The following is a 113,286-nucleotide window of genomic DNA, read 5'->3' as shown; positions in this document are numbered from 1 at the left end:
CAGATCTAATCAAGTTACCAAAAAACAAAACAAACCCTTTTTCTTTACCAGTTTGGAATGTGAATCCATACTTTTAATCAATTGCAGATGAAGTCTCTTCTTTTTCAATACAGTGAGGACTTGCAAATCTGCCACAACATGACTGACACCTCCTGTTGATGTGGTGAGACTTTAAAAGCTGTGATCCTATGCGGCTTGGAACAGGACTACCTATTGATGGTTACAAAATGGTGGTTTCAGATGTGGGTTCCTACCAAGCTCCTATAAAGCAGAAAAGTGGCAGAGCATTTCAGTTGGGAAAATGGCAGAGAAGTACTGAACCATTCTCCCTCCTTCTTTCTGTGCCTTCATCTGTTTTCCTTCAGTTATTCTGCCTTGTCGTGTGGTGGACCTGCTTTGGAGGACTTTAAACAGAGGTTAGCTGAGCATTTTTTACAAGTGCTTTAATTTAATCTTCCTGCCTGGTAGGAGTTGGATTACATAGCTCTTGTGGTCCCTTCCAACTCCAAGATTATATGATTCTTCTGGCTGATGTCTAATGTAAGAAATTATCTTAACTTTATTAAATATTAGCAAAGGGCAGAGGAATAGTTTAGTAGTGTCTTGTGACTGTTCTCATTTATAATCACTGCATCTGCTTTCAGATGTTTACAATGGTTTATGGACAGGTTTTGTTTGAAAATATGGTTCATATTGTTCTGTCCTGGTTTTGGAATAAGCACCAGTGAACATGGTGGAGTTTTGTGTCAAGTACATATGAACAGGAAGACTAAGCTGCCCTGTGCTTAATTTGGGCTGGATTATGGGCAGAATCCTTTATGGGACTGATGAATGTGTACATATCATAGTTACAGTGCTGTACATTGAATCCTATCCCGAACCCCACTGACAGGGAAGCAGCCGCTATGATCAATATTGGGGGGGTTCCCCTGTCAAATCAAGAAGCAGCTGACTGTCATTTCCATCCTCTTTCATGTGTGATCTCTTTTGTGACAAACAGAAGCAGGGTCCCTGCCACAGTTCCCACTTGGTGTGGGAATGTCAGTCAGCTGCTTCCTGATCAAAAAGGGGATGGACCCCTGTTGATCGCAGAAGCTGCTGCTCAATAAATGGAAATTGGGTAACTTCTGCTAGTTTAGGGGCTAGTGTAGGGATTGTGAATATGCAACAGTCCAAGTGTGTAACTCTAGGTTATGTATTTGCAACTACCGCAGAGGATTCCGCCAACATTTTTTTGTTGAACTCATTAAGGCTTTTCCTAGTCATATTTATTCAGAAATCTCATTGCTTTTAATATAATTTACAAGTAATTGCACATGGGATTGAAACTTAACTCTGCATAACAGCTAGTTAAAATATCTCTTGCTGACTGCGTCAGTTACAAAAGAAGTGGGAATTGTGCAACCCTTCAGATGTTGTTGGAGAGTTCAACAACTTCTGGAGGGCTGTACAATTTGAATTCATGAATTACAGCTTGAGTATTTATCTGAAATTTATCTAAATGTAATAGACTGGACTGTGATATATATTACTATTTTTATTTATTTACATCCTGCCTAAATAAAATTGGGACTCTTAAGTGGCTCACAATTTAAAAGAACAATACAATTAAAAACACACAAAAAGTGAGCATTGCTATTTGCTGGGGTTTGGTTCCAGGACCCCCATATATATCAAATTCTGTGGATGCTCAAATCCCATTAAATACAATAACATAGTAAAATGGTGTTCCTTATATAAAACGGCAAAATCAAGGTTTGTTTTTTGGAATATATCTTATATATTTATATATACAGTATATTCAAGCCGTGGATTATTGAATCCATGAATCCATGGTTGAATCTGTGGGTACAGGTGGTCATCTGTATTACAGTATTAAACTAATTCAGTATATATTCCTTCCAGCAAGGAAACAAAGGAGAAAAGGTTTGATGTTGAATGTAAAAGATCCAATAATTTTAAAACAGTGGATACAGTGTAGAAACAGATACTCTTTATAACTAAACTAAGACTGGGCAAAATACCAAACAGTTAATTTTCTTACTGAAATTTCCTCCCAGTTCTCAGACAAGTCTTGAGCTCATAAAGAAGGAGCAACCAGTCTATGAAGCATGTTGTCTCTATTAAAATTATTAAATCATTATATACTGCACAAAATTTCTGCTCTTTCCCCTCCCTCCTGCCCTTGCTCCTCTTATCTTTGTTGTTTCTGGACTTTGTCTTAAAGTGTATGATGCTAGAAAACATTCAGGGGTAGCTGTGTTGGCCATTTAACAAATACAAACAAAAATCCATCAGTGATACCTTTATTGGTCAATGAAATGCACAATATACTTGTTGCAAGCTTTCGAAGCTCCACAGGCTTCTCCATCATGAAGAAGTCCATGGAGCTTCGAAAGCTTGCAACAAGTATATTGTGCATTTTGGTTGGCCAATAAAGGTATCACTGATGGATTTTTAATACTAGCTAGTAAACATAGGAGTAGAACCTTGGTTGGACTGTTTCCGATCAATCCTGTATGTGATTAAGCTTGTCCTAGACAAATGATTTTAATGCTTTTCTTCCAGTGGTCACTACATTCCCAGCTAATGGTTATGTGAACAGATTCTGAATCTTCTTAGGAAGAGGATAAAAACAAAGTTGTTTTGAATGCTTTCTTTGTTGACTTGAACTATTTAGCCAGTTGCTGCTATGTCTAGTCATGTTTCCCTTTCAGTCTTTAGAAATCCCAGTTTTGCTGCCTGCTTTTGTTTTAAGAATTTAATGGCTTAATTAATGAATTCTTAATATGTATTAAGTGGAGAGTCTTTTGTCTCTGGGAAAAAGCATGAAGCTTCCCTTACCCCACCCCAGCTGTTATCACTGAGCTGTTAGTATATGGACAATTAGATTGAATTGTAAGAGACAGCTTACACTATCAACTCTGGGGAATATAAGGAATAATGATAAAATCTGCTCAAAATGAATTACATTTCAGGAGCTTCAGTTTCTAGTTAACTAAGGTGTCTAGTTATAAAGCAGATTATAAATGGGTTTAATTTGTGGAATGGCCTGATGTGATCTGATGGCATAATGCTGGGGATGGCTTAAAAGCAGTCTGCTATTCAGTCTCCCCCAGCATCTGTCATCTTTAATGGATTTACATTTTGGGATAACTGGCATTACAGTCCTATTCATGTTGACTTAGTAGTAGATCCTGCTAAATTTTCTTGCTGTTTATTATATGTGTTCAGATTGTAGCCTTAGCAGAACTATGATCTAAAAGTACAGCAGGAAAAGGGAGATAGCCGAAGGGTTTTCTCCTGTTTTTATATTACTTGAACTTGAAGCCATTGAAAGAAGCTGACTGGTTCAGGATAGACAAAAGTACTTCTTTACAAAGCACATAGCTAAGGTTTGGGGTTTGATTCCCTCCAATTTGATGATGGCAAATAACTCAGAAATTTAGTTATATCAATTCATGGAAGAGAAAGGTATAATACTGTAATATATTATATGTCATTTATGGGCTTCACATGGACATTTTGTAGGCCACTGAAAATAGATTGCTGGACTACATAGGCCTTTGGACTGATCGAGCTTGGCTCTTTTTTCATGTTTAAAGTTTAATTGAAACTTGTTTGTACATGTTTGGAGTTCTTTTTTAAACACGTAACACAAACAAATAATTGACACAAATAAATACAAGTTTAAAACAGTATAGGTTCACTAAGAGGTTTTAGGAATTTTATTCTTGGCGATATTAAAGGAGGAGCTGGGGAAAATAGCTATGAAAGGTGGTTGAAAAAGAAGGTGCTAAATTAGGTAACTCATGAGACTCCTTCCAACTGTGATTTGTGTTTATTCTCTGAAAGTTAAAAATAGCAGCTCTCTTTTTCTCCATCACAAGTCACCGCAGTGGGCATAGCTTGAATTAGGTAGATGTGGGCAAAATATAAAAAAAAAAATAATTTTAAATCAACTGCTAAATCCAGTCATATTTTAGTCAGCTGAAGTCCCATTGATTTCAGGGGGGCAATCTCAAGGGTAAACAGTTATGGAGCCAACCCTATACTTCTTTTGAAAAATAATTTAGTATTACATAATCTTCATATAAACATTTGACCACTAGTGTTAAATTTCTAAACTGAAATGGTGCCTTCTTCCACTTTTGTTAAGGAAATTCACATGTTGTGGTAATCCAAAATTGTTGGCTCACTCCTCTTTTGAGTCTACTTAGCCAGTAGTCTGGATGGCTAAATGCCCCCTTACCTTCTGCCACTGTTTTAGTTGCAGGTCCCAATCATGGCCTGTAATGTCAGAAAGGGGCACCTGGCCATATGGATGAAGCCATGTGCCCCATTTCTGCCCTTTTGGACCAGGGTGGAGGCCTTCAGTTAGAATGACAGTGGCAGAGATGGGCAAGGCAGTGGCTTCATAGTGCAGTGGCATGTGTGCCTCTGAATACCTGCCCGTCACCATGCCAGATCAGTTATACCCCTGGGATGGGAAGGGATGGGTCTGCAGACAGGATACAGTGGGATTGGCTCAACAACCAAACTTTAATATATTAGCTTTGGATTAACTTGTCTTTCATAATTCATCAAATGAATTGCTTTCAGTGATTCTGTTCATAATAGTCTAACAGACTGTCAGTGTGCTGGAATCAGTGTACTTAACAAATTCATTTAACTCTGCATTAGGTTATGACTATCATGTAAGAAATAATAATGCATACCCACATTGCACAAAATGCGTCTTACTATCATATATTTATAAAATTTGTTCCAAGCATTAATAGGCTCAGAGAATATTAGATTCAATTCTGTAATACTGTGACTATCCAATAATGGGTTACTAGAAACCCCAGATAATAAGGGGAAATTGAAGTACAGTGATGATTTTGGCAGAGAGCCTGTACTGCAGAGCATACTGTAAACATTCAGCAGGTGGAAATATGTTGTGTCTCTCCTCTCAACCTCCCCTGGACTCACTGTTTAGCCACAGCAACCTCCCCAGCTATTCAGTCACTGGTAGAGAGTTGGGGAAAGAGGGGGAGGACTTGGATAAGCTTCTGTCTGGATCCCAATAGCTAGACACATCCTGGTGATATCATCTGCTGTTGATCTAATCTTGGTCTTCTAGAGAGTTGAGCAGTTGATGTAATTTTTGAATCTGGCTATGGGGACATAGTCAAATGCTTCTCTGTCCTCCCCTGGCTGTCCACCAGCCACTGAACAACCATGGAGGAAGACCTGTTGCAGCATTACTTTGGGTCCTGATGGGCCTTTGGTCATTATGGAGGGAGGTAGAGAATATAATTTGCAACATCTGAAACAGGGATACATGCAGGCATACATTGGACTTGTGCTTGTGTGTCACTAACAGGGTGCTGGTGATAAAGTGCATGAAAAAGATGTACTACCATATATATTTACCTCTGGTTTTGTAGTCAACAATAGTTATTTTTTTTAGCATCGAAAGAGACCACAAACCAGTGACCTTTGTTCTAAAAAAAGTGTGCACTCATATGAAAGGAACAGTGGGTGTATTCACTAACAGTACTGAGATGGGAACTGCACCTGGCCTTCTTGATTTGTATGTCTTTTAAGATTGGCGTTATATAGTCAAACCTTGAGGAGCCGGTGACCAATCTGGCTGCCATATTTTGTACTAATTGAAGCTTCCGAACTTGGTACAAGGGTAGCCCCATGTAGAGCGCATTATAGAAATCAAGATGAGATTATCACAGCATGTACCACTGCTTCAAGGTCCTTTCGGTCCAGGTAGGGACGCAGTTGGCGTATCAACCGAAGTTGGTACCAAACACTCCTGGCTGTTACATCTACTTGAGATGATAACTGTAGAGATGGATCCAGGAGTACTCCCAAACTGCAAACTTCGTCCTTTACGGGGAGTGTGACCCCATCCAGGACAGGTTGCCAAATTTCCTTCCCCAGACCTGAGGTGCCTATTGCAAGTACCTCTGTTTTCTCTGGATTCAGTTTGAGTTTGTTTTCCCTCATCCAGCCCATTACCGACTCAAGGCAGGCATTCAGAGGAGAGAAGCCATCCTTAGTCACTGTAACAGTAGGAGGCATAGAGAAACATATTTGGGTGTCATCAGTGTACTGATAACACCATGCCCCATGCCTCTGGATGATCTCTCCCAGCTGCTTCATGTAAATGTTAAACAGCATGGGGGACAGAATGGCACCTTGAGGGACACCAGATATTAGCTCTCTCCCAGAAGAGCAGCTGTCCCCCAGCCTCACCATCTGGAATCTGCCCAAGAAGTAGGACCGGAACCACTGGTGCACAGTGCCCCTGATACCTAACTCCCTCAGGCATTCCAGAAGGATACCATGGTCGATGGTATCGAAGGCTGCTGAGATGTCCAAGAGCACCAACAGGGTCACACTTCCCCTGTCGATACTCAGATCATCCACTAAGGCAGTCTCCACTCCGTATCCCGCCCTAAAGCCATTTTGAAATGGGTCCAGATAATCGGCTTCATCCAAGACAGCTTAGAGTTGGGAGGCAACTGCCCTCTTGATCACTTTGCAGCAGCGGGTCCAGGGAGGATTTTTTTTAAACAGTGGTATGGCTTCCACTCTGGGCTTCCTGGAAAGAAATAATTTGTACCCAAGGGGCACACTTTTAATGTCAATCCTGGACAAATTGGGGGGAAAATTCCAGTCCTTCATATCAGACAGCCTGAGAAGCACTGATATAGCATATTACTGGATATAGGCTGCAAATCTGACTGTGTTTCTGGTCATAAAAGACACTTCTATCACAGCGATGTTTTGCTGGTTTTTGCTGTACTCTGCAGACCTCTTGGGTTCCTTCAAAAACTTTTCTAAAGAATTGGTGGACCCTTTGGAAAAGCATGAGAGGTAGGATGGGATGGGGAAGTCAGCGCTGAATCCAATTAAGTACTGTTTCCCACCTGATGGATGTCACTACTCGGAGGTGACCATTTATTAAGTGCAGAAGTATAATAGTTTGAGTAGGCATGGATTTACTGAAGTAATGGCTTTGATTTTATTCCCATTCCCTTTTGTGATTTGCTTAATGTTTGTTTTTAAAAATCAATCAATAATTAAAGATGAGATTCTGGTTTTATTCATTGACATTTTTTTAATATTGAAGAATACAAAACATTTTAATAAAGTGAAAAGAACAGAGTTAACGTAATCTTCTTGCAAGTATCAATCCAATTAAATAACCAAAGCGCCCTATAAATCTGCTACTTCCAGATATGTTCTCTTATGAAACCCAATAAAAGGCAAATCAGAAATATTAAGGCATTTATTAATTTACATATTTCTCAAGAACAAATATTTTAGGGGAAACCCCCCACATCCACACACAATTAAAAACATAACTTATAAAATCTGTAACTTTCAGAATATTTTACAAATAAACACTTTATAGAAACACTGGAATAGTTTTGCATAACTGAACAACCCTGATCATTTATTTAAAATAAACTTTGCATTTGTAAATTCACATCAAAAGAAGCCCACGTGTGCAAACAGTAATAAATTCAGTGATGTTGAGCATATTGATTTAGAGAATTGAAAATTATTCCAAACCCTTCATGCACAGAGGAGTGCAACATGGAGTAAACTCACATGTTCTCTTGCACTGAGAGTTGAGTATATGTAATAATCTACAAAATTAGGTCTTTGAATGTATCTTTACATATAATTAAATATTTGCTTTCCTAACTCTTGGATTTCTGTGTGTACTTGTGTAGAGACTGAACATAGCCTCTTACTTCTTCTCTCTCTGCTACTAATCAATCCCTGGCTCTATCAAAGTTGGTAACACCAAGCATCTGTATGGCAGGCAAATACATGCACCTGTGGGACTCAGATTAGAAATACACTGAGAAAGTTCCAGCTGTGTCTTTGTGTTAAAGGATAAAGCCTGTCAGGGAGATCTTTGAAGAGGTAGATTTCCCTTCCTGATACAGACTGTTTGTCTGTGGTATCTGTTCCAGAAGAAAGGAGAGCACTGCATTACAGAGGAACACAGACACTTGGATGTTTGACAGGGACAGGAAATTGCTTCCTTTGACATCTGCTGATGGGCTTCAAGTGGCACAAGAACCAAGTTGGATCTTGGTCACTGCTACCAGTTTTACCATTGTTACCAAATGACAATTTTACTTTTTATAAAAGCAAATCTCACTACCATTACTAAGTTAGAACTTGGTTAAGGTCATTTTATTGATCTAAATCACGAGCTCAACAACGGTAAAGTGCATTTTCTCTCTTTACAGATAAGAGACATATGTAGCAATACTCTTCAGCAATCTCACCTGAGCTATTCATACAGGCACTTCATTAAGGACCTTCTGCCACCATCAATTTTTGCACACTATATGGCTCCCCCCTTTCTTTTTTGCCCTTGAAGTACAGTCGGCCCTTCTTATACACTGATTTTTTTATACACGGATTCAAGCATACACGGTCTGAAAATGTTCCAAAAAGTATAAATTTACCTTGATTTTCCATTTTTTATTAGGGACACCATTTTGCTATGTCATTATATTTAATGGGATTTGAGCATACACGGATTTTGTTATACACGGGGGATCTTAGAACCAAACCCCAGCGTATAACAAGGGTCCACTGTATTTTTATTGCATTAGTATCACATTTTCCATACTCCCTATGAACTATTTTGGATACTTGAAAACAATACTTTCCCTAGTGAGCACAAAGCCATTACCACTGTAGTATGGAATGGTTTTGTGCAAGTGTCATGGGCACCTATTGAAGATACTTTGCATGACAGAAAGTGGTGTCTAATTACTTCCTCTTTTCTTTCTAAGTCATCTTTTTTGTGAAGCCATGCTTTTAATTTCAAGTTATTACTCCATCTCTGTGACCCAGAACAACACACCTCTCCAGGTGTGAAGAGCCACACAACTTCCCCTGGTCTCATAGCTAGCTTCCTTCCTTTTAATGTATACTATATGTCCTTCAGTGGTTGAAATCCCATTTTACACATTTTAAATTATCATGAAGGGAAAAAAAACCCTCCCAAGCAAATAGAGCTTGATAGCATAGATAGATATTGAAGCCAGTTTAGAAGAGCTGTTGTGCACATGCACAAAGGCCTTCTTGTGTATACATCACTGCAAGATGTTCCAATGTTTTGAAACTGACTGTTTTTTTTAAATAGAGGCTTCTTCAGAAAGAGCTGGACTGATAAACTAATACAATGTTTGTTTTTGTATTTTTGCTACTCTGGATTATGATAGAACAATTAAATGTCCTACTTTGACACATATTCTGCAGGACTGGATCATGGCCTCTGAGCATTAACAAACTAACCAATACGCACATGGGTAGCTCTTCTTATAAAGGAGAAGAAATGCAACATGCTAGCAGAGGGGTGAATGGGCAGCTCCTACAAGGCCACTGCATTTAGAAACAATAATTTAACAGCTGACATATTAAGTTGTTCAAAATATACATATATACTAATATAAGCTAATTTAGATGCAAACTAGACAATTTTACTAATATTTTTGAAAAAATTCCTTTTAAAAATCAGTAGTATTATTAAAACAACTGCTCAAACATTTCCTTTGTGCACTTTTACCAGATTAATGGAGTTAGGATAGGAATAAAGGCTGTCTTTAACAGTATATTAAATCAATGGTGTAGTGCATCCAAGACCTTCTGATAACCAGATCATGCCATCTTATTATTCCCATCCCCCAAGTTTTTCCCCTTCCCTTCAGCTTAGGTGCAGTCTTCAGCTAAGCAAGGGTGGGAAGATGGACATTCCAAGCAACAATATTGTTGCAATGGATCCCAGAAGTAATGCAAAGAATTTGGGGATGCTCCTTGGAAGGATTAAAAAAAAAGGATGTACTGTATCTTTCAAACCCAGGTTTTTAATGCAAAGGAACTTTCACAAAAAAGTCCTTAGATGCCCCCCCCCCCCAAAAAAAAAGGTCAAAATGTGCAAAAAAGCATTTATAATCTCACTCAGGAGGGAGGAAACTTGGATTTTTTTGTTCATGTGTGCAAGAATGAAACAAACCATTTACACCTCTAGATGAAAACTGCTGGAAGAATTATTAACAAGGCTCAAGACAGATGCTTGCTTTATGTTGTGATGAGTGCTTGCACTTCAAAATTCAGCACTACAGAACTGCTTAAATGAAAAGATCAGTCTAAATGTTACACTTCAAGTTTTAAAATATAATTAATTTTCCTATAAAGCTCTGCAATAAGGTGACCACGTACATGTCCATCCAGACACATGTCCTGCTGAGTCTCAGATAAATGTCTGTATATGGTATTTACAACCTAAGGATTGGTTTACATGTAATGACTGACATCTAGACATGCTTATTCCATGTGAAAAATGTCATGACATGGTGAGCTGTTTCACCACATGAAATTGGGGGATTTCCCCCACTCACAGCAAAGTATCAAGAGATAGGGTCTGTGATGGCATAGTGGGTGAGAAGCAAAACTCACTATCCAACACACTGTGGAAACACTGTGGCAAAACTGAAGCATGTTGGAAGCATTTTGATCTTTCTGCATATCTTTATATTCTAGCCAATGTACTTAACATTTTAATATTAAAAACAAAACAAAACCTTTCCACTCACAACATCAGAAGTAGAGACTGGAACTCTTTTTACTAGGAGTCTGAACTTTTTGTTTAGCCCTTGATTTAAATTTTGTTTGTTTCATTTATACCTATGAGGAACGGCATGTATGGCTTATTTAGGTTAAACCTTGTCAGAAATGCAGTCTGGTAAATTGTATTATTCTTTTTATTGTTGTAACTAAAAATGTATCTTTGAACAAGATGGAAAATATCTTGGGCCAAAAAAATCCCTTTATTTCAACACAAGGTACTAAAAATAAATCCGTATTCCATAGACCTTAAATAAAATGGAGTGGGGTTGATATTACAAGCTTTCATATGATATGTTTTATGTTCAATAAGTTATATTTCAATTCTTTATTCTTAGGCCTCTGTATATCTGCTGTATATCCCAATGCCAAGATCAGAATCATAGCATACATATTCAAATCTTAAAAGACCACAAAAAGTGCAAAGTTTGAGTGGAGTTGAAATAATTCATGAGTTGCCTTAGACATATTATTCGCCTAAAGTTGGGCAAAGGATTGCTTTCAACTAATCCATAAAAATTCACAAAATTTGGTATAATACCCAAAGAACCAAATTTACCTGCTACTCAAAACAGATCTCACAGAAATGTGCCCAAGCAAATCCTGTAAGAAGATGCCAACATAGTCCAGTCCTGAAATTGTTTAAATTCAATCAAGCAGACATTGTTCTTCAGTCACCATCTCTGGCAAACATGCTGTCCGTTTCCTCTTCATACAGCCCTCGTTCATAGCGTACTGACGAGAATCCACCCCACTGTAGTCGTTTCTTTTTATAAAGGAAGTATACTAATCCAGCAATGAGGACCATAATAATTAAAATAGCAACCACTATGGCCCCTCCAACTTGATTCGGAACTGTTCAGGGGAAAAAAATAATAACTATTAATCTAGAGTAGCTTGTTTGAAAACCATAAATTATACTGGAATTATTCAAAACTAATTCACACCAGGTGCCACATAATTTAATTTGTCTGCACATCTTATTTATAAATTTAAAGAGGTGTATATATATATACAGAGAGAGAGAGAGCGAGAGAGAGAGAGAGGGGGGGGGCTGGAATGTATTGTTTTTACACCTAGGAAAAATGACACTTCCCTTTCACCTCTCTCAGTGTTGACAAAAGTAATGTATACTAGCCATTAGGGGAAAGGTGGATTTCTCCAACAATTGTTGCATTTATTGCAATATTTATATCTACCTAGAGAGCTCAGGGTAAGGCACAGACAATAGAATACCACTGAACAATTTAAAAATGTTTTCAGAAATGTAGCACAACTTTTTAAAAACTATCAGCACGATAGAACAATATGTAGAGCCAGCACAGCGTAGTGGGTTTGAATGGACTAGGGCTCTGGAAGTTGTTGTTAACCACCCTCAAGTTGAACTCGACATGGCAACCCTATGGATGAGACACCTCCAGGATTCCCTGTCCTTCACTGCTCTGCTCAGGTCCTGCAGGCTCATGCCCATGGCCTCTCTGACGGAATCCAACCATTTGGTATGTGGTCTTCCTCTCTTTCTACTGCCCTCTACCTTTCCTTGCATCATTGTCTTTTCTAGTGATTCATGTCTTCTCATGATGTGGAACAATTACTGAAGAAGGTCAAGGAGGAAAGTGTCAAGGTAGGATTAATGCTGAATATTAAGAGAACAAAAATAATGACCATGGAAGAACTGTAAGAATTCATCCTAGACAATGAAATACAGTTGGCCCCCTGTATCCATGGATTCTTTATCCACGGATTCGAGCATCCACACGTTGAAAACCTTAATAGCAAAACTTGATTTTGGCATTTTATACACGCATATGCTGAAAGCCTTGCTGAAAGAAGCAATGGCCGCGCACCATGCTGCCTGCGGGCACAAGCCCCATTGTTTTTAATGGGGCTCCACCATACGTGGTATTTCCCTTACGCTGAGGGGGTGGTCCAAAACGGATGCCTGCATAAGGGAAGGGCTCTCTGTATAAGGAACACCATTTTACTATGCCATTGTATTTAATGGGACTTGAAAATTCACAATTTTGGTATCCATGGGGAGTCCTGGAATACCAAGCATCCACAGTAGTCACTTCTCATACCCTGGATCAAATAATGCAGCCAAGAAATTAGAATAGGAATAGGAATGGGAAGGGCAGCTATGAAAGAACTGGACAGGATCCTAAAGTGTAAAGAGATAACTCTGAACATCAAAGTGAGTGAGGATTGTTAAACTATTGTATTCCCAATCATCATATACAGATTTGAGAGCCCAATAGTGGAAAGAAAAAATAGAAAAAATCATTTGAGATACAGTGCTGTAGAAAAGTGTTAAAAATACCATGGACGGCCAAGAAGATAAATGGATTCTAGAAGAGATTAAGCACAAACTTGCCCTGGAAGCCAGGATAAGTCAATTAAGGGGCCTGGACAGACAGGCCAAAATACAGCTGCTAGGGGTCACTTTGGAGGTATGTTATTTAAATGATGTGTACGTCCTAAGAGTCCGGAAGCCTTGCCAAAGCCACATTCCAGTCCTTAGGACTGGAGCATGGCTTTGGTACGGTTTCCAGACTCTTAGGACGTATGCATAGTTTAAACAGCATACCTCCAAAGTGACCCCAAGCAGCTTTATTTTGGCCTGTCAGTACGGGGCCAAGGTTGTGAAACTGTGGCCACATCATGGGAAGACTCTGGAAGACAAGGATTCAATTTCCCACTCAGCCATAAAAACCCACATCTGAAACCCCACAACAGCCTCTCCTTTGTCTCCCAGTGCTGTATTGCCAGTGTAGGATAGAGATGAGGAGGAGCAGCCTATTTTTACCACAAACTGTGTCAGTGATAACGTTATGCATCCACCACTTACTTGCTGAGTACGTTCATATACTGCTTTTGTGAAGGAAAAACACAAATGATGTGACTTTATGTGCACACATTTATGGGATGTAGATTGTGATACTGTTTCTTAACACACTGGAAACATTGTCCTATTCAAGTAGTTGGACTTTGAAACAGTAAGTTTTTGTAGGACGTAACTCAGGAGCTCTTCTTGCACCACTGGGGTTGTTCAAAAATAGGAACTATATGAAACTCAGTACATATATTCCTAAACAGCACATAATCCTCCTGACTCTGGAAATCAGATAATGCTAAAGGCCACTGACTGAAGAAAAAAACTAGATCTCTTAATCTTTCTTCAGTCTTTCTGTTAAGAGAGCCACAAGTGCTCCCTTTGTATCTCCCTGGGTACCTGCAGAAGCTGGTTTATACTAGATCAGATTGTTTGTTTACCCACTGTAATGGTCTGCTCTGACTAGTAGTAGCAGCTCTCCACAACTAGACAGAGGTCTTCCCCATCACCTGCTATCAGATTCTTTTCACTTAATGAAAGAAACCATGCACTGAACCTATGACCTTCTGTACTGCAAGAAGGTACTCATTAGCAATTACTGGTTTATATTCTCTGTCTTCCCTGCCTTCAGGCTTGATTGCCAAATACAAAGGTATTCATTTTAAAATGGGATCCTTTGCTTTTGTTTTATTTAAATGATCAATGATTATTGTATGTGCTTTGCATCATATTGAAACCAGGCCCTGAACGCCACTTCATGCTAACTGGGTAACTGAGTACCCACAATTTGGATGTATTTTTCACTGCATCTGTGAACACATGCCAGAGGTGTCTAACCTGTACATGTCTAGTGTCTGTTTTAAATTAAGCTTGAACTGTAATGTGGGAACTGGCCCACACATTATAAAATACATTCTTTTGGGACCATTTAATGGAGGCTAGGATAGCCATGTTACAAAATCAATCTAAATTTCACCATAATGGCCATTGACTAGTACTGTAAAGGCACCAAGTTGTTAGCACCTAATATTATGAGCATTTTATTATAATACATCAATTAATTAGTATATTGGGTAGTGTGAAATTACTACCCAGAAAACCAAAAGGGTGACCATTGGTGCCACAGGCTTTGCTGCTTGTGCCAGAAACAATCAGCATAGAAATTCAGGGAATTCTCCTCTGCCACTCTCCTGTACAGCTTTCTCTTGGCTGCATGTACACTGTTGTACATAAGCCATTACTGGCAAGGGAAGGCCTGTGTATGTGTTCTTTATGTGCAGACAGACATGCTTTGCCTCACCCTATTGAAGATAGTTGCCACATGGTCTACACAGCTGGGTCTGCATGGCCAAAAGCCAGTTGGGGAAGACAGAGGCTATGCAGAAAGCTGTATGAATTCTATGTTGATTCCTTTCCTCTGTGCAGCTGGTTCTTGGGCAGAGATGGATCCTGCTACTGGCTGCCTCTCCATTTCCAAACACAGTTCAAAGCTTTATATTGGCTTCCTCCTATGTAAGCCTGCTTGGATTCTCGAATGTTTGTGGCAGTCTCTTCCCTCAGTCCCAACACGTTCACAGGGAAATCTCCAGAGGACCTTCTCTGTGGTTGCTCCCAGGTTATGGAATTCCCATCCTGAAGAGGCTAGAACAGCTCCCTCCTTGCTGTCGCTTCCAGCAACAACGGAAAACACTTATATTCCAGCAGGCATTAAACAAATTACCACAAAGACTCTTAACAGTGTGCCTTTTATAGATTTGTTTTAATTCTATGGATATTTTAAATGTATTTTAACCAAAACTTTTTATGTATGTTGCTCCTATAGACCTTTAAGGCAATCCCTATGTAAGTGGATTATCACACGGAGGCTTACCGTGCTGAAATCGTTGGCTAAATGCTTCAGAGGCGTGTAGGTGTGGTAGCTGGCTGTGCTTCTGAAGCATCACTGAGGCATTCTGCTCCTCTCCTGTCGACGAAGCGTTCACAGAGCAGCCATTTCTTTAATAATGGGAACTTCCGTTATTAAAGAAATGGGTGCTCGTCAATGGGAGAGGCAAGGGGACACGCTTCGGTGATGCTTCAGAAGGGCGACCGGTTACCACACCTCTGTGCTTCTGAAGCATTTAACCAATGATTTCAATGTGGTAAACCTCCGCATGATAATCCCCTTAGAGATTGCCTTAAAAGTCTATAGGAGCAACATACATAAAATGTTTTGTTTAAAATACATTTAAAAGACAATCTTTGCTTCCTGGAGTCCAAAACTCAAACCAGTATTATTATTATTATTATTATTATTATTATTATATTAATATTATTATTATTTTCCTGCCTTCCTCCCAGTACAGGGACTCAAGACAGCTTACAAATCAGTATATCACACTGACTCATTTTTATGTCCTTCACCTTTATTTACTTTTTAAAGCCGCCTTGAGTCCTAGTTTTTGGGGATAATGATGAATGATTGAATTGATAACAACAACAACCAAATCCCATGGCAATACAGGTTATGTCTCCCTTATCTGGAATTCTGAAATCCAAAATGTTCCAAAATAATCCAGATGGGTGGTTTAGTGATACCTTTGCTTTCTGATGATTCAGTGTACACAAACTTTGTTTCATGCACAAAATTATTAAAAATAATACATATATAATTACCTTCAAGCTATGTGCATAAGATGTATACAAAACATAAATGAATGACATGTTTAGACTTGGGTCCCATCGCCAAGGTATCTCATGTATATGCAAATATTCCAAAAGCTGAAAAACTCTGAAATCCAAAATGGCTCTGGTCCCAAGCATTTTGAATAAGGGAGACTCAACCTGTATACTCTTCAGAGTTTGGAATAGCCCCAGGCCATGCTGTCAAGGGGTTTCTAGAGGGTTTAGTACAAAAAAGTAACATTTCCAACCTTGAATTTCCTTGAAAAGATTGAAATCATACATACTTTGTGGAGCTTTGCATACAACTCTGCTTTGGACATTCTTGCAGTCCATCCTGGTCCATGTTCCATTTGCTGAAAACATAACACCACATTCGCCACTGGCATTTTCCTTTCCCTTTGCCCAGTTGGCGTATTTAACCTCGGAGCCATCAAGCCACTTCAAGGACTGAGCTGTAAAAAAAGGCGCATGAATTTCTTAATTTATCAGAAAAAAAATACTACTCTTTACTTAGTCCTTTGAATTTATTTATCCATGTGCCAGGGTTAGAAAACAAGAACCAGTAAAAAAGATTGATATGGCTTCCTTGTAAGTACAGAACTTCAAGCAAAGTATGTACAAAGATCAGCATACTGACAGACAACCAGAAAAGAACCAAACAAAAGACCTACGAACAGGAAGGCATTCATTGCTGTGAAGATTATTATTTCCAAAAATGTTAAAACATCAGCCAAAATCCTACTGAATTTTAGTTACATGCTTGTAACTGCTATGCATTCTTGATCCCCACATAGCCTCTAGTTTAGGGGCAATTTAGAGACCATGAAAGTCCCCCAAACCTATGTACTGTTAAGCACCCACTGAGATCAACAGGGCTCCATTCCCTTGTTGATTGAGAAGCAGCTGCTTAATGTTCCCATCCTTCCTTGTGTAAATAATCTCTGGCATGAGGGAAATTTGAAACAGGTCCTGTTTCTCCCTATCATCCCAGATTGCTTATGGGAGAGGTTGGGAACATCAAATAGCCACTTCTTGATGGACAGGGGAATGACCTTTGTCAATCCCAGCAGCTGCTCACTAGAAGGGGAGAAGGGGTCTGGCCAGAATCCACTACATAGCACCATAGTTACAGTGCTACAGTACTATCTAGTACGTAATGATCATACAGGATTCCACTAATTTTCCTATGTACTTGCAAAGAAAAAAACCAGATTGCAGCATAACCATAGTATGACTGGAATTAATGGCACTCTAGTTGCATTACTGATAACCCAGCCATTCCAGGAAGTGCAGAACTGTTCAGAATTAGTTTCTTAGTCCTGATTTTTAGCAACCAGCCAAAAATTGACTATGATTCCAGCTGTCTCTGTTCCTTATTTTAACCTCTAGAAAAGTGCCAAATTAAATGCATGTTATCTTATTTAATTTTATGTGTAATTATTTTGTTTTACTATGCACAATTAATTCCATGAACACAATCCAAACTGTATCATTAAATTCAATGGAACTAAAGAATGTAATTAAAATCTGATCTCAGTGAGCTCAAACTTGCCCAATTTTAGACTTTATTATAGTTTGTACCATTATATGTTATATATATAATTATTATATTACATAATGATAATAATATCCTATGTTATATTTTGTACCTACTCACACCTTACCCTTAGTCTGCATTCCAAGCCATACCCTTCCAGTAATGAAATTATGTTGTCTTAAGTGTGTGCTCACAAACTTATTTTCCTCTGCATCCATAATAGTCAAAAGCGCTGCAGAAGGATCTAGTGGGAGATAGTTAATGGCCAAAATATTAAAACCTTTCAAGGAAGTAATTTATTTCAACTTTGCAAAAATATTTATGGCAATAATTTAAAATAGCATTTTAATTAATACTGAAAACATTAATACAAAATCAAAAATATTCTAAAAGATTTGGACATACCAAGTTTCTTGCAGACTTCTTTAGCAGCATCTGCAGTATATGCTGAGAAATTGTAAAATGCCATATCAAATGCATAACAATGATCTTTATATTCTATCCACTGTGATGATCCACTAGTCGTCTTCGGACATTTTGTAGAACTTTCAGCTTGCTTTGACGGTATTTCTGTAAAAATCCATGTATCATCATAATCATAACCACCACATATGCAAAGCAATGATAGTTGATTCTTGTCAATTATACCTTCAGATGAGTAATGACACAACCTCTTGAAAAACTTTTTTAAATTTACAGAGAATTTTTTGCTGAGTCATTTGAAAGCATTATTGCATTAATACAAGGTTCTCTCTTACTTCCCTCCATGCAGAATATATGGTCTGGCACAGCTTGATGCAAGTAAATAGGATGAAAGTAACCGACCTGAAAAACCTTTTGTCTAAATATATCCCAAATTGCCTGAAAACAGAAGCCTGGGAAGCAATCTAGAATACTGTTTTGGAGTTTGTAAATTCTGCTGATTTGCAGGAGCTTAACCTTTCAACTTAGCCATTCAAACCTGTTCAACCTGATCCCATGACATGAATGTGCACAGAAGGACACTAAAAGGAAAAGGGAATGTATATGTATGTGTCACCACTCATTTCATCTAGAACTTCTATGTTTATATATTCATTGTTCTAGCATCATAAGGGCAACACTGAACAGATCAGCTGTAACTGTGCTGTTTATCTGATGGAAGAAAGGAAGGAGAAAATGGATGCCAGACTTTGTTCATCTACTCCTTCTCCCTCTCAAAGAGAGCTGACAGTGCTGATTAGATGTTGGGCAAGCAAACACTGTAGTGGAGTGTTCTGAATTTCCAGCAGCTATCCATTCTTGAATTGCAATCAGACATCTCTGAAGTACAGGCATTCTCCTGTAAGTCTCAGTGACTTTACTTTGGGGGGGGGGGGGGAATGGTTTGTAGCCACACAGACCCAGCGGCATCCCTGCCACTGGTGTCATCTGGTATGGGGGGGGGGCTCCAGAGGCGGGTGGAGCTTCCACAAGGAGGCACGGGCACAGGCTCAGTCAACTCAAGTGTGCCCCCGCACCCCTCCCTGCCATGGCCCTGTCCTTGCCTCCTCCTCCTTCTCCCTCAGAGGAGAAAACAGCAGCAGCAAGAAGCCGGGAGAAGCACACACTCTTCCTAGAAGTCCTTGCCACCTCCCTCTTCTCCTCAGGGGAGAAAGGGGTTGTGGCAAGGAGGTGCATGCTCAGCCTGGCTCCTTGCCACCGGCCCATTTTCCTGAGAACGCAAGGAGACATGGGCACAGGCTCAGTCAGCTCAAGCTCTTGGGCGTCCCTGCCTAGCCCCCATCCTTGCTGTTGCCGCCTTCTCCTCAGAGGACAAAGGAGCGGCAAGAAGGAGCCGGGAGAAGCACTCATGCTTTCCAGCAGTCTTTGCCACCTCCCTTTTCTCCTCAGTGAGAAAGGGGTGGTGGCAAGGAGCTGGGAGAAGCGCACACTTCCTGGCAATCCTTACCGCCTCCATCTCCTCCTCAGGGGAGAACGAGGCAAGTGACAAGGAGGTGCCGGAGCTACATGCATGCTCAGCCTGGCTCCTTGTCACTGGCGGATTCTCCCGAGGAGAATGGGACCGTGGCAGGGATGTGCGAGGGCAGAAGGGATGACTGCATGATTAGGGGATGAAAAACAATGGAATTTTAGGCAGTTTTGGCCCATCTGAGGACAAAAAATGTCCAAAAACCGCACCCCCCCCCCAATTTTTTAAACAATATATTTTTGATGGGATTGGAGAGGTCTTCTAGGGTGTCCCAAGGGCATCTGTGACTGGGGTGTGCTAAGGGCACATAGAGGCCCCAATGGTCACATGAAGCCCACAGTCTGCACTTTGTCCACCCCTGTTCTAAAGAGGCATAGATAGAGGCGGGGGGGAACTGCCATTACAATTATTTTTGGTTTATAGTTCTGAAAGCCATATATAGTTTTATAGTTCTGAAACATGGTTTATAGTTGGTTTATAGATCTGAAAGATGGGGAAAACAGTACATAAATGCAGACTCACTGTTAGAAGAGGAGTAGCAAATGGCACCATCAACATGATGTGTGCATACCACACGATTCCACATTCCTTTAGTGTCCAAGAAAAAACAGTTTCCAGGAGGAAGGGTGTTCTCAAATTCCCAGGGCTTGTAGTCAAACACACTTCCATCAGACCACTCAAAATCAGAATCACTTCCCTGGAAAAAGAGCAGTACAATAATACCAGCAATAGGGCTAAGGATACTTGTTGCAATGGGACTATGAAGGTTCAAGGCTATTTTCAGGTAGGTGTTTTGAACTGGCTAAACTAAACATTGATGTACATCTGATGTACATCATAGAGAATTCAGCTGGTGCTCGTCATGACTTGAGGATCATATCCTTAGGAACAAATTAGATGTGATAATTTAAAAAAAATGGAGGGAGAAATAGCCAGTGTGGGGCTGTGGTCCAGACTGGGAAACTGGTAAGAAGGCTTTAACCCAATGCCCTCACTGCAATCACAATCTAGATCAATTGAACTGAGGACAGACAAATGTAGAACAGAGGAGCCCACTCTCATACACAGACAGGGAAGAAAAGCAGAGGAACCTGGGAAGCAGTAAGGTAGCTCTCCATGTCAACCACACACCACATGAACACACAGGTTTCTGCACTTTTTGACCAGATTATTTAAGCTTTAATGGTGGGCAACAAACACATTTTCTCCTCACACATCTTGCTATCCCCCTTTTCTCCTTCACTTTTTTCCTTTCTTTCTGATCCCTACCCACTCTGCCATCCTTACTGCCTCTCTGTTACATACACACAAACGTGTGTGAGAGAGATTTTCAGAATCATAGAATCATAGAAACGTAGAGTTGGAAGAGACCACTAGGGCCATCCAGTCCAACCCCCTGCTATGCAGGAAATCCAAATCAAAGCATCCCTGACAGATGGCCATCCAGCCTCTGTTTAAAGACCTCCAAGGAAGGAGACTCTATCACAGAGGTGCACAGTACACAGAGAAAGGAACATTAATCCTTCCCTCTCCAGATATGACCCTCTTTTCCCCCTCAACACTGCTAGCCAGATGGTAATTAAGGTTTGGTAGAAAATAACTGATGCTTTTCTAAGACTGCCATATGAATGTACCTTTAGGCCTATGGATAAAAAATCCAGAGCTTGAGACTTTGGAGCTCAAGCACCGTGATGCTATTCCTTTTGAGGAACATTGGGTGTGAAAAAAGACAGGAAAGTTTATGATAGGAACTGTGTATATAAAACGTAAAAGGTAAAGGTGTAATTGGGATTTAACCTGGAGGTTAAGACTGGAAAATCTAAAAGAACTTAAGGCAACATATGGGATGTTAAACCTTGATTTGCCTTCTGATGAAAAAAAGCAGCAAAATGGTAGTGGAATGTAGAACAGAGGTAGACAAAATGTAGTACTTCAGCTGTTGCTGAACAACTCAACTCTAGGAAACACAGCCAGTGCTGAGAGCTCATACAAAATGCAGTTAACCACATATTCCCCATCCCTAGAATATAACACTTTGTGCCACACATGGAGATTTGACCTCAGAAATGGCACCTTTTCTGTATTCAAGTTTATAGCCTTTCTTATTATGGAGGGAAACCTAAACAAGTACTGGTGAATTCTATTTTACACTTGAATAACTGTAAACAATTTCAGCAAACTGCCTATATATCTCATCTAGACACATACACACGGAGATTGTCTAGCATAACAGCCTAATCTGTCTGCTCTAGTGACATCTCTGAATTTTTGATTTTCCAGGTTATTTGCAGCGCTTGCGATCCCTCTGCCCTCTTTCGTACATTAGCAAGGGACATAAATACAGCCTGCAACCCTTCATGTGTTTGCTTTGAAGAAAGTCCCACCAGATTCATTTTACCACTTATTTTAAAAGTACAGTACTCTGTGTGACATAGGAATGAAATGGAGCTATTATAGAGCAAAACACTACAACAACCTGTTTTTTGACTGAGATAGTTTATAGTGTGTGTGTTAGCTACTGCTTTTTCATACCCTATTAATGGTTAAATTTATGCACAGGCAAAGTACATGAAAAAGTATGGATCTCTCTAAAAGAAATAGGCGTGCCACAACTGTTGATTGTCCTGATGACCTATACCCAGGACAAGAGGCTACTGTAAAGACAAAATACAGAGAAAGAGAATGGTTTCCTATTGGCTGCATTTTATCATTATCTGTTTAATTTACATGCAGAACTTTACATGCATAAGGGCAACTGGATTAGACTTGTTGGAAGGAAGTGTGAAAACTGGGAAGCAAGAATATCAACTATTTAGGATATTTAGATAATACCATGCTGTTAGCATAAAATAGCAAAACCCTGGAACAATTATTGAGCAAAGTAAAGGAAGAAAGGGCAAAAAGCATGTTTACAGCTGAACATTATTAAAACAAAAATAATGACTACCCACGATTTACTAATTTGAAAGTAGATGGTAAAAACATTAAAATACTGTAGTCAAAGATATTATGTACCTTGACACTATTATAAATGAAAATGGAGACTATGGCCCGGTACAGACCGCCCAAAAAGGGTGGTCTGCCGGTGCCCTGGTTTGATCCGCGAGGAAGCCACAGTGGACAAACTGCACAGCTTCCTCACGGAGCAAAAAGAACCCGCAGATGGTGCACTCGCGACAACATTATGGTGCTGCGACGTGCAGACGCTAGGCATCCGTTGCGTCAAAATGGCGGCGCCTGGAACCGTCTGTAAGTGATGCCCCAAGGCAACCCTAGCCTGTCTGTACCGGGCCTATAATCAAGTACCACAAGGCCTATCTGTACTGGGCCTATAATCAAGTAATCAAAAGAAGACTAGGACTGGAAAGGTATCTATGAAGAAACTAGACATGATCCTGAAGTGTAAAGATATATCATTGAAGACTAAAATTAGGATGGTTCATGCCACTGTATTTCCCATTTCTATGTATGGTTGTGAAAGCTGGACAGTGAAGAAATCTGATATGAAGAAAATCAATTAATTTTAAATGTGGTGCTAGAGAATAGTTGCATGGATACCATGGACTGCCAAAATGACCTATAACTTAAAGCAAAACATGAGCTCTCTTTACATACTAAAATGACCAAACTGAGGCTATCATACTTTGGACATATCATGAGACAACATGGCTCAATAGAGAAGACAATAATGCTTGGTAAAGTGGGAGGCAGTAGAAAAAGAGGAAGTTGCATTACAGGTAGATAAACTCAATCAAGGAACCCACCGCCCCAGTTTGCAGGAACTGAACAAAGATGATAGCATGTCTCAGAGGATTCTCATTCACAGGGTGACCTTAAGTCAAAGTCAGCTTGACAGCGATGGCCAGAGAGGATCTCTGTTTGTTTGTTTAAAAGCAATTAAGCAGGACTCTTTTTGCCTGGCTCAAAAGAAAAAGAAACCGAACGCATGGGGAAATCTGAAAGAGCTGCTATCACATTACCATACTGACCTGTAAATAAGTTGACCTGGGATTTTGGGGTTAATTTTTGGGCATACATTTTTAGACTTATAGATAGAATATACAATAACTGTTGATTTACCAAGTTCACTCAGTGGTTCTAGCTGGAATTAATAACTGGATTTAGGCTTCATATAGCAAAGTCAATACATGATTTAACAAAAGGAAAGGAAAACGTGAAAAAAAGTCTATAAAGGCACAGAGATGTATGTTGTGTGTGTGTGAAAAACGATTATGAAAACATAGATCAAAACTTACATTATGACTGGACAAACCAATCCATAATGGAAATCCATCACTCTTCACAATAGCTTCCAGAAATACTTGTTCTGATTCACTGTGTATGCTGGCTAATTCACTTCCTTTTCTTTTGCATTCTTTCCATGCATCATACCAGCTGAGCTGTTTTTGAAGAATCCAGTATGTATTGTTTTTATAGGGCAATGCTGTAGGCAGTGGTGGTTTGTCCTCTTTGGGCCCTATTTTAAAAATTTTAAAAATGAATAAATGTTTTATATTTTCTTAAATCAATCTAGGCATACATAAAATACTGCTCAGTCCAAAATTATGGGTACTTCTTACCCATTTCTATTTTGCAGACAAGGACACTATGCAAACTGAACTGCAGTTGTATCCAGTTCTCTGTATTGTTGTAAATATCCCAGAAACCATCCAGGCTAACACCAGAAACAAAACGGTTACTCTTTATGTCAGGTCTTCCCAGTCTCCAATTATTGTATGACAGGTGTGTATCATCATACCACTTTAGAATGTTACCTAAGGAGGGAAAATATATTGTTAGGATACTGAGTGCCATTGATTTTATCTAAAATGACAACAGTGTCATTACCTGTGTACTGTAGAAGTGGAAGGATGCACTTATGACCACTATGGGTTGTGGCATGAATTACTTAAGGTATCGTTAGTTTTGAAACACTATTTCCTAATTCAAATTTAAAGCCAGAAACTAGAGAGATTGATACAATACACACACTTATGCAAACATTCATAGACACAGTCACACCAGACATTTAAAGCACTCATGTGAACTTTAAACAGATGATGACTGTAGACTTTTGTGATTCAATCAGTTCTGGGGACTGAAGAATCACTTCTAGGTTACATGACACCTTTCAGAAGAACAGTGCAATCCTACTTTTGATTATTCAGAAATAATGAGATTTACGTCCATTTAAAAACCATCAAACACAGCAGGAATTACTTTGAAGTAGACATGCAGCAATAATTTACATTATAAAATCTAAAGTAACTATTTTAAAAATTATGTAGTGTATATCCCAAGGTTAATGCCTCTGCAAACAAACAAACAAACAAGAATCTTTAATATTCATAACGAACAGACTCCTGACTCTTGGGAGACTACTAATAAGCTTAACTGGCTCTGAACAATGTGATCTCCTGCTTTTGTTTCAATATGGCAGTAAATGACTTTGGGGGGGGGGGGATTGCAAGACCAGTCCAAGCTGTTAGGAGGGCAGGAAAGGACTTTGTTAGAAATATGATTTTTCTTTATTTTCATGTAAGCACTGCAGGCTTCCTGTTCTGCAGATTCTGTTGAACAAACGATTAACAAAATCAAGGCCTCTACCAATTTGAAGTGTATATGTATTTTGAAACACTTGGGAAAGAAAAATGTACTTGAATGGCTATATTTGATTACAAAAATAATCAAATATTAGCTTTTACACCTGGAAGAATACTATTTCTTAAGGGTTCACATAAGTGATAAATATTGAAGAGGTAAATGATGAAGTGCAGTCTCTTTTTGTGACAGCCCCTGTAACAACAACAACAACCATTAGCACTTTTCCTTCTTCTAATTATTGATATAAATGGACTCCTAAACTAAGTCCTCAAAGAGACCAAGTGGCACAGTTATGTTGATCCATACCAACAAATAAATGCTGGGATGGTTTTTAAAGGTTCTTTTTTCAATCTCCAAACAGGAACAGATCTTTTGTAAAGCTAATGGGTCTTAAGTGTTCATTTAAGATTACCAATTCAGCCCAAAGTATATTATAGTACCATAGGCACAACTCACAACAATATAGTGTTTCTGGGGAAAATCTACTCCCCCGGCCCCACCCCAGCTATAGGAATAGTTTCTAAGCTCAAAGGGAATTCTGAGTGGATGCCAGATGACAACATGGTCTCCACTAACAAAACAAATTCCTTGTACTTCAGCTTTACTACAGCAATGCTCAGATCAGCACAGACATACTTAGGGAATTCTCATTTGTACCCAGCCAGCCTCTTTACATATCATTAACTGATACAGTCAAGGATAAAATTTTCCAAAGCAAGTGAATTTGGAGAATCTCTTTCATTACCATGCATTTGACAATTTTAACTATATACTATGAGCACAATATTAAAATCCATTTTCCCATCCTTTTCCCAATGGAAACTGCCTGTACGTACTGTAATGTTATCTTGCAGCTTTGGCCTCTTTGTAAGTTTAAGAAATGCATGTAAGCAAAAGGAGGTCTTTAAAGATACAAATGATTTACAACTTACCATCAGCCTCATAAATGAGACCCAACCATAGCCATTGAGCAAGGCCACTGAAAGCATGAAGCTGCTCAACAACAAAATCATTTTCTTCATCATCCCTGATACTCAGGAGGGATGCATTTGAGTCTGTTGAAACAATTTTAAAAATTGAAGTCAATGAATGAATTGAGCAGGATTTTATAGGCAGCTGATAAAATTTACTTGATGAAGAGAGTACCACATTTTAGACATTTGTCTTTGTTTTTAGAGTGACAAAAGCATCTGAAATGGCATTAATAAGTGAAAGAGATCAGATACTTTCTTTTTCGTAGGTATTGGAAAAGGCTCATCAAACTGGCAACCTGAAGAAATGTAAAGGACACACAAGACCATCACATAAACAAGACAGACAAGACCAATAAATTTTATATTTATAACAATTAAGAAAATTAGAGAATGAAATACAGTTTTCCCTCCGAATTCCCAAGGGATCCGTTCCAGGGACACCCGCAAATTCAGAATTTTGCAGATATTCAAGTCCCATTGTCCCCAATGGTGCACCACCATTGGGGACAATGGGAATGTGAATATTTGCGAATACTCATGTTCTCCCTCCCTCCTCTTCCCCTCCCTTCCCTTAGCAAAGCAAAGCCTCAGCCAAAACAGCCTGTCCTCAGCCAGCGCAGTTTTTCTCTGGCTGCCACAGCCTTGCCTTGGCTAGAGAATGGCCTTGCTGGTTGGGAAAATGGCCACACCAACTGGAGGAAGGCTGTACTGACCAGAGCAAGGCCATGCCAGCCAGGGCAAGGCCATGCCAGCTGGAAGAAGGTCTTGCCTCATCAGACATGGGCTTCCTCTGGCCAGCACGGTCTTTGTCCAGCCAGCTTGGCCTTGCCTTGGCAGAAGCAGGGCCACACTGGCCGAGAAAATGGCTGCGCCGGATGGAAGAAGGCTGATCCGGTCGAGACAAGGCCTTCTTTAGGCTGATATGCCCTTCCTCCAGTAGGCACAACCTTTCTCCAGCTGGCACAGGAGTTTTCCCAGCCACTGTGGCCTTGCTCCTTCTGAAGCAAGGCCAAGCTGGCTGGAAGAGGGCCGTGCCGGTTGGAAGAAAGCTGCGCCAACCTAAGGAAGGCTTTGCCTCAGCCAGGGCAGCCTTCTTCCAGCCAAAGCAGCCTTCTTCAGGCCAGTGAGGCCTTGCCTCAGCAAGAGTAAGGCTGAGCCGGCTGGGAAAATGGCTGGGCTGGCCGGAGGAAGGCTGTGAGAACTGGAGCAAGGAACTGGAAGGTCTTGCTTCAGCCGGTGTGGGCTACTTCATGCAAGGCTGCGCTGGTCAGGAACATGGCTGCACTGGTCAAGACCTTGTCTCAGTATGGTAAGGAAGGAGGGAGGGAGGCAAGGACGGAGGGAGGGAGGGGTTGTCCCATGGGCTTGCCATCCATGAATAATCAAATCCGTGAATAGCAAGTCCACAGATATGGGGGGACGACTGTATACATGCTATGCGTATATTTCCATTTCTCTATTTTTCATCCTAGCTCATGTAAACCCACTGGGTGACCCTGGGCAAGTCACACTCTCTTAGCCTCAAAGGATGGCAATGGCAAACCTCTTCTGAAGAAACATGCCAAGAAAACCCTGAGATAGGTTTGCCTTAAGGTCGCCATAAGTAAAAAATGACTTGGAGGCAAACAACATTTTTCATAACTGTTATACATATATTCAGTGGTTGTCTGTCTTGTTTATGTGCTAGTCTTATATGTCTTTTGCATTTATAGCTGAGACCTTGCCCTTTTGTTTTATAAGACCCCGCTCTTTAGTCTTTATAATTTATAAGCTACTGCTGAACCACAGTAACTAAAAATAGGGGCACTTTTGTGTGGTAAAATTGAACTTTCAACACAAAGAGAAATTGCTGGAGAAACAATTTTAAAGTAGGGATGGAAAGAATATTAAAAAAAATAATAATTGGAAAATAGTTGAAATGGTTCTCATGTAGAAAATGATATTTTCTGTGCAAAATAACTGTGTGTGAATTTGGCCAGGACTTCCATTTTGGAAGTCCTGAATTGTGAATAGCCTTCCCAAAAATTTGTGGTTTTCAAAAGCTTTCTTGTGGTGGGAAGAAAATTGTTGAAATTACTTGAGGGACCTTACCAGAAGGAGATGCTAGGTAGAAACCAAAACAGGGATGGTTTTGTTGGGAAAGAAAGATTGGAACAACTCTCAACCTTCAGCTCATTAAATGTCTTAAATTTGACATGCATCCTCATCATTTTCTTTGTTAGTATCAGGTTGTACGACTGTGCTTTCATGTTGCAAATCAATTTGTGTATAAGTGTGTTTTGCATTATTTTAATGACATTTTATTTCATTATTTAATTATTTTAATGACATTTTCCCTAGTGACATATTTATATATTGGCTGTGTGCCTTCAAGTCATTTTTGACTTACTGTATGGTGACCCTAAGGTGAACCTATCATATATTTTAGTCACACTCATTTTTAGACACAGCTTTTAAAAGTACAAAGGAACAAGACAACCTATGGGAAAGCATTTCTTCACAAAATTCACAAAATTACTGCCACAAGATATAGTGACGGACAGTAGCTTACATAGCTTTCAAGGGGCATTAGACAAATTCATGGGAGAGACCGATCAACTGTTTTTTATGATACCTAAATGGGCCCTTCAAATTCAAAAGCAGCAGGGGTCAATACCACTTGCTGGAGTCGACACCTGGGGCTCTTCATGGTGTTTGTCTTGCCTAAAAGGATCTGATTGGCTATTGCTGGGAACAGACTACTGAATTAAACTGAACCTCTGTCTGATGCAGCAGGACTCCTTATATTTGAATGCTCAGTTTTACCACACAAAAGTGCCTCCACTTTTTGGTTTCTGTGTTGGAGGCTTCTTATGTTCAGCCCTTCCAAAAGAAAGGCAGGAAATCCTTCTTTTAAAGCTATCAATTCACTTGAACTTAATACAACAAGGAAATGTCCATGTTAGCAGATTATAAATCTAAACAGCAAGAGATGATTTTACTGCAATGTTTCTCAATCTGCAGTCAAGAGAGTGCAAACAAGGCCATATACATTGTAGAATACTTCACTTGTGATATGCAATACTTAACTTAACCTCTACAGCTGACTCTGCGCCTGACCAAAGGTATGATCCCTGATTATTTTTTCCAAATAATAATGTAGAATTGCATGGAGAAAAGTTATTGTGACTTAGGTGATTACTCAGTCACAATTGCCCAATTTCCATGGCTTCAGTTCTACAAAAAAATACATCTGTGAAAATGGAAATTATTGCCTTATGTTTCCATGTTTAGCCAGTTCGCATTATTTCTGCACACAGCCATGTACTCATGCATATTTGTTTATTTATTAGTTCTATTCATGTATTGCCTCTGTTCCAATGAACTCAATGCAATATATACACAAGTTCTCCTTCTCCTCACTTTATCCTCCCAAGAACACTGAGGTTGGTGAATTTTACAGCTGAGTGGGAATTAAAAATGGATCCAACAACCTAATGACACGGCACATGATTACGTGAAGAAAATAAGTGAAGTGTTCTCAGGTCTAGAAACATTTAAAATGACATTAACACAGGAATTCTGAAAAAGCATTAAAGAAAAACTGCTTACTCATCATCCTGCATAAATGGAGGCCTTCATCTGATCTCAGTCCTTTAAATCTATTTTTTGTTACCATGAAAGTGTAGCAATTGTTTCGAAAGGCTATCCATGGTGTGTTCTTTATCTTGTGTGGACACTGAACAGATTCATGATATAATTCTGTTTTTTCAGTTTCATCTGGAAAAAAAAGTTAAATTTCTTTAAGGTATTACTTAATATGTATATTGAAAATACAGTAAATTGGTCTAGAATACAACTCTGATCAACATAGAATAATGCGATTTTTGCTTCAGACTTGAGCATAGTCATCAATATCATCTTAGTCTATTGAGATTTTTGCACGATCAATATCAAATTAGTGGATCTGGCCACCAGGAATGGGAAGGAAAACTACTGAATGTAAAGGATAGAATTTTCAAACCAGGTTTAGTTTGGGTTGCTAAGAATTGCCAACATTTCTCAGGGAGACAGGTCAAGGATCGGCATTCTCTTGCATCCCCTGTGAGTTGCAAACAAGTCAAATTATAAAATCAACATCAAAACTGGAAGTGACAAAAAGTCCACTTCTGGCACTTATTTTGTCCTAGCCATGAAAATTTGGGGGGTTGAACTGCACAAAGTGAGAGACATCCATGTAGCTCACAGATTACATAGTGGGGCCTCGCTTTCCATGGATTTCATAATCCGCAGATGGCAAGACCACATTGTTTCCAATGGCGACAGGTGCACATGGTCACGCCACCATTAGGGACAGCCCCTGTTGTTCCCAATGGTGGTATGTGCATGTAGCTACACAGCCATTGGGGACAATGGGACTTGAGGTCTCGTGGATTTTGGTATCCATGGGGGGAGTCCAGAATGGATCTCTCGCAGATACCAAAGTCCCACTGTACTTGTACTTGTCTATTCCTAGGGTTGCCAAAGTGAAAACTGGAGAGTGCTCCTATACCTTTAATAGTTGTTAATTCCAGGTGTTGCTACTTATCTGATTGTATGACAGGTAAAACTTGTTGAAATTCCCTCTACTACACAACCATTAAGGGTACATGAACCGTCTTAGTTTTCAGTTTCTGATCTAGGCCATTTGGTGCCAAACATTGGAATATTTCTAACGTTTCTCAGAGCATTTTCGGAGTTTATAATTTGTATTAGTATACCTATCGGGTTTCTTCACTGAGTGCCCGGCTATTCCCATGCCACTTCAGCAATCCACAATGATGCATGATATCCATTTCCACTTCCTCCTTTGGAAAATGTTCAGTCTTTATTGACTGAAATCTTTATAGATGTAATACCAATTAAATATACAATATTATTTGCACAGCCCTCCCCACCCACATTCATACCTGTCATGCATCACAGTTCTGATGTACTGCAGATTTTTACTGTTTTATAGTACATTTCTGTTTTCTCGTATTGCTCATTACTTGGTTTTGTTTGTTGAATGATGGTTTATAACAGTGGTGGTGAACTTTTTAGTGACTGAGTGCCCAAACTCAAAGATGTTCCGGCACCAGGTGTTACCCGGTGTCAGAGGCGCAACCTCCGGGGGGGATGAGATATGTGGAGGCAGGACTTCCCTGGAGACAGCTAAAGGCCCAGGAGGGTAGGGAGGAAGAGGCATGCCCCTGTTCCTCCTCTCCCCCCACCCTCCCGGGCCTTCAACAGCCTCCCTGGAGACAGCTAAAGGCCCAAGAGAGCAAGAGAAAAGGAGGAACAGGCACGTGCCTCTTCCTCCGCCCTCCCATCTCTCTACGAGCTCTCCAAAATGGCTTTGCATGCCAGAGAGGGCACACTTGCCATAGGTTCACCACCATGGGTTTATAATTGTTCAGATAAATAAGTATCATTCCCTGCAAACCATGATTTCCAAATGAGAAGCCAAATTTCAGGATAGATATATCTTCTGTGTTCCTGAGCATATTTATTTATTTTATTTATATCCCGCGTCTCTCCTGGAGTGGATCCCTCAACCCCACCCTGATCAAGCTGTGGTTTTACATTGCCTGTGTAGACTACTGTACTTGTGCACCATGGACACTAGCCATGGTGAGTGCTAGCCTAATTTACTCATATTCATGGTATGCAGGCAAACCCGCTTCAAACCACATTTCCAAGTCCAATGGTTTATGAAGGAACTGTGGATTGATTATTAACCTTACAGTAAATCCCACTTTTCTTCCAGAGTGCTAGATAACCTCTAACAAAAACAGTGCTTCCAAGTTACATCCCAGGGAGGCAGTGTAGGAAAACACCATGGTACAGAAAGCCACTGGAAGGTCTCACAGAATCATCAGGACACACTCCCCCAATTTGACATGCTGCTAACTGCTTTGTTTCACTTAATTCAAAGGTGCTACAAGATCTCTCTACATACTGATTCAACAGGCTGACACAGCCATATCTTTGAATTCCCCCCATCCAGTTCACAATGCAGATCAACCACCAAATAAAACAAAACAAAACCATTGCTGTTCTATAACCAGACCTGAAACCAGACTGAAATGGATCTGTAACAGAAGAAGGGCAGAATGTGGCTTGCAGGAAATTTGCAGTCCTCAGGATCCCCATTTATTTATTTGCCTTAAACTAGATCCACATTTGGGATGCCCCTGCACCCTGCTGTTTTAGGCTGGCCCCAGACTGGAATGACCTGTCAGAAGAGATAGCTGAAAACACTGACTACATTTAAAACAGCATTAAAGACATATCTATTCCAACAGGCCTACCCAGTCAATTTTAAATCATGACTTTTTAATCTACCTATGAACTCTTATGAGTGTATTTTAATAATTTTATAGTACAGTTGTCCCTCTTTTTTTTGCGGACTTGGAATCCGCAGTCTCACTCTTTGCAGGAGGGACAAGTGGGGAGGGACAAAATGGTGGTGCGCGCCTGCATCTGCGCCATTATTTTCAATAGGACTTGAATATTTACAAGTCACCATGTTTAGAGGGTGGTGGTGGTGGAATGGATCCCCTGCAAATTCAGAGGAGCTATTGTAGTTGACTCTCTGTATCCATGGATTTTTTATCTACAGATTCAAGCATCCATGGCTTGCAAAGGCTCCAAAAATACAGTTGCCCCTCCTTTCTCACAGACTTGAGATATGCGCTCTTGATTATTCACGGAGGGACGACCTCCATTATTCTCAATGGGGCGCACCCCCATGGGGTGCACTCCATTCAAGTCTATGGGCTTCAATATGTGTGAGTCTTCAGGTTTTTTTTTTTGGGGGGGGGGGGTTCCAGAACAAATCCCCCACAAAAACGGAGGGCTAACTGTATATAAATTCCAAAAAGCATACCTTGATTTTTCCATTTTATATAAGGGACACCATTTAATTATTGTATTTAATGGGATTTGAACATCCACAGATTTTGGTATTCATGAGGGGGCCTGGAACCAAACGTCAGCGGATACCAAGGGCCCACTGTATTTTATTTTAACTTTAGTCTTATGTGTTTTTAATTGTGTTTGGTATGTTAGCATGCTATATACCACCTCAATCCTTGAGGAAAGGTGGCAAATAAAATTATTATTATCATTATTATTTTTAGGCCTTCATTCAACAATGAAGTGAGATGGAAGTTGAGTTCTTGTTTATTAATCAAGAAAGTTTCCTGGGCCCAAAATCTGTCTCCTCCAGGAACCCTAAAGCTGAGACCTCACCACCTGCTCCAAGAACTTGACCCATAATGGGATACTTGGAGACTGGCCAGTAGTTAACAAAAATGGTAGAATTTTGGGAGGGCCTTTTTAAGAAAAAAGTCTTTCAACTGCCTCTTTCAGACACAGTGGAACCATTCCTTGTTGAAAGAGGTGCTCACCACTCCCTTTATCTATCTGGCTAACCTGGCTGCTTTTATAAGCCAGGAAAGGCAAGGATACAGCACACGTATGGTGGACCTCACCTTCAACAGAGAAAAACAGAAGAGGAAGTGAAAGGTGAAGTTATTTTTAGATAGGGAACAAAATGGAAAGCACATAACAAGGTGTTTTTCTAGTTGTATAGAATATGCAGAGATATTTTCATGTATTTAAAACATTTCAATAAAACATTCCCAAAGCAATAATGTAAGTTAACATCAGTAATGGAAGTAAACAAAGGCTCCTACTTCCTGGTAAGTAGCAAATTGCTCCTGGTTTTTCTGAGTAACATTCAGATGTTTTCCAAAACCCATCACTATCCAAATATACACAGTCATCAACTAAATCTTCATCTTCATCAGACCAGCGACTGAAATTAATATGTTTTCTGTCCGACCAGTGGTAATGTATTCCATCCTAGTGGCACAACCAGAAAGATGTAGTTAGTACTCAAGGCAAAAATAAAAGCCAACTCTAGAACTGATGACATTTTACAAACGAATTACTGTATCTGTGGAAGTCATTTGGACTAAGCATTGAGAGACTAGGGTCTGAATTCCTATTCAGCCATGGAAACCAACTGGGTAATCTTGACCAGGGCCGAAAGCAGATGGACAAAAAGTGCTGGCTTTGGGCCATGTTTGGGATGGGGCCAGAAGCTATGTGGAGAGCATGCCAGGCCAGTGCCAACCCAGAAAAGTCAGCACAAAAAGAAAAAGCGAAAACTGTGCCTGTTGGCAGCTGAATTTCAGACCACCATGGTGGTCCACTTTGGGAGCGGATCATCCAGTTGCCATGGTCCTGCACCCATTGGGGGCCAGCCAGGGCTGGAGCAGCCAGAGGCCACTCCAAACTTCCAATCTGCTTCACCCCAAGTCACACTTTCTCAGCCATAGAGGAAAGCAGTGGCACTGGCAAATGTCCTCTGGACACCATGATATGTCCCCTTAGGGTTGAGAGAAATCAGAAATTACTTGAAGGTACACAATAACATAATCATATCTGTAAAGAACCAAAAATTTGGAATCATTTCTCATCTGGATTTTTTTATATATACAGGGCACCCGCACCATGCATGGTACATTTTACACAGCTTCCAGTTTACGTGGAAGCTGCACGGGGAGAATAACAATGGTGTGCGCACCACAGGCATGCGCAAACCGCACTGCCACATGCACGCATCCCATTATTTCCTATGGGGCTTGAGCATAGGCGGATTTTTCCTTACACGGGAGGGTCCGGAACGGATCCCCATGTGTAAGGAGAGGGCCCACTGTACAACCCTTTTCAGGTGTTCTAATAAATGTGTTAAAGAACAGATAAATTAAAGTGCTTGCAAAATAATATTCATGCTCTGTGAGTCTAAGGTCCAAAACACATTGCAGAAATAATCCAGTTTGAACCTGCTTTAACTGCCCTGGCTCAGTGCTTGGGAATTTTGGGAATTGTAATAATAATAATATAATAATAAAATTTTATTTCTACACCGCTATTCCAGCGATCACAGCGGTGTACATCAAAGAGTAAGACAATTGAAACATTAGCATGAAATAATACAAAGTTAATAATTAAGAACAGTAAAAACTAACAACACCCTATACAAGTGGCTGTGTAGAATGGAATACACAAAAACATTGCCATGGGGAAGAGAATGACCACAAGGCTCACGGGGGGAAAGCCTGGCGGAACAAAAAAGTCTTCAAGTTCTTGTTGAAAGCATCGAGGGAGGTGGAAGTACGGAGCTCATTGGGGAGGGAGTTCCAGAGCTGAGGGGCTGAAATAGAGAAAGCCCTCTGAGCTGATACATATCGAGCGTCTGGAACTCTTAAAAGATGTCTTTCACCCAACCTGAGAGTGCGGGGCGGATTGCATGGGGAGAGGCGGTCCTCCAAGTACCCTGGGCCCAAGCCATTTAGGGCTTTATAGGTGATAATCAACACCTTGTATTCGGCCCGGAAGCGAATAGGCAGCCAATGGAGATCTTTTAGGACTGGTGTTATATGGCTGGCCCTGGAACATCCAGTAACCAGCCGAGCAGCCATATTCTGCACTAATTGAAGCTTCCGGGTTTGGTACAAGGGTTGCCCCACGTAAAGCGCATTACAGAAATCTAATCGAGAGGTTACCAGAGCATGTATAACGGTTTCAAGGTCCCCCCGGCCAAGGAAGGGTCGCAGTTGGCGTATCAGCCGAAGCTGATAACAGGTGCTCCTGACCGCCGCATCCACCTGAGCAGTAAGGTGAAGCGATGAGTCCAGAAGCACCCCCAAACTGCGAACAGAGTTCTTCACAGGGAGCGTGACCCCATTTAGGACAGGTGGAAAAATTTCCTTACCCAGACCAAGAGAGCCAATCACCAGTACTTCCGTTTTCTCTGGATTCAGGCTGAGTCTGTTTTCCCTCATCCAGCCCATTACCGACTCCAAGCAAGCATTAAGAGGAGAGATGCCATCCTTAGTTACTGCATCAGACGGAGACATAGAGAAAACTATTTGGGTGTCATCAGCGTACTGATAACACCGCGCCCCGTGTCTCTGGATGATCTCTCCCAGCGGCTTCATGTTAATGTTAAAAAGCATAGGGGACAAAATCGCTCCCTGAGGGACCCCAGATGTCAGGGCCTTCCTATCGGAGCGACAGTCCCCCAGCTCCACCATCTGGAATCTGCCTGAGAGGTAGGAACGGAACCACTGCAAAGCAGAGCCCCGATACCCAACTCCCTCAGGCGACCCAGAAGGATACCATGGTCGATGGTATCGAAGGCCGCTGAAATGTCCAAGAGCACTAACAGGGACACGCTCCCCCTGTCCATACCCAGACGGAGATCATCAACTAAGGCGACCATAGCAGTCTCAACTCCATAGCCCGCCCAGAAGCCGGTTTGAAATGGGTCCAGATAATCCGTCTCATCCAAGATCCCTTGAAGCTGAAAGGCAACTGCCCTCTCGATCACCTTCCCTAAAAATGGCAGCAGCGAGACAGGCCGATAATTGTTCCGAATTAGGGAGTCAAGGGAGGGCTTTTTCAACAAAGGTTTAACAATGGCCGTCTTCAAAGTTGATGGAAACTGCCCATCCCTGAAGGATGTATTGATAATACGGTGCAACATATTAGTTACAACCGTTCCCCCTTGAGCTGTCAGCCATGAAGGGCAGGGATCAAGAGAGCAAGTCGTCTTCCTAATACTTCGAAGAATCTTGTCCACATCCTCAGTACAGACAGACTCAAAGTGATCCAGTTTAACCAAGTCCACGGAGGCTCTGGACACCTCTACTCTAGATTCTGAACTAATAATGGAGTCAAGATCAACCCTTATCCTAAATGTAGTTTATTGTGGCACCAGAACTCTTTGATAGAGGCGGCTAAATGTCTCACAAAACTACAGTTCTCAGTATTCCCTACATTGACCCAGGGCAGTTAAAGTGTCTCAAACTGGATTATTTCTGCAGTGTGTTCTGGACCTAAATTTCAAAACCTGAATATTTGTGGGAGCAGACTTGTGATTATAGATGTCAATCTCTAGCTAAAGTGTTCATAGTTACTTTCCCACATTAATCCTAGGGCTTCTTGAGAAAGATGGGCATGTTTTGGTGCCTCATGAGGCCTATGAGAGTCCAAATGCACTTAATTTTTCTAACTAATGTATTATACTCATTGTGCAAAAGATTAACAAGTACTCTACCATCAGGCTACCCACATAAATTAAAACTTCTCAGTACATTTCCTCATATTCTTATATAGTATTACAGTGGTATGTTCTGAAAGGTAGAGAAACTTACATCTTTGCTGGAGAGCCCGATCCACAGTGGATAATTATGACGGGCAGCTTGAGTAGCAAGAAAAGCCTGCTGGTACTGTTCTGTGATGCTAACCAGCTGCATATTATTCTGCAGGCACTCCTGTTGTGCGTTAAACCACGTCAAATTCTTCAGAAGTATGGTGTATTTCACATTCAGATAGTCCATGGTGACATTAAGCATTTCCTGTGTCTGGTTTTCTGCTGCCTCTAATGAAGAAACCAAAATAGTTGAACAAGACAAATGGTATCATCCATCACATAATTTGATTTTTAGATTAGCAACAATGTTTCCTCTAGCTCTTGGGTGGGGGTTTCAAGCTTTAAAAGCATTTAACAGTGTGGCATACTGTATTTTCTGTGATGTGGCAGGAAGAGAATTGCACTGTCTAGTCACTTAATCATTTAAATAAACCTGTTTAAATATTTTGGGCAACAATGCCACTAATACAAGTACTTGTAAAAAAAAACCTCTCTGACATGGCAAACATCTTCTTGAAAAACACTCCTTCCTCTGTATGAGAAAAAATGGAATGTCTAATCTGAGATGATGTGTCCCCTACAACAGATACGTGTTTGTGCATACATAGCAACTATATTTCTATATTTTACATGCCTTTTTTTTGCAGATTGAACTGTTAATTTGTTTACAGCAGAATTGTGTACATGTCTACTCAATGGTAAATTTCAATGCATTCACTAGCATTTAGGTTAGCAGCCCAAATTAGGTTTACCTAAGTCTGCATCCTAAAATACAGGATTTTACTTATATAACAGTATTTTTTTACCTTGTTTTACACTCAGCCTAGCTCCTGGAACAGATTTCATATAAAATTATATAATTAACAAATAGGAACAATTAAAAGCAATACAGAGAGAGACAGTCAGTGCGGTGTAGTGGTGTGACCACTGGACTATAACTCTGGAGACCAGAATTTAAATCCTGACTCAGCCACATAAACCCACAGGGTGACCTTGGGCGAGTCACACCCTCTCAGCCTCAGAGAATGGCATTGGCAAACCCCTTCTGAAGAAGTTTGCCAGGAAAACCCCATGATAGCCTTAGGATTGCCATAACTGAGAAATAACTTCAAGGCACACAAAAACAACAAAACAAGAAATACATTGAATGAACTTCTATTTCTTTAACTGGCTGTCCCTTGAGAGCAGCCACTCTGTCAGTTTTGGCTCAATTCATGTTAAAAGTATTTTGCTTTGCTTTATAATAATAATATGCTTTTGGATTTAATTCGTTTTAATGTGTATTTTTAATATGTGAATTGTGGTACTGTTTTTACTGACTGTCTGTACTGACACTTGTACACCGCTTTGATCTTGGGAAAAGCGGTTAATAAATAAACAATTTATTATTATTATTATTATTATTATTATTATTAATAAATAAAATCTTTATTTCTATACCACTTTTCCAAAAAGATCAAAGCAGTTTACAGGTACGGGAAGATATACATTTCATCAAATTACAGAACAATATACAATCAATAATACACTTTCATAAAACATTTTATAAAAACAGGTTAAAATCTCACATCATCAATTAAACATCTAGAGGTACACTTCAATAGGGGATAACTTAAGGGCATGATAAGCTTCAATAGCACCACATCTGGTATATGCAAAAGATGTCTATGATACCAGAACTGAGCTACAGTGGTCCCTTGGTATCTGCTGGGGTTTGGTTCCAGGTTCACCATGGATACCAAAATCCATGGATGCTCAAGACCCATTAAATACAGTGCCAGAGTAAAATGGTGTCCCTTGTATAAAATAGCAAAATCAAGGTTTATTTTTTGAAATGTGCATTTTAAAAAAATATTTTCAAGCCATGGATGACTGAATCCATGGTTAAGGAATCTGTGGATATGAAGGGCTACTGTAATTGACAAAAACAAAATGAACAATGGTTCAATAGCTATGCAAATAATTATGGATAGATTCTCTATATCACCATAAAGTTGCCTTATTCATATCAGGATTTAAAGAGGTCATTATAAAACCGCAATGTATAACAAAGAGGAAGTGAACATGACCAATCTGGCATGCAAGTACCTAGTCTATAACTCTCAGAGAGTTATTTCAATATAATTGAAATGCAGACACTTGTAGACTTAGTTGCCATGTAAACCAGGGATGGAGAAAATGTGGCTTTCGAGATGCTGATTACAACCCCTATAATTCTTCATCACCAACTATGCTGGCACTGACTGGTGCTGAAGGGAGTACAACACCAGTCAGATCTGGAAGGCTACATTTTACCCATCTGACATAAAAAATACAACAGCTGTTTTTTGGAAGTAAGGCTGCAGGCAGACAAAAGATCAGACCTTTTTCCAAGATCATCACAGTTTTCTTAGGTTCATGAACATATGGATGTTCACTCTGGATTCTCAGCCTTACCTGGCTCCCGTTGGCATATGGCTACAGAATGGATATCAGCACATGAAGTGAAATTCCAGGTTCCTACATATGGTGAATTAGGATTGTTGAGCAAAACACCACACTGGTTGTTTACTTCCTCATTAAATAACTAGGGAAGGAATGGAAGAGGGGTGAAACAAGTTTATCAAAAATCTCAAGGTGTTCCACAGAGGACTATAAAATACTACTATAGTCACAGTATGTAGTTATATGGCTATTTTAAAAATTCTCTAAATAAATTATTCATTGAATGGCTTCAGATGTAACATAAAGCTGGTTTAAAAAAAGTTTGAGGCATGTTGTTTTTCCTCTTCCCTCCACTGCCATGGAAACACACTGGGTGACCTTGGGGGAGTCGCACATTCTCAGCCCCAGAAAATGCCTTAGGGTCACCTTAAGTTGGAAACAACTTGGAAGATACACAACAACATGTATCCTCTAAACGAGCGGCTATGTAGGGATGGTGAATACAATACAGTCAGGAGTCCATAACTTGAAGTTATGCATTCCTAACTGCCCAATAGGATTGTGGCCATCCTCATCATCCCACTTTTTCCTGAAAACTGGGATTCAAGGCAATGTACAAAAATTAGAACAAATACTGTTAAAAGCACTTTCAAGAAATATATGTAATCACATAAAAAGTCACTGTCAAAATGCAATTAAACTATCCACAGAAATAATGGCTGAAGACTGTAACATTATGCTTTCTCTTTGAACTGACCTGCCCCACAGAAACTGTGTATTTTATTTATGTATTTTATTCATCACTCACATTTCTCCCCAAACCTAGTATTCAAGGTGGTCCCAAACCACAGTCACAAATAAAAGCAAATATACACAGAGTTATTATTAAAACTCAGTTCAGTTATCTATGCTATCAAAATCTAATGAATGAGAAACAATTTGAAACACAAATAAATAAATAAAATATAAAAACATTTGCATTTAAAAACAAATAAAAGAAGTACAGCACAAGTCCTTTCCTTCAAACCAACTTTAGTTCTCCAAGCCTGATAGAATAAAAAAGTGTTTGCCTGCCAATGGATGGACAACAGGAAAGGACCCAGTTTATACCTCTAGGAAGAAACTCCAGATTGTGGGAGCAGCCACTGGAAAGACCTGCCCTTCTGTCCTCATCAAGGAGTGGTGGTAGTGCTTTTCTGTGAGGATGGCAGCAGGACCAAGAGAACAGCCTCTCACAAGTTCTCAGGACACTGGGTCAAACTCACAAGGGAGAATACAGACCTTCATATAGGCTGTACCTGGCTGTGTATACTGTTAATTAGGTAAAGTTTGCTGAAACGAGTCACTTCAACCCATGGTTTATGAAGTTTCACAACTAAAATGAACTACAGAGGTCAAGTGTACTGCTAAACTGTATTTCACTGAGAACAGAAAGAAAAGCTTGTCAGTGGCTGCATCCGCACTGCAGATATAATCCGGTTTGACACCGCTTTAACTGCCATGGCTCCATTCTATGGAATTCTGGAAAGTGTAGTTTATTGTGGCTCCAGAGCGGAGCCATGGTGGTTACAGCGGTGTCAAACTGGATTATTTCTGCAGTGGAGATGCAGCCCTTTTCTTGGCACAGGAGACCATGGCACAGGAGGAAAGGGCAGAGACATGGGTCTGAAGCTCATGTTTATAGGGCTAACATTGAAACAATGATTACATCTAAATCAGGCCACTATTGTGAAATGGAACTAAAGATACTATTATTTTGTTTCAGAATTATATACAGGTCCCTTAGATCAATGTCTTTAAAATATGTTTTTATGCTTCTCTTTGTCCTTTAAATAAATGTTCACCACGGTACTGCCATAATTAAACTAGAAACAAGTTATAACTTGCAGCAGGTTTCAGCAGAGGCCAGGAGTGCATTTGCACAGCTGTAACTAATACGCCAGCTGTGCTTGTTCCTTGAGACATCAGATCTGGCTGTGGTGACAGATGCCTTGATTATATCCCATTTGGACTACTGTAACACACTTTACATGGGGCTGCCTTTGAAAACTGTTTGGAAACTTCAGCAAGTTCAAAATGCCACAGCTAGTTATAGGGAGCATATAACTCCCTTGCTGAAGTAGCTTCACTGGCTAATGGTTCATTTTCGGGCACAATTCAAAGTGCTGGTCATGACCTATAAAGCTCTGTACACCTTAGGTCCAGACTATTTAAAAGACTCATCTCGCCATACGAACCTGCTAGAGCCTTAAGATCTTTAGGAGAAGGCTTTCTCTCGGTCCCATCATCACCACAGGCTTGCTTGGTGAGGATACAAGAGAGAGCCTTCTTAGTGGCTGCTCCCATCCTCTTAAATGCCCTTCCATGGGAGGCTAGGCTTGCCCTCTCCCTGTTTTCCTTTTGCTGGCAAGCAATTTTTTTTGAGGCAGGCTCTTTAATATGTAGGTTTTTATATGGGGCATGTGTTTTAATTATGCTTTTAACTTTTGTATGTTTTTATGTTAATTTTATACTGTTTTAACTAGATGATTTTGACTGTTTTTAAATTCTCATTGTAAACTTTGTAAAATGTTTTGTCTTGTGAGCCACCTTGGGTGCTTTTCTGAGAGAAAAGTGGTATAAAAATGAAATAAATGAATGAATAAAAAATACAACTTGAGAAACTATTTCACAGTGGCATTGTTCTATACCTCTGTTTCCGTACAGAAAGGCACTACAGACTGAAAATGCAAAAAGACTGGATCAGCTGGTAAGAACTTTAGTTCTTTTCTTCTTTAACCAAGGACTTCATCGCACAGGGCTCCAGGCAGGGCCTGGAAGGGAACAGAATGAGCGGGGACACATTTTACTGCACACAAGGAAGTCCCTCACTCGTTCTGTTCTAGAAAAAGAAGAAGAAAGAATGAATATCTGCAACTTACATCTAGCTGAACCTTCCTCAGCCTTCCTCGAAGCAATGGATGGAAGTTGCTATACTCTAGAGCACTTCCATCTACCCATTTTTCTTCACGCATATGAACGCGAATGTGCAAACCAATCCAAATGTTTTGGGGCCTGCCAGGAAGCAGGGATGTTACAAAATCTGTGGGGCAGAAGATAAATACTTTCCTATTAGGATCAGACAGTCAAAGCACACATCCAAAGTTGCTTGCATATAAAAAACAAGAATCCTCTAGTTAGATTAACTAGTGTGCTGGATAGTGAAGGAAACTGACAGGAAGAAAATCAATTCATTTGGAATGTGGTGTTGAGGATGGGTTTTGCAGATACCATGGATTGGCAAAGAGAAAAACAAATGAGTCCTAGAGCAAATCAAGCATGAAGTCTCACTAAATTGATTAAACTGAGGCAATCATACTTTGGGCATATTATAAAATGACATAATTCAGTTGAAAAGACATGATTGTTCAATAAGTTGGAACAGAGTAGAAAAAGAGGAAGATTGCATGACCAGTGGATTGACTCAATCAAGGAAGCCACAGCACTGAATTTGCAACACCTGAGCAGGGCTGTTGATAACCAGGGCTCTGATTCATAGGTCACTCTATATAACAGCTGACAATTTAAATTAACACCAAATAAAATTAGATTGAATGAATACTAATTAACTATAAATATATTAAATGGTTAGCTACAAATTTATTTACTGATTAACTAAAAATCGTCTTGTAGATGATTTACTAAGGATTTTCAATGCAATACTGATACACAAATCTTGCAGCTAAAAATGGAAGCAATTCAAACCTTAAATGAAATATTATTTTACATTGTAAATCTTACTATATAATTTACAATACTTGACCTGAACTTTCTACACAGAGCTTTTCGCCCAACTGACAGATCTACTGAAGATCCTTGAATGTCAGGACCCACATTTGCTCATTTTCTAGAACAGGCAGGGGTAGGCTAGATCACTATCAATTTTTCCTTTCTTGGTTCTATTTTGACTTCTCAACATATATACACTGCCATGCTTATGCTCATCTTCTTTGCCACTGAGAACCACACACATGTCACTGAGTGCCTTTCACACTGCACAATGGTACTGCTATGATTCCACATGGAAGATTTGCAGTTTATGGAGAGGCATTTGGAATTCTCACCCAGAAAGTGCTAATGTCTCACAAAACTACAAACCCCAGGAATCCATTGGATGCAGCCAGGTCAGTTAAAATGAAGTAACAGCAGTACAGTTGTCCCTGCACATTTGCAGATTCAGCATTCACAGATTTGATTATTTGTGGATTTGCTGCCACCATACATGATTTTTAACAGGGGCTTCAGTAGCACCTCTTTCATTGAGAAGACATCACTGGGGGTGGCTAGGCCTGTTTGCATGCATGGACAGGAAGGAAGAAAATGGGGTTGGGGAGTGCAAGGTGGGAAGGCATATACATAAACATGCTCACTTGCTCAGGCAGGCGGGCAGGCGGGCGGGCAGGCATGGGGGAAATGTGAGAAGGGAGGGTACATGCATTCCCTCACTCACTCTGGCAGGGGGTGAGAGAAAGGGTGGAATGGAGAGTGTGAGGAGGGAGGTGTGTGCATTCACTTGCTCATGCAGGCACAAAGGGATGGGATGGGAGGGCATGAGGAAGGAGGGTGTGTGTGGTGCAATCACTCAACTATTGCATGGGTGGCTGGGGACATGTTGATGGGATGAGTGTCTCCTTCCTCTTCTTACATCCCCATTCTATCCTCTTCCTCCTTCCCATTCCATTTCCTATCTCCATGCTTAAGTGTGAGAGTGAGGGAGGGAAAATGTGTGGCTGGGCCCAACCACCTCAACTATACAGGTGTGTGTTAGGGGGAAAGGAACAGGAGAAGAAAAAACAAGACATGCAGATGGAACAGAGAGAGGAGGGAGAAAAACTTCTGCAGCAGAAGTGTGAGATGGAGGCCAAACTGTTTGAAGATCCAAATAAATTCCCCTTGCTCACATTTTGGAACCCTTTACCCAATATTATATTTTCTGTGTTTTTTGTGTGTTGGGTTGGGGGGGGGCTGGAGGTATTTGTGGTTTTTCCATTTTGAAGGGGTAGGGGAATGCACCCCTAACCTGTAGAAAAGCTGACAGCTGACTGTATAATTTTGTAGTGTGAAAGGGCCTTGAGACACTGTACAACTTATTCTAAACAGTGGTGGAACTGTTAGATGTGGGCAAACCCTTTTATAATCCTATCTTCATTTGTCTCTAGAAGGATGTTCTGTATTAGGTCTCTTATACGGTATGAACCATTTTCTAAATTATGTCTCATCAATCCTGCCCACTTTCCCAATAACTTCTAATGTTTCTATGAATTAGATACCATTGCAACCTTCTTACTATTAAGCTATTGACTGGACCTCTGGAAACTTTATAAGCATTAAGGTACATCAAATTTTTTAGAACCGAGCCATTTTCAGCTCTAGAAAATTAGTGTGCTTTGATACTTACTAAGAAGTAGAGAATTAATTACTTTGTGAGTAATAGACAATTAATTACATTATTAATTACCTTGTTCAGCTTGATTTTTGATTGAAGGAAGCATACCTCCAAGTGAAGTACAATATTCATTTGCTTTTTGAAATTTTAAATCTTGAGAAGGCACTATTTGAAAACACTGGAAGAAGAAAAAATTAAAATAAACCACCATGTCAAAGGTACTAGTATAACCTGTTAGCTGTGTAAATTACACCCTGAGCTATTTCAAATTAGTTCAAAGTATAGTTTACACAGCAGCACAAAATCAAGGGGGGGGGGGGAATTACATCAGTCTAATGGCTGCAGTAACACTTTTGCAAATCCCCAAAAAATTGGTTTGGGGAATCTAACAAACCACCTATACATAGGCATGGTCTGAAACAGAAAGGTCAACCCCCCCCTTTTTTTTTTTACCTTGTCCAGGAAACTAAGCCATTTTTCAGGACACCTTCTCTGAGGTGGCTTGTAACTAGAATCATGTGCCTCCAAAAGCGATGTGTTGTATTTTTCGCAGATGAAGGGAAGTTTTGTACTGCAGCTTATTATGCTGTCTGCAAGTTTTACAAATAGAAAAACGAAACAGTATTTATATTACATATATTAACAACATCTCTTTCTAGATCTAGCAAACAGTTACTAGTTGTGGAACCTGAGCTAAAAAAATAGAGTACATACTTTATATGGGGAAGACCCTGGTTCAACCCACAGCATCTCCAGTTAAACAAGCTTAGGAATTAGGGCTGGGAAATATCTCTTTCTGAATGAAACAGAGATCTGATGCCTGCTAATATAGAGAATACTGAACTAGATGATCCAATATGATGGAGAGGTGTCCCATTTTCAATACACTTCCTGAATGAGTGAATAGAGCCACAATTAAAACCAGCACAAAACGCATGCACTTGCATTCACACACACACACACATACTATAGCCTCTGCTAAGACAATTACAAGTAAGTTAAGATGCCTGCAATTAATATTTTGAGTTATTTTGACAATACATGCACCATCTATCATCCATTTTGGGCAGGGTAGACTAAAGTGCAACCCACGGGTCACATGTAGTCACTCCAGGGCCTTTTTAGAAACTTCTCAAGAGAAAGGTCAAAAGTGTGTGTGTGTGTGGGGGGGGGGGGGTTGCAATAGTTTTGCTCCTAAAAAACAAATGGGTATGGAGGGCATTTATACTACCATCTGAAAGACCCCTGTGCCCCTCAGGGGTCAAACAAAATTTTTCAAAAACATATTTTGCCTAAAAGTGCTTTGTAAGGGGCATGGGGACATTTTCATCATATAGTAGAGTGCACTATAGGACAATTTTGGACAAAAGAGGCTTTTTTTAAAAAAAACAGAAGTGGTCAGCAAGCGACTTCTGTACATTTTATATTTAAAAAAACAGGCTTCTCTTGGGTCTACAATGGCTCAGGAATCTCCGAAAAATGATGAAAATGCTAGAGGATTGTAGAAAGCATTTGAGAAGATACAGGACAACATTAAAAAAATAAATAGAATTACAAACTATAGAATTACAAAGATGTTATTACAAAAGCAGCGGCAAGACCAATAGAAAATTAAAAACTCAAACTTTCTTTTTGCCAGAGGTTTTGCTATTAGCATAAAGTTAGAGGAAAACAAGTTGAGCTAAGTAAGGAAAGTGCTACAAGGTCTAATGAAAGTACATTAAGCTGTCTTTATATAGCAACGATTTAGAACTGATGTTTTGATGTTTGTAAGTATAAGTATATGTATATGGTTTTTATGTGTTTGATAATGTTTTGTGTTTATATTGTATATGTCTTGTGTTATTTTCAATAAAAATTTATTTTAAAAAAACCTCAAACTTTCTGAATCCACGAAGCATATTTTTAAAAAGGTTAGAATTACATTATGGATTCACCGATAACATTAATTGCATAGAATCTTGAATTGTTCCACTGTAATCCTTCCTGTGCTTTCTGAGAATAATTCCAAAGAACAACTCAGCAAATATGCACAAGACTGCATGCTAAAAACTGTATTTATAGAGTGGCTCTGGACATTGGAAACAAGCTCTGCCAGCCAACTGCATAGTCTTTTCCCCAGTTGTTTAGTGGCGCCTGTTTGTAATGCTAGAAAATCATCTGACATAGAGGAAGGCTGTATGAGCTATATTTACACGTGAAGGTTGCACAAACTCTGTATGTAATGACATCACAGGCATTACCAACAAGCAGTGGCAGCTGAATTTTTGTTGTTTGACATCTGAAGCAGTTCTTGATCTTCAAAAAATTAAAAATAAGGCAGGAAAAGGAATGTGACATTAAAAAACATGCCATTCACAGACTGAAAAACTCTTAACTACTAGAAATTGGGAAGAAACAATATTTCAGCTATGGTAATAAGTATTCCTTGGCTAAGAAACCCCTATGAAATTCCTGGGGCCACCATAAGTCAACAGGCAATTTTAAGGCCTATAGGGACACACAAAATAAAGCAAAGTAAGCACCTTACCTCTGTACCAGCTTTGATAAGAAACATGCCAACAATCTCTGAAGTGTCTTTCATGATAACGTGAAAATATCGAAAAACTAGACATAATAAAGAAATAAAAAATTATTTTTAAAATTGGTAGTCATAACTAAGATTCAGGTTATCACTGGTACATATAGAAGTGGGAAAAGGTGGATGAATGGGTCCTTTTAGAAGTAACAATTCAGAGCGGCTCCACTCCCACTCTGCATCTTCACCACACTGCACAGTTTAACAGCTAGAAATAACTGTTTTTCAAAACCTGAATTGAACACCTGGCAACTTCCACAGGGAGGCGTAGTCCATATGGCCCCTCCATCATGTGTGGGGGAGTTGGACCCCCGACACATACAGACAACTGCATCTGAGGAAGTAGACCAAGTCTATGAAAGCTTATGCTACAACTTCTTTTGCACAGTTAGTTTCAAAGGTGCTACAAGATCCCTCTGCATACTAACAGTTGGAATAGTTAAAGTCCTGGCCATATTCCCTTACTAGTATTTACACACACACACACACACACACACACACAATTTAAACTGCCTTTTTATTTTTTATTTACAGGTCATTTAAAAGTTTTTGTGACTTCTGCTCCTCTCCACCATCTGCCAATGAATGCTGGGCTGAGTGAGTGTATGCTGCCTTCCTTCCACCCGGGCACCATCCATGCCTCTGCTCCTGGACTTAAGGAGGAGTCTTGTCTCTCCCCCTCCCCTTTTTCCCCCCCTCTGTATAGTTTATATTGTTTTTTAGGATTGGGATGGGGGTTGAGAATGGGGATTATTTTCTTTTTACTTGTTTTGCTCTATTAATTGTTATGTATTTTGCTTTGTTAATTTTATTGTTGCTATAATTACTATGTATTTTTGTTGCTATAATTGCTATGTATTTTTGTTATTCTCTGCTATTGTTAATCGCTATTTTATTTTATTGTTATTGTTTAACGCATTGCCATGTTACATTTGTTTTTTAATTCATGTTTATTGTTATTGCCCTGCATTATCCGCTCTGTTGTAGGCCACCCGGATTTCCAGTGATTGGGCAGCATATAAATAAATCCTCTTGTCGTTATTGTTGTTGTGTTCCCCATTGTTTGAAGTCTTAAATCATTTCACCTCCAGTTTTGGCTTCTTTTCTGTCTTACTATTTTTTTATTCTTTTATTCTTATTACAAGCTGCTATATAAATCTGCAAAGTTAACCATCTCTTTAAAAACTCACTCCATGTAGTACTCTTTATGCTTTGCACTGTGTAGTTACAGTGGACCCTTGTTATACGCTGGGGTTTGGTTTCAAGATCCCCCTTGTATAACAAAATCAGTGGATGCTCAAGTCCCATTAAATTTAATGACATAGAAAAATGGTGTCCCTTACAAAAATGGAAAATCAAGGTTTGATATTTGAAATTTATACTTATTTTGTACATTTTCAAACTGTGGATGCTTGAATCCATGTATAAAAAATCAGTGTATAAGAAGGGCCGACTGTATATCCCCCAGGACCAGCTCTATAATTAGGGAGAGTGGAACAACTTAAGAAGCAGATACAGGATGGAGAGATAGTGGGGAGAGCAGAGGTGTGGGATAATGTTGAGAGGAAGAAGCTATGATAGGGTCACACATCTTAAAAGATTTCATTGTGACCCAAGCTGAAGTTTAAGGTCTAATGTCAGTCTAGCCTGCTTCTGTGTGTGGAATGAGGGGGGCAAGTCTGGGGCACTAGGCCCTCAGGTAGCAAAATGTCTTGGCCAGGCCCTGTGTATATGCCATCTGATTTATGGTGTGCCACCCCAAATCTACGAAATAATTATTCAAGACTCCCTAAACCAAACCTATCAATTAGCAATAATCTGAAGATAATGCAAATATAGGAGTAAGAACCGTATTATTCTGAATGAAAAAGAAAGAAAGAACAACGTAAAGCAAGCTTAGCAATTATATTGGGTTAAGTGTTTGCATTGTTGGAATTCCAACTCAGAGCAGGTATTCAAAAGGAAAAAAAAAATCAGAGATGGCAATTTCTCTCCAAACAGCTGCCTTGGACCATATAGAGGCTACTGCTGTATTATCAATTTATTTTTACTTATTTTAGGAAATTTAGTACATTGCCCTTCAATATGAAAAGTTCTGGGGCAGCTTATGAAAAAGTTAAAAACCTCAGTTAAAAAAAGACATGCAGAAGATAAGCAAAATGATTCTAAGATAGCAAAGTAGCATCTAAGAATGCAAAACAGGATTAAATCAATAAAACATGTGAGTAGAAAAAGAACAACAAGAATTGCTATTTTTTTTTTATTTCTTTGTGAAGCTTAGTGGAAACATGTTCAATGCTCAAATATTTTACCTCTGGCTATGAAACACTCATGTTGCTAGATCACTATCATAAGCTGGATGTCAAAAGGACTTTTAAATCTATATAAATGATAATAGTTACATACAATGAATGGTAGTGCCTTGTAGGAGGTGTGTATTTCAGCCACCAACTCTGTTTTTCATTCGTTAACTGCAAAATCAAAAAGGAGATGCATTAACATTGAGTGCATTGTTACGTCTTACAGACTGAAGACTGGAGAATATTTCATAACTGTCACAGGAAAAGGAACAATTTTCCCAAGAAAGTGTACAGTCTCTTGCACTGAAGTTTTTTTTTTAAATCACAGTAATTTTTTTCAGCCATTACTTAAATCTAACAAAATTTCAGAATGCAGTGTTTGGATACACTAACAAACCTTAGCATGGGAAAGCAAGATGATATTTCAGTTTTTTTTACAGTTCTGATGTTCAACAGATCATGGCCATTAACACAAGTTTGAAGATAATCTCCACTAAGCTTCCTGATTGTTGATTTCCAGATATTCTGCTGCTGCATTATAGCTGCAGAATATCTGGAAATCAACAATCTTGATGCTAAAAACATGTTTATTACGCTAGACTATAAACTGTATCCATCACTAAATGCTTTTTTAAAGGCTAGCATTCTTTGAGACAGGAACATCAGTTTCTCAATGTCATTGGACCGTGCTTTATGTTCCTAGGCAACATTGTTGTACATTAAACATTAGTAGCAGCCAAGGATTCTTTACACTAACAAGAATACTCAAACTCTTTTCTTCCAACAGGGTATCCACCATTCCTGACCCCTCACTGTCAAGTATATTTAACTAAGTAGCATTTGTGGCCTGACCCCTCCCCCAAGTTACTTTAACTAGGCAGCAGCTACTCTGAGAGAAGGTTTGTTCTGCTCACCATCAATGAGTGGATGACATTTCCACCTCTCTCTCACCAGCAAGCAAGCTGTGTTGCAGCCTCACTTACTAGCAGGAGAGGGGTAGAAATGTTATCCTCCTTGCATCTTGATTGCCAGGGGAATGGACATCCTCCTTTTGGAGCAGCTGCTGCTCAGTGAAATAGACTGGGGCAGAGTTGTGATTGTGACAATATGCCAAGACCATAACTACACAGGGATCATAAATACCAGCCTTTATTTCTGTAGGGTAATTTAAGATTCCTAAGGCTTCAGCCTTTGGTAAGAAAACAAAAATATTTAAATATCAAAAATGTCAAACCCAAGCCTGATAGGGTCTAGCTTTAAATCAGCAGAATAGCAGAAATGTCCCTTTGTCTAACTACGGCCCCATACAGACAGGCCAAAATAAAGCTGCTTCGGGTCACTTTGGAGGTATGCTGTTTAAATGATGCATGCCTACTAAGAGTCCAGAGGCCACACTAAAGCTGCACTCCAATCCTTAGGACTGGGTCGTGGCTTTAGCACGATTTCTGGACTCTTAGTACGCATGCATCATTTAAACAGCATACCTCCAAAGTGACCCGAAGCAGCTTTATTTTGGCCTGTCTGTATGGGGCCTATACTTCCCTAAGAACTGAGATTGACTGAAAAACAACAAAGACAAGTAGCTTGTAGTTCAAACAAAAAGTTTACTAATGGTTTTATTATATATTTACATAAAAACTATATCCTAATCTGGCTAGTGAAAAGTTCAGGTAAAAAGAAATCTTTATCTCACCATCTTTCCAAAGAAAGATGAGAGAGGAAGAAGGTGGAAAACATGCAGGTCAATTGAAAATCTTGGAGAAAATGTCTGTTAGTCCCAAAGGAGGAGTAACTTAAATCACATTGTTAGTTTGAAGGGGGGGGGGGGGGGGAGTTTGCATGCAGGAAATCGCTATCTATCTAAGGAGGGGGGAAAAGAATGCAAAAATCTTCCAACAATACTGTTCAAACAATGCAATAGTGGTGTAGAAGTGCATGTAGCCCACAGACTGCCTGGCCCTGAACTAAAATAGCTATGGCAGTACATTTTTCAACATCAGCCCATACACTCAGAGCATATAGATGCTCCAATCAGACAAGCTCCTAATGGATTCCTAATGGGGTCAAGGCACATATAGTTCTTATCAGTGAGAAGTAGAAAAGGAAAGGTTTACCCTCGGTTCTTAACTCTGCCTTTTCCTCATACTAAAGTAAAAGCTGGGGAAGACAAACAAAAGAGATTTATTTTACTGGATGCAGAAAAGCACTATTACTTTCCTCAGTCCCAGACATTTTTATCAAACATTTTACCAGTTTTCCTAAACAGAGGATGATACTAATACTAATACTACTAATAATGGAAGAAGTATCAACTATTTTCACACAGTTATTTTCTCGCTATATATATATATATATATATATTCAAGATAAAAAGGAATACATTACATTTGCTATCTTGTTTAAAATCTGTGTCAACGCTGTGAAAGAGGTCACATAAGCTAAGTCGCTTTCATTCTCAGAACAGTAGAGAGCAGCTTCTTGATAGCTCAAATGCTTATGGGGCACAAACCAGAATTCAGACCCATCGATATTCAGTGCTGGCCCATGAAGTCCATCTTCATCTATAAACAAAATGAAAATGAGACATATGCGTTAACTGCCTTCAAGCTGACTTTGATCTATGACGACCCCTTGAATGAGAGACCTCCAAATCACCCTATCTCAACCACCCTGCTCAGCTCTTGCAGATTCATTGCTGAGGCTTCTTTGATTGAATCTATCTATCTGGTACGTAGTTTTTTGTGGGTTTTTTGGGGCTATGTGGTCATGTTCTAGAAGAGTTTATTCCTGACATTTCGCCAGCATCTGTGGCTGGCATCTTCAGAGAATGCTGACCTGGAAGAGACCAAAGGATGCTGGCAAAACGTCAGGAATAAACTCTTCTAGAACATGATATGCATAAAACATGATATGCATTCACAACTCTGGAACAGGTTAATAGTGACCTGTAACCGTGGGAATGAATGAATGAGCAGTATCTAAAAATAGTATACAGTAAATGTTACATTTTGTTAGGAAAATAATTTGCGTATTCCTATAAACCAGTATTCAAAGTCACTCAACAACGTCTATAGCAATACAGAGTCAGTGCTGACAGAAAACAACAAAAGCTGGCAGGGCTTTTCTTCAAAAGAAATTTTCCAGTTCCTGGTTTGGAGCTCTGAAATAAATTGTACCGAAAACTAGGCATGACAGACTGTGCTAGTCCCAATAGCAACTTTTGCTGCTGGGTCACTCAGAAGAGCAGCATGGGCTACAAGTGGGGGCACATGAGAACTGCAGGGGAAGAATGGGCTGAAGGAGTCTCCCTCAACACAAAAGTCACATGCATATCCCTTTGAACAAAACCAATGAAAGCCATGATGAGAGCAAAATACTTTTACAAGCTTTTAAGCCAGTGGCTAACATAATGGTTATAACAACAACAACAACAACATTTATTCGTATCCCGCATCTCTCTATTGTAGGATCCTTATTGTATTGTATACCCAAGACTGTAAGATGTTATCTACACTCCAAATATCATATTGTGAGTCAAACTAAGTCTTAAATTTATTATTCGTAAACTAATAAGTTGGAGACACTTTTTTTTTACTGTTCTTTAATAGTCATCTACCACTTTCCTGAAGAAGATCTGTCAAGTCCAAATTTACAGTATGTTTCTTCACAAAGCAGGTTAAGACTATTTCATGTTTTAGTTGACTACTGAAAAATAGCTATGGCTGCTCACTTGTTTAGATTCATTTCAGGGCTGTGAATTAGGCTGCTAATGCCACAATATTATATTACATAATACAGTCATCCCTCCATATTTGCGGCTTTGATATTTGCGGATTTGATTATTCACGGATTTCATTAATATATTCTCTCTAGGACTGTCTAGGTCCTCCAGTGCAACTCTATGGTCAACTTTAACTAAAAGTTGCATTGAAAGACCATTTGTAGCTACTTCAGTACCATTCTATGGTCAGTGTATGTTGGACACTGACCACAGAGTTGCACTGGAGGACCTAGAGATTCCTAGAAAGGTGTCCTCTCAGGTAAAAACAGTGTTTTTGTTATTTGCGGTTTTTCCATATTCATGGGGGTCCTGTTCCCCTAACCCTAGCAAATATGGAGGGACAACTGTATATGTAATTCTTCTTTACTTTTAGGCTCCTTTAAACATAGTTTAAGGGATGGCCTGGAATTAAACTGACGGTTCAGCTAGGGACAGAGTGAGGCAGCTCAGTTTACAATTGAATTAGGAGCTGCTCAAATTGTAGAGTCAGGCTAGTGTAAGCAATCATATAAGGCGTAAGGGAATTTTATTGTCTCCTCACACCACCTGATCCTTCCTGGGCTGATACACCCTCTGGCCATCTGAAATGGTTTGGCTTAAAAACAAATTGTTGGGTTTGGATCTTCCTATGAAAACAGCAGTTTTGCACCTCCCAAGACTGGCAGTGGGACAAAGTCCATGTTGCCTTGGAAATCCATTTGATTCTGAGGCTTGTGATATGTTCTGTCTCCCCCCACCCAAAATTCACAAAAACATATGTACATTTGAAAAATGTGCATGACTGTAATTTGTACATTGGTGAGGAGCAGAAACATGCCTTTGTCAATGAGAAAATGTGTTTAAAACATGTACATTAAATGTGGGCCATGCAGGAAGGGGAAAAAAGTCTCACAGCCTGATAAGGAACCATGCAAGGATGAAAATGCCAATAGGATTCTGAGAAGTACAACAATAACAATGGCAACAGCAAAAATGATAAATTTTTCACATCCGTAGTGATGCTGCTGTAGTGAAGCCAAGAACAGTGAAACAATTCCCTCTATTTGCAAGTTGTTATTAGAGGAAAGGAGTTAGGGAACCAAAGCCTATCTGCCAGAGGTTTTGTTTCAAGATCACTGCCTCATTACAGCCCCATGTGTGAAAACCATTTTAATGAGTAACAATGGACGAAAATAAAACATTTGCCTACCTGGTTTGTACCATTCTGGTATATTTGGAGTACGGCCTGTTGAAAACAGAAGGAAAAATCATTACTGCATATATTGAATGATTGGAAGTGGAGTGATCTCCCCTCCTCCAACAGCATAAATAAAGAAAGTGTTTAGTTGTACAAATATGCAAGCAGTATAGGAACATCACAGGTCATAAACTTGAATGGAACCACATTTTAAAAGAAAGCTAGTTATTTTGGGGAAGGTTCACAAGACAACACATTGAGGGTTTTTAAAAAAATGATACTGATTTTTTTTTTGGTGTAACAACGGCCTGGTACAGACTGCCGGAAAGCGGCAGTCTGGCTCGGGAATGCGGAGCATCCGCATACTCCCAAGCCCTACCGCACACCACTGGCGCCATCATGGCTTGGCCATGTCCACATGGGAGCCACCATGATGATGCAGGCGCAGTGCAGCGTCCAAACGTCTCTGTGCCATGCATGCATTATCAGTGCGTGCGAGTGCTCGAATGGTGCAGCAATGGCACCTGGGGCACAAATTAGCAGAGGCCACACCATTTGGGTGGTGCAGCCTCCTTGTGTTATAGACAACACTCAATTTAATAATAAAACCACGGGAACCTAGGCAACTGGGGCCTTCTATCACAAAGCCTCAGATCCGTGACGAAACCAGGAATTGGCAAAGGACCCAGAAAGTTGAAAATTCCAAGTTTTATTCTTAAAACCGGCAAAGAATAATGTCCTCAGTGGATTTCAAGATTCCAAAACTGAGAGACCCCGAACCAAACAAAATGGCCTAATCTTATAGTCAATTGCACAAAGAAAGGTTTTCATCACTTTTCATTGGCCAATTAAAATTTAAACATACAGAATTCTTACAATCAGGTTAGAGATACATGCATACATTAAAACTCTATTTCTTACTCTTTACTATTCCCTCAGGAATCCAGCAGCCTTCAACAGTCTCCCCTTTGAACATCAACAATGTCTCCTTATCTTAAATTGTGTATATTATGTCTTCCTTGCTGGTGCAAACTTCCCTTACAGGTCATGATGCACTTTTATGATTTTGCTCCAGTTTTCTAGTTTTCAAATCTCAATTTAAAAAACTAATTTTCTCTTAACCCAAGTGACTCCATCTTTCTAAGTCTTTTTATTATAACAAGAAAATTCCACCACTACACTTGCAGCAGAAAAATGGGTAGCTACAGGCTGCCCTTTCAGGGTGGTCTGTCAAGATACAATATATTATTTATAAAACTGTTTCTGGAAAGTCATTTGGGACCGTTTTTGAATTTTCAAATACAAATACAAAAGCTCAAAAGGTAACTCTGTGACACCCCTTTCCTTGCTGGATCAGGGCCGCGGCAACTGCATGCTGTGGCCCCGACCTGGCCTTGCTACAGAGAAAAAAGAAGCTGTAAAAAGCTGGTCTTTTTCATGCCACGGAAAAGGGCATCCTAGCCACAGCAGTGGTGGCTTTTCAGTGCTCCTTTGGTGCAGCACATTTAAACATTGCACCAACCGAATGCCATGATGCCTCCTGTTGTGCAGTTGTGCACATGTCATAAGGCCAGCAAGACACCGCCATGGGGGTGGCTGATGTGCCTATGCCATGCCCGCATGCCGCCCCCACACAGGCATATAACGCCAGTCTGTAAAGGTTCTAAATTAACTAAAAAGTAATATGGTCATCGTATAACTGTTATCAGTATTGGTAAAAGCAGTGGACAATGAGTAATAAATTATTATTATTTTAAAAAACAAGCTCTGCTTATAGACCAGGAATACTAAGCAAAATCCAACATTTGGGAAAGAACATGAAATAAAGTTCTTGCAAGGAGTTGGAAAAAATAGGTGATGTATGTCACCATGTTTCAAATATCCCAGTCCTTCAAGTGACAGCTGATGGAGTAGAATAGACCAGAGCACAAGGTTGTCATTTTACTATATGACAAATTACTACTTAGAAAGGAGATTATGATGAAGCCTGATGCTTTGAGCTGACACCATGCACCTCTAATAAAGTCTTGTTTCAAAACAAAAGAAGGACTTTTGCTACAGCATTAGTAAATTGGTAAGAGTGGCCCCAAACATTTCAGTAGTCAGGACAAAAGAAAATCCAAACAGTACACTTTCTCAATTGTAAAAATATAATGTTTAATTTAAAATCTGACTTGAAGTGTGTTCAAATTCTGGTGCTGGATCCAGATGCCTCACTTCACCTAAAGTTAAGGCTGGCTCTTCCAGTGAATGTTGGTTATGTCAGATAGGAAGCAAGAGAATAATTTTTAGATCACATGCAAATGCCCTTTTTTTGTTGATGTTGTTGTGTGCCTTCACGTTGTTTCCAGCTAATTACAACTCTATCATGGTGTTTTATTTGTTCAGAGGAGGTTTGCCATTGCCTTCCACAGAGGCTGAGAGCATGTGACTTGCCCAAGGTCATCCAGTGGCTTTCATGGCCGAGTGGGAATCAAACCCTGGTTTCCAAAAAATTTAAAAAACTTAAGCACCACTTTTTTAAAAACAACAACAACTACATTCTTAAATTATAAGAAATCAAGGCTGAAAAAACTGATATTCAGTTTTTAGAATGCTACAGTTCAGGAACATGGACGTCTGGGTCAACAGTTCACAATGACATATTGAACTAAATGAAATCCTAAACACACATACTTGGGAATAAGCCACATCCATTACAGTGGGACTCACCGTTGACTATACAGAGGACTGAGCTGCAGAGGTTTGCTACTAAAAGCTTACCTTTAGTGATCTGGCACACCCATTCAAGTTTTGAACCACAGTGGAAAGGTTTTAAGTAAAAATCCTCATCTCTGTCTTCAAAATAGTAAGAAAAGTATGAATGTCGTATGGATCTAAGAGTCTGTGCAACAGCAAAATAAAAACAATGAAAATATGTAAATTCAGTACCAATTTCTGCATGTGAAGTACAATCTTATGAATGTTTACTCACAGTAACAAGTAAATTGCACTATGTTCAGTGAAGCTTAATCCCAGGTAAATGTGCATAGGACTGAACACTGGACAACTGTTTATAAAAGACTTTTCTTTTCTTTTTCTCTAGATCTTTTGATCTCTATTGTCTCCTTTCTTCCACTGGACATTTCAATAGATAAAAACAACAAGACCTTAGAGATCTCTGCATTAGAAAAATATCTGTCTATGTCCAGTGGGAGATTCTTCCCAGAAAGTATGCAATTAATTGCAGTTTAATGTCCAAATACATTATTTCAACCTATTTAGCTGCTTGTTGTAAAGAAGGAACACTGGAAGGAGACAGTTTTCAGAAAGCAAGGGATGACGACAGGATTTAATGTTCAAGAACAGAGATGATCAACTGTGGAAGGCTAAAGGGCAGCATTAGCCCTCCAGGAGACCTTGGAGAGCCACACCTCTTGACTGCTCCTGTTCCTATACACGCACGCACACACACACACACATACACGCGCGCACGTGTATGTGTGTGTTTGCAGCAGGGGCAATCAAGAGGTGTGGCTGTCTGAAGGTTCTTAGGGACACAAATATATATATATATATAATATATCCACACCCCAAACACATTCTGGGGTTATGGAGGCATTTTCACTGGCTGTTTAAGGCCCAGGAGACACCTGTTTAATAACAGGAAATGAGCTTTTTCTGTGTTTTAAAAAAGACCTCTCCTGGGCCTAAATTGCCCCAAGGAAGCTGCAAAATGCAGTGAAAATGTATCATTCATTCCCAATGGACATTTTGGGGCATTTTATGACAAGACCTTTTTTGGAAAACGTTTACAAGAATCGTTTCTGACGTTTGGGTGGAAATTCCCTCCGCAGCCCTTAGAGAGCATTCAGGCCATTTGGCAGTATTAACGGAACAAACAAATATTTTTGACCACTGGGCGCCCTGAAGGCCACAAAAACATCCCAGTAGAAAAGCTGATTATCTAGAGGTATCGGGGGGAAAGTGGCTAATTTTTAAAAAACAAAACAAAACACTACGCTCTTCCCCTGACTATTACTTTCTCTAGAATATGTTTTTCATATACACATACAGTTTGGTTTCTTTGGCTCATATGAAAACCTTTTGTTGAGATATGGGAAGTCAATGCAGTTAGAATGCAATCTTATACACACTAAGAAGCAGTCCCATTAAACTTAATGGTATGTTCCTCCAAGTAAATTTAGTTAGGATGCATATTTCCTCAGACAAATGCATGGCTGTGTTTAGCTGGGCTTAATCCTGTCTAAACATTATGAGTCTAAAGCTATATTTGTGCTTGAGCAATGATCAATACTTCTCATTGCCAAAGATTGTCTGACAAACCACGGAATAAATTTTGGGGGAGTTCTGTACGCTCCCTGTTGAGAAAGCATCCCTCCTGGGCCTAAATGGCAGAACAAGTTTCAGCATCATACTGGATTCTGGGTTCCTAACTCCACAAACATTATAATAAATACTTACCTGTATACTGTATATATAAGATTACCAAAGATTAGTTTATATAATTTTAAAAGATGGTTTATATAATTTTAAAATTAATCATTCTAAATGTAATATAACCATTAATTGGGTTGAAATAGTTATTGGGTTAACTGATAAAAATCACAGTATTTCCGTGCTGTTTCACTGTATTTAGAATTTATAGAATAATCCTATATATTTCCACAGGAGTGACTGCTGAAGTCAGTACCAGGCAGATGTTCACCAAAAATGTTACAACATACCTTGAGTGCTGCACAGTCTCTAGTATCATATTCATCTTCTCTAAACTCTGCAGGCATAACAACAGTAGATACCTTTGGAAAGAAGAAAAGACACAGGTTTGCAAATTATTGCACAATTGCATTCCATTACTATTAATCAGTATATTGTGCCAACAACAGCTGTAATTCCTAGTGCAAGAGTTTCAGCTCGCATCATCAGTATCTATGTTGGCTGGAGATTATCAGAGTTGCAGTCAAGCAATATCTGAAAAACAAAATGTCTAGCCCTTGCTATGCTTGAAGCATGTAAGAATCTTGGGATGGCAGCAAGGAGCACATCTTAGTGATCATGATAAAAAGTCCTGTGTGGTCTTCTATGAATACACAACAATTCTACCTGAATGGACTTCCCATTTATTCTAATTTAGCAAAACATGTGTCTACATATCCATTTCTTTTGATGGAATGATTAGAACAGTGTCTGCAGATGCAATCAGGAACCTGGGCACATGTACGAAATCAGTAGATTATTTCTAAAAGAAAGACAAGTTCTTCTGGTAATTCATTATTGTGATGGAGAACCTGCTGCTCTTGACATGTTACTGGATTCAAAACTCCCCACTCCAGCTAATATGGTCAATGGTGAAGGTTAATGGAGCGTGTTTGACCAACATCAGCTAGAGGGCCATGGGATTCCAACCCATTTTATAAAAAGCAACAGTAAAATGGTAAAAGTGTTACATTTTTAAACTATTTATCAAAAATGTTACAATATACTTTATGTAAAATGAAGATTTTAGTATTTCGGTTCTTTATTTCATTTGTGAAATATACTGTACTCTTTAAGCAAGCAGTCTCTTTCACATTCCACTCACATTTGTCCTGCAGATAGATTGGATTTTCAAATATCATTCTCAATAGTTTAAACTTACAGGATTGTTGTCACTCCACTGCCATGACTCTAGAGAGCCTGGATCCCTCTTGTTAAGCCCAACCCAGACCCATCTGTCATTGCTGTAAGCAAATAAACAACACTTCAGTGTAAGGATATTTCTCTGCACAATTACTCTAATCTTTTTAATCCTCGAGTACCAGACAACTACCATCACATCTAATATCACAGTCCTGGGCTGACATTCAAATTGTAAGTATGTTGGAAGATTTTTATTGTGCTGACCTGCCCAATTTCTCATTACATCTCTCATTTAGGTATTTGATTTAACATATCCATAAAGGTCAAGCCCACAAGGCACACAAAACAGAGCCATAAAGATCATGTGGCTTCAGCCTACATGTGCTGGGCTTTAAGTTTATAGGTCCTCATGAAAAAGTTGAATGCACAAGATGCAAAATGAGTCATGTTGCTTATGGATTTACACCCCACATTTCTTCCAAAGAATAAAAGGCAATAAAATTAAGTTACACTAGTTAAATCAAAAACAATAGATCAAGAAAGATCAAGAAAAGACCTAACAGCACCCATCAAGTCAAATGATCCTTTACAGTAACTCAGGGTGCATTTATACTGTAGAAGTAGTGCAGTTTGACAGTTGCCATGACTCCATCCTAAAGAATCTTAGAATTTCCAATTTTGTGAGACACCTGCAGTCTTAGGCAGAGGTTAAAGACCTTGTAAAACTACAAATCTCAGAATTCCATAGGATGAAGCCACAGGATTTAAAGTGGTATCAAACTGCCTTATTTCTAGTGTAGATGCACCATGTTAATTAACAAAGAACTACCTGAATAAAAAGATGTTTGACAGCCCAGAAAGAGGACAGCAGGAGGGAAACAGCCACACCTTCCTTGAAGGGGAACCCTATATGTAATTGCTATGATGGATGGCAGAACATAATCCTAGTTCCTAACTATACAAGACTCAAAGCAGATATAAAAATTAAAAAGCTTGACCATGGGAGCATATTAAAACACAAATCAGTCTTCTTTTGGTATTCTATTTTCTAGTAGTGAGAGCACTGCAAATTTGAAATCTTGCATTATCAAAAGGAGTGACATCATAATTATGACTGCAATAAAATACAGAAAAATGAAATTTCTTTTGAGACTTTGGTAATAAGTGTAAACAGTCATAACCACTAGAAATTATGAAAAGCAGAACAGATGAGTTTGACAAGATAATATATTACCACAAAATTTTGAGAACTGTACATTCTACGGATATTAATTAACACTGTCATAAAGCCTTTGTATTTTTAAAATAGTATCTTGTAATTCTGTCTCATTCATACATATCATGTATTTTAAAGAATCCATTGGGTCATAAAATAATAAGGCAAAACAAAATCAATTTTGGGAGGAAATGCAGTGTGTCACTTTTAACTGCAACTAATGAGAGAAACAGACTGCCCCTTTATGCCATCTTCTGGGCAGCAAGGGAACATGGCATTTACACTCCACACACTCGCAAGCCACCCAGCCATTTACATGGGGGCTGGCTTACTCTAATAACACGGCATTTATACGCCGCGTGCTGTCGAGCGCCTTAAAGCCAGCTTCCAGCCGTAATGGGGCAGAAAAGCTGTCTTTTTGCCACCCCCAAAAGGAACAGCTCCTTGCCGCTCCTTTTTCGGCTGGAAATAGGCTGTCTGGGGCTGTGGCATGCGGTTGCTGCGGCCCCAATCCATCTTCAGAAGGGGCAGCTTGAAGCCGCCTCTTGAGGCTTTCTGTTTCATCCCTTAATTCTTGATAATTTCTATTTTTCTGTATACCAAAAAAATGCTCTGTATAATATGTCTTTAATACTGAAATTTCCTTTATAATCCAACCACTGATCTGCTTTCAAAAAGCCAAGTACTGTAATATTTAAGTTTAGTATTTGCTAATAAGATTTTATTTAAGAGAACAGGCTGAACATTTAGACGTGGAGAGTCCAAAATATTGGAAAGGTTTAGTGCTGAAGCACTCACTCATTAGGGAATCTTTTCTTCAATTTATGAAATGGTATTTTTTTTAAGAAAAAATAGTTTAAAGCAATGTTAAATTATTAGAAAATAATTAGTATCCACTCTTTTTCACACAAGAGTATCCGAATACAGCCTAATAGATATCTTTCTGCCTCCTTCCCCTTGGTGAAGCACAATGGCACACTGATAGGCGGAGGGTTTTACAGAAAAGTAATTTCAAATCACTTTTTCTGACTATCACAACATTTATCAATGTATCACCTATCTTAACACAAATATTATATTTACATAAAGATATTGAAGTGGACTTGGACATCAATTGCTTTCCCCCAAAATATAAGCATCTAAACTATATTACCTGATGGTCTCTCTCAGTATTGTATGGAATTCTTTCATTTCATCCAAGTGGCTGAAACTAGGAAGATGTCCTCCAAGAGCCTCACAGAATCTCTCTGCTTCTTCCCAGGTTCTTGTTCTCAGTACTCTTTCTTTATGAAAGAACTTTATGTGAAAATAAAAACAAAAAATTGGCTGTTTAATATTTGGCCAGGTCTTTGCCTATTACAACTTAAAAAACATATTTCACTCTGTCATAATATTTCACTTAGGTGAATCAAATTTTGTGGGGGTTTGGTTGGCCTAATAAAGGTTTTACCACAATATGGACTTTAGTTTATTGTTCTGGTCAACATGGCTACCCATGTCCTTGTATTTCATCCTGTTATCTGTCTTGTTCACTAACAAAAGTTGACCCAAGAAAATATCCAAAGTCTCTGGGTTGGGATCCTGAGATTCTGTGTTACTTCATTCATAGCATGCTTTTTCTGGTGAAATGGGGAATTGTTTTTGCTGCTGCTTCCTCCTGTAATGTCACTCCCAAAAATATACTCCAGAGACCTGAGTAATTCTATGAAACAGTTTGTTTATTTATTTTCTTTGGTTTGTGTCCCACCCTTCTCCCAAAATGGTACTTGAAGTGGCTTACTGTATAATATAATATTCTTTTCCTTTCCTTTTGGGGAAAGGAAAACAAGTGAAAAATGTCCACTGAAAATACACCCCCATCCACTAATCCTTATAGCAGCAGGAGTGTCTGCCAGGACAAAAGATTCCTCCAGAAACAGAAGGGCCCCTCTTGTTCATATAAAGGAAACTCAAGATAAAAGTCAATGTCCTTACTCAGATGGTAGACTATAGACGGAAGGAAAATAGCTAATACCATCTTATTATCAAATAATATAATAATGAAAGCTTTCATTTGGAAATATATACAGTATATATTAAGAACAAGATAAATCATATTAAGGTGTTCTGCAAGTTTATAGACACAAAACCAAAGTAATACAAAAACAACAACAGCCATGAAGTGTGTGAGCATGTGTGCATGTGTTTTCAAGTAAGTGAACTAGATCAATCAGGACATTTAATAAGAATAATAAACTACCTTGTAACAGGCAAGACCTGATCCACTCTGCCATCCTTGAGGACATGGGTCAGTGACCTTAGGTGGTGTGTCTGGTTCTTTCTTTGGTCCAACATACTTCTTGCAAATAGAGTAAGCATTAAATGTTTTACAGTCCTTGACTTCCCACTTTCCAAGGTGTTTACCACTTGACATAACCACACATCCTCCACGAATTTCTGGGAAGTTGATTAAAAAAATAATAATAATCTACATATTAATTATTTGTATGGCTTTTTAAAAAAGAAACCGAGAAATGTCCAAGGTAATACTATTAATTAAATAGCAGCACTTACCATATATACCCGTGTATAACTTAAAAAATTTAGGTCAACAAATCAATCCAATAGACTTACACATGAGGTCAAGTTATAGTCGCCTATATATGGTACATAAACTTACCTGGTTGAAAAGAACCCCAGTTTGTGTAGGTTAGCTTTTCATAATTTCCACCTACACTTCCCCAGCTATATTCTCCTGTAGATTTGATATCTTGTAAGCCAGTCCAGAAGTACATTCCTTCAACTCTGCTATGCCTTCTAATCAAAGTGTTTATGAATTCTTGTTCAAACCTGTAAGTCAGAGTTTTAGCATTAAAAAGTAATTTTGCTTATAATTCATGAGTACATTTAATCTGCATCAAGCAACTTCAACATGTAGCATATGCCTCCAGCTGGACACTGGAGGGCTGCACTTTCCCAAATTGTGTTGACTTTAAAAGTCCCCCTGTACCCTTAAGGGGATGTGGAGGGAATTTTTTTGATAATTTCAGGCTCTCCTGACTGGTTTTGAGCTTAGGTCTTCCCTTCAAGCAAAATGCAGGTGACTACAAGTAAAGAAAAGGTCAGGGGGATGGAAAACAGTAAAATTAGAGGGAAAGGTCACACTGTCAGTCATGGTGCTGTATGGCGCCCATAAATACACTTTCCCATCCTGATATAACTAACAATATCAGGATGGGAAAGTGTATTCATGGGCACCATATAGCACCGTATCAGTATCGTACTTGAAGCAGCTGTATTTTGGCCTGTCTTTACGGGCCCTTTGTTTTGTTGTTAACTGCTCTCCAGTGGGTCCCGACCCATGGCAACCCTGTGGATTAGACACCTTCAAGACTCCCTATCCACCACTGCTCTGTTCAGACCCATGCCTGTGCCTCCCGATTGTGTCCTTCTATCTTGCTTGTGATCTTTCCCTCCTTCTTCTCCCCTTTACCTTTCCCCATGTCTTTTCATTATGTGGCTAAGGTATGACAGCCTCAATTTGATAATCATAGGTGGGATACAATCTGCCCAAAATGGGCGGTCTGCTGCCGCTGCCCTGGTTTGCTGTACGAGGGAGCCGCAGCGGACAAACCACGCAGCTCTCTCGCGCAGCAAAAAGAACCCGCAAAAGCGGGTTCTTTCTGCGGTGCCATTATGACTCCACAAGGCGCCAATGGCGCACTTGCGGCGTCACAAAGGCGCCGGGATGTGCGGAGGCTATGCGTCCATCACATCAAAGTGGCAGCACCCGTATGTACAGGGTGCCGCCATTTTGATGCCCTCATCACGTGCGAGGGGCAAGTCGCGTTCGGAAGCGCCGCCCCTCGCACGTTATGACGGTGCCCCGTAAGGCCCATCTATCCAGCCCCTTGGCTTCCAAGAACTGGCTGTTCTGTTCAAGGACCTATTTGCTTGACTTTTTGGCTGTCTGTGATATCCTAAGCACTCTTCTCCAGCACCACATCTCAAATGTATTTTCTTTCTGTCCACTTCCCTCATCAACCAGTTCTCCCATCCAAACATGGCAATGGGGAATACTATTGCCTGCACAATTCTAACTTTAGTGCTTTGTTGTATATTTTTGCCCTTCAGGATCTTTTCAAATTCTTTCATAGCTTCCCTACACACTCCTAGGAGTTTATCACACTAGTGAGATCCCACGGGCAAACGGGATTTAAATGTGATTTAACGTGAGGAAAACCCAGAAATGCCTGAAGTTTGTCACAGGACATCACAGTTAATGTGAAATAATGCGAAGTTAAACCACAGTTAAAGCAGAGTAAACCGACAGCTTGTTACTTTCGGAACAACCTGAAAGTAAAAATCTGCTGGTTTTCTCCGCTTTAACTGTGATTTAACTTTGCATTATTTCGTTTTGGAAGCAATTTGGTGTGATAAACTCCCCGCATTTGCAAGTGTTGTTTAAATTCTAATTTAATTTAAATCGCTTTTAACTCCCGTTTGCCTGCGGGATCTCACTAGTGTGATAAAGCTATTAGTCTTCTTCTTATTTCTTGACTGCAGTCTCCACTCTGCTCAATGTTTGATCCTAGGTACAGGAATTCTTTGACTATTTCAATTTCCCCATTGTCCAGATTGAATTTATGTACAGCATTTCTTCTGTGATCATTATTTTTGTTTCCTTTATGTTTAACATTAACCCTGCCTCTGCACTTTCATCTTTGACCTTCCTTAGTAACTGCTCCAAGTCTCGATGTCTTCTGCCAATATTATTGTGCCATCTGCATACCTAGGCTGTTTCTGTTCCTTCCTCCTATCTTCACTCCTCCTCCTCCTTCTGAATCTAACTCTGCTTTTCTTATAATGTTTTCACCATATAAGTTGAACAATAGGGTGATAGTATACAGTCCTGCCTGACTCTCTTTACTAGTTGGGAACCACTCTGCTTCTCTGAATTCAGTTCTTACCATGCACTCTTAACCTTGGTACAGATTGTGACTATCAAATGTACTGGTAACCCCATGTCCTTGAGTGCATTTCAGAGCTTTTCATGATCTACACAGTCAAATGCTTTGTTATAATCTATAAAGCACATGTTTATTTTTTTTTTCCCCTGAAACTCCTTGGTGCACTCCATTAGCTATCTTATGTTTGTTACGTGGTCCCTGGTGGCTCTTCCTTTTCTGAATCCCACCTGCACCTCTGAAATTTCTCTCTCCATAGCTGGAGCCTATGAAGAATTTTGAGCATCATTTTGCTTGCATGTGAGATTAATGCTATGGTCCTATAGTTGCTGCATTATTTTGTATCTCCTTTCGTGTGGATTGCGATGCATAACTAATCTTAAGGGAAATTAATATTTTATTTCACAAGGATATGGTATAATTATTTTGTTTTTGCTGCTCTTGTTGCTATGTGCTTCCAAGTCAATTCTCACCTTGACTTTTCTAGGCTTTTCTACATAATATTTATTCCAAGGAGGTTTGCCACTGCTTCCTCTTAGACTGAGAGAGTGTGACTCAAGACCACCTAGTGAGCCTCAATGGCTAAACAAGGGTTTTCAGCCTGGTCTCCCAGAGTCCTAATCCGATGGTCAAAACATTGTACCATGCTGGTGTATTTTCACCTCCATACATATAATAACAACTGCATGTGCAAATTGGTCTTGTCTCTTGCATACCAACTATCTGTTTTCACTATTCAAAGCAAAATATTACACAATACCTGTTTGTTATAGTGAGATTACAGAGTTTTCCAAATGATACTTCACTCTTGTCAATTTTGTAACAAAAATCTCCATGCTTCTTCCATTCCTAATTTAGAGAATGATATTCTTTTAATCAAATATAAATGGAATAGGCATTATACAATGATCATTCTTAAATATTAAGTAAGGATTGCTGGCCTATATTGTCTTGTTTTCAATGGGCAGCATGGTAGCGTTTGTTGTTGGCTTATGACACCTAGCTTGTTTGGGTAGGATTTGCCATAAGAATAAGCTAACTCTTTCCAATTAGTTTTGCCCCAGCACAATGAACAAACAAAGCAGGACTGAATTCACTAGCACACTACTTAGAATTCTGAATTGCTCTTAGGTGCAAACATGCTTGCCCTCATTACATTTTTAGAGGCAGAAAAGTAGCATTTTTTTTACTGCTCAGGAAGTAGTAATAATATGGATTTTAAAAAATGGTTCAAAATCACTAGGAAAAATACACATGCTGTTCCAGGCTACATTTTGTAATTAATAATTTTTGATTGTGATATTCCAACTGGAAAAAATGATAGGCACGTCCACACCTGAGTTGAAACAGAATTATTAATATCACTTTACCTCACTTGAAGGACAATCTTTATTAGATATAGGTACATCCAAGACTTTTCCCTTTTTCATGCACACATATTTTAGTTTTTCTTCGCAAGGCAGGATACTCCACCGACTCAACTATTAGCAAGAGGAAAAAGGTCTTTTTTAAAATCCTGAAGACTATTTTTTATTTTAAGTAATTTTAAATAACTATGTATTTTGAGATTATTTAATTTGTTTATATTGTAACACTCATGCTAACAGTTTTTGCCATTGTTCAACTGTTATCATTTGCTGTTCTTCTGTGAAAAATTTCCCAAGGTGGATATGAGTCAAAAACCCTGCATTAACCACTGTTGCTCATGCACCTGGCTCAAATACCTTTATAATTAAGTGAAGCAAAACCACATATGAGAAAACTGTTGCTCCACCAAAACTGACACCTGTGTGAGACACTTCTCGCACATAGTTGTGGAAGACCCAGGGAAAAGAAACACAGTAGAAAATGTGTGGGTTTTTTGGAGGTTTATGATTTTATCACAACCAACCCCAGTTGTAGAAACACCCTCTAATTCTTTTTTCTTTTTTTGGATTAGAAGACCACCCAGTCTTACCCTCATACACTAGAATCTTTTTAAAAATTACTTGCATCAAGTGAACTATAGGTATTAACCAATCCCAATGAGAATTTCAAGATATAGAATGTTATCAGGGTTTAATGTACATTTCTTATGTTTCCTGACACACACACACACACAAATTCTAGCAAGGCTAGATACTGCCATTCTGTCCAAATGGACAGAATTTTGATTTCTCCAATTGAAGCCAACCTACTTACAACAAGAACACATTACTTCTGTTTGCTGGTTCATTTGGGACCAAAAAACAGCCAAACCAAAAGACACACCCAAATATCAAGGGCAGTTGTTTTTTTTAACAGAAGCAAAACCTTGCTGATGGCAAGTGGCCAACATCTAGAAAACTGTTGACAAATGTTTAGGTAACACCGTACTACATAATGTCTGCACTGTAGGCCTAGTTTTGTGGTACCACAACAAAATGTGACTCTGGAGAACTAAAATTTCCTGTGCAGGTGCAGGAGTAACTGCAATTCTGTGCAGACTTACATTAGAACTGTACTTCTGAGTGAACACAGTTAGGATTCCATTGCTAGTGTGTCACCCACATGCTCTTCTATCAGCGAGAGGAATGAGATGAATGAGAATATTTATAAACAATATGGGGAAGGCATCTATGGCCCTGTAGATGTCATTGATCTGCAACTACCACAATTTATCATCTTTGGATGATGGGAGTTGGAATCCACCTACCACAGTTGTCTACTTCTGCTTTATAGCCTTTTCTGAATCTTACAAGAAATATGTTGGGCAGCAAATTATTGGAATAAAGGGTCCAAGGTTACATTAGCCAACAAAATGCTGATATTCCTTACCTTTATTTACTGTTTATTTATTGGATTTTAATTTAATTTATATCCTACCTTTCTCCCAGCATGGGATTCAAAACAAGATACTGCCATTAAAAAACACACAGTAAAACTAAAAAGCTATTAATACAAAAGTTAAAATGCAATTAAATCCAAGTTCTGTTTTAAAAACACAACTTAAAATACATTTAAAATATAATAAATTAGAAATGCAACACCACCATTAAAATTTTCATTTGCTGCTGTTGTTGTTGTGTGCCTTCAAGTAGTTTCTGACTTACGGCAACCCTATTGTGGGTTTTCTGGGTCTGAGAATGTGTGACTTGTCCTGGGCCACCCAGTGGGTTTCCCTGACTGAGCAGAGAATCAAACCCTGGTTACCAGAATCATGGTCCAACACTCAAACCACTACATCATGCTGGCTCAATTTGCTGCAACATTTGCTGCAACATATTAAAAACCTAATGCCTCCCACATAAAAAGTTCTTTACCTGCTAGCAGAAACAAAGCAGGAAGGTGGCCAACTAGATCTCCCAGGGAAGGAATTCCATATGTTGGGAGCAGCCAGAGAGAATGCACTCATTTGTGTCCTCACCCAATGTGACTATAATGGTGGTGTTCTGGGAGAAAGCCCCCCCCCCCCGCCCCCGCCGCCCTGGGCAGATCTTAAGCTCATGGAGACTCACATAGGGAGATACAGTCTTTCAAATAGATACCTTTCCTGAATAGGCTACACAGTTGGGAGTGCTGTTTAAAGGAAGGTTTGGCTCATTCTGATCCCAGTAAGTAAACACCACTTCAGAACCATCTGACCACTTAAATAAGGCTGGAGTGTCCTCATTCATGAAGCCTGTCCACACTCGATCTTTTGTTTCTATATTTAAAAGTAGAAATTAAAGTAATTAAAGTAATTCAAACAAGTAATACAGCTAATCAAACAATGATGTATCCAAATTAGAATACCTTTTAAGACTGCAGTGAAGTATTTTAAGGTACCTCACAATTACAGGAATTTTCAAAGAAGAAGCTATGTTAGTCTCTTGCAGCATAAAAAGGAAGGAAGGGGGAGGAAAAAGGGAAATGTGGCAAGACCTTTAAGACTAACTGGTTTTTATTTTCACATGAGCTTTTGTGCACCACTTCTTAAGGCGCAGTACAAAGTGGTATTAAGGCCTCACGCATATTTATACAGTTGTGGGGGAGGGATAGCATGCAGTAGGATCCAGAAGGATACAAATCATGTCCCTTGTCCTAAAATTTCAAAGAGCTTCATAATGTGTACAGGTCTTTCATGTCTTTAATATAGATTGGATTTATGAATATAATTCAATTCAGCAGTTTTTTCCTAATCTTTCTTCATAGTTTGAGAAATGCTTGTTGACTTGTAAATCAAAAGAATTATGACCTTACTCTAAATTTTCAAAGGGCTGCATATAAATTGACAGATTTTTCAGATCTTTAATATGGATTGGAATTTTTATAATTATATAATTTCAAAGAAGATATCGTAGGTAGAGAAATCGTAGGTAGAGGAGGCAGAGACAGTATAAGACTCGGCACCCAAAAATCTCTCCTTTTCCCACTATTTCTAAATGATTTCTATACAGAAAGCAATCACTTGAGAAGTTCAGCCAGGATTTGAACAACTTCCAATCTACCATCAACCTGAGGCTGGAATAATTCACACAACAAATTCACTTTCTTTACACCATGTGCAATTTGGACTTCTAAGCACCATGCTCCACCAAAAACTCACTGATTGATACACATACTTGCATGCCTTCAGTTTCCACCCAAACGCTCTACTAAATCTATTGTTTACATCTCAGAATCACAAGGCAGACTCAAAATTCTTGGATTTACATCAGGCATTTCTCAAACTACCCACCAAAGGAGGTAAAGAAACAAATTGACAAGACAATACCCAGGAGCCATTTACTACAAGACAGACCAAAAACACAAAAACACAAAATTAATGGACACATATCTGATATTAGAAATGGCAATACCTATTTCAGAACATTTTAGCTTTCCCGAATACATAGTAAGTGATTTACAAGTTATGGTCTTTTAACAAGGAAATTACAAAAGAAGCCTAGAAAAAGAAACTGATAAACTATATTCACAAATTCCAATCCATATGAACAGTGAATGGCTTCATGGCACACTAGATATATAAATACAAGAGTTCTCACTACTTCTCATAGAGTTTTGAACCCAGAGAAACTGACTTTTGGTAAGCATATCAACATTAACTGACCACTGTAAAGATCTGAAAGACCTGTATCACTCAGCCCTGTGAAAATTTAGGGGAAGGGACATGATTTGCATATCACTGAATCTTATTCCATGCCACTCCACTCCCACAACTGTATAAATATGCTTCATGCATGAGGCCTTTATACCACTTCATACTGCATCCAAAGAAGTGAGGTTTATATCCATGAAAACTCCAGCAAAGGGGGGAAAAACCAGTTAGTCTTAAAGGTGTTGCCAGATTTCCTTCTTTCCTTCCCCTTCCTTCCCCCTTTTTATGTCACAATTACAAGGGTATTTAAAGGATCTGGCGAACACATTACATTTCACTCAGTCTAAATCATGTGTTTATTTTTGTTGAACAGCCTGTAATTCTGAATAGTTTTTAAAAATTGCTATGGCCAAATAAGTTAAAATCCCCAGGCTAAAACAAACTTTCAATCCATTCCATTCTTTAATCTAAAACTGAAAAAAAGAAACTCACACTGACATGCTGAGTCAAAACTTACCAATATGAAGTTTTGTAACAACTAACTCAACATCTGCTAAGGAATGTATGCTGATTAAGCTGCTATTGCTTGCATTGCAGAAGTGATATGCATCTTTCCACGAAGCAGAGCTGTTCATTAGTTTATAGCAAAACCCATTATAAGGATTCCAGTCAGATTCACACTGAGTCTCCAAATAGCTTTGAACTCCTGAGAACAAAGGTGAAATATTTGCAGTTTACAAAGAATGTTGGGGAGATAAAACACCTTCTACAAAAGAGGGAATTGGAAGTGGGAGAAGTGAACCTCAGGCCCTGATATAGATCTGGCCTTTGGGGCTTCCACAGATTATCAATTCCCATTCCTAATGATGCAAATGCTTGCTGGTTTCCCAAATTTTGTAAAGGTTTTCCCCATTACAATAGGCTGAAATTAGTTTTTTGATCTTGAGAATGACATTTTCAATCTCATTCTTTTACACTTATCCTCACCAACCACAAGAATGCATGCCCTAAAGCACTTTTTCTGAAACCAAGGCGGGTTACAGACAGGCATAAGGGACGTCCTCAGGACGTCCTAGGTTTAAAAAGGGGTGTCACTTCTTGACGTCCCCAAGCCTAATACGTCCTGAGGACGTACAAGATGGCGGCGCCCCATCTACATGGGGGCCGCCATGATGGCATCACAAACACGCCACCGTCACGTCACACGAGGGCGCTTAGTGCGCCCTTTCGTCGGCGGAGCAAGGAGCTCCAAAATGGAGCTCCTTCCTGGTCTGGTGTCACTGGGCGCAATCTTTAGATGGCTGCGCCCAGCGACGCAAGGGAGAAAGGGGTCAAGCGGCCCCTTTCTCCTCCTCCCCACCGCCGTGGGGTGTCCTTGGGGCTTGAAGCCCCTAGGCACAGCGCTGACCATATCTGATATTGTGCCTGATCTTGGCGGCCCAGGATGGCGCAAGGGCGTCACACGTGTGCCACTCTGTTTGGAAGCAGCGCGAATGTGACGTAATCATTGTGGCCCCCATGTGGATGGGAGGCCACCATGATTGCGCCCTTGTCACGTGCTAGCGTTAGGCCTCATGTGCGCGGAGCGCCCCAAGGCAACCCTAGAACGTGACGAAGACGTCACGTAAGGCCCGTCTGGAAAAGGCCTAGGTTAGCAAAACTGAGGCATGGCTCTTCCTTCCAACTGCAGCTTCCAGTCAAATTCCCCAAAATCTGCTCTCTTGAGAAGCAATGGGATATGGGGAAGGATTCAGAGCTAGGAAATCATGCAAAGCTATTTTTCCCCAGAGCTGATTTTCAGGTCACATGGAGGACTGCGGCAAAAAAGGGAAGAAAGTGCCATTGTGCTACTCTTGGTGCACCAGCATGATGTGATATGTATAGACTCCTGCATTTATGAGTAGTATGACTACAAGAGCCAGCATAGACCATGATTCTGGGAAACCAGAGTTTGAATCTCTATTCGGCCACGGAATCTCTATTCGGCCACGGAAACTCACTAGGTGACCTTCGGCAAGTTACTCTCCCATTATCAGAGGGAGGCAAAGGCAAACCCCCTCTGAAGAAAGATTGCCCTAAAGTGATAGATTCACTTTAGGGCTGTCACAAATTGGAAATAATCTGAAGACACTCAACCACACTGACCATTGTTGCTTTCTGGTTTTAAAGCAGACTGGTAAGAGGCCAGTGCAGGCTGAAATATGCCAAACAGATTGCTTGGGAACACTGTTTGGGTGAATGGGAGATCACTCCATCCCAGCTGACAGAAAAACACTTTTGTCACATTTTCACAAGTGAAGTCTGATTCTATTGCTTGCTTGCTTTACTTCTTCCCACCACTCTGTTTGCACTTTCTCTATTGCTGAGTCCAGAATTAAATCGAAGTTGGCCAGAATGCACGTTCTATTTTTAAATGCCCCCTATCAGCTTCAGGATTGCAGTAACATAAATAATGAATCCCAGATGAAGAGGCATTTATGCATTCTGATCCAGCATAAGTTTAATCAACAGAGTGTCCCACCAAATTCAACAGAGCATGCATTCATCTACCAGTTTAATCTTAAATCAAGGATATGCTGGCTATCGGAAATGACATTAGACATAAGCCTTTTCTCCCAACAGAAATCTCCTTCTACCAGCAAAATCCTCTTTCATTGTTCTGCTGGCTAAGATCTGCCAGCAGAACAGCCAAAAAGGAGGTGGACAAGAGACTGGGAAAGGGAGGAGCCAAGTCATTTCAATTCCAAACCATCTTCAGCTCAGGGAAACAGCCACAATTGTTGTCATTAGCTGCTGTCAAGTTGACTTCGACTTATGGCAACCCTATGAATAAGAGACCTCCAAGTCAAGTTATCATTAAGAGTCCTTCCCAAGTCTTGCAAACTCAGAGCTAGGGCTTTCTTGATTGAGCCCAACCATCTGTTATGTGGTCTTCCTCTTTTCCTAGTGCCTTCCACCTTATCAAGAATTATTGTATTTTCTAGGGAGTCATGTCTCCTCATGATATGGCCAAAGTACAACAGTCTCAGTTTAGTCATCTTGGCTTCTAGAGAGAGCTCAGACTTTATTTCCTCTAGACTTATTTATCTGCAGAACTCTTCTCCAGCACCACATCTTAAATAGCTAATAGCAATAGCAAGTATATTTCTATACCTAACTCAAAGGCATGCCAACTGTAGTGGGATGTAGGTTAGGATTAGGAAATATGGCAAGCTTCTTCAGACCACAAAATTTCTCTTTTCTTCACAGTAATTTTGGTCAGTTGGAAGTGTGTTCTTACTTCATAAGCCCATTTAATAGGGAGAATGCTATAATGAACATAGAGGGATTGCTTTCCAAGTAAATGTTCAAAGAATACCATGGTTTGCCAATTTTGAAAACCGTCTAGAACATTTCCTCTGATTTTGAGACTAGGGGAAATTACAGTTGGCCCTCCTTATAAACAGATTTTTATCCATGGTTTGAAGCATCCATAGATTTAAAATATTAAATATTTAAAAAGGTATAAATTCCAAATAGCAAACCTTCATTTTGCCATTTCATATAGGGAACATAATTTTGCTATGCCTTTTTATTTAATGGGACTTGAATAGCCATGGATTTTGTTATCCACGGGGGTTCTGGAACCAAACCTCAGCAGATAACAAGGGCCCACTGTATCTATTTCTGCAAAAATATTTTCATAGTAAATGCGCTCATATTCCTTGCATTTATTATCCATGCTGAAGAGAATATGCTGAATCTGTTAAGAAATTGCAGGTTGTGATGACATTTTGAAATGCTATTTTTCTTACAGACAGGTCTTCACAGTTAAAGTTACTTAAAGAAGAAGGTGACTACTTAATGATTATGCACAGCTGCAATAACAGCAACTATAAATATTAAGTAGTTTAAAAATCTGGTTTCGAGAGATGAATCCACAATGCAATTTTAACTGACCTGGAAATTTTTCTTTGGTATTATTAAACTGCTTCTTGCACACATAAGGAAGTGCAGTTTCACAAGGATAGCTCTTCCAGTGGCCTCTGTCAGCATTCATAGCTACACAGCCAGTTCCATCTAGCAGAGGTGTATCCTGCATTTCTGTAGAGGAACAACAGTACTTAAAGTATTAAGGCATAAAAATAACAATCTCACATAATTAAAAGACTATGAAGGAGGAGTTCATTGATGATAACACCATTATCCCTCCACCCACACCTTTTGTTGAAGAGTGAGCTTTGAAAAATTAAACTCTGCCAATGAGTTTAAATTGTGTTTTATGAGAAATTATTTAGCATGACTGAAATTCTATGCACACTGTTATAGGCCTAAGCTGCTCTGAACATAATTTAGACTGAGGACACATTAGCAGGATTATAAAGAATGTTTGAGAAATACAGTTACCTGGACTCCAGCTAAGGAAGTTCAGTGGGGTATGATCTGACCATTGCCAGCCACCAGAAATATCCAGTTGGTTTAATCCAATCCAAAATATCTCTGCAATTCCATCTTTAGCTGTAGAGTTAAAAATACTACAGATTAGTATAACAATACATTTTCAGGCAATTTGTTCCTAATTGTGCTCAATCTTGAGTGGGCATGTGCAGAATTGAGCTGTGCTTGGTATGGTCAATAAGAAAAGTGCCCAGATAGGTAAGAATTTCATCTGTTTCACCTGCCCACTCCTGGAATGTAGCCCTCTAAATCCCTTCCCAAATTGGAATTGACCCCACTGGTCTGAAAAAAGATTTCTCACCTCTGATTTACAGAGAGATGATAAATATTTAAATCTTCTTGATTTAAATTTCTCCATCTACATTTATGATTCTAGTAGTGCAAAAAGCAAGAAATTACCCTTACAAAGGTTTCAGACTCCTACTAAACAGTATAATAAAACTGTTATAACAATAAAAGAACAGATAATAATGTGAAGAGGGGAAATTCACCAATGGTTAAATTGTTGTGCAATCCTGTGTTTATCTTAATATATAAAGTGCTCTTTGAAAAGGAAGTGAAATGGTTTACTGAAAAGAAACACATTTAACCTGCTTAGACATGCATGTAGAAGGAGTACCACCCAGATAAAATAAATATAGAATTTTAGTTACCTTGAATGTAGCTTAATTCAGATGCACTACTGATGCTCAGCAAGTCTCCACCTTGTCTCTGACATGAAACATATGCTTCCTTCCAAGATAGGGCAGCCTGTGTATTTAGCTGATAGCAACTTCCAGATTTCACATCATGCTCCCATGTATTCTGACAACCATCCTCTGGGGAAGGAAATAGATAATTATAAAACCTGGGTCCCACTTAGGCACATTTCCAATCTGTTCAGGCGTCCCACAGGCCTTAAAAGATCTAAATCCCTACTGACATATCCTCTTAACCCTCAGCATGTCTGCACAAAGAGGCGTAACACACTACAGTGATCCAGAAAGCCATTCAGAGACTGTGGAGTTTATCATATGAGGTGTGGGATATCATTTTGTCCCATCTCTGTCCCGTCCTTCCCACTTGATCATGGGAAAGACTTTTCCACATGACCCGAACTTGACCTGGCAGGGAAGGGCGAATGGGAGTGATCACACAAATCATTTTCACACTGCAGCCAGCTGGAAAGCGCTTTCAGGCGTCATTTGCAGTACAGTATTTTATGTTAACAGATTAACCCATTAATAACCATGACGGCTGAAAGTGCTTTTCAGCTGGCTGCATTGTGAAAGTGATTTGCGCAATCACTTCCACTTGGGTCATGGACAGGATAAGGATGGGGGAGCGATCTTGTCCCTATCCTGTCCCCCTTGTGATAATCTCCATAGCCATGCTAGTCTGGAATATCAGCATGCAAAGGTATCTTGCAGCACTTTTGAAACTAACTGTGTGAAAGAATGTGAAGTTGAAGGCTTTCACAGCTGGCATCCATAGATTTTGTGGGTTTTTTAGGCTACCGGGCCATGTTCTGGAAGAGTTTATAAACTCTTCCAGAACATGGCTACATAGGCTGAAAAACCCACAAAAAACTACATGTGAAAGAAGTTATAGCATAAGGTTTTGTAGACTTGGTCTATTTTTCCTGAGCATGGAGGAAGTAGGACAAGTCTATGAAAAAGCTCATGCTACAACTTCTGTCACACAGTTAAGTCTTAAAGGTGCTGCAGGATCCCTTTGCAATAAAACCATTATTTTCCTTGCTTCTCCTAAGCTTCCCCACTCTGAGCCATGCAAATTGCAGAGTATAAAGAACTATATAGGAAATTGGAGGATCTTCACATTCCTCCCCATACCCATTTTTGTTACATGTATGTGTGTTTTCAGAGAACAAGAAAAACTGGTTCATCCAAGCATGGTTCTCTAACTTCCTTACCATAAACACACCAGTAAACTCAGGCAGCTGGAGTAAATCAGGTCCAACCTGAATAGTGCTCCTGACATTTTCACCCTCCACATATGCTTGATGTCATGAACTAGAAGAACAACTAGAGCATGATCTTAAATCACATTTGCTACAACAACACATTTTTGTTTAATATTCTATGACAAAACTATAAGTAGACATGAAATCCTGGTCATTCAATATTTGCCTATGAAATACAAAAGAAACAGTATGCATTGACAACAACTTTTCTTCACAATGCTATTTTAAGTACATTACTTGCCTGGTTTTAAGCAGAATCCCCATTTTCCATGTTGACTGAAATCAGAGGTTGTAGAGCACCATTCACCACCCTTGAACATTTCACTGTGTATGCAGTCATGATGCCATGTCTTATTAAAAAGGAATGGAAATTCACAAGGCTTCCCATAGGAGTTTCCATCACTGGTATAAATTTCTAGAGTAAAGACAACAACAAAAAGAGCTGTTACACTTGAAAATATGTGTGTGTGTGTGCACGTCCGTATCTGCATGTGTGCATTGCAAAATGAACTATTACTAAAAATATTCTTTGAATATTTTAGAAGTATACATTATTACCAGCTAAAAGCTATGATAAATTATTTTAGAGAGGCTATAATGGGAAATGGTTAACCTTTCAAACATATGCATCTTTTGTAATTGTTGTAATAATAGTTTAAATACAAAATAGTCAGAACACAGATCACTGTGTTCTAGAGCCCAATTCAAGCATTCTAAAAGTGGATAAAATAGAGTCCAAAAAAGAGTATAAATAAACTAACTTTAATTCCAGCTTCAAGAAAATGCAAGGTATAAATAAACTGATAGGGACAGGGAAGAACACATTGGTGCCACCACTGCTATTGCCATTTCTAGATGCTCCAAATGACATTTTGAAGGGAAGAACTTTTCCATCTATGGATGTTCTCCTGTGATCTGCAACCCTAAATTTCTGGGCATATTTAGGTAAAATAACAGATCTTATTTAAAATGCATATTTCTATATTTTCATAAACTAAAGGTAGTGACACGGCCATTTCTGCACCTATGAAATGCATTTCAGCTGGCTATCATCAGGCACCATCATTCTAGGTTCTTAGAAAATTATTAAAATCCCAAAAAGTGTTGTTGTTTTTTAAAATGAGATGGGCTTTATTGATCAATTGATAGTTTCAGCTACAGTTATTTATTCAAATGTATTATTTTTTAAGGCTGTAATGTGAAGAAAGTAGATAAAAAGACAATCAGCTCATTTGAGATGTGGTGCTAGTGCTGAGAATACCATGGACAGTCAGAAAGTCAAACTAGGTGCTAGAGCAGATCAGGCCCAAGGTCTCCCTAAAAGCCAAGATTGCCAAACAGTTTGGCCACATCATGAGAAGACACGGCTCACTGGAAAAGATAATAATGCTAGGAAAGGTAGAAGGTAGTAGAAAGAGAGAAAGGCTTGTTGTTGGCTTGTATTGTTGTCCCTTCCATATGTTTTTTTTTTAAGTGCTCTAAGCCTTATTTGTATTTTGACTGTCTGATATTCTATATACATTGTTCATTAGTTGGGATGTATAGTTCTTAGCCTTGCACATACGGGCAATACTTGTATTTCATACAAGACATTTTATATTCCTCATTGTTTTCATCTTCAGGCCTAGCACACAGCCCAATTTCACTCATGGCATTACCATGAGTTGAAGTCGACTTGAGGGCAGTTAACAATAACAACAATAATAACATTTATTTTCTCCAGTCTGCATTGAAATTTATTATTTATTATTAATACTACATGTATATTAATTTATTTCAAAAATCTGGTCAGAAACCCTGCATAAGCATGGGCATAAATTTGCACCCAAGCACAAATCCCTTCTCCACGTTCCCTTCTCCTTCCTGCAGGACTCACCTCTTGTCTCTACAACACAGCCATTTAGTGGTCAGCGCCACAAACCAGAAGACATGGAAGGAGTGCCTGATTTCCACCAGGTATATTCTTACAGCTAGATGTACAACACTACCATCCTCCAGGATCTTAGGAGGATCCCTCAGAGGTTCTGGAGGATGCTTTTTTATTGTGTGTCTGTCTGCAGCAGTGTTGGGAAACTGTAAAGACTAAGGGACTGCACTGGTTCCCCAAAAAACCTTGGAAAGCTGCATACTCCCCAAACACAGCTGCCAAAAAAAGAAGAAAAGAAGAAATGGGGAGGATTGTCCCTTAATGCCCTTTAGAGGGCATTTTCACCATTTGTTTAGCACTCTTGGACGATTTTAGATCTAGGAAAGGCCTTTTTAATAATAGGAAATGAATGGAAGTCCCTTCTTGATTCAAAAAAGACTTCTCTGATGCCTAAATTGATCCAGAGGGGCCCATGGTGGAAATTCCTCCCACAATCCTAGAGGAAATTTGAGATCATTTTTTTGGAACACAAAATGTTTTTTGACTGCTGAGGGGCCCTGGGGAAAGGCCCTCCACACTCCCTTGAGGTTATCTGGGAGCCCTCTGAAGAAAAAAAGGCCAACATTTATTTATTTATTTTTTACTTGAGGGGACCTCATGTGACCCACATGTCATATTTTGCCCATCCCTGTGCTACAGGGACACAAGCAGATATCTCCCCCTGTTCATGTGATTTACCAATCACTAAATGTACATGTGGGGTGAGGAGGGGGCTGTATTTTGAGACGGTGGGAATTACTGCATGAGGGAGTTGTTAATTTCCGTCATTTGCAGTGACCAAAAAACCCCAAAACCCTACATACATCAATGTTACACCCTTAAAACGACCTGTTACTATAGTATTGTAAAAATGAAGAAAGATTAAACAAGATAAAGTTCATTCAATACATAACCATTCAATTTAAATACATAATGGCACAGAACCCAAACCAGCAATGAACACAGTGCTTTCTGCAAAGCTGTAACTGAAACTAATCTACCAACATACCTAGTCCTGGATTAGAGCAGCAACAGGCACTGCCAGTTGGCAGTAGCTGCAGCTGTGCTTTAACATGTGTTGCTGAAATGCTACCGATCCACTATATTATCCACTATATTTTTCAAATATCAACTTGAGTTATGAGAGGGCAAGTTCCTTCTCACTTGGGAGGCTGCACTGGATCTCCCTGAGAATCTACTGGAGCCAGAGAACCACAAAGATTTCTGCAGCTGCAAGTTGGTGGCTGCTGCTGAGATTTCCGCTATGGACACAGTTGTCACTAAAATCAAGCTGCTGTTATGAAAGCTCTCCATGGTTTACATGCCAGACGTTGTACTTGTGCAAGAAAGATTTACTACGTCTGTAGGAACCTTATCACACAGGAATCCCACAAAGAAACAAGATTTAAAGTAGAAAAAACCCCTCAAATTTATCACACGTTTCTACAAACCTGAAATAACGCAAAAATAAAGTGAACATAGAGGAGACAAAAATGACACCTTTTTATTTTCAGAACTTTCTGAAAGTACTAGATGTTGTTTTTGTCCCCTTTACGTTCACTTTATTTTTACCATATTTCAGGTTTGCAGAAACGTGTGATAAACCTCTCACATTTGCAGGTTTTTTCAACTTTAAATCTATTGAGCTAGCATGATAAGGTCCTAGGGCAGAGTGTTGTCTGCTTTTCCTAATCGGAAGGTCCAAAACATCAAGGATTTTTTTTTTGGGGGGGGGGGACATTGTACCATACCCTACAACCCCACTGCAAGCACGTGTTGTATATGCGGTTTCATATTTTGATAACTAGAGCTAGGCATGTTCTAAGAAGTCACAATAACTTTTGGAACACTAGGAAGTTTTCCATGGGAAAGGCATGTTGATTCTGAAGACACATGAAGGATCAAGGTAATACCAAAATCACTCCTTTCTCCCCCAGACTTTCTGCATATCCTTTTGCACTGGAGACAAAGGAGGCCCCACTGTTCTAAGGCAAGTAAGGCCCTATCACTTACCTACACGCTGCTGTGTTCCCAACCACCCTTTCTATCCAACTATATTGGGATTGTCCTACATCCAATCACTATTTTGTTAATCTGGAGTTAAGGTCATCTACCAAAATTGCACTTATTGTCAATCCCATGAGAAAGCAGTCAAAATCTTTTGCACTTTGTGTAGAAACTTGAGAGCACCAAACAGGATACAAATGTCCAACCCACAAATGTACAATTTGTAATTGTGGTGAGCAACCACCAGATCTCTGTCCAAATGACCAGAGATTCCTCCTCCCATTTTACTGTCAGACAGTCTGAGCCACACATTGCTTTCCATGGATTCCTCTGCAGGACTGGTAAATATGACCCTCTCTACAACCCTAAGCTATCCATTTTCCATACCTCCATTTTGGTTAGCCTTGTATAATCTCTCCGACTGAATTGTTACTGTGTGTTAGTGTGTTCTCTTGCATATTTCTACATCAAATCTTTATTCACCACACTTTGAGTCCTTTTGCAGTTAGTTCTAATATAAACAAGTGAAACGGTCCTTTAAGGCCAAAAACAGATGGCGGTAAAGGGGCAGCTTAACACTGCACCTTTAAGCGCTAGGTTGGGGCCGCGGCAACCACATGTTATGCCCCCAACCCGGCATTTTCCCAGTGCAAATAGAAGCAGTAGAAAGCCGCTCCTTTTTGCGCCAGGAAAAGGGCACCTTTGGCACCATGGCAGTGGTTTTTCAGCATTTCTGTGGTGCAGCATGTGTAAATGCTGTGCTGCTGAAACGCCATGATTCCGCTGCACATGTGGTCATCTGTGCGGCTTCCCGATAGCCTGCAGGTGTGCTGCTGTCTGAGCACCACAACCCCACGTTACCAGGAAGCCAGCTTTATTTGCTAGTCTGTTTTACCCCTAGGTTACCCAACATGTTGGAGGCCTCCTCTGAGCGAAACAATTCCCCTTCCCCCAAGGAGACACTGACACAGTTGGTGGGGATCCCATGTCCCTCCACCTTTTGTGGTAATGGGGGAGGGGTTAAAATGCCACCGTATATTTTTGGCACCGTATTTTTGATGGCAAGAGCCAGCATGGTGTATTTGTTTGAGCACTGGACTATGACTATAGAGACTAGGGCAGGGGTAGGCAACCTTTTTGAGCCGGGGGCCGGGTTGCTGTCCCTCAGACAACTGGGGGGCCGAAGCCGGGGGGGTGGAGCTTCCAGCCCCCAGGGGTGGGGCCGTGTGCTGGGGGCGGAGCCTCCACCCTCTGGGGGCGGAACTTCCACCCCCAGGGGCCAGGCCACCTCCTCTTTGCCGGCCCCTGACAGGGCCCCAGGCCCTGTCAGAGGCCGGGAAAGAGCCGGCGGGGACCACCAGCACTGGAAGCCTCCCCGTCTTTGCTGGCCCCTGACGCCAGGGGCCCGCTGCCACCATCAGAGCCCTCCTGGAGGGCCCCTGCGACGGCAACTGGCCTCCCAGGGGCCCGCTGCCGCCGCCAGAGCCCTCCTGGAGGGCCCCAGCGACGGCAACTGGCCTCCCAGGGGCCCACCGCCGCCGCCCTCCTGGAGGGCCCCAGCAAAGGCAACGGGCCTCCCAGAGGCCCACTGCCGCTGCCAGAGCCCTCCTGGAGGGCTCCTGCGATGGCAACGGGCCTCCCAGGGGCCCGCTGCCGCCGTCGGACCCCTCCTGGAGGACCCCAGCGAAGGCAACGGGCCTCTGGGAGGCCCGCTGACGCCGCCGGAGCCCTCCTAGAGGACCCCAGCGAAGGCAACGGGCCTCTGGGAGGCCCGCTGCCGTCACAGGAGCCCTCCTGGAGGGCCCCAGCGACGGCAACTGGCCTCCCAGGGGCCTGCTGCCACCGTCGGAGCCCTCCTGGACGGCCCAGCAACGGCAACTGGCCTCCCAGGGGCCTGCTGCCGCCGCCGGAGCCCTCCTGGAGGGCCCCAGCGAAGGCAACGGGCCTCCCAGGGGCCCGCTGCCGCCATCGGAGCCCTCCTGGAGGGCCCCAGCGACGGCAACGGGCCTCCCAGAGCTCCGGTGCGGCTCCTGGAGCCCTGTTTCAGGGCTCCGGCTGCCACAGTGGGCCTCCCAGAGGCCTGGTGCGGCTGCTGGAGCCCCGTTTCAGGGCTCCAGAGGCCGCAGCAGGTCTCTTAATGGGTGCCGCCATTTTGAAGGACAAAATGGCGGCCGAAACCGTCGAAATCGGCGGCGATTTCGGCGGCAGGAGGGACAGGGGGCTGGTGGAAAGGCGCCCGCGGGCCATATCCGGCCCACGGGCCGGAGGTTGCCGACCCCTAGACTAGGGTATGAAACCCCACTCAACCATGGAAACCCATTGGATGACTTTAGACAAGTCTCAGCTTCACAGGATGGCAATGACAAACCTCCTCTGAACAAATCTTGCCAAGAAACCCCACGATTATGGTGACCTTAAGAGTCACCCTAAGTTGGAAATGACTCAGGCACACAACAACAATTTTTGTTGGCAACTGCAGTGGTATGAACAATTTCAGTGGTGTTCTTCTGATGTCAGCAGCACCAGTTGGGGTTGCAAAAATAGGCAGGCCACATACTGGATTGCCTGCATTAAAAAGAGGCTGCTATGTGTTCAGAAGAGAATGTTTCTAACAAGAAGCACTGAAGAGATGGGATTCCTAATAAAACTGTTGTGCCATGCTTTCCAGGAAAAATGTCTTGCTCCTGAAGTAGTAATACAAACCACTTTAGGCTTATTCTCTTAACATTTTCTAAAGCAGAGAATAAGATTGTTTCTAGGACTCCTGTATATGTGATCTTCCTTTCTGTAGCAGCTTCATGACACTGGCTTATCAAGTTTTCAACATCACTGTAGTACTAAATAATAGATAACAGTGCAAACATAGGAAGTCAAATTGTCTTGTTTACTTTGGGTTTTTGTAGTGGAAATTCCAATATATTGCTGATAACACATTTCCTGTTATATGGAGTCTTGCACATTTATCCTATTTGTTTCTTCTTTGTTTTTTTTTTTTGTTTTTTAATATAAGCAATGTACAGCAAAAACATGTAATCAGACAGCACATCTGTTCCCAGAGTGAAACTGAAAGTACATCTTGTCAAGAAGAGAAAAGGACTGGGGGTGATAAGGAGACCAGTCCTGCTGATGAATTTTTTTCCCCTGGTACTCAAGCCTGAAAACCTCTCTATTGGTTCCAATCTAGCCAGGTCAACAGGAATGCAAGATTGACCAGTGAATTTTTCATGTTCCATCCAGCTTTACTGGTCAGTGCATGCTTGCTTTCTATGAAGGAAAGAAAAGATGTCTTTCAGGGGATTTTTGACAGACTATATATCTTGAAAAGTAGGATAGCTCAGTGTCATTGTACTGACTAACTGTCCTAGGAGGAAGGTGAGATATGAATGAATGAATGAATGAACCATTATGATGTTTTGAAGAAATTTATTTCAAAAATCCTGCTTATTTGGCTGTTGTTGTGCTGCCATGAAAGTAAATCTATGGGATCAGCCCAGCAGTGTCAAAATTCCACTGGAGTCCTCAAGCCCCACACCATTATAGGTAAAAATGCCCTGAAGCTATCTTTGTGGCCTTTATCAGCCAGCACAACTCAATTAATATGGTAGCCCCAATCTTGGAATTTGACTTTTGGATTCAGTAGCAACTGTTATTATTAATACTTTCTGAAACACTCACATTTAGGATACATCTACACTGCAGAAATAATCCAGTTTGCTACCACTTTAACTGTCATGGCTCACTGGTATGGAATTTTGGGAACTACAGGTTTTTTTAAGATATTTAGTTGTCACTGTCACAGAGTTTTGATGTCACAACAAAGGACATTTCCCAGAACTCCATAGCATTGAGCCACAGCAGTTATAATGGTGTCAAACTGGATTACATCTGCAGTGAAGATGCAGCCTTAGATGCTATACAATTTTTTTTTAAAGCAGCAACAGCTGTAATAGAAAAGGAGAGGGGAAAGAATGGGAAGGGAATGGGAAAACAAGCAAATCCAGGCATTAATACTTCCTAGCTACATAAACATAAAAGATAAACATGTCAAGAAATAGCTGTGTGACATGGACCTCATCAACCACATTTCCTCACAGAGAAAAGAAAACAATATTTTGAAGTAATTTTCATTTATGTCTATTCAGACATACCTTACACTTTTGTCAGAGAACCACAAACTCACAGTTTGTTCTGTAGAATGCAGTGCAACTATGGTTGATTTCTGGACAACCAGACACACAGGAGGAAAATTGCCAGTATTCCCTAACCAAACATAAAATATTTCGTGCACACTAGAATTACATGTCAGAGGGAAGGATCTAGAATAAAATTCTACTGCTATAGGACAGTTTATCATTTTTAATCACTCATTACACTTATAGCTGTACATATTGCTATCCCAAAATAACTGCTCTATACATAAAACTGCATTTGGAAAAGTTGTATGAGTGCTTTTAAAACTTCCGTGGTTTGCTATTTTACGTTTTGTTATAGTTCTGTGACTTTATCTAGGGTGTTGGCTTGTTTTTGGTTTTTTGCACAAGATTTCTTCAGAGGACATCTATTCTATCCTTCCTCTGGGGCTGAGAAAGGGTGACTTGCCCAAGTTCACCCAGACCTTGTTTGGGACTTTGCATTTGAAGGTTCTGTTCACTCTAGCCACTAGGCAATACTATATAATGTCACTTCAGAACTTTTTAAAAAACTTTAGTAAATGATCCAGAGTTGATAACTAGCTTTACAATTAACTATAAAGACTGTCATTTCCTCTTAATTTTTGCTCTTATGCTCTGAATGGTGCACCATAGAGACATATTTGGATAACAACTCAAATTAAAAAAGTTTTTCCAAATAGGGGTCAGAGCATGATTTCCTCATTCCCAAACTCCAGGCGTAAACTGGCATAAATTGTTACCTACAGTACTTAGTAAAAATAGTCATTCAGTCTGCCATACCTATTTTGCAACTTCACCTGATCTAATTTTAATACTTTTGTGTAGTTTGTACTTAACAGATCATATTTTGTATCATGATCAAGAAAAATTAAAAAAAAAACTGCATACCATTTCATTACATTCTCATTCGTTCTGATGAAAGTAATGTTCAACTGTAGATTTTCTTTTTATTTGGGGCCGAATTCTAGCCTCCATACAGCTTGCAAAGTGTCAACTGCATGTCATGGCATTTAAATCTGAGCCTCCTTTAATTATGTTGTTGCATGCTTTCAAGTCATTTCTGACTTATGAAAACCCTAAAGCGAACCTATCATGGGTTCTTCTTGGCAAGATTTGTTCAGAGGAAGTTTTCCATTGCCTTCCCCTGAGGCTGAGAGCATGTGACTTGCCCAAACTGGGAAGCAAACCCTGGTCTCCAGAGTTGTAGTTCAATGCTCAAACCACTATGCCATGCTGACTCCCAGAAAAGGATAAATGGACAAATACAAAAGAATTAGGAATCCTTTAACTTTGATAGGAATCACCATTATTTCACTGGGGGCCAAAAGAGGTCTATCCCATTTTGTCAAGTTTTTAACTGACACTCATTCTGTTTTAATGCATATTTATTTATTTTTCATTTATTCACTCCAATAATTTCTGTTCTCTGGGCACCTAAAGGGATAAAATGGGAATAAAATAATAGTATTAAAACATGTGCTTTTAAAATAAATAGCAGTATAAACATTACTGCCAGGGAAGAATCAGTTCAGCAGCACATGTTACTGGGGGAATACACAAACTGAGAGTCTAGATATTATGGGTAAATAAAAACAGTTTTCAGGCCTCTGCATTCCAGTGATGAGGAAGGCCAAAGAAAGGACCAAAAATACCAGGCTATTTTAGCTTAATGCTCTCAGTGCTAGAAACTGTGCCTTAAGGAGAAGCACTTCAACTTTTTAGAACTGGAAAAGGCCTTGTAAGATGGCTGGAAAACCATCAAACCATGATATCATGGAAAAGGGATTGTGGCTGTCCAGAAAATCCCAGAGAGCTGTGTTTGACCCCTAGGAGAGTAGCCTGTGGTTTTCCCCACCCCCCTTTGAACGCCATCCTAAGGACATGCAATAATGAATTAACAGAACAATTTTTTTTAAAAAAACCTAAATTCAAAGTATTAAATATATGAAATACCTGCATTTCCACTAAACGCTGTTTCATGACATTATATTTCTTGCCTAGCTGGAGGAAAGGGGAATTCACCTCATTCATGTTTTTATAATCCAGGGTTTAGCACAACGTCTGAATGTGGCCACAAAAGGAATTCTTTATAGTTAAATCCAACATTTCTACTGATGAAGCACAAGCAGGGATACTGTGCTGCTTTAAAGATCACTAAGAGAAGGCGTGCCCAACAAAATCATTTGGTCTAAAAATTTATTGATTCGAAATGCAAGCTGTTCTATCCTTTTAAAAAGTCACAATAATGTATAGATCCTGAGTTCTTCTGGAAATCATGACACTGTCCAAAAGGGCAGTCAGTGGTCTTTTAAGTTTCTCTTTCAATGGTATCTTCCCTCACACCCTTCCTGAAAGGCACCGTTTCTCTGAGACATGCACAAGATTCTCTGGATCTGTCTACCTTATAACTTTGTTCTACCACATATATTGCCTTAGGTGAACTCCTGGGATGACTTCAGTGTACAACTAAAAATGCCAAGCATTGGGGGAGGGGGCTCCCAAAGGTACTTATTATCACAAATACACTCAGAGAATGGCTGTTATTTGCTGAGGCTGCTACATGTCCACTTTTAATCTGAGAAATTTATGAAGTGATGCTTACTCTTGAATGCTTTCCAATTACATATTTGTTTATCATATATACTCAAATGTAAGTTGACCTCATGTATAAGTCAAGGGCAAGTTTTGGCCAAAATTATTAATTTTGACATGACCCATGGATAGGTCGAGTGTAAGCTCCTTCAGTATGTGCATGCAAGCAGCAAGAGGGAAACAGCACTCAATAAGAGGCTTAAGTGTTTCAGCCTTCATTCTTCAGACAGCGAAGCCTGTGAGTGGGACTGTTAAACCAACAGCAATCAGTCAGTGACCTAGGACTCTATCTGCTTGGCTCAGGACAGAAAGAAACTGCATGGGAAAATCTGAAAGAGCTGCTACCATATTACCATACTGACCTGTAATATGTCGGCCTAGGATTTTGGGGTCAATTTTTTGGGCATATTTACTTAATGAAACTTAATGGGGCATATGCAAAATTGTTTGTATATATGTTAAAGTAATTTAATAAAGACATAAGAAAGAAAGGAAAAAACCTAATGAAACTTATGTCCAAACCCCTCCTTTCTCCAGTTAAAATGAATGATGCAAATAAATAAATACTTACCACGATATGGAAGTTTACAAATTACATCACTGGAATTATTTCTTCTCCACGTATCAGATGCATTTACACCTACTGTCAAAATTCCATTCTTTAAAGTCAATTTGTTCTGTGAAGCAGAATATACTGAGGTATCAAGGCACCGCCACCACAGTGTAATGTCTGAATCACAATCCACTACTTTCAAGATATTCCGGGGTCTGGAAGTATCTATTCCAAGGCACTTTTGGGATCCCAAGTTAAAAAGGCGATGTTGGGAGACCCATGTCCATATGGCCTCTTTAGTCTCTTGGCAGTCTTCTGCTATTACCTGCTGGTTTTTAACTTGGATACACTTGTTGGTTTTTTCATGGCGTATGGTGAAGGTATTGTCATCTGATTGGAGAAAAGAAAAAGAGATATGTTTGGTGAAACACAGGAAGCTGCCTTATACCAAATCAGACTATTGGTTTACCTATCCAGTATTGTCAAAACTGAATGTTTTTGGCTATCCAGTAAGGCCCTCTCATGTGTCTTCAACAAACCTCCTTGTGGTTTCAGTACTGAGAGAAAGACCTCCTCAATGATCTCAAAACTCAGGCAAGGTCATGTAGAAAAATATAGTAGTTCAGATAGTCTGCACCTCAGCCATATAGGGCTTTATAGGTTGTAACCAGTATTCTGAATTATGCCCAGAAATTGACTGATAATCTGTTAGGAAGATATAGCAGGGACATTATGTGTTCCCTATAATCAGCTCCAGTAAAGAGTCTGGCCCCAGCAGTTTGGACCCCCAGAAGTTTCTGAATAGTTTCCAAAGTGAGTCCTATGTAGACTGTGTTCCAGTAACCTAAACAGGTTGTAATCAAGATGTTTCACCATGGCCAGCTCTCCTTGAATTAGATCACTACTTTTAACTATGCAAATACATGCCTACCCATTTCTGAAACCCAAGTATCCAAGCACAAAGATAACTTTAAGAGTCCATGCAAGCTGCAAACCTGAGATTTCATGGGGAATGCAATCCAATCTATCACAGATTGGACTTCTATTTGTTGATTTGCCTTAGGAATTACCAGGAGCACTCTGCTTTATCTGGATTAAGCTTCAGTTTGTTCACTCTCATCCAGAACTTTAATGTCAGGAAACACTAGTTGAGCATCATATAGTGACTTCCTTAGAGTTAGATAGAAGAAAGCTAATAGTGTGGTGATGATCCCCAAAAGTCCAAGCAACCTTTATCAGGGGTTGCCTGTATATGAAGGTTAGGCAACTGCAGCAAGTGTGGGGAATTTTTTTTTTGCCCCTGAGATCCTTCAAGGGGAAAGAAAAAGGGGTATGGGAAGTCTGCGGGGTTGAAAGCTACAAAAACAGCCTTGGGCCCAATGTGATTTGCATGCACTGTATTTTGCCACCCCTTGTGTATATGTTAATAGCATAACAACAAAATAATGTTAATTTTTTCCAGATAACCCCAGAAACCCTGGCTGAAAAGGAAAGTCCAAAACCTGCAGAAATAATAGCAATAGCAAGTACATTTCTATACCGCTTATCGGTGCACTTAAACACTCCCTAAGCAGTTTACAAAGTGTAAGCTAATTGCCCGCAACAATCTGGGTGTTCATTTTAGCGACCTGAGGAGGATGCAAGGCTGAGTCGAGCTTGAGCCCTTGGTTGGTGTTGAACTCGTAACCTTGTGGTTTATGAGTGAGTGGCTGCAGTACAGGCATTTAACACTGTGCCACCAGGGCTCCTGTTTCTGCTTTAACTGCTCTGGCTCAGTGCTAGGGAATCCTGGGGATTGTAGTCTATTGTGGCACCAGTGCTCTCTGACAGAGAAGGCTAAATGTCTCACTAAATCACAGTTCCCAGAATTCCCCAGCACTGAGTCAGGGCAATTAAAGTGGTCTCAAACTGGATTATTTCCACAGTGTGTTCTGGACCTGAGTTAAGTTTTTTGAAGAAGCATATGATATCACTTTGGATTTTGACAATCTTATACCAGACAGAAGACCTCCTATCAAAAGTTTTATTTATCAATTCTTGATTAACTCTTTCTTCTGACTGTGAAATGTGTTTGTGTGTTACATTCTGTTCTAGCTAAATTAATACTTTTTAATTTTTAATAAACAAAATTAATTATTCTATTAATTATTCTATGAAACAAACACAAGCCTTTATGTGAAACCATTTAAAATAGCAAATTAACTGCGACTTGAGATATTTATTCAGATTTTATTAGCCCAAGTGCTGGTGTTTTGTAAACAAAGCTTTTCTAGCTACAGAAAAGCATGTTTGTGCACTCGCAACCCACTCAGGGCATATTCTCTGGAGTCATGCCTCTAGCAATTTGCTGGAAGAAAACAATTGTTCTGTGTCTAATGCATCCAGCTGAAATGTACTATGCAAGTTCTATTTGATTTCTAAAATGTCATCCACTGCTACAGCAGGCCATAGAACATTCAAATGGATAAATAAAACTATACCCCATAACAACCCTTCGTAGATAATTCTAAGAGAAGGATGCAAAGAAGGGTCTGTATCCAATCTATTAACTTGGTAGAAAAGTATATTCTTTACTGGCCTGGATATTCATGTGTTTCATTAGGGCTATATCTTTTAAGTTCATGTAAGACGTTTGTGACCGATAAAATATTTGTATTTTGTTTTTTAGCTACCAAAACCACAATATAGTCTTTATATAGCAGAGACACTATTTTGCTGTAAAAAATATCTTCTTGGTTTGTTGATTTGGAAATAGACAGAAATGTGTTAAAATCCTCTCCTTGTATACCGTATAATGGCATAATAATAATAATTTATGTCCCACCTTTTCCCCAAATTGGGACTCAAAGCAGGTTACAGAGATTAAAAAACATTATTTTAAAATGCACAAAATACAAATGTTAAAACACAAACAAAAAAACAAAAAACACTCCTAGCAAAGTTTTAAAGATACAGTAAAGTAAGTAGGACTCTTGTGGCTGGCAACATGCTTTGGAAACAAAGAGCAGCAACTGAATTGTATGATTTATTTTCACTGTTTCCTTTTCTACATAAGAATCACTTTACCGTTTTTACTCTTTTCTATAACTAAAGCCTTAAGAGAAAGTCATTTGTAGCTATAATATATCCGGTATCCAAGAGCCGCAAAACATATCCTGAGGGTCTATCCTATGAGCTTTATAATTTTGATACAGAAGTATTTCTTCTTCAAGTTCTCCACAGAATCATCAGTCCAAGAGTCTGCTAACTCTAGCTGAGAGCCATTTAAAGTACTCATTGCTTCAAATGTAAAATTTGGTAAGGAGTTCTGTGCAGGAAGTAGCAGATCAAGTAAGAATGAGTTAACCCAACTGGACACACAGACAGTCTTTCTTCTGCAGGTGGGATACACTTGGCCTAAATGAGGGCCTTAATTCCTTTCAATCACTATGAGCTTTGGGCATCTGCAGACTGGCAGTTTGGGCCAGCTTGGGGACGGAGTCGGGGCACCACGCACCACACTGCACGGCGCACAGTGTCACAGTGCCCCTCCAGTGTACATGCGACACAGCATTGAAGGAGCACTGCCAAGCTGCAGCAGTGCTGCTGTAACACCCTTTGCAGGGCACAAAAAGGAGCCACTTTTTGCGGCTCCTATTTGCTCCCTGCAAAGGCCAGATCAGGGTCACAGCATGCAGTTCCTGTGGCCCTGATCTGGTTTGGGGCTGTGTGCACAGCCCTTTTCTTGTATTTGAAGTACTCCTACCTTCAAACCTATTGGGTCCTCATGGTTTTCTGCAAAAAAAAAAGGAATGTTTTGGGTGCAAATGGGGACAATCCAATTCTCCTCTACTCTCTGAGTAGTTTATGCTGTTGTCACACTCCCAAAAAAAAGCAGTGTGACACCATTTTAACTTCCTTGGATCAATGCTATGGAATTCTGGGATCTGTAGTTTGGTGGGGCACCAGAGTTCTCTGACAATGTAGGCTAAATATCTCAAAAAACTACAAATCCCAGAATTCCATAGCATTGAGTCATAGCAGTTAAAGTGGTATCAAACTGCTTTATTTCTGTAGTGTACAGGCAGACCAAATCATGCCCTACCTAAACAGAAGTGTCTGGGCAGTTTATCATACTAGGGAGATCCCGAAGAAAAACAGGATTTAAAAGAGATTTAAATTTAAGGAAACCTTGCAAATGTGGGAAGTTTATCACACAAAATTACCCCCAAAGTGAAATAACACAAAGTTAAACTGAACGTAAAGCGGAGAAAACCGGCAGCTTGGGAAGTTCTGAAAGTAAAAAACTGTCGGTTTTCTCCGCTTTACGTTCAGTTTAACTTCGCGTTATTTCACTTTAACAGCGACATCATCTGATAAACTTCGGACATTTGTGGGTTTCTTTTCTATTTATTTCTAGTTTAAATCCCATTTTTCTTTAGGATCTCCCTAATGTGATAAACTCCTGTGGCTGAGTCAACAATGTAGGGAAATGTCATGTATATAGTGGATTTTTCAAGAGTGAACTAACTTAAAAAAAACATGCTACACTACATGGCAGTGAAACACAACGATTTCTCCCACCACAGTAGCAACAGTGTGTTCATCTGTTTCAGTATCAAAAAGGAAAGAAAAGTAGTCTTTGTGGCTACTTCAAAAGATGCCATAAGATTTAATTTTTTCCTTCCGTTTTCATTTTACCATGCAATTTCAACATTTACTCCCAATGACCCAACAGTGATAACAAAAGCCAGTAGGACAGTAACTGAGAATTTTTAAAAAGCTTTCAAAAAGTCCCTCACCAAACACACCTACAGAAACTTAGCAGTCACTGGACAGAGGAAATGGTTCTTTTTAGGATTTGATCACTGGTTACCAGAAGCTATAATAAACCCAATTATTTTTACGGTGTCTAGATGGATAAAAACAATTGAGCTCCCAGGAATGTGTATTATAGTATTCCCCACATAAATTCATCAATAATTGATTTGGAATCTGGAATGATATTAATATATTCAGAATAGCAAAATTTACAACATCTAAAGGCTCTCTCCAAACTAGGCGGTTGGTAAAAGGATGTAATGTAAGGAAGGAAAGAGGATGCCTCCAAGGCCAGATAAAATATCCCTAATTTATACCATGTGTGATTCTAATTAGTGAAGGCTAGGGATATAGGCAGCTATCCTCACAGTATCCTACTTGCAAGTTTTTCTGAGCATTTGAGATGGCTAGAAAGAGGAAACATGAGTCTCTAGATAAACCTGTCTAACTCACCTGAAACATGAACCTCATCCTCAATAAACCTTTAGTATATTATGGACATACAATGCGGATCTATTCTACGAGCTTGTTGCAATGATTAATGAGACTGCTTATCTGGAGCATGCTGTACATGCTCCAAATTAGGATCATAATCATCAGACCACTGTGACAGGCAGCATCTCAGGCCAGAGGTTGGAAAAGTAGTATGCTGGTTGGGGATTTTGGTCATTATACTCCCCCCTCCCTGCAAAACATACCCAACATTTGTCTAACAGCGCTTCCAGCAGGAGTCCTGTTGTGAGGTCAGCCTGTGTGAAACAGAATTTTACTGGAAATCCAGGTATTATGCTTTTCAATCTCTAACTCTCCAAGGCTTCCACATTACTCCTTCCATCTTTTTCTTACTATGAAGAAAGTATCTTAAGTAAAGAAAAATGGAAAGTTACACAATGCCTCTTGGCTGGGAGTGCTAGGAGCTGCCTGGAAGCACCCTTCCTCTTCAGCTGCAATGGTGACATTGCAGTGGCCATCAATGTAGTGCTACTGATTTTGGATTTAGGCACCCCTCCTTGTTTCTCAACTTTTAAAATCCAATTGTCTTTCAGGCCAGAGGATTACCTTCAAGAGCCTTATACAGATTCCCAGCACTGCTGTATAAAACAGCTTACTGCCATGGCAGGTGTGCATATCCATGTTGCCAGCCAGCTCTAAGCCAGGAGGTACCTGGAGGCATATCTGTGGGAAAAGGGGTAACAATACTGGTGCCAGTGGAGAGAAGAAGAAAAAGAGATCAAAGCAATGAACTTATCAGTCAGGCTGCTTCTTTTATGCACAAATTGTAAATGCCACCTCACTTAAGTACACCCATCACAGAGATGACTCTTTTTAACATAAGAACTGTATCTTTTGTATAGGTAAAGTAGAGACAAGTTTTCTTCAAACACAGAACTGCCTCTGGGCAAGATTTATGAGTTAGAAGTTCAAGTAATTGTTGCTGGGTATACAGAGGCTTGGCATCTCAACATCTCTTTGTTGGTTTTTTGGTTTACCCGTCCCAGGACTACTTTCTTTCTTTCTTTCTTTCTTTCTTTCTTCCTTCCTTTTTCTCATACTTCTCCTGTTTTCCTATCAACTTGCACCTGTTCTAGCATGCTGCACTAGTCATTTCTTGCTACAACAAATAAGCAACTGGCTTTCCTCTTTTCTGGGAGTTTATAGCTGAAGTCCCAGTTTGCAATCTGCAAGTATCTGAGGCCTACAACTAGAGACAAAAAAAAGCTTGAACAAACTATTATAGCACTGAACTCCAGCTCCTGAGAGTTGGCCCTGAAAAAACGGCTATAGTCGTGCAAACTAGTCTTCTCATAGGAGATACTGTATATCTGGAAGATCACAAAGACTTCTGCAATCTCAGTGTAAGGGAACCTGTGATAAATTCAAGTGACCTTTGCTACAATCAGATTTTACTGTGGACTCTGGGACTGGGAAAATAAACCAGTTAAAGGACTGGATTGGCATGTTTCATCAAGTATTGTTGCATCTGAATTTTGCAGGTAGCACTATGGAACAACTTAATCCTGCCATAAAACTACAGTGGGACAAAATGCAGTCTAGACACTTCAGTTTTGCAACCACTAATAGGTACAGATTACGCCCACAAAACATTATTCTTGCAAAACTTCCTTCAAAAAGAAAGCATGCAGATGAAGCCTTGAGGCATGTCTACAAAGGCATTTCACTCTGCAGATTCAATGTTTTATTCCTAGTTCAAAGGCAGGAAACAACCTCCAGGTATGTTGTGTGAGGTTTTGTATAATCTTTCCTCATTTGCAGCATCCTGGGCCAGCCTGGTTTAAGCACTGGACTATGACTCTAGAACCTAGTTTGAATCCCTTGGCCACAAGATCCACTGGGTGACCTTGGGCAAGTCACATGCTCTCAGCAGCAGCTTCAGGGGACACCAATGGCAAACCCCCTCTAAACAAACATGCCAAGAAAACCCCATGATAGAGTCACCTTAGGATCATCATAATTCAGAAATGACTTTGAAAGCACACAACAACAACAAACAACAAAACCATCTCAAACAAAAAAACCATTTTAGCACCATGCATATCCCTTTGTTAATGAAAGTGGTGCCAGGAGAAAGATTACCTTATGCACTCTGCAAATGTACCTTTGTTGTCTCATGGAGTGCCCTGGCAAACCTAGTACCCTATCACTGCAGGGATGTGTCTGCATGTGTGTGTGTGTGGGGGGGGGGGGGGGAGAAGACATACTGCAATAAAGAGATAGCTGTTTACTGAGGGTGTTGTCTGAGCCTCATTGCCACCAATTGCACTATCTCCATAATCATATCACTAATGTGTGGGTACAATATCTCTCAGACTGAGCAGTTTCAAAGTTTTCCTCCCCACTCCTGAAAACTACCCTTGGATATATAGCCAGTACACAGCTCTATTTGGTGGTGGGGGGGGGGGGGATTTGTTTATTTATTTAATTTCTTCCAGAAAGGGACCCAAGGCCTTCCAAATATAAACAGTATAAGAAATGTGTGTGCCACTGAACTCTCATATTTTATAATATTTAAATAAAAGTTTTTCAATAATAATAATTTGAAAGGAAAGGTTTGAATGTCTTTGCATATAACATTTACAGATCCACGCAAAAGTTAACTAATCCCCACTGGTATCAATGAGGCTTACTCCCAGGTAAGTGAATACAGGGAGCTTTCCTAATTTTCTTCTCCAGTCAAATAATTTACTTCAAAGTTATTGAGAAACCTTGAAATATTTCCACAGCATGTAGAATTAACATGACACATCCTTTTAAAGTTTCAGTTTACAAGCAAGTCAGAATGTTGTGGGGGGAGGGGGGAGTTCATAATTTCAGTCTTTAATCTGATGCTGGGAGAAGCAGGGGTCTGCAAAGTGTCTTAAATGACTAAACATGTTTGATGAACTGAAACCAAGGTTGGTCCTAACATAGGCAGAGGAAGAAAGCTATCACAAGTACCAGAATAATGCAAGGGCATTTTTTTTTGTTTTGTTATTTAGATTTGAATCCTATCCGTAGCCCTAAATTTAGACCAATTAGATCAATTATTGAACAGTGAGTCAACACTTGTGCAAATATAATTGATTCAATGGGTCTACTTCTGTTAGGTCTACTGGTAGGATTTAGGGTTTAATTTGGCAGGCTGGTATTCGTTGGTAGTCTCCCATCTGAGTACTGTACTAACCAGGGCTGACCCTGCTTAGTTTCCAATATCAGACAAGATCTGATGCCTTTCTTAGTTTCTTAGGCTTCTGAAATCAGTGTGTTCAACCCTATTCTTTTCTACTCTATTTATTTATTTAAAAAATTCTCGGTCTTGATTCAGACTCAGGATAAATGTCTCACCACTATTTTTTCCTGACAGAGATTTGGTGCATTAGGCAACAGGCATGGCATAGTGGTTTGAGTGTTGGACTGGAGACCAGGGTTTGATTTCGCACTCAGTCACACTCTCAACCTCAGAGAATGGCAATGGCAAACTTCCTCTGAAGAAAGTTGCCAAGAAAACCTCATGATAGGTTCACCTTAAGGTCACCATAAGTCAGAAATGACTTGAAGGCACACAACAACAACAACAACAAAATGAAAGAGGAACACTAGTTATTTGTAGTGCCATGCAATGATGACAAGAAAGTTGTGGAGGAAAGAAGTAGCAGACAGAAACAGCAGAGGCAGGTAGGGGGAAGTGACACCCAAAGAGAATTGTTGTGGTTGTTGTTATTGTTCCCTGAAGTGAAACTAAGGGTTGTATCTACACTGTAGAAATAATGCAGTTTGAAATAAGTAATTTGAAGGTAGATTTAAACTAGATAGAGAAAAGTGTATTAAAAGAAGAAAGACAAACCTCAGAAAAGGAAAGAAAACAATTATATTTTCAGTATAAGATAGTCTGTATTGTTTAGTAATGGAAAAGGAAAATGATTAAAGCTGGTGATAAGGAAGTAATGAATGATGTATGAATGATTAAATTGTGTTGTGTGTATTTTCTTTTCTTGTTTTGTAATTTTTCATAGAATCATAGAATCATAGAATCGTAGAGTTGGAAGAGACCACTAGGGCCATCCAGTCCAACCCCCTGCCATGCAGGAAATCCAGATCAAAGCATCCCTGACAGATGGCCATCCAGCCTCTGTTTAAAGACCTCCAAGGAAGGAGACTCTATCACCTTCCGAGGAAGTGCATTCCACTGCCGAACAGCCCTTACTGTCAGGAAGTTCCTCCTAATGTTCAGGTGGAATCTCTTTTCCTGTAGCTTGCATCCATTGTTCCGGGTCCTGTTCTCTGGAGCAGCAGAAAACAAGCTTGCTCCCTCTTCAATATGACATCCTTTCAAATATTTAAACAGGGCTATCATATCACCTCTTAACCTTCTTTTCTCCAGGCTAAACATCCCCAGCTCCCTAAGTCGTTCCTCATAGGGCATGGTCTCCAGACCCTTCACCATTTTTGTCGCCCTCCTTTGGACACGCTCCAGTTTCTCAATGTCCTTTTTGAATTGTGGCGCCCAGAACTGGACACAATATTCTAGGTGGGGCCTGACCAAAGCCGAATACAGTGGCACTATTACTTCTCTTGATCTAGACACTATACTTCTATTGATGCAGCCTAAAATAGCATTGGCCTTTTTAGCTGCCGCATCACACTGTTCACTCATGTTCAACTTGTGGTCTACTTGGACTCCTAGATCCCTTTCACACGTAGTTTCATTCAGCCAGGTGTCACCCATCCTATATCTGTGCATTTTATTTTTCCGCCCTAAGTGCAATACCTTACATTTCTCTGTGTTGAATTTCATTTTGTTAGCTTTGGCCCAGCTTTCTAGTCTATTCAGGTCATTTTGAATCTTGATCCTGTCCTCTGGGGTATTAGCTATTCCCCCTAATTTGGTGTCATCTGCAAATTTGATAAGTATGCTCCCAATTCTGTCATCCAGGTCATTGATAAAGATGTTGAATAGCACTGGGCCCAGGACAGAGCCCTGTGGGACCCCACTGGTCACTTCTCTCCAGGATGAAAAGGAGCCATTGTTGAGCACCCTTTGGGTTCGGCCGGTCAACCAATTACAGATCCATTTAACAGTTCCTTTGTCTAGCCCACATTTTACAAGCTTGTTTGCAAGAATGTCATCGGAAACCTTGTCAAAGGCCTTACTGAAATCAAGATATACTATATCCACAGCATTCCCTTCATCTACCAAGCTGGTAATTTTGTCAAAGAAAGAGATTAGATTTGTCTGGCATGACTTGTTTCTCTGAAACCCATGTTGACTTTTTGTGATTATGGCATTGCCTTCTAGATGTTCACAGACTCTCTGTTTAATGATCTGCTCCAGAATCTTTCCTAGAACTGATGTCAGACTAACTGGACGATAATTGTTGGGATCCTCTTTTTTCCCCTTTTTGAAGATGGGGACAACGTTTGCCCTTCGCCAGTCTGCTGGGATCTCTCCTGTTCTCCAGGAGTTTTCAAATATGATTGCCAATGGCTCCGATATTACTTTTGCCAGTTCTTTTAATACCCTTGGATGGAGTTCATCTGGTCCCGGAGACTTAAATTCATTTAGATTAACAAGGTGTTCCTCTACTATCTCTTTACTTATTCTGTGCTGAAATTCCCATATTCTGTCCTCTGCTCCATTATCCTCAGGTTGAGCACCCTTTGCCTTTTCTGAGAAGACTGAGGCAAAGAAGGTGTTGAGTAATTCTGCCTTTTCTCTATCTCCTGTTAGCATTTTGCCATCTTCTCCACGCAGTGGCCCTACCGTTTCCTTCTTCTTCCTCTTGCTGCGGACATATCCAAAAAAGCCCTTTTTATTGTTCTTAACCTCTCTAGCAAGCCTGAGTTCATTCTGCGCTTTAGCTTTTCTGACTTTACCCCTGCACATGCCTGCTATTTCTTTGAATTCCCTTTTTGTGATTTCCCCCTTTTTCCATTTCTTATACATGTTCCGTTTCAAACTTAGCTCAGTTGAAAGTTCCTTAGTCATCCATCCTGGTTTCTTGAGACACCTCCCGTTTTTCTTTCTCACTGGAACTGTTTGAAATTGTGCCTTCAGTATCTCCCTTTTGAGAAAGTCCCATCCGTCCTGAACTCCTTTATCTTTTAGTATTTCTGACCATGGAATCGCCCTCAGTACTTCTCTAAGTTTACTGAAATCCGCTCTCCTAAAGTCTAGGATGCGTGTCTGACTCTGCCTGGCTTCTACTTTCCACTGTATTACAAACTCCAGGAGAACATGGTCGCTTCCACCTAAGGATCCCACCACTTGCACCCCATTAACCAAGTCATCCTTGTTGGTTAGGATCAGATCTAAAATAGCTGACCCCCTTGTTGCCTCTTCCACCTTTTGGACCATGAAATTGTCTTCCAGGCAAGTGAGGAATTTGCTAGACCTTGAGGATTTTGCTGAGTTTGACTTCCAGCAAATATCAGGATAGTTGAAGTCGCCCATCACTACTACATCTCTCTTTCTGACTGTGTGGACATCTGTTCTAGAAAGATATCATCCAATTCCTCAGTCTGACTTGGGGGTCTGTAGTAGACTCCCACCGTAACACCCTTGTTGTTTCCCTCCCCTTTGATTCTTATCCAGATGCTCTCCACCTGGCTTCCATGATTGATGTCCAGGATCTCTTCACTGGTGTAAATATCTCTGACATATAGTGCTATTCCTCCTCCTTTCCTGTTTGGCCTATTTCTCTTAATAAGGTTATACCCCTCTATTTCCACATTCCAATCATGAGACTCATCCCACCAGGTTTCAGTGATGCCTATTATATCATATTTGCTTTGTTGTACTAGGAGTTCGAGTTCATCTTGCTTATTTCCCATGCTCTGTGCATTAGTGTAGAGACATCGCAGACCATGGTTCCCTTTTACTTGCTGCCTGTGCAAGTTTTTTTGCCTCCCACTGCTGGGTCCTTGCACTGTTTGCCTTGTTTCCTCTATGTCAGTTTGACTATTTTCGCCATCCCTTTCGCCTTCCTTAATATTGTCTCCCTTCCCCTCGGAACTCAGTTTAAAGCTCTCCTGATCAAGTTCTTGAGACTGTTGGCAAAAACATTTCTTCCAACTGGCGTGAGATGCAACCCGTCTGTTGCAAGAAGTCCCTCCTCATGGAACCGCAGGCCATGATCGAAGAATCCAAATCCTTCTCGGCGGCACCATCTGCGAAGCCAGTTGTTCACATCTGCTATTTTCCTCTCCCTTCCTGGACCATGCCCTTCAACTGGCAGAAGAGACGAGATGACAACCTGTACATCCATTCCTTTCAGCTTCCTACCAAGCGCCTCGTAATCCCTTTTGATGTTCTGAATGCTGTGTCTTGCAGTATCATTAGTTCCCACGTGGACCAAAAGGAAGGGGTATTGGTCAGTAGGCTTGACCAGTCTTGTCAGCCTCTCTGTCACATCACGGATCTTTGCACCTGGAAGACAACACACCTCTCGAGACATCTTGTCAGGCCTACAAATCACTGCTTCTGTACCCCTCAGCAAGGAGTCCCCCACTACGACCACACGCCTCCTCCGAGGCTTAGCAGCGACTGTTCCCTCGGGTGGGACTCTCAGGCTCCTCTCCTGTGTCCCAGAAGTCTGTCCATGCTGCTCTTCTTCATCCTCCTTGATAAGGGAAAGAGCTTCGAATCGATTCTCTAGCTGCAAGCTCCCCGAACAATCCCTTCTTGGCCTACTTCTCTTTGTGACATTCCTCCAGCTGTCTGCCTCCTCTGTTTGGCAAGTGACCTCTTCCACCCTAGCATCTTCCTCTGCGTGGTACTCATCCAAGATGGTTAGTTCTATTGAGTCCAGGAAATCCTCTTGTTCCCTAATATGCTGAAGTGTAGCTACTCTGGACTCCAGCTGCTGCACTTTCTCCTCCAAGAGTGCTACCAACTTGCACTTGGTGCATGTGAAGTTCTCCACTTCTGTAGGCAAGAAGAGAAACATCCCACAAGAGTTGCAGGTGACTGCAGCAGATCCCTCGTTGTCCATACTGCAAAGTCTTTAGTAATAAATATAACAGTCAATCTATTGGGAATACTTCTTTAAAGGTAAGTACTGGCTGCTATCTTACACTTAAAGGGAAGGTTCTGTTTCAATATCTGATTCCAACCTGATGCCACTTGAGCAGAGTTGTTGAGTTAAAGAAAATGAAAAGCTAGTCTGCTAGCTCCGCCCCTTGTGACTCACAGATGTAACTCACAGAAGCTCCGCCCCTTCAGCAACGAGCACACGGTCTCAAGCACACGGTCTCAAAATGGCTGCCAAGCAGCTCCTCTCCTTCTCCTCTCTCTGGCCGGACTGTTCTGGAAGGCTCTGGAAGGTGGTATATAAAGCTAGTCTGCTAGCTCCGCCCCCTTGTGACTCACAGATGTGACTCACAGAAGCTCTGCCCCTTCAGCAACGAGCACACGGTCTCAAGCACACGGTCTCAAAATGGCTGCCAAGCAGCTCCTCTCCTTCTCCTCTCTCTGGCCGGACTGTTCTTGTAGGCTCTGGCAGTTGGTATATAAAGCTAGTCTGCTAGCTCCGCCCCCTTGTGACTCACAGATGTGACTCACAGAAGCTCCGCCCCTTCAGCAACGAGCACACGGTCTCGAGCACACGGTCTCAAAATGGCTGCCAAGCAGCTCCTCTCCTTCTCCTCTCTCTGGCCAGACTGCAATTTTTGTTGTGAATATGCACGTTTGAGTATATGAGATGTATTTTATAAATGTTATCTAAAACAATCTCAATATTTTTTTTTTAAAAAAAAAGAAATAATGCAGTTTGGCACTACTTTAAGTGCCCTAGGTCCATCCTATAGAACTCTGGGGTGTGTTGTTTCCAAAGGTCTTTAGCCTTCTCTGCTGAAGGTTGATGGTGCCTCAACAAAGCTACAAATCCCAGGATTCTGTAGGATGGAGACAGGGCAGTTAAAGTGGTGTCAAAGTGCATTATTTCCACAGTGTATATGCACCCTAAGCAACCAAACCTGTTTATTCCCTGCACCAATAATGCAACTTCTCCCGTGGTTCCTGTCCCAGTGTGGAATTCCCCTTTCTTTCTTTATTCTTTCTTTGCATTTAAAGTGGCAGCTGGGAGCTGGATGCCTGCCAGCCAGCCAGCCTCAGAGTCCCTGAGTCATGCCTAGCAGGGATATCTCTCCTTCAAACCCAGAACTAACGCCTGGAGAAAAGGCAAAAAAAGAGGTGCAGAGGGCGTGGAAGAAGAGGCAACGCACTTTCCCATCCCAGCAGAACAAAAACCGAAAGCCACTTTCCTCCTGTCCTGCCTGCCCTTTGCCAAGAGCGAGAGATGCCACTTGGGCCAATATTGTGGAGGGGTGGGGGAAGGAAAGGACTACTCTCTAAACTACTCTCTGAGGAAGGGGGGGGGGATATAATTGGGTCTGACACACTTCAGAGGGAAATGGTACTCTGCACATACCCTGGCACCTGTTTGTTCTTGCCAGGTTTCAGGGCCCAGCAGTGGCTGGCTCTAGCAACAGCAGCAGCAACAACAATAATAATAATCCAACACACACACAATAATAATAATAATAATAATAATAATAAATTTTATTTATACCCCGCCTTTCCAAAAAATGATCAAGGCGGCTTACAAATGATTAAAAACAGTTACAATAGCATTTATGATACAAAATAGATTACAATATAAAAGTTAAAACATTACTACAAAAATGGAAACAGGAATAAAAAAAATACGCATATCAGGGTAAAAACAATCTAATCACAAATATTTCGGGGTCAAAGGAAGAAAACAAGGGGCAGAGGAAATCAATTAAACTAAAGAGGGAAGGCCAATCTAAATAAGTATGTTTTTAAATTCTTCTTAAAAAAATCCAATGAGGCGGCAGAGCGAAGCTCTAAGGGGAGCTTATTCCAGGAAGACAGGGCAACGATGGTAAAAGCCCTCTGTGAGGTCCTTACAACATGTGTTCTAGGAACCTCTAACAGGTTTGTCCCGGATGATCTAAGTGTGCGGGGCGGATTATGTGGGGAGAGGCGGTCCTCCAAGTACCCTGGGCCCAAGCCATTTAGGGCTTTATAGGTTAAAACCAACACTTTGTATTGAGCTCGGAAGCGAATAGGCAGCCAATGAAGATCTTTTAAGGTAGGTGTTATATGGTCTGACCTGGAAGTACCAGCGACCAGTCTAGCTGCCATATTCTGTACGATTTGCAGCTTCCGGGTTTTGTACAAGGGTTGCCCCATGTAGACCGCATTGCAGAAATCCAATCGAGAGGTTACTAAAGCATGTACAACAGTTTCAAGGTCCCTACGGTCCAGGTATGGACGCAGCTGGCATATCAGCCGAAGCTGATAGCAAGCACTCCTGACCGTCGCATCCACCTGAGATGTTAGCTGGAGCGACGAGTCAAGGAGCACCCCCAAGCTGCGCACCGAGTCCTTCAAGGGGAGCGTGACCCCGTTCAGGACCGGATGACAAATCTCATCACCCGGAACCGGGGAACCTATCACCAGTACTTCCGTTTTCCCTGGATTCACACTGAGTTTGTTCTCCCTCATCCAGCCCATTACCGACGCCAAGCAGGCATCTAGAGGAGAGATGCCATCCTTAGTTACTGCATCAGTCGGAGACATAGAGAAAATTATCTGGGTGTCATCAGCGTACTGATAACACCGCGCCCCATGTCTCTGGATGATCTCTCCCAGCGGTTTCATGTAAATGTTGAATAGCATAGGGGACAAAATCGCTTATATATGTGTTATTAATACGTATATGAGTATGTGTGGGTGTATAATACACACACTCACACACACACACATATATGTGATATGATATATATGTTATTCGTATGTATATGAGTATGTGTGTATAATATCCACCCACACATATATATGTTATGATATATATGTTGTTAATATGTATATGAGTGTGTGTATAACACTCACACACACACACACTCAATACATCACTCAAACCATTACCCCAAGCTGGCTCCCAAATGTATATATGTATGTATGCATGCATGCATGCATGCAGGCATATTTGGGAGCCAGCCTGGTGTAGTGGTTTGAGCATTGGACTATGACCCTGAAGTTCAGGGTTCAAATCCTGACTCAGCCATGTGAACCCCCACTGGGTGACCTTGGGCAGGTCACATTCTCTCAGCCTCAGGGGAAGGCAGGGGGCCAGGGCAAACCTCCTCTGAACAAATCCTGGCATGAAAACCCCTTAGCCAGAAGGGACTTGAAAACACCCAACACACACATAAAACACACACACAGTATGAAATATTACATGTGTGTGTGTGTGTGTCTGTGTTGTTGTGTGCTTTCATATAATTTTATAGAATGTATTTCACATAATATATATGTATATGTATATGTATATGTGTGTGTGTGTATATATATATATATATATATATATATATATAATGTATATACGTTATAAACACACACATATAAATAATTGTTGTAATTCATCATCATCTTGTCAAGTGACTGTAGGGCAGCTCTTCTGTGGAGACCACTCAGGAGGGACTTTCTGCCCCACCTTGGGACCATTTCTGCTCCTCCAGGGAAACGTCGACCTCCCCAGTTCCCCAGAACAAGCCCCAAAGCCCCCTCTCCGCCGCCCCTGAAGCCTTTGCTTCCCTTCAGGAAAGTCCCACCTTTGGAAACTCCCCCGCCCCCACTTTGGTCTCCTTGGGACAGGACGGAGTCCCCAACCTCCCCACTAAATGGACAGTTTTAAGGCAGGGGTTCCCTCACAACCACAGAGACACACACCAACACACAACCACACAGTTGCACTTGAAGGGGGGGAACCACCCAGCTTGGCACAGGGTCACCAGAGGTCCTCCTTTTCCAGGTCCTGTCCTCCACCTCCTGTCCATACTGTCCTCCATTTGGAGCATGTCTGAGAAGCACGGATTTACTATTTCTATATATGAGTCTTTTTAAGCTTATTTATTTGGTCGTGTCCCGCATTTTCCTCGAATTTCCCTCCATTTTGCGGGGCCCTGTCCTCCTTTGGCGCCCTAAACGCAATGGAGGACAACTGAGGCCCCGCCAAATGGAGGACATTCGACCCAAAGGGTAGGACATGGCTAAAGAAAAAGCTAGGAAACACTCATATAAAAATATAAACCCCGCCCGTGCTTCTTAGCCATGCTCCAAATGTAGCCTTATTGGAAGAAACCCGTAGGACATGCCCAAAGAAAAAAGTTCAAAACGTATTAAAAACAAAATATTCAAATATAGGCCCCTGCTTCCAAGTCCTGCCCCAAATGGAGGGCGTTTTGGAACTGGGCAGAAGGAGGAGGCTGAAGGGTAGGACAGGTCCTGGAAAAGACACGGCAGAAATAATCTGGTTTGAGAGCCTGGGGAGTGTAGCTGTGGGAGCCTCCTCCTCTGCCAGAGGGCTCTGGGGCCACAGCAAACTACAGATCCCGGGACTCGCTAGCACTCAGCCAGGGCAGCTAAAGCGGTGTCAAACTGGATCATTATTGCAGTATGTTTTGGCACCAAGTCTGGCCCCTCCGTCTGCCCTGACTTTCTTCCTCCTCTTGCCCTTCCTCTGCCTCCTGGGAGGCTCGCCTGGGTGCCAAGCCATTTGCGCGGGTGAAGTCGCCAAAGTGGGTTACCTGAGGAGTCTGTGGTGGGCACCAGCGCCACCACCAGCGCCACCAGTAGCAGCCAGGGAGCCCCTGGGAAGGGGGAAAGGGACCACCGGGGCGCCCTCTTCCTCCGCCTCCTGCTGCTGCTGCTGCTGATCTTCTCCATCTCCAAGCTGGGCGCGCAAAGGTGCCCCAGTGCCCACTCCAAAGGGAGAGCCGGTCTCTGCCCTGGAGAGCAGCAGCTGGGCACCAATGGCCTCGTTCTCCTCTGCCTGGCACCGGCCTCAGTGCGCAAAGGGTGGCCAGGAGGAGAAGGCAGAGGCGGCGAGGAGGGAGCCCAGCACTTGTCCTCCCTCTGGAAGGAAGCCCAGCAGCAGCACGCCTCCCAGCCCAGCCTGGGCAGCTATATAGCCTCGCCTCCTCCTGCCTCCCTCTCTGGCCTGTGGGAAGAAGGGTGAAAGGGGAAGGGGGGAGGCAGCGAAAGCGAAAGGAATCACAGAATCATTTCAACATGAGTTCCCAAAGTGGCCTGCCATCTATCAGTAGGGTACAGTGTCCCCCCCCCCCCCCTTTATGCCTTAGATATCTCTGGGTACTGATAGAAACATAGAGTTGGAAGAGACCCCAAGGGCCATCCAGTCCAACCTCCTTCTGCCATGCAGGAACTCACAATCAAAGCAGCCTCCGTTTAAAAACCTCCAAAGAAGGGGACTCGAGGAAGGAGTGTGTTCCACTGTCTAACAGCCCTTACTCTCAGGAAGTTCCCCCTAATGCTGAGGTGGAATCTCTTTTCCTGCAGCTTGAATCCTATTCTCTGGAGCAGCAACAAGCTAGCTCCTTCCTCAATATGACATCCCTTTAAATGTTTAAACAAGGCTATCATATCACCTCTTAACCCTCTCTTCTCCAGGTTAAACATACCCAGCCTCCCAAGTCTCTCCTCAAAGGGCATGTTTTCCAAACCCTTCCCCATTTTAGTCGCCCTCCTTTGGACTTCCTTCATGGTTGGTAAGCAACCTGGGTGCCAAACAACTCAGAAAAGCCACTTTTGGCCCCAGACTGATCCTGGGGGTAGATTTTGCATAGTGATTTCATGGGTAAGGGTCTCATTTTTCTTTCTCCAATGCTTCGGCCGGCTGTGGGTCTGTTGGTTAGTTGTTGTTGTGTGCCTTCTTCAAGCCATTTTTGACTTATGGCCACCCTGGAGGACCTTGGGCAAGTCACACACTCTCTCCACCTCCTCAGGGGAAGGCCATGGCAAACCTCTGAACAAATTTGGCCAAGAAAAACCCATACTGTGGTGGTTCCCAAAGTTTTGTCCTCCAGATGTTTTGGACTTCATCTCCCAATACGCATGACTGAGGCTGGTTGGAGCTCCTGGGAGTTGAAGTTCAAAAGTGTAGTGGAGTCTCCTTCCTTAGAGGTCTTCGAACAGAGGCTGGATGGCCATCTGTTGGGGATGCTTTGATTTGGATTTCCTGCATGGCTGGGGGTTGGACTGGGTGGCCCTTGCGGTCTCTTCTAACTCCTATGAAAACACCTGGAGGACCAAAGTTTGGGAAGCACTGCTTTAGGACAGGATTTTCTTGGCCAGATTTATTCAGAGGAGGTCTGCCACTGCCCTCCTCTGAAGTGAAGAGTGTGTGACTTGCCCAAGGTCAGCCAGTGGGTTGCCATGGCCAAGTGGAGATTTGAACCCTGGCTTCCAGAGTCATATCCAAACACTGGAAGCCAGTGGGGGAATGAAGGCATTCCCTTCCCCAACAAGAATTATGTCCTCATGACATTTTCTTTGATATCCAAAATTTCTAGCAGTATTATTATTGTGTGCCTTCAAATCATTTTTGACTTATACTGACTCTGAGGAGAACCTATCACAGGGTGTTCTTTGCAAGATTTGTTCAGAGGAGACTTTCCACTGCCTTCCTCTGAGGCTGAGAGAGTGTGACACTCCCAAGGTCATTCCCAAGCCAGTGGGTTTCATGGCTAGCTGGGATCGAACCCTGATCTCCAAAGTCTGGAGATCTGGTCTCCTGGTATGTTAGTCCAGCACTCAAACCACTACACCACACTGGTTTATGCTGTTGTGTGTCTTCAAGTCATTTTCAACTTATGGCAACCCTAAGGCAAATTTATCACAGGGTTTTCTTGTCAAGTTTCTTCAGAGGAGGTTTGTCATTGCCTTCTGCTGAGGCTGAGAGCATGTGACTTGCCCATGGTCCCCCAGTGGGTTTCATGGCTGGCAGGAATTGAACCCTGAACTCCAGAGTCACAGTCTGACACTCAAACCACTAAGTCACGCTGGCTCTCCACCACACGTACTCATCTTTGATGAGTTTTATGATTTTGTCATAAGGTTAGGAGCCTGCACTTTAATGTGCTGGTTCCTAACCTTATGCAAGCAAAATCATAACTACTAGTACTTCTGTACTCAAGAGGAAGGTTTCATAGGGTTGGTGTTGGGTATACCCCAGGTTTTCCAAAAGTGCTAAATAAATAGTTTATGAGTGGTTTTTTAAGTGAGGAAACAATTCCCCCACCAATCCACAGTCCAGTGCAGACTAAGGTTGAACAGTAGCTGCAAAATACTGAATTTAGGAACCAATCATGGGAATGAAATTGGCAAGGATGGTTAGAACCATGAAAAAGTGAATTCATCACTGCAATGTATTTTTAAAATTCCGACTAGAATATACAGTACTCCAAACAGCATTGTGTATATGTGAAGGGGAGAAAAAGATATTTTGGAATAGTGGGCTGTTAGTAGCTAGACGTAGTTTTAATGACTAACGTGGCAGCAGTAGGGTTGGAGGTATGTTGGATTCTGCCTAAATTAGTTGTGCTTCATTCCCACTGAAATTAATAGGACAAGTTAAGCCATCTCTAACTTGTCACATTCATTTTAACAAAACCTAACCTCAGTTTACAAGTCAGGGCCCAACCCAATTTATCTCAAGTTCCAAACATTTTGAAATGCTCCATAAGCAGTTTGGTAATCTAATATTCTGGATAAAATGGTCTGTGATCTTTTATTATTAGATGGAAAAGAAAGAAAAAATCCAATAATGAGGTCTGTGCACATGACAGGACAAACATTCTGCTCTTTGTGGGGCTCATATAATATGATATAAACCCGGAAAAAAGCTATTTGCAATGAGGTAAAATTAAATTAGGAGGGGCTGTGAGGCAGAAGCCTTGTTTACAGTAGGCACACAAAAAATATTAAATATCTCTGTGCTGTGAGCAACAAGATGACCATTTTCTAGCACAACAGAGAAGCAAGTAACTATTGTGAACAGCTGATCTTATATGGGGAGCCCATGCAACACTAAAATGGTTTCCATTTCCCATATATTCCAGAATGATTGCCAGAGCCCATCATTAGTAATAAATTAGTAAAAGTGGAATATAATATTTATATTTGTCTTATTTAAAATGAACAAATAAATGGAATTTACTCATTTGAGGAAGAAAAGTAAACATTCTGCACAACCACAGAAGCATTATTTTGCAAAGGTTTTTCAATGAGTAACTGCTTGCAGCAAGCCTTCTTATGAGGTTGAGTAGATACTCTAGTTTTAGCTTTTGTATATTTTTCAACAATTTTATGTTGTTTAATTTATGGTTTTAATATGGCAATCTTTTAATTGTGTTTTAATTTGATTGTTAAATTGTTAGCTAATTTTGTTCTAGCATTTGTGAGCTGCCTTGCATCCCACACCTGGAGAAAGGCAGCATGCAAATGAAATAAATAAATTAATACATTGTTGTTGTTTGTTATTATTATTAAGTTCAAGCATTGAAACCTGACACTGAAAATTAGATTTCAGGATTGAGCTCTGATTTCCATTAAGTCTTGTATTTTATTTTAAGAGAACCAGTTTGGAGTAGTGGTTTGAGCACTTTGCATCCCTGCTTGGCCATGGAAACTCACTGAGTGTCCGTGGGGAGGTCACACAGTCTCAGCCTCATAAGGAGCAAAGACAAAAACCCATCTGAACAAATCTTGCCCAAAAAATCTCATGATAGGTCTGCCTTAGGGTTGCCATAAGTTGGAAACAAGTTGAAGGCACACAACAACACAACATCCCATCTTTGCTCTGCCTGGCCTTATTTAACCTTAGTCTATCCATGTTGGCAATACTATTAAAGTTCAATGTGATGCTATGGCTTACTTTATGCCTCATTCCATCATGTTGGGAGGTAGAACTATATCCTTATTCCAGCAATGATTTAGAAGTAATTGGCCCAGTCTGTCATCCTTAATAGCTGTTGTCAGACACTACACAGAAGTTCAACAGAGATAACAAGGGAGAAATGCATCTGAAGAAAGAAAAAGATAAAAACGATAGAAAGCACTGAGAAGGAGACTCTTTTTTTCCTGTTTGGAAGCCACCTTGGATTCTATTTTGGAGACTGGCACAATATAAGTGCAACAAATAAATAAAAAATAAATTGGGTATGTTTTCTTTCCTGTAAATACTGTTTCATAACCTGAGCTTAGAGTTTACAGCAGGGGTCGGCAACCCCCGGCCCACAGGCCGGATGCGGCCTGCGGAGGCGGCAGGACCGGCCCCAGCCCGGTCCTGCCACTGCCGCCACCGCTGCCATCTCTTCCTCCACCTTCTCCTCCTGGGCTGCATGACTGCGCGACCGCGCTGCCCTCCTCCTCCTCCACTGAGCGGAGGAGGAAGAGGAGGGCCGCGCAGCCTGGGGCAGAGGAGGCAAAGGGAGAAGCCCTGCGCCGCCCTCCCCACGCGGCCCCTCCCACCTCCCCGGCCGGCCCTGTGCCGCCCTCACCGCCTCCCCGAGCAGCCCCGCGCTGCCCTCCCTGCCTCCCCGCGTGGCCCTGCGCTGCCCTCGCTGCCTCCCCACGTGGCCCCGCACTGCCCACCTCCTTCTCCTCTGCCTCCTCTGCCCCGCCCCCAGGCCGCGCGGCGCATGGAGGAGGGGGGAGGAGAAGAAGAAGGAAGAGGAGAAGGAAGAGGAAGAGGGGGAGGAGAAGAAGGAAGAGGAGAAGGAAGAGGAGGAGGGGGAGCAGAAGGAGGAGGAGGAGGGGGAAGAGGAGGAGGGGGAGCAGAAGGAGGAGGAGGAAGAGGAGGAGGGGAGCAGAAGGAGGAGGAGGAGGAAGAGGAGCAGAAGGAGGAGGAGGAGAAGGAGGAGCAGAAGGAGGAGGGGGAGCAGAAGGAGGAGGAGGAGGAGGAGGAAGAGGAGGAGGGGGAGCAGAAGGAGGAGGAGGAAGAGGAGGAGGGGGAGCAGAAGGAGGAAGAGGAGGAGGGGGAGCAGAAGGAGGAGGAGGAGGAGGAAGAGGAGGAGGGGGAGCAGAAGAAGGAGGAGGAGGAAGAGGAGGAGGGGGAGCAGAAGAAGGAGGAGGAAGAGGAGGCAGGGGAGCAGAAGAAGGAGGAGGAGGAAGAGGAGGAGTGGGGAGCAGAAGGAGGAGGAGGAGGAAGAGGAGGAGGGGGGAGCAGAAGAAGGAGGAGGAGGGGGAGAAGAGGAGGACGGGGAGCAGAAGAAGGAGGAGGAAGAGGAGGAGGGGGAACAGAAGGAGAAGGTGGCGAGTGGCCAGAGGCCTCAAGGATTTTTTAATTTTATTTTGTGTGCTTTAAGTGCTAACAAGTCTCCCTTGCTTTGACAATGATAGTGTGATGATGATGATGATGATGATATGAGTCAGCTTGAGAGGCATGCAGGCACTGTTTCTTAAGCCGAGAGAGTGTCACCTTCCAAAGTGTGTTTTGGGTGCTTTTAATGCTAACAAGTCTCCCATGTTTTGACAGTGATAGTGTGATGATGGTGGTGGTGATGATGATG

General features: G+C 40.8%; 1 protein-coding gene across 1 annotated transcript; it reads right to left on the bottom strand.

The window, feature by feature from the left end:
- Positions 1-7,103: 7,103 nt before the first annotated feature.
- LY75 (lymphocyte antigen 75) lies at positions 7,104-107,819 on the bottom strand. Its single transcript, XM_089519911.1, has 35 exons — positions 107,503-107,819; positions 89,608-89,979; positions 78,601-78,774; positions 77,050-77,214; positions 76,346-76,456; positions 75,899-76,042; positions 72,477-72,665; positions 70,428-70,585; positions 68,292-68,402; positions 67,682-67,770; positions 64,635-64,804; positions 64,215-64,411; positions 63,129-63,271; positions 60,779-60,860; positions 59,868-59,939; positions 57,904-58,024; positions 55,153-55,188; positions 52,568-52,743; positions 50,289-50,353; positions 47,835-47,911; positions 45,758-45,894; positions 45,377-45,482; positions 42,801-42,961; positions 39,892-40,021; positions 37,457-37,683; positions 33,926-34,094; positions 29,817-29,984; positions 26,184-26,306; positions 24,228-24,422; positions 23,904-24,124; positions 20,170-20,344; positions 18,102-18,266; positions 17,824-17,940; positions 16,444-16,611; positions 7,104-11,517 (listed from the first exon to the last, which is right to left on the bottom strand). Exons 1-35 carry the CDS (start codon positions 107,639-107,641, stop codon positions 11,333-11,335), a joined length of 5,238 nt encoding a protein of 1,745 aa, XP_089376037.1. The 5' UTR covers positions 107,642-107,819; the 3' UTR covers positions 7,104-11,332.
- Between the last annotated feature and the right edge of the window lie 5,467 nt (positions 107,820-113,286).

The sequence above is a fragment of the Sceloporus occidentalis genome, unplaced genomic scaffold (assembly GCF_023333645.1).
Source record: "Sceloporus occidentalis isolate IW3139 unplaced genomic scaffold, rSceOcc1.0.p SCAF_4, whole genome shotgun sequence".
Lineage (NCBI taxonomy): Eukaryota > Metazoa > Chordata > Lepidosauria > Squamata > Phrynosomatidae > Sceloporus > Sceloporus occidentalis.
Note: the sequence above shows the minus strand (reverse complement) of the source record. Positions and strands in the feature narration are given on the sequence as shown.

Coding starts and splice junctions, on each gene's coding strand:
- LY75 (XM_089519911.1), bottom strand. CDS start 107,641: ATGGAGAAGATCAGCAGCAGCAGCAGCAGGAGGCGGAGGAAGAGGGCG. Junction 78,775..89,607: donor TTGTAAACTTCCATATCGTG/GTAAGTATTTAT, acceptor TCTTTACTCTAG/AAATTTATACCAGTGATGGA. Junction 29,985..33,925: donor AATTTGCTACTTACCAGGAA/GTAGGAGCCTTT, acceptor TTTTTTTTCCAG/ATGAAACTGAAAAAACAGAA.